This window comes from Arachis ipaensis, chromosome B3 (genome assembly GCF_059453495.1).
Source record: "Arachis ipaensis isolate K30076 ecotype BB chromosome B3, ASM5945349v1, whole genome shotgun sequence".
NCBI lineage: Eukaryota > Viridiplantae > Streptophyta > Magnoliopsida > Fabales > Fabaceae > Arachis > Arachis ipaensis.
This window is the reverse complement of record NC_142438.1, coordinates 141,164,320-141,303,287: the sequence shown is the minus strand read 5'-3', so window position 1 is coordinate 141,303,287 and position 138,968 is coordinate 141,164,320. Positions and strand designations below refer to the sequence as shown.

The 138,968-nt window shown below is 33.7% G+C and overlaps 10 protein-coding genes, 1 long non-coding RNA gene and 3 pseudogenes across 30 annotated transcripts in view; 7 read left to right on the top strand and 7 right to left on the bottom strand.

The window, feature by feature from the left end:
- Positions 1-21,625: 21,625 nt before the first annotated feature.
- On the bottom strand, positions 21,626-24,423 carry LOC107631771 (protein DETOXIFICATION 16). Its single transcript, XM_016335315.3, has 8 exons — positions 24,309-24,423; positions 23,785-24,213; positions 23,014-23,558; positions 22,834-22,920; positions 22,682-22,738; positions 22,215-22,572; positions 22,053-22,139; positions 21,626-21,949 (listed from the first exon to the last, which is right to left on the bottom strand). The coding sequence occupies exons 2-8, from the start codon at positions 24,106-24,108 to the stop codon at positions 21,896-21,898; spliced, it is 1,512 nt and encodes a 503-aa protein (XP_016190801.1). The 5' UTR covers positions 24,109-24,213; positions 24,309-24,423; the 3' UTR covers positions 21,626-21,895.
- Positions 24,424-32,270: 7,847 nt separating this feature from the next.
- On the bottom strand, positions 32,271-33,809 carry LOC148572636 (uncharacterized). The gene is made up of 2 exons (XM_088507667.1): positions 33,756-33,809; positions 32,271-32,858 (listed from the first exon to the last, which is right to left on the bottom strand). Exons 1-2 carry the CDS (start codon positions 33,807-33,809, stop codon positions 32,271-32,273), a joined length of 642 nt encoding a protein of 213 aa, XP_088363793.1.
- A 2,070-nt stretch (positions 33,810-35,879) lies between these two features.
- LOC107633918 (uncharacterized) lies at positions 35,880-36,827 on the bottom strand. Its single transcript, XM_016337509.1, has one exon. The coding sequence runs from the start codon at positions 36,825-36,827 to the stop codon at positions 35,880-35,882; it is 948 nt and encodes a 315-aa protein (XP_016192995.1).
- Positions 36,828-38,877: 2,050 nt separating this feature from the next.
- On the bottom strand, positions 38,878-48,735 carry LOC107631772 (uncharacterized). Of its 17 annotated transcripts, none has more exons than XR_015906963.1 (9): positions 47,736-48,735; positions 47,317-47,427; positions 47,137-47,187; positions 46,784-46,860; positions 46,112-46,394; positions 44,165-44,294; positions 43,780-43,863; positions 40,654-40,726; positions 38,878-40,576 (listed from the first exon to the last, which is right to left on the bottom strand). XR_015906963.1 is itself a non-coding variant. In XM_088506736.1 (6 exons), the coding sequence occupies exons 1-5, from the start codon at positions 47,788-47,790 to the stop codon at positions 46,335-46,337; spliced, it is 354 nt and encodes a 117-aa protein (XP_088362862.1). In that variant the 5' UTR covers positions 47,791-48,735; the 3' UTR covers positions 44,928-46,210; positions 46,324-46,334. The 17 variants fall into 17 exon arrangements, 2 of the variants coding, with proteins under 2 accessions (XP_088362862.1, XP_088362860.1); XR_015906966.1 differs by lacking the exons at positions 38,878-40,576; positions 40,654-40,726 and having other exon boundaries at positions 42,256-43,863; positions 47,736-47,846; positions 47,939-48,018; positions 48,288-48,735; XR_015906975.1 differs by lacking the exons at positions 38,878-40,576; positions 40,654-40,726 and having other exon boundaries at positions 42,256-43,863; positions 47,736-47,846; positions 48,288-48,417; positions 48,601-48,735.
- A 1,834-nt stretch (positions 48,736-50,569) lies between these two features.
- Positions 50,570-52,748, top strand: LOC107631775 (alpha-1,3-arabinosyltransferase XAT3). Its single transcript, XM_016335320.3, has 3 exons — positions 50,570-50,951; positions 51,057-51,137; positions 51,261-52,748. Exons 1-3 carry the CDS (start codon positions 50,810-50,812, stop codon positions 52,451-52,453), a joined length of 1,416 nt encoding a protein of 471 aa, XP_016190806.1. The 5' UTR covers positions 50,570-50,809; the 3' UTR covers positions 52,454-52,748.
- A 2,258-nt stretch (positions 52,749-55,006) lies between these two features.
- Positions 55,007-75,191, top strand: LOC107633919 (alpha-1,3-arabinosyltransferase XAT3-like; annotated as a pseudogene).
- LOC107631776 (DExH-box ATP-dependent RNA helicase DExH3) lies at positions 68,256-89,667 on the bottom strand. 4 transcript variants are annotated; one of them, XR_015907236.1, is made up of 20 exons: positions 89,190-89,665; positions 88,690-88,844; positions 88,526-88,613; positions 88,103-88,348; positions 87,475-87,570; positions 86,738-86,926; positions 86,481-86,640; positions 86,270-86,400; positions 85,884-86,057; positions 85,530-85,802; positions 84,857-85,051; positions 84,240-84,443; positions 84,006-84,075; positions 83,689-83,837; positions 83,022-83,330; positions 82,511-82,570; positions 82,216-82,368; positions 81,977-82,087; positions 80,912-81,812; positions 68,256-68,432 (listed from the first exon to the last, which is right to left on the bottom strand). XR_015907236.1 is itself a non-coding variant. In XM_088508249.1 (19 exons), exons 2-19 carry the CDS (start codon positions 88,794-88,796, stop codon positions 81,336-81,338), a joined length of 3,192 nt encoding a protein of 1,063 aa, XP_088364375.1. In that variant the 5' UTR covers positions 88,797-88,971; positions 89,190-89,667; the 3' UTR covers positions 80,792-81,335. The 4 variants fall into 4 exon arrangements, 2 of the variants coding, with proteins under 2 accessions (XP_088364375.1, XP_016190810.2); XR_015907237.1 differs by having other exon boundaries at positions 88,690-88,971; positions 89,190-89,620; XM_088508249.1 differs by lacking the exon at positions 68,256-68,432 and having other exon boundaries at positions 80,792-81,812; positions 88,690-88,971; positions 89,190-89,667.
- On the top strand, positions 78,422-79,618 carry LOC107633920 (alpha-1,3-arabinosyltransferase XAT3-like; annotated as a pseudogene).
- A 2,110-nt stretch (positions 89,668-91,777) lies between the features above and the next one.
- Positions 91,778-93,759, top strand: LOC107631777 (TCP-1/cpn60 chaperonin family protein). Its single transcript, XM_016335325.3, has one exon. The coding sequence runs from the start codon at positions 91,973-91,975 to the stop codon at positions 93,575-93,577; it is 1,605 nt and encodes a 534-aa protein (XP_016190811.1). The 5' UTR covers positions 91,778-91,972; the 3' UTR covers positions 93,578-93,759.
- A 1,472-nt stretch (positions 93,760-95,231) lies between these two features.
- Positions 95,232-96,738, bottom strand: LOC107633922 (WAT1-related protein At3g18200-like; annotated as a pseudogene).
- Positions 96,739-99,374: 2,636 nt separating this feature from the next.
- Positions 99,375-101,521, bottom strand: LOC107634762 (uncharacterized). The gene is made up of 4 exons (XR_001619046.3): positions 100,792-101,521; positions 100,136-100,195; positions 99,933-100,042; positions 99,375-99,776 (listed from the first exon to the last, which is right to left on the bottom strand). It is a non-coding gene; the product is annotated as an uncharacterized LOC107634762 (long non-coding RNA).
- A 7,566-nt stretch (positions 101,522-109,087) lies between these two features.
- On the top strand, positions 109,088-112,958 carry LOC107631778 (2-oxoglutarate and iron-dependent oxygenase domain-containing protein CP2). The gene is made up of 9 exons (XM_016335326.3): positions 109,088-109,578; positions 110,253-110,300; positions 110,664-110,840; positions 110,961-111,111; positions 111,247-111,333; positions 111,574-111,698; positions 111,853-111,971; positions 112,189-112,300; positions 112,605-112,958. Exons 1-9 carry the CDS (start codon positions 109,273-109,275, stop codon positions 112,638-112,640), a joined length of 1,161 nt encoding a protein of 386 aa, XP_016190812.1. The 5' UTR covers positions 109,088-109,272; the 3' UTR covers positions 112,641-112,958.
- A 534-nt stretch (positions 112,959-113,492) lies between these two features.
- On the top strand, positions 113,493-115,236 carry LOC107633923 (uncharacterized). Its single transcript, XM_016337510.3, has 3 exons — positions 113,493-114,405; positions 114,485-114,670; positions 114,758-115,236. Exons 1-3 carry the CDS (start codon positions 113,983-113,985, stop codon positions 115,040-115,042), a joined length of 894 nt encoding a protein of 297 aa, XP_016192996.2. The 5' UTR covers positions 113,493-113,982; the 3' UTR covers positions 115,043-115,236.
- A 22,413-nt stretch (positions 115,237-137,649) lies between these two features.
- Positions 137,650-138,968, top strand: part of LOC107631779 (nuclear poly(A) polymerase 1) — a 5,095-nt gene continuing 3,776 nt past the window's right edge. Inside the window, exons 1-4 of the mRNA XM_016335327.3 lie at positions 137,650-137,768; positions 137,908-138,580; positions 138,671-138,748; positions 138,932-138,968. The exon at positions 138,932-138,968 is cut by the window's right edge and continues 71 nt beyond it. Of these exons, the coding sequence (XP_016190813.1) occupies positions 138,458-138,580; positions 138,671-138,748; positions 138,932-138,968 (238 nt within the window). The 5' untranslated portion in view covers positions 137,650-137,768; positions 137,908-138,457. The remainder of the gene's footprint in view (positions 137,769-137,907; positions 138,581-138,670; positions 138,749-138,931) is intronic.

The window sequence follows — 138,968 nt, the reverse complement described above, 5'->3', positions numbered from 1 at the left end:
CATGTGCCCTAAGGATACAAGATAGATAAATTCTATAAATAATATATTTATAGTCATTAAATTCATATGACAATGTATTTAACTTCATTGTATTTAAAGCTATTGTCTTTAATTTTTATTAAAATATATTTAATAAATAAATTTAAATAATTAAATTTTATATAACTGTAAAAAATAAAATAATTAAAAAAATCATATACAAGCAATACATTTTAAAAAATGAAATTATATCATTAAAAATGTTGCATTTCAATATATATTAGAACGTTATTTTTGAGATAATTGATATAAGAATCAATCACACTTTATAACTAGAAAAATAAAATAATTAGACAATAATGAATTGTGAAATATTATGAAAACGATTATCTAGTGACAAATTATTCAACTTTGTTATTTAGTAGTAATAGTAATTAATAAATTTGAGGAAAAAAGCCTTTAATTTGTGCCACTAAAATTAAAAGAGGGTTTTAGTTTGTCAGAATCAGAGACTTGATCATGCCCTCTACTATTATTCGTACATCTTATTAGCTTTTCTACCAAATAAATTAAAAGCGTCGTGGTTTAATTATTTTGTTGGTGAAAATTAAAAGAGAGATAAAAAGAGTTTTATAGTGGAAATTAAAAAGCATTTCTTAGTAGTTATTTATTTATTTATTTATTTATTAAGTATATTTTAATAAAAATCGAAGATAACGGCTATAAATGCAATAACTTTAAATGAATTGTCATATGAATTTAATAATTATAATACATTATTTGTATATTATTTATTAGGTATATTTAATTTTAATGATTGAATCAATCCAATAAATATAAATGTATTCTCATATTCTTTTGTAAAAATTTTATTCTTATATGATGCATTTTTTATATAAATATCTATGAATAAACTATTAAAAATACTTTCGAATAATTTTGTCACTAACAAAAATGTATTCGATTTTTATTATTGACAAAAATATCCTCAAATAATTTAAAAATATGACAAAAATGCTTAAAAAAAATTTTCTTTTTTGTAAGACAAACCGCTTATACATTTGATCTAAAATTTTATAGAAATATTCATATAACTATTTAAACAATGATAAAAACTTGATCTCTATATATATTTTTTAAAAGTATTATTAATTGTTGACAAAAAAATCACCAAAAAAATATATACTTAGCAAAAATTTACTAAATTTTAAGAATAAAAATATTTCATTTTTCTAATCATATTTGCAAAGAAATCACATTAAAATTCAATTTCTAAATCATGTTTTGAGAATACATATTGAATGTTAGACATTTTTTGTACCGTTTTAAAATTATTTGAAGACATTTTTGTTAAGGAAAATTCTAGGTAAACAATGATCATTTTAAACAATATCAACAACCACCAATCAAATAAAAATATACTACATTCTAATTTAATGTTATTAATTAAATTTAAGATTAATTTACACTTTTAACCTTATTAATTCACATTGTTCACACATTATTTAAAAATATTGTTGTTTACCTATACTTTTCATTTTATTAATAACAAAATTCAAATATATTTTTGTCAACGACAAAATTATTTGAATGTATTTTTTGTGATTTGCCCAAATATCTAAATAAGTTTATCTTTCTTTAATAAAGCCTAACTAACCATCATTAATGTTCATTCAATTATCATTATTATCATCAACCATCATTAATGTTTTTCAACGTTCATATTGCTTAGTTGAATTCTATTAATTTTTGGGAAAAGAACAGAGAGGTCCTAATTTTTTAAATTTTTGACAAACATATTTTTAATAAAATTTAAATATAAAAAAGTTTCTGACTTTAATAAATAGAGGATAATTTTATCCTTTTATTTATTTGTCTCTCATATACCAAACGGAACTGGCTGACGTGGCTAAAATGGTATCCAGATATCCATTACGGTGCCACACTGAAAGGGGAATAAAGTTTCAAGGACAAATAAGTCCTTGACGTCATTTTGCAAATAAAGTTCAAAGGACAAATAGGTCTTTGAGAATTTAGTTCATTATACTTCTATTATGAGAATTTAGTTGATAAAATTATGCTTGTATTTTGAAATCTAGTTAATTTGTTGTATTCTGCAATTTAAATTATTTGTATTAAAATTACAGAAATTAGGCTTATTCTATTTCTACTTTTTTTCTTAAATTGCATTAGTTCAGTTTTAATGCATTTGTGTATTATATTAGAATTTGTTAAATTGCATTAGTTCAGTTTTCATTATACCAGTGGCATTAGTTAGCATCAGATCATTTATGCATCAAGTTAGCATTAGTTCATTTGTGCATCATTCATGTATTAAGTTAGCATTAGTGCATTTGTGTATTATATTAGAATTAGTATTTTTATCCATAATAAAATTACGATAATAATTTTTTTAAATTATAGTTCATTTTGTTCTGACAGTATAAATTATGCATGACACAAAAGATTTATAAAATCAAACTACTTTTACAAAAAAGTCGTAAGTTGACAAAAGTCTCTGGCTAAGAAGACCAAGATATCTGCAGATAAAAAATTAAATACTAAGATTTTTAGTTATTATTTTTATATGAAAAAGTATAATTTTTTATTAATAATTAATTTTAACATTCGTTATCTAAAATTTAAAATAATTTAATGTGTATACTTTTATATTTAAAATATTTTAATTATAAAAAATATCGGATGACATATTTTGATTTGTCAAATTACTAATATAAAATATAATTATATATAGAGTAAAAATAGTAGAGAGAAATAGAAAAATAGAGAGAGGTAGATGAGAGAATTTAGGAAAGGAGTTTATTAATTTTGAAAAAAAAATATTTTCTCTCAAGTTTAATAAGAGTGTCATGTGACACATTTGATTATTAAATTAGATAGTAATATATGATACATAATATAGGTATATTTCAATTAGATAGTAATATATGATACATAATAGAAGCATAATGAACTAAATTCTCAAGGACCTATTTGTCCTTCGAACTTTATTTGCAAAATGATGTCAAGGACTTATTTGTCTTTCGAACTTTATTCTCCTTCCAGCATGGCACCGTAACGGACATCTGGACACTGTTTCAGCCACGTCAGCCAATTCCGTTTGGTGTATGAGAGACAAATAGGCGGAAGGATTAAATTGTCCTTCATTTGTTAAAGTCAGGGACTTTTTTGTATTTAAATTTTGTCAGGAATATATTTGTCAAAAATTTAAAAAGTCAGGACCTATCTATCTTTTTCTTATTTTTAATAATATTATACATTCAAGTCTTTTTTTGGTGGCTATATATTCAAATCTTTATGTTAATTAAGATCAATTAAGTTAATTTAATATAACAAAAATTAATTATAATTAATATTATTCTAAATTTTATTATTTAATTTAGTTACACTTAATTCATAAAAAAAACTTTAATATATAACATAACTCTCAATTTTTTTGGGTCCAATTAGCAAAATAGAAACCCAGTGCCAAAACAAGTATAATTCATATGTCGGGGGTTCAAATTCTGTCTTGTGCATGCAGTAATTTATTGGCCAGTAACAGTAATTTATTGGCCAGTAACAAATCCTTAAATGGAGCTCAGTACTGCGACAAATTAGTTCTTGGCCTGTCGAGTAATCAAAAAATAATTCATATGTGCATGTGAGAGCTCATTAGCCTATTTGAATTTTATTTTTTCAAAATATCACATTCCATATTATAAAGGCTTAAGAATTCATAGTTTCTGTTGATGTGCGACTAAATTTGAAATACAATAATTTTTCACACGTTTTAAGTTTAGAGAAATCGAGAAGAACAAAGAAAGGTTGAAAATTAATTTGCAATTTTGAAATATTCAAAAAGATTTAAACTTTAACTTAGATCGAGTGGATGATAATTTTATAAAAGTATGATAGAATAAATTTTTTGATTCTTATACTTTTAGGATAACATTTGGAGCACGTCTACAAAATATTCTCTTACGTACTATTCTTGGCGATTTATGCGTTAATGGTCATGCACCATATCATGTTAACATGAGAGCTCTAAAATTAATGTCCAAATTTATAAGAGACGGCCTCATCTCTCTATTCTCAATTTTGTGTTTATCCATTAAGGATATGTTGCAGTAATATTTACACTTTCACATTTTGGGACGAGAAAATATTTAGTTTAGTCCTGAAGTTACACTCGAATTTTAATTTAGTCCTTAAAATTTCAATTGTCTTTATTTAGTCTTTAAACTTTTCAATTGATTCTGTGATAGAAACTACCGCAAAAACTGACATGATCAAAATTTAAAAAGTTTAGGAATTAAATTGATACTCGAGTATAACTTTAAAGACCAAACTAAGGCCCAGTTTGGGTAAATAACTTAAATAAGTTCTTTTGAAAAAAGAGCTTAAAGTATAAGGACTTTTATTAATAGCAACTTATAAATAAGTTATTTTGTGTTTGGATTTTTAGTTATAAAAGTACTTATTTTAAAGTTGTAGCGTTTGGATAAATAACTCAAAAATAATTTTTTTTTACAGAAGAGAATGAATATTAAAATAACTATGATAACAAATATTTTCCAATATTGAATGTTGATTTTACATAACCTAATCACTGATATATATTGTGTATGATATGGTAGGTGAAAAAAAAAATAAATATAAAATATGTGTGTCAATGTATATTTTGTTGCTGTTTTTTATTTTTTTTTTACTCCTATTAGAACTCCCTTATCCTTTATTGAGGTCAAGAACTTGTTATAATTAACTATGAAAATAATAGCAAGTTATAAAATCACATGTGAAAAAAATAAAATTAAAACTAAAATTTCATACCACAGTTAAATACAAATTTAATAATAAAAAATAGAGTGATAAAATGATAAAAAAATATTTAGAAGAAATATATGCAGTAAGTTGTTCAGATGCAATATTGTCTGAAAATAGTGGTGGAGGATCAATACTTCCATCAGATGAATCATTACGTGAAAAAGGGGACGTTTGGAACATTGTGTGAGAATGATGGTGAAATGATGGTAGAAGGCCAGTGCTTCTAGCAGACATTGCGTGAAAATGGTGGTGATGAAGGGTCAGTATTTTTCACAGAGTCAAGAAGGAAAGTAGATTTTTTTTTGTTTTGAAATTAAATTTTTTTGAGGAAGTGATAGAATGACTTATCGAGAAGCAGAGAAGTCATATATTTCTACTTCTTTGAAAAGCTGTAAATTAACTTTTCGAGAAGTTAAAAGCTTTTTCTAAAATGGTGCCAAACACACAAATTGTGACTTCTCATAATCCAAAAGTCAAAAAAAGTAGCTTACTTCCCAAACGGGCTCTAAGTATTTTCTCTTTTGGAATTATAGACATCATCATCAATCATCTCATATGAATGGTGAAAAAAATAAAATTCCACAATTGCACTGCTACTGTCATATACTGATACGTACCCTATATCTCGGCTAACAACCCAAAATTAAACTCGGCTAATAACTCGAAAAAGTCAAGTCAGAGCTCGGCTACGTAATCTGATAACAGCTCCCAACAAGTCAAAAACTATCTCCAAAATTGTTACCATAAAATTCGGACGAGCTTAACAAAGCTCGGAACCACAACTAATCAGTCAAACGCTATCCTTATGGATAACTTCGGCAAAAATGGAGAATCACGAAACTAACTCCAACCAAACAATCTCAAACGCCTATATAAACAGATAGGTAATTTCGGAGTAAGACAGGTCACAGAACTCCCTCTAATTTGTTATTATCACTTCTCTTACTTCATATTCTTGCTTGAGCGTTTGAGTACTTTTTGCAGATGCTCCTGTCACGGTGTTCCAGACTAGCCGATGTATAACTCTTCCGCCCGGACTCGGTCGACAGCAGAAGAAGTTACCATACCTCGGCCTCATACGCACGGAACATTTGGCGCCCACCGTGGGCCGGAATTCATCTAACCCCACTATTTTCTCTACCCAACTCTTTACCCTTTTCTTTTGCAGGATTTCCGATCTTCCAACATGGCCGATAACCGGGTTCATCAGCCCACATAGGCCGAGCTTCTAGCTCAGATTGTTGAACTCCAGGCAGAAGTTCGAAGGATAGCCGAGCTGTCCTTCCATAATAATGTCGGAAAGAACGAGGAAGGAAACTCCAAAAGCTCGCTCTTGGGCAACACAGACCCTCTAAGCATCACCCCGCCAAAGGAGAAGCTGACGTTAGACAACCCTTTCTCTGAAGAGATTACCAATTTTCAAATGCCAAAGAACTTTGTGCTGCCCACTTCCCTGGAGCCATACAAGGGGATTGGTGACCCCGTGCTCACATTAAAAAATTCCAGTTCATGATGTTTTTTAACGGCGCTAATAATGAGCCCATACTCTGCCGAGCTTTTCCCACTTATCTCGATGGTGCTACTTTACTGTGGTTCTCTAAATTATCTGCAGGTACAATTTCTTCCTTTGAAGAGCTGGCGAGGTCTTTCATTGATTACTTCACCGCATCAAGGATATACATACACAGATCAGACTACCTCAGCACTATCATACAAGAACAACACGAGAGTCTGAAGGACTATATGACACAATTCGCCAAGGTAACTATAGAGATCCCAGACCTCAGTCCCGAGGTCCACCTGCACGCACTTAAAAGCGGCCTCCGTCCTGAAAAATTTCAAGAGACTATAGCCGTGACCAAGCCAAAGACTTTAGCAGAATTTCGAGAAAAGGCAGTTAGACAGATGGAAATAGAAGAGCTTAGAGAAGCTCGGCGGATCAATAAACCAACTCAATCAAAAGAAGATGACCAGGAGGATCTTTTTGAATCAACAAATTGATCGGAAGGGGACTTATACCCTTCAAGCACTACTAGGCAAAGAACTATGGCTCGAAGATGTACTCTGTTTTCTACTCACACGACTTTTTTCTACACCAGTTTTGCTTGGAGAGGTTTTAATGAGGCACTTTCATCTTATACCTTCTATATTAAGAGAGTAATCGTCAATAAAGAGTATATTATTTTTAACTTCATCATTCTTTATTTTTATCCATGCCTCTAGTTCAGCTATTGTTTACGCTCTACACATATTATGGCAAACTAATATTAAAGTCGGCATACAAAAACAAACCGACAGTTATAAGTCGGAACCAATCTAACAAACTGGAAACCATAAGTCGGAATCAATTCAACAAACCAATACCTATAAGTCGGAATCACTTCAAACAAACTGATAATTATAAGTTTGAATCAATCAAAGCAAATCGACACCTATAAGTTGGCCTCAGTCCAACAAACCGACACCTATAAGTCGACGTCAGTCCAACAAACAATCACCTATAAGTCGGCAGCATTCCAACAAACAATCACCTATAAGCTCGTTCAAAAATATATTGAAATAAGCAACCCATTTTCTAATGAAAAACTTGTCCAATTTTATTTTCAAGATTATTAGGTTGATCTTGGGGGGCTAATTCTTATATCTTCGTTTTGTAACACAACCGCATCTCTTCTACATCCTGCCGAGTTATAACTCAATTTTCATAAAAGCTCAACCTGCTTTTCTTAAAAATAAACAGGTTAAGCTTGGGTGCTGTGATCTGGTCATTATAACTCGATAGATACAAACTATAATTCAGAGATTAGGTCTGATCTATCCTTATAAGTAGGGGTATTCGTGGTGCGGTTTGGTTCGGTTTTAAGGGAAAAAGTCATCCGATCCGAACGTTTAATTTATGTGCGGTGCGGTTTGGATTGGATGAAATTTTTTTGGAAATCCGATCCGATTACAAGCGGTTTGGATCGGTTTAGATTTGCGATTTTTTAAATAAAAAAATTAAATACATATAACAAGTCTCAACATCAAATTTTAAATAATCAACAATGACATAACAAGTTTTAATAATATCTTAAAAAGCTAACGATAACATAACAATAGAAATAAAATTATAGGTTAGTTAAAATAAATAAATAAATAATATTTTGAACATAAAATATTTATTAAATAATAATAATGCATGAATAATAGAAAAATGTAAAACAAATTAAACATATTATAAGTATAATTGTAAATATAATATTAAAATAATAATATTATAGCACATTGTGCGGTTTGGATTAGATTGGATCGGTTATGAAAAGTAGATCCAAAATTCGATCCAATCCAGCGGTTTGCAAAAAATACAATCCAATCAAATCCGAATTAGTGCGGTTTTAATCGGTTTTCGGTTTGGATCGGATTGGATGAGCGGTTTAATTTGGATCGGTTTGGATTTGAACACCCCTACTTATAAGTCAGTCACGTAAGCTATAGCTCGGCCACTTGCAAATTCAAAATAAAGTAGTTCGTAATCCATCCGTATAAGTCGGCCGCGTGTGCTATAACTCGGCCACGTGTAGAAAATTCCAAAAGAGAACGGTTAGTTGCTGATAACCCTAAAAAGACCTTTTCAAAGAAGCCACCAAATGATTCTCTGTGAGATTCTCGGACGGTATTCATGCCTCATATCTCGGAATGAGGAGAACATATATACCACAATTAAGTCATATACAAATCTTATATAAACAGAACCAAGTAAACATAGCAGGATAAGTACACAGAGGAGAACTCTCCCTTTTATTTTCTCTTTCAAAGAAAGCTAAAATATTCTATCTGACTTGAGCGTTGGAGTTTCTTTGCAGGTCCCAACCTCCTACGGTGTTCCTCGATGGCTGAAGTATAGCTCGGTGTCTGTGCTCTTAGGACAGAAAATTCCATACACACGGAAGAAGGAGTTATACCTCGGCACTAGAAGGAGTTATATCTTGGCTTAGATTACTGGATAGGAACAAATGCAAGCTCGAGGGCATCATGCCTACAATAGCTGAGGTATACGAATAAACTATAGGATCGCCTATGTTTCCTCTGGAACACAAGGCAAGCTTGGCGGCTATGATACGTACCCTATACCTCGGCTAACAACCCAAAATTAAACTCGGCTAATAATCCGGAAAAGTCAAGTCAGAGCTCGGCTACGTAATCTGATAACAACTTCCAACAAGTCAAAAACTATCTCCAAAACCGTTACCACAAAATCCGGACAAGCTTAACAAAGTTCAGAACCACAACTAACTAGTCAAACGCTATCCTTATGGATAACTTCGGCAAAAATGGAGAATCTCGAAACTAACTCCAACCAAACAATCTCAAATGCCTATATAAACAGATAGGTAACCTCGGAGTAAGACAGGTCACAGAAGTCACTCTAATTTGTTATTATCACTTCTCTTACTTCATATTCTTACTTGAGCGTCGGAGTATTTTTTGCAGGTGTTTCCACCGCGGTGTTCCAGACCAGGCGACGTATAACTCTTCTGCTCGGACTCGGTCGACAGCAGAAGAAATTACCATACATCGGCCTCATACGCATAGAACATATACCATAGGGATAAACTCATCATCAAATATAAATGGTGGAAAGCAAAAGAAGCGAAAATATACTTAAAACTTGTATGACTTCGTTAACCATATTGAACCATCTTCATGGAATATTTAAATAGAGTGATTGGATATCAATTATACAGTTTTACTCAATGAAAATTAATTCCATTCTCTTAACGTTTCACTTACTAATGTCCGAGCAAATGGTTTCGTAAAAGGATCAACCAAGTTCTTTTATAATCTCACAAAATTCATGGTTATCACACCATTTTCAATCAGTCATATCATAATATTGTACCGCACTCTTATACGTCTGCTTTTACCATTAGAAATCTTATTCTTTAATCTAGCAATAGCAGCCTCTCTATCACAATGCATAGTCATAGATGTTTTTGTTTTATTCTATAGTGGCATATCCACTAATAAATTTCTTAGCCTCGACTTCAATCATTGCCAATGACTTCTCTAAGTTATAAATTCTAATTCCATAGTTAATTTAACAATACATATCTACTTGGTAGATTTCAAGAAACTTTTTCTCCTAACATAAACTCAAATCACTTATAAATTTTATTTCATTAAAATTAGAAATTTATTTTGCAGAATTATATCTTTCCAAAACAGAGGATAACCAAAATACACCAAATCATAATTTATAGTTCTTTTCAAATATCTCATAATTCTAATTAAAGTGATTCAATCATCTTTATTAGGATTTTGAGTATATCTACTGAGCTCATTCTATTTACAACATATGTAATATCAAGTCTAGTGCAATCATCAAATACATCGAGTTACCAATTATATGAGCATATTCAATTCGAGAAACACTATCACCTTTAAGCTTAAACAAATGTAAATTTAAATTGTATGGGGTAGATACAAATTTGCATTATGATAACCAAATTTTTTAAGTATATTTTTAACATAATGAGATTGAGATAATATAAAACTATCATTTTTCCATATTACTTAACTTCAAAAATAAAATACGCAACACCCATATCCTTAATATATAATTGAAAAGATAGAAACCTTTTAATTTTATTTATTTTATCTAAGCATATTTTAAAATAGTAGCATGTCATCAATATATATACAAACAATAATACCAACTCTATCATTAAACTTGCTATGTATGCATTTATCATATTCATTAGTCACATGTCTATTAGAAGAAATAGCTTGATCAAACTTATCATGCCATTGTTTTGGAGCTTGCTTTAAATCGTAAAGAGATTTGAATAAGTTTACATTCTCTTTATTTTTTATCATACAATCTTCAAGTTGATCTATGTAAATTTTTTCATCGAGATCTCCATTTAGAAATACACACTATAGAAAAAACATTGAGTAGTGTCGAATTTACTGTCTGATTCATTGAATAAATCCGACGATAATCAATTTACCGTCGAAAAATATCAGCTGGTATAAATCTCGTCGGTAAATGTTTACCTTCGGATTTTCGACGGAATATAGCAAAAAACGAAAATGGATCCTGGTATTCCGACGGTAACATTTGGCGCCACTTCGTTCGTTTTTTCCACCATATTACCGGCAGATTCATCCGACACTAATACCGATGAAAATGTTATTTAAATTTTTTAAAAAAATAATGTTACCGTCGGAATAGTATTTTTTTTTTCAATTTAAATTATCTTTTTCCGTCCATTTCTAGTGTACCCAGATAAGTAACAATTGAAATAGTGCTCAAACCTAATGTGAAGTACGAAAAATTTAAATTACAAATATCGAATGATGATAACTGAAATATCTGAAATAATGTTAACTACATTACATTCGTAGAACTATATTTACATTCAATGAAACATATATTATAAAAACGCAAAGTTTCTTAAAAAATACATATCACCAAATTATGTTTACGTTAACCTTAATCAAATTCATCATCTTTTTCCTCTGATTCACTATCCTCCTCTTCCGATGTAATTTTCTGATTATCATCGAACTCGTCTTCCTCTTCTTCGTCGCCATCGACCTCGTCTTCTTCTTGAAGATCGTCGTCCTCTGGTGGAAGTGCGTCAGCATCTAGTCCAAGGTCAATAATGTCATCATCCATAACAGCAGACCGAAGGGAGATTGGCTCACCAGTATCGCACCATTTTTGAAGGAGTTAGGTCATCAATCTGGTAAGGTTCTTAACCCTCTATCGTATCATCAGACTCAATGCGGCCTCTTGGTTTAGTCTTAACCGCAACCACCCAATTAGACTTTCATGAACCCGAATAAGGCAAATAGTATACCTGTCGTATATTTTAAGGTAGAATAAAAGGATCGTAGTGCTTGTATTTCTTGGTTACATTTACTTCAGTGATATCGTAGTCCTTGTGCTTTTGTGTTTTTTGTCACAAACTTGGATAATACCATTCATATTTAAACATGCACACCTTGTATATAGTGTGACTGAAATACTGTAGTTCAATTATGTTGTGAAACACACCAAGCCAATCAGAATAGACCTTGCTTGAATACCCACAAACCCAAACTATTATCTGTTTTATTTCTAATCGACCATTGTAAGGTATGAAAACGATCCGTTAATATTGTAAATCGAGTAGCTAGTTGTCTTATTTAATGGGCCCCAACTAAGTATAACTAGTTACGAATCTGTTATGTCAGTTAGCTGCATGCTGACATATTCTCGGAACCAACTTGGAAAAATATTCAATGATGTTTTCGAATTTTCCTCTCAGAAACTCCTGTATGATAGAATAGGATAATGAAGTTTTAATTAGATTACAAATCTAGTATATTACAGATTACAATATTTACGAAGACTTAAAAAAATCACATGAGGTAGGGTAAAAATTGGTCATAGTTAAGCAACACATGCAGATGTGCAGCGTCGATCTCCTTCTTCTCTAACCAGTAGTCACTGTCCGCACCCATTACAGCTCTTTTCGACAAAAAGATTGGGTATGTTGTTCCACTTGACAAGGATTCTCTCCTCTCATTGTTTCTTGCAATCCTTATTCTACGTGACACACCATGAGACTGGAAATAGAAGGAGCAAAATGTGAAAGTTTTCTTAGCCAAAAATGCTTCACAAATGTTGTCCTCAATCTAAGATCTGTTCTTCATAGTGCGCTTAAATGAACCAATCATCCTCTAAAATGGGTAAATCCATCAAAATTGGACCGGCCCGCGTAGCATTGCTTCGTACGGTAGGTGGATTGCTAAATATTCTATGACATCAAAAAAGGATGGAGAAAATATCCTCTCTAACTTACAAAGTATAATGAGAATGTTCATGTCTATTAGGTCATTCATGCTCAATTTCGTAGCACATAAAATCTCTAAATAACTCACTTATTTCTGTTAGGGGTTTCTAGATGTTGGTTGAAAGTTTTCTGAATGCAATCAGAAGCAAAGGCTCCATGAATAAATGACAATCATGACTCTTCAATCCAGCAAGCCTACCTTGTGACACGTTTGCACACCTGCCCAAGTTAGAGGCATAACCATCAGGAAACCTTAATCCTCTAATTCATTTACAAATATTTTGCTTCTACTCCTTCGTTAGAGAGAATACCGTCTTTGGTTTAGCCTATTGTCTGTTATCAAATCTCTTTAAGTTCAGATCTAGCCACCTGCAAATATCCATAAAGTCTAACTTAACCTTATTGTTGTCCTTTATTCGTTCATCGTCCATTACTTTACGCATGATGTTATCAAACACATTTTTTTCAATGTACATCACATCAAGACAATGTCGAACCAAGTTATCTTTCCAATAAGGCAACTCTTAAAATATACTCTAATTAGTCCAATTATACTCCCTGCCATATTCTGGATGTCTTATACCTGCCTCGTTATCGACAATCTTTAGGATTCTTCTGACACGCTGCCAAACTTGCCTACCACCCAACCTCCTAGGTACCTCATCGTGTTCAACCTTATTCTTTTTGAATGAGTCCTTATTGCGCTGAAAAGGATGATCCATGTTGACAAATATTCGATGGCAATCAAACCACAAATCCTTACCGTTATTCGTCAACCAAAATGCCTTTGTATTCTCCATACAAATAGGACATGCCATTCTGCCAAGCGTGGACTAACCTGACAACATACCGTATGCAGGAAAGTCGTTAATGGTCCAGATTAACACAACCCGCAGTTGAAAATTTTTCTTCATTGAAATATCATACGTTTGTACATCATGGATCCACAACTCTTGTAACTCGTCCACCAACGACTACAAGAAGACATCTATTTTGGCTTTTGGATTGCTGAGACTAGGTATGATGCAAGTTAGGAACATTTACAGGTCCTTCATGCACATTTTAGGACTCAGGTTATAAGGTGTTCGTGACTAGGGGGCAACAAGAATACACATTACCGAAATTGGAAATGAGTGCGAACCTATCAGAGCACAAAGCTAGTCTAACGTTCCTGGGCTCGCTTGCAAATGTAGGATAGATCTAGTCAAAGTGATTTCAAGCTAATCCGTGTGACAGATGCGTCATGATCTCATCATCTCTCTTGTTGCTATTATACCAGGTCATGTGAGGGGTGGAACTCGTCGAGGCATACAATCGCTTCAACCTCGGGATTAAGGACAAGTAGTGCATCCGTTTCATAAAAATTCTCTTTAACCGACGTTTACCAATCTGTTCTCTCTTGACTTGGAACTTCGGTGATCTACAAAATTTGCATTCATTAAGGTCTACATCCGTCTTGTAGTACAACATACAACCATTCAAACAACAATCAATTTTTACTACATTTAGACCCAATTTCAAAACTATCTTCTTTGCTTCGTAGTGGTTTTGGGAGATGCTAGATGATCCTACAGGTACCAGTTTGCTGCAAACTTGCAAATGGTGGCCCATTTATCAAAAGACTATTGGGTATGATTTGACTTCGACTTAATACTCATCATTCTAATACACGCAGACAACTCCAAATGGACGGCTCCATCATACAAAGGTTTCGCAGTAGCTTCTAACATGTGATAAAACCTCTTCGCTTCTAGGTTAGGCTCTTCTTCAAGATCTTTCAATTCATTAACACCTGTTGCATCACACACCATCTCGTTGTATCTCTCTTGGTTTGCCTCCCAAGTCATTTTAGGTCTCTCACCACACAAACTCTCGTTGATTGACAACTGGACCTATTCAAATTAAAGGCAAACCGGTTAATTCCCTACTCGTCCACTTCGTGTTTCATTTACGTCCAATTCCCATCCTTGAACCCGTTACGGTAGAGGTGAAGCGTTATGTCCGCAAGTCCTAACCACTTAGTTAGCCGACAGTTTTGACACAGACACCTAAAAAGACCTTCGGACATAAACGATTTCATGTTGAAAACATGCGCGACAAACGCGTCAACCCCCCCCCCCCCCAAAGAATTCGAGTTTTAGACCTCTCGACCATCGTTGTCCCTCTTACATATCTATAGACGATGACTTGGAATCATATCGAAACACACACCCTAGAATTCAATGAACAACAGAAATTATTTAAGTTTTTAAAAAATTTGGCAGAGTGTCCCCTATAATTAGAAGCTCCCGCGCATACAATTATCATTTTCTAACAAACCGAACACATTTTAAACACTTTAAATGATAATTCGGCAGAACTTCTGCTTAATTCAGCGATATCCATGAAATAAATACAACAACTTTCATATAGGAAACAACTGCAGGCATAAATAATTAACATATAGGCATGCAATAAAATATAAAATCCTAACCATTTTAGAGCCCAACCCCTTATAACTCCATAATTTTTCAGCAAATAAGGGTTTTGAGAAGGCACCACTACGCGACCTTCTCACACTTCTGTCCTAAAACTCTATCCTAGAAAAAGTAAGTCCAACGTAAAATTTAAACAATTCATTATATTTAGAGATAGAAAACTAACATAGAATATTACTCCACATACAACAAAAGAAAAAAACTCCAATTGAGCTCAGATAAAATAGCACCATCCTAATAAAAAGGATTACTTATTAAATTCACAAGCTAAGATTAATTCAAAAACTAACTTAAAAGAATAAGTAAAACTCATTACTCTAATTAATTAAAACCTAATTCTTAATTCAACCAAACTAACAAGAGGCATCACAAATTTAATTTTTACTTGCATTAAAGTGACACAACAACTCCAATTAACATACTTCATTAAGTAAATTTAACCACTGAATTAACAACTCTAACAAAATGATAACTCACAAAATAATATGAAAAACATAATAACCATGCTAAGAAACCAATCTGATGATAGTGGTGGCAGTCTTTCTTTAAAATCATGGTGATAGAGGCGGCGGTAACGGTGACGTGAACAGCAACCGCGACGGAAGATGCTATGGGGACATCAGTAACGGCAGCAGCAGATTGCACGAGCACGTGCAGCGGTGGTGACAGCGGGTGCTCCAGGCGCGGTGGGACATCGACGGCAAGCTCTGACGGCAGCCACGGTGACTGTTGTCGTCGGAGGAGTGAGCAAACGAGGGGAGAGAGAGAGAGAGAGAGAGAGAGAGAGAGAGAGAGAGAGAGAGAGAGAGAGAGAGAGAGAGAGAGAGAGAGAGAGAGAGAATGACATCATACATGTGAGGGGGAAGGACTTCGCGTTTAAATTTAGTCCCAATTTTACCGTCAGATTTACCGTCGGGTTAATCTAACGATAGTAACGTCTTTACGTGCCCAAAACGCACTGTTTCACTAAATTTGACGGTAGTGGGTGCGCCAAAATTTCTCTTTTTCCCTCCAAATATTACTGTCGACGTTACTGTCAAAAATTATGTTCCGATGGTAAATCTGATAGAAATCTCGCCGTTAACATCCAACGGTACTCAACATTTTTCTCGTAGTGACAAGTTTTACATTTATTTGATGCACAACAAATTTAAATATAGATGCAATGACAAATAAAATTCTAATAGATGTAATTCTAACAACTAAAACACATGTATCAAAATAATCTACATTCTTTTGTTATTTGTACCTTTTACTACTAATTAATCTAGCTTTATATTTATTAATACTATTTTCTAATTTTAATTTTTTAAAAAAATTTATTTTCATTTAATAAGTTTTATATTAGGAGGTAAATAAACCAATTCTCAAGCATATTAGACATAACAGATTCAATTTAATATTTACAGTTTCTTTTTAAAAAGAGCATAAAAAAAAGACATAACATTATTTATATGACAAATAATCATTAAAAATAAAATAAATAATATAATCATCATCAAAGTTTTTTTTAGTTCTCTTAATTTTTCTTATCTCATTATTTTATTCATCAACAATATTATTAGATAAAGTATGTGAATTAAAAACACTTTTATTCTTAGACTTATTAGGATATACATTTTTTTTAAAAAAAAAAGATACATTACAAAAATTGTGACTAACTTTATCATAAAATTAGGTTTTAATTTGAGTAAACAACTTAATTAATTTTTTTTTAAAAAAATTTTAAGTAATAAATATTTATATTAAAAATAGCTTATAAATAAGTTATTTTGTACTTAATTTTTTAGTTATAAAAGTGCTTATTTTAAAAAAAAAGTAATAAAAAACTTTTTATTACAAAAGAAGTCATTCACTTAAATAATTGTTTAAAAAGTTAAAATTTGGTTTTGAAAATATGCACCAAACATTAATATTATAATCTTTCATAAGTTAAAAATTCAAAAAACTTACTTATAAAAAGCCATATTAATAGTGTTTGGTACAGTTTTTTAGATATATTTTTAATTTTTCGAAAAGTTGTTCAAGAATTTTTGAGAAAGTTAAAAAATTTGACTTCTCTCCTTCTCAAAAGCTATTTTATCACTCTTATTTACACAATTAGGGGTGTTCATAGATCGGATCGTATCCGCAGATCCGCGGTAAATATCCGCATCCGATTGTGGATCGGATCGCGGATATCTACTCTACATCCGCGTATCCGATCCGCAGATCCGCACTATAATAATTAAAAAATAAAAAATATATATATATTTGGTATTATATTTACTTTTGTATGTTTTAGTTAGTAATTATTATTCATATATTATATTATTTTATTTTTGTTATTTAGAGAGAGTTTGATTAAAAATATTTTAGGAATAAATAAGTTTAAAAGTATGAAAGAAATATTTTTATCGAATTCTTTTACATAGAAATATGATTAAAAAAGAGAAGGTTTAATTATGCGGATATATCTGATCCGATCCGATCCGATCCGCAAATATGCGGATCGGATCGGATCGGATCTGGCACTGAAATGTGCGGATATCATATCTGATCCGATCCGATGGAAATTGTGTGGATCGGATCGAATTTTCGGCCATATCCGATCCGATCCGATCCGCGGACACCCTTATACACAATTTTAAAATAAGTACTTCTATGATAATTTTTTAAGTATAAAATAACTTATTTATAAATTTTTATATATTTTAATCTCTTTTTTAAAAAAAATTTAATTAAATTATTTATTCAAACTAATCTTAAATACTAGAGAGAGATAGAGTTTGATTTGACTTCTTTAAAGATTGGTCTAAAATTTGAACAAGAAGGTAATAAGGATCTTGAAAATGTGATTTTTTTGTAGGTGTCTCCTAATTTGACAGGTTAAGGGCTAATTTGTTGTGTTGTTAGTCAATAAATTACTACATACACAAGGCAAAATTTAAATTCTCAATATTTACTTAAACGGACAAATGAATTAATTACTCGACTAACTCAAATGAGTTAAAATGCTTTTTCTTATAGACACACGCATTTACACATAAGCATTGAAGGCTCTAGATAGTAATGATAGCAGCGGAGATGAATCAAAACAAAACAAACCCCCTCCCTTCTCTCTGTAGGAGTACAAAACTACAAATCAGACTAGGGAGATAGAGATTTTTGGTCAAATCTAAAAGATGAAAAGGGTGAGGACTATTTTGTCTTTTTGAGAATATCAGAGGATTTAATTTTATGGTTAGAGATTTAACTTTAACGGTGGGTATTTTTAAGTTGTGGATAGAATATTTTATAAATTTAAAATGATATAAAAATTTAATTAAAATTTTTTAAAATATAGTGATTTAATTATAAATTTAGTAAAATAATAAAAATTAAAAAAATTAAATATTATAATAATAAATTTATTATTAGTGTAATAAATTTTATTTATTTTCAATATTTTATTATTAATCATGAAAATATATAAAAATTTTAAATTAAATATTTTTCTAACAAGTTAAAATATTTTATATTATGTAAAAAAATATCAAAAGTAAATAAAATTATTACAATAATTAATAATAAATATATACTAAATCATTAAAATTATTATTATTTGAATGAATAAAATACTTACCATTAATATATTTATATAAATAAAATTATTATTAAAAAATATTTTGATCAAATAAACAAAAATATAATTATTTTAATCTCGCATAAGAACGAATATGCATTTTATAATAAATTAAAAAATATTATTTAAATATCTTGTAAAAAATAAGAGCGTCATTTAAAAAAAAAAATATGAAAGCAAAAATGATATTATAATAAAGGGTAAAGTACTAAATTGATTCTTTACGTTTGGGCGTAATTCTATTTTGGTTTTTAAAATTTAAAGTGCCTTATTTGAATTTAAAAAAAGTTTTATTTAGCTTCAATGTAATCCCACTGTGGGGTCAAAATTAAATAATTAACAGAATATCCTACATAACAGTAGTATAAGAATAAAATCGATAATTTGGAGAACGAGTAAAATATCGGCTTTGTCCCCAACGTTTGGGGTAAGTCCTATTTGTGTCCATAACGTTTAAATCATCCTATTTGTATCCTTAACGTTTATAAAAGTGATTCAATGTTATCCTACTATCAATTATATTAACAAATCAGATTATATTTTTTAATTATTCTCACTTGAATGTATTCATTCTCAATTAGGACTTGGATGTGTTCGATTTTAATATTATACTCACTATTTGTGTTTATATTCAATTATATCCCTAGAAAAGTGAATTATGTAAATGTTGTAGAAATTAATTTCAACATTTGATGAGCTATTTTTCGGAGTAAATCATCGATTCTATCTCAAACATTTGTATTCTAACTTCAAGAAGAAATTTTTAAAACTCAAACTAAAACACTCATGATGTGTAATTGACGGCAGGATAATATTGAATTACTTTTACAAACGGTAGAGATACAAATAGGACGATTTAAACGTTAAGAACACAAATAAAATTTACCCCAAACATTTAGGATAAAAATAATATTTTATTCTTTGAAAAACAAATACAAATTTTAGAGGCACAAAATTAACTGTAGATACATCAATGCTTGATGGGGGCAAATGCCCTTCTCCCCTCCCCTGGACTATATTCACTAAGCCAAATTTAGGCCCATAAGGATACCTGTAAAATCTTACTGCAAGCTTTGCAAAATGACACTGGAATTCAGTCTTGAACATATTAGTATTACTATACTAGTGTCTTATTGGTCAAGAACAACAAATAGCCAAGACATGAGTCAACAAATCATTTCCCATGCTAATTTCTGTTGACTCTTATTTATAATTATATTTAATAGAAGTATTTTTGTGAATGTGTCTAATAAAAATATATTTTTTATAATTGTGTTTAATAGAAGTGTCCTTATAGATATATTTTCTGTATCTCTTTATATATATGTTTAAAATATAATAATTAATTATTATTAGCAATAAGTTGATAAATAATATGTTGGTACTCTATATTTTTTTTATGAGATTATATAGTGATTTAAAATTAAATGTGAGAATTATCACTATAGTATTTTATTTTAATTTAATTTAAATTTTGATACAACATGACAAATTTAATTGGTCTTCCAAAATAAAACCGTAGTTGTACATTAAGGTCATTGTACAATACATTAATACTGTCCACCAGGAGAATAAAAGTGAAAGCGGTTGGTGTACAGCATATTTAATTTTGAGCTCAGACCAAAATAATATATAACAAATTAACAATAGTAATTGAGCTTCTTCTTTGACCAAAACCGAAGGACGTGCTTATTCCAATAAGGTTCACTAGGAATTTGTTAAGATGTCTTTGTATTAGACTGTTAGCGCATTAGTATCTTCTATATAAACAGTGGTTGGAATTTGATATTGCAACACATTACTCTTGCTTCTGAAAGTTTGATCTTCAGTGGCTTTCAGAAATAACCAATTCATTAAAGTTTTCAATGATGCTTTGTGATTCAACTATTATAATTCGGTCAAATTTAAAATATATTTCTGACAGAATGGTCGTTTTAATCCTATAAATAGATAACGCACAAAATATATCATACATTTTATTCCAGTGATCAATTCTCACACTAGTAATTTAAGATTCCAAAATAATAATTTTACCTACTATAAAAATATAAATATTTTTTTAGATTATTTCAGTGACTATCTTTTGAAAATATTCACATAATTTTTTTCATAATACCAAAGTATATCTCATCTTCGTACAGAAAAAATAAAGTCTAATTCTTTCAAAAACCAAAATATACATAAGACAAGATTATTATGCAGGAACAGTTTGATTTTTTTATTTTTTCAAAATTAATCAGTGCGCTGAGTTATTAATTTATTATATATATATATATATATATATATATATATATATATATATATATATATATATATATATATATATATATATATATATATTATGACTTGACAATGAATACTTAATTAATGGTTTAAAAAGAATATACTATTACTGGCAATTCAGATAAGACCGGCATCACGTTTGGCGGGGGCTATTATTTAGATACATAATGTATATCAAGCTGTAGTGTTTGGTGGTCAAAGCTAAGATACATGATGTATTTGTGAATCTGTTTAGGTACATAATGTATATCAAGCTGTAATATGCTACATGAATAAAGTTATTCATGGAAGCTTGTTATTTGTTTTGGGGCACATAATCAGACTTTGAGTACAAGATTCGGTCAACAATACACATTACACACAGAGCACATTATGGATTAGTTGGGTTCTTCTTAATTATATGGACTATTTGACTTTGGCTATAATAGAATGATGTCATATTTCAGAATAATATAATAAAAATTGTAGTTTGTGTGAATCAATCGTTTTCATGTGTTACAGAATAGTGTGATAAATAATCTATGTTGTTAATGGTTATGTCAGAAATAATATACAAGTTGGTTTATCTTTTATAATTCTTGTTTGTGTTTCTTTATTCCACTTTAATGTTGAGCTCTTTTTTTCAAAAAAAATAATTTTGTACTATGTTAAAATTTTCAATCGAATAAATATGAAAAGTTTAACAAAATTAAGAATTCCTTTCATAGAATATTTTAACAATGATGAAAACAAAAATGGAATACAGTAGTCATACAGACCTTTAAATGCTAATGAGACATCACTTATATTTGCTTTATGTTTAATTGCTAAAAAAACATAGTATCAGTATAGTAAAACTTCATTTCACTGTTGTAAGCTATCCTTGGTGTATACATTAATTTAGAATATGACATGAGGTAGGTTCAAGAGACGTCTGGTGTTATTGAATCATTGACTCTTTTAGTAGCTTCCTCTGCCTGAACAAAGAAACAAATTAAATGATATGAGTAACAAACCGCAAATCATAAAGTCATAAAATATGAAGAAAGACAAAATAGAAAGTAGGTAAGAGGTTGACACCTCTCGCTCCCAATCAGTACGTGCAGTTATGATCATCAGACCAAGTGCTTGAAGAATAAGGGCAATTATGATTCCAAGCCACAGTCCCTACACAATGCCCTACATACGTAATTAAGCCATTCTAAGAATAATAACAATAGACTTTATGTTAGTATTTAATACCTTTGCTCCAGTATGCAAAACAAAAGCTAACACAACAGCGGACGGAACCCCAACTAAATAATAAGACCCTAAATTAATAAAGGCACCAATCTTCTGCCAACCGCATCCTCTAACAATGCCTGAAAGAACACACTGGAGTCCGTCCAAGAAAATGGATGCTGCGAGGATTGGCAGCATGAGTGCCACGTGTCGAACCACTTGTACATCGTTACTGTAAACGTAGCCCCAAAGATTGCGTATAACTATCATCACGGTTGCAACCAGGGTACCCTCAATAATGGCCATTACTAACACTACACGAACTGCTAAGCGTGCAGCCCAAGGATTACCAGCTCCAAGTTCATTAGATACACGAGTGCTGCAACATAAACAAACAATCATGCAATTGCAACCGTTTACTTGATCTCAACGTTTTGTTGTCAAAGAATTTTAAATGTTGATAAACACACAGTAGTACTTTAAGTTACCTTATAGCTCCACTTAATCCAAAAGGGACCATCCAAAGAGTTGATTCTGTATTCAAACTGAATTGGCCAACATTATTAGATCGGTGCAAATAATAATATCCAAAATAACATGTAAAAAGTGCTGGTAGCTAAGAATTGTGAGAACTACTAACCAAATAGAAAGCACTGATGTTTGCAACTTTGGATTTGGAAGACGACCGGACAGGAGAACCATCAATTCAAATGACCATAGTTCTAAGCTGTTCAGAACAAGGGGGAACCAAACAAAAACATTATTTGAGGATCTCCAACAGTGTAATGCTGAGGAAAGCAATAGTTGAGTAGAGACTTACCAAACCATAACAGCAGAAGGAATAGCAAGTCTCAAGAAAGAAGGGATGCCATGGAATGCCTCCATTGAAAAGCCAGTCCAAGTTTGTGAACATGAAGGAGAAAACTTGATATACACAGCGAGTATCAATACATTCACCCAATAAGCTACGCAATTTGATATAGCAGCTCCTCTGCTCCCTAATCCAGATTTGAACACCAACACCCAACACAAAGCAACATGTAGTACAGTAGTTGCCCCAGAACTGAACATCATCGGAATTACAATGTTCTGTGTCTGTAAAAATCTAGTCTGACACTGAAGAAGACCAAAGGCGAAAAGACATGGAATAATTAACTGAGCAAATCTTCCAGCTTCTGCAGAGATTTCATGATCTTGGCCAAATAAAATCAAAATGGATTTTGTGTTTGCCCAAATAATGGAAACGGGTACGCATACGATCATAAGAACAATCATGGCTCTTTGCGCGTGTACGCCTAACATGCGATGCTGCCCTGCTCCATATGATTGGCCACAAAATGTATCCAAGGCACTTGCCATTCCCATCTGTTATAATATGAAACCAACAGAGAATTCAAACTAAGGTCATAGTAATAGGTTCATCAGTACTAATTCAGATTCAATAGAAACAGTTGGCAATCATAAACAAAAAGTTATTCTCAAAAAGTTCTAATGAATTGGTTTGATATTCTTTAACAAATTGAAATAATAAACGAAACGAAGAGGAGAAAATTCCTATTATAAAGAGATAAAGGAAAAGCGAATTGATCACCATTAAGGCAATGCCAGTGACAGAAGAAAAGGATGTGGCCATGGAAACTCCGGAAAGAGCCAACTCGCCGAGATGGCCCACAAACATTATAGATATAAGCTGTATTGCAAAATTGAGAAGAGACACTAATATCAAAGGCCCTGCCAGCCATACTTGCTTCTTCACTTCTTTTACCACCAAACTTGTCTTGGTTTGCGGTACTTGTACTGCTGTTGTATCATTGTCATTATCATGATCATCAGCCTTGACTTGTTCATCATTTGACCCGGATATCTGAATAGCGTGAGGCTCCACAGAAACATTATTCTCATCTTCTTTCTCCATATCTAATTTATTTTCTCTTACATACAGTCGCCGAGCTGAGAAGTTGGTGAGAAGCTTACAACAAAGGACGAGTCAGTCTCAAATGAGAGTTTATGAAGAGTTCTCCTGTAATGCAACCCAACAGGTTAGTATATATTTATATATTTATATATTTATATATAAAAGAGAGTAGAAGTAGGAGGGTATATATTGAATTATACAGTGGTGGTTTGTTTCTGGTATCAGTATCTGAATTCTGAACACTTCTTTTGCCGCATTCCCAGCTTCCCTCCTGCTAACCTCTCTCATTCATATTGCTGGTAAGTCCTTCTTTTTATAACTAATATCAATAGAAAAAGTATACTTCAATATAAAACTCCACCTCATATTTGTTGAGACTTGCGACCCAATTTTTTCTCAAACTGTTAGGTTGTGTTTGTTTTTTGAAATTGAAATTGATTATTATATTTGATGAAATAAAAAAAATTTGTTTATAAATATAAAATTTTAATTTTTTTATTTATCTTAATTTCTATTTTTTAATTTCAAACGCGGTTTATTTTCTTATTTCCTTTCTTTCACGTTGTACTCTACTAAATCTCACATAAATAATTATTAGTACTTGATATTAGTATATGATTATTTTTTATGATTTCAAATTTTTTAACACCTTAAATTCCAGATAATGGCAAGTACTACCTACTACCAAGGGTCTAAATTTAAATGACAATGAATTGACTTTTGTAAGCCACAAAATTTTATTATTGTGAGTTGTTGGTAATATTAAGTGATAATGATAATAATATAACTAAAGAAAACATATTGTCATTAATACTTTTTTTATATTCATCTTATATTTGTGTCGGCCAATTCTTTATTTTTTTAATTAAAAATATTAGTTCATTAACATAAATTTTTATTCTTCAAATATTGCTAAAAAATTACTATTAAAAAAAGGCGTTGCTAAACTTCCTATAGCATAGCTATCAACAAGATAAAGATTATAAAAAGTATTTTAAATTTTAAAACTTAATTACAATGATTTTGAGTGTTTTTTTTAATCTTTTTTCTATTTTAAACTTTAATATTTCATATGATCAAAAGTTAAAATATTGAAATTTGTAGTCATTACATTTTCTTAAAAGATATTCATATATCACAAAAAAGTATATAAAAATATTCAATAATATTATTATTTTTTAAATATGTGATAAATACCCTAGCATTACTACTCTGATTTCTACCTTAAATATTAGTTTTCTATTTAATGTTAGCTCAAATAACAATAAAGGTGGTATTATTGCAATGCTTAAATTTTATTTTTCACATATTATTTATTTATTTTATTGTTAGAGAGACACTCAAACATCGAATTTTTTATTTTAATAAATAAATTAAATATAATAATTATCAAAATAAATAATTTAAAAAATATTTACCGAAATAAATATCCTTTATTTATTTCGTTTACACTGTGAGATAATTTTGCATATATCTCGTTTACATATATATGTAATTTTTTAATTTTCTTGTATCTCGTTTACAGTATCAACGAGATATACATTGTAAACGAGATATATGTATTTATAAATAATTAAATATAATTTTTGAAAATAATAAAAAATATTAATACTTTTAATTTTATCAAACTCTTAAGAATGGAATGTTTCAAATAATAAGAAAGATAAATCGTCCATTTTAAATAAGAAGGAAGATGAACGGTTCATTTAAAATAAGCACCTTAACACGTTCATAAGTGCATCGTTAAACTGCCCACTATTAATACGGTTATCTTGGATTGACCCCTTAATGAAGCATCCAATCAATCAATCCATCTCCATTGAATATGGGATAAAAATATTTAAATTATATTTCAAATTTTTATATAATTCCATGCAACAAACGAAATTTCATAAATTTAAAATTTAAAATTTCAAAAATTATATTTAATTATTTCGTTTAAAAATTTGAAACGGTTAGGAGACATTGACGGATAGTGTGAAGAGAATTGAAACGGTTATCTCCCATTTGGATAGTGAAAAATAACCATTTTAATTCTCTTCCTACCATATCCCATCAACCTCTTCAGATAATTGACAAATGGTTATATCATCTTTTTGTGTTTTATTTATCGTGCATCAACCTCACGCTACCCATAATTGGATCATAATTTAATCTAAAATTTTTATATATTATTTTTGAATACTAATTGATCAAATATATCTATTTTAATCTCTCCTATCAATTTTTGTATGTACTAATTACATACTAAAAGTTTGAATTATTGATATCTGTGAATGAAATAAAAAAAATGTTTATTTCGGTAAATATTTTTTAAATTATTTATTTTAGTAATTATTATATTCAATTTATTTATTAAAATAAAAAACACATAATTTGACATGAACAAAGGTAAAAGTAAATAAATAAAATAGTATTTTTATATCTTATTTAAAAATAAACAAAATACAAGACAAAACAAATAAATTATTAAAAAATCATAGAAAGTATAAACATCTTTTCAATCTTTTAAAGCTCAAAGTGAAAATTTTTGGATATAAGACGAATATGAGATTCTTAATCAAAGAAGTTTTTTTTTGGAATTGAAATGGTGCCTATACATGCCAAGCTATGTGAACATAAGGTTAAAATACTCCATCTATTGATTAAACTTAGGTGAATCCTTAATTTAGTTAATTAAGGGTTTGTTTGAGCATCATTTTTAAAAAAGATTTTTTTTTAAATAATTTTTTTAAAAAATATATTTTACAAAATAAAGATAATTTTTTGGATATTTTAAAAAAAATATTTTTTTATTTATCAATTATGTTTGAATAAAATAAGATGAAAGTATTTTTTTGTTCATTTATTAGGTGAAAAACATATTTTAAAAAAAAAATATTTTAAAAAAAAGATGTGAATTGTAATTTTTCAAAAAAGATATTTTTTATTTTTTTAATATTTTTATTTTTATTATTAGAAATTTACCAAACACACTAAAAAATAAAAAAAATATCTTTTTTCATTAAAATTTTTTTAATCAATTTAATAGCGTTCAAACAAACACTAATTCTTGGATAATTATTAAATGAGATTCATTGGCTAGTTAGTATTAATATTATCTGTTCCTGTGTGAAAATAGGGTCTCCGAGGTATAGCTCGTCTGCTAGCGCTTGAACTGGCTTTCCTTGGAGCAAGGGGAGTGGAACGTCGTCTTCTTCTGGGGAGGCGGCGTTGGATACCTGAGAAGGGACTCCAACGCTCAAGTAAGTATGAGTGTGAGAGAGTTCAGAATAAGATTGGAATGAATCGCGTACCTTTTACTGGACTCATCTTCTGGATTTATATTATTAGTCTATTGGACTTCCGTTAGGTTTGATAGAGTCGTGTTTGCTATTATTTTGGTTATTGGGACTTCGATGGTTTGAGTGTAGAGAGATTTGCGGGGAAGTTATTTTGCTTTATCTTGTTTTGTTGATTCTGATTCCGAGTTTGTTGGTGTAGTCCGAGTTAAGTGAAGCAGATCATAGCCCCCAAGGTCGGCCTGTTTTGGAAGTCCGAGTTATAAACAGGGTGAGCTTTAAAGATGATTTATAGTTTGGAATCAGAATCAGTGGGAGCCCCCAAGCTCATCCTTGTTTATTAGTGTTTTGTTTGGGCTTGTAAATGAAAAGACCGTGGTGTAGATGGCTTAGATATACGTCGGAGATGTGAAGGGTTTCGGTGGCTTTGCTGTTGTGGGTTTTGATTTTCGCGGTAGATTTTGAATTTTTTCTTTTTAGTGCGTTGGGAAAGAGGAAATGTGGAGTTGATGGGACAGTTGCAATTAATGTGTAGCAAGGAACGAGGCTATTTCCGTTTCTCTTTCCACGATCATAATGGTTGTGTCTTAGATTAACGGTTGGGATTGTGCTGGGGTTTTCGAAAGGTCGTGTCTATAGTGGGAGTTGAAGCGGGTTGGATTGTAGTTCATTTTCCAGTTTTTCGCATTTATCGTGAAGATGAGCAGGAAATGTTAGGTTTTCTTTCATAACTTGATTTTGCATGTGTGTGTTCTTGGTTTATTTTTTTGATGGATAAAGGAAAGAGTGTTGTGGGTAAGAATGTTAAGGGTCGAGGGAAGAAAGGGGTTTCTGAAAATGAAGATAAGATCGTTGAGGAGGTTTGGGTGTGGGATCCCCGGGACCCTTTTTTGTGGGTGGCAGAGTCGGTTAAAGAGTATGCTTCTATGTTTGATGATGATCGTAGTTTGGCTCAGTTGGGTGCGTCTTCTTCATGGGTTAGGGCGGGTAGCGGTGTTAGTCTTGTGTTTTTGCCATGCTATTCTTCTGATCGTGTATATCATCGTGGGGAGGGATTTGAGTATTTCTTTATGTACAGTTGTGTTTTTGTTTATTTGGGTTTGAGATTTCCCTTTTATGAGTTCGAATGCGGAGTTTTGAATCAAATAAAATGCGCACCTTCCTAATTACATCCTAATTCGTGGACTTTCGTTAGGGCTTTCCAGGTATTGATGTCTTATCTTGATTTGGTTCTATCTTTGGAAGTATTTTTTGCGTTGTTTCAATGTAAGGGTGTAAGGAGAGGGGGTTGGATAAACTTGGCTAGTGCTCTTGGTCGTTCTGTGTTTAGTCTATACAAGTCGTCGTACAAAGGTTTTAAGTCAATGTTTGTAAAAGTGTCTTGTGCTGCCGAGGAGTTTCCGTGGTATGTTGATGATTGCCTGTTGGAAAGATTTCCTTTGTTTTGCTGTCCGAGGCCTAGGCAGATTCTAGGGTTAGAGAAAATGGAGTATGAGAATGAGATGTTGGTAGAGTTTTTGGTTAACAATATTTCGTCTTCAAGTTTGTTGTCTGTTGTGGAAATTTTGGAGTTAGAATCTGATAGTGATGCATTGTTGGGTTATATTGGTAAGTTGTGAATTTGTCATATTCTTCGTCTCGTTTGTTGATTTATTGATTTTAATGTGTGTTTTGTTTTCTTCTGTAGTTGAGAGAGCTCCGAAGATGACTTCGAATAGCTTGAAGGCATTTTTTGAACAAAAAATGTGGAAAATAGGGTTCCAGTAGTCATACTGTGGCTGAGAAAGAGGATGAGGTGGATCAGTCGTCGCCTGCTAAAAAGGTGAGCTATAAGCGAAAAAGCGTGGGTCGGAAAGAGAAAGTTTCAGGGGCAGCCGAGGATAAGTTTGGTGGGGAAGAGGTTGATATGGAGCAGGTTAAAAAATTTGTTGAGAATCAGAGGAGTCTTCATGGGTATAAGGGGGAGCAGGAGGTCTCATCTCTTTAGTGTGAGCATTTTCCGTTGAGCGTGGTGGCTGATGAGTATTGCCAAAACCCTATTTGTAACACCCTAAGTTATATCCTATCTTTGAGGGTCTTTAAATAAGATGGCACACTCGATAGAGAAAGAGACTGAACTTAATCGTTACGCAAGGAAGGGAGGAAGTACGTGTGAAGAGGAAAACAAGTAGTACTAAAATGATGATAAATATGAAATAATAACCTTATCCATGAGTACGGTTCAAAATAAAATGCTTAGAGGTAATTAAACAAAGAAAAGAAACTAATACGTCTTAACTAATTTTGTTGGAGAGGCTCCCATACTTGTGTCCTATCCTATCCTTGGTTAGGACCCTTCAGTTATTCACGTATCGAGGTATCAGTGGTTTTCCTCCAACACCTTTTCGCGCAGTGAAGATCTGGTTCCGTTGTGTGGGATGAACTAGGACTCGATGAGCAGCTGAGATTCTCCTTCCACGAACTCTCGACCTAAGTAGATAGTTTGGAGTACGGTAGTAGTGGTCGTAACTACCCACGCGTGCTTCGAGGGGTCATACTCAGAAGTTACCTTCGGGGGACACTGCGTCGTCTCTATCCGCTGTGCCATGTTCCTCTGGAGACAGTATAGGAAAAGAAAAAAGGATGAGAACCTAACGTCTCAGTAGGAGTGCTATGCAACACCTCCATATCTATCTCCAGCCCACGTGCGGGATTTTAAAAGAAAGTCGTACGATATGGCATGTAATATGAACCTCTTGTAAAGCGTAAAACATATAGGTAAAAAGGAAAGAACATAGAAAGAGAATAGAAGGATAACATCTTAAGTAACATCAACATAATCATAAATATATCTTAAAAAAAACATAATCAAACTTTTCATTCATGCTTTCTCCTTTCTTAACTTATAACTTTTATGGAAGGTATTGAGCTCAAACCGGTATAAAAGGTGGGAGTCCCCTTCCCTTACCGAAGGTTCTTATCCCAAACGTTTTGGCGATCACCTTCCCTTACCGAAGGTTCATCTCGATCGATCACCTTCCCTTACCGAAGGATCATATCGATATCTTGTCTTTGGAGGTCACCTTCCCTTACCGAAGGATCATTCCCTCAGTTTAATTTATAATTAGGTTTTGTTTAACCATACACGAGAGGAAAATCATATAAGAAGAGATCATGCAAGAAAAGGGACAATTATGATGATAAAGGGATATATAAAAAATATGAGACTCTGGCATATGTATGAATTTTCTAATTAAAAGATCTTGGTAGTATAATAGCATGGATTGAAAGATGTCATATCAAAGTACAGGAAATAGGGCATTTTAAATAATTGCACAAAATATTAAAGAAGTTATGTATTCTCGATCCTAAGGGAATAATATAATATAATAATATAAGAGAGCACATAATAAAATGGCGTATATTAAATAGCTGAATAAGCATTATAAGAAGGCATGTACTCTCGACCCTAAGGGAATATCATATGAAAGAGCACAAAAATAGGTATAGTAAATAATTGAATGAATATCATAAGGAGACATGTACTAATGATTTAAGAAGACATGAATAACATGATGGACAGACATGATCAACATGGATAAAGGATGAGTGAAAAATAATTAATGCCATGATAACATTCGTGAATGGAAGAAAATAAAAATGGAACATAACACATGCCAAGCATTAAAAAAAAACATAATTCCCTACTCTTTTTTTTTTCTAACGCTTCTTTGAGCTTGCCTCTTGTATTTGCACACATAATATATTTTGTAGAGAGAGAAGGGAGAGGTTTTGGTATTTGAGAGAAGTTATTTTCTACCTATAGGTGCACCCCTATTTATATACATTTGGGGATAGGGTGGTTGGGATAATTTTAATTTCAAACCGAGGGTGGTTACTAGATTCCTATCCATAAATTTAAAATTCTAAGCCTATCTCCTAACTGATTTTCAAATTTCGAATTTAATTTTGTTTCTAGAAGGGTGGTTGTTACACTGTTGATGTTAAGCTGGTGCAAGAAGTTGGTGATGTGGGTGTCTGCCAGTACCTTCAGGTAAAGTTGTCTTAGTTTGTTTTGTTTTGATGGTGTTAGCAGCTATCTGTGTAAGTCATTCTGTTATTTTGTTTCAGGTGATAGGGGCTCGGCTATTGTCGATTGGTCAAACGCAAGAGCTCAAACATGCGAGAGACTCGTTTGATAGGGCATCAATTGACCAACTGATGTAGGATAATTTGGAGAAGGGGAATAAGCTTTATACTGCGCTGGACTTGGTGGATTCTTTGCAAGAGAAGTTGACTGCTGCCGGGGATGCTGGAAAGAAACTCGACGAGGAAAAAATTGCTTTGGAGGCCATGCTGGTTGTCCTTGCTGCTGAGAAGAAGCAGCTTGAGGGTGAGAAAGAAGACCATGGGCTTGAGATGTTCGCTACTGGTTTTGACAGAGCTACCGAGCAGGCAAAACTTCTGGTGCCTGCTGTGGATCTATCAGCGATGGACCCTTGCAAAGTAGTTGTTGGGACTGAACTGGTCGATGATGATGATGATGAGGGTGAGGATGAAAATCCTGGTGTTTAGACTGTGTTAGTTTTAGACTTTTGTTTTTTGAAAAGATTGTTTGGATTTGTGGCCATTTTGGCCTTGTTAGATACGTTTGTTATGAATTGCTGGCATTTAGCCGAACGTTAGTATATTGGCTCATGTTTCTGTTACATGTTTGAATATTTTCGATTGTTAGATTTGATTATAGTACGGTATAGAATGTGGATAAAATTTGATTGAATTAGAATATGATGAACTGTGTGCGGGGTGGTGTGCCTCATTAAAACCTCTCCAGCAAAACCCTCATTAGGGATAAAATCTAGTAGTAGGAAAAAGAGTGCATCACCTTGCCCGACTTATAGGCTAACTGAAATACAATCTTGAAGAAGATATGTTCCAACTATTTTGTAAGATAGTTTCATCAAGTTTTTTTAGTGTGTAAGCTCCTTTGCCAATGACTTTGAATATTTGGAAAGGTCCTTCCCAGTTTGCACTTAGCTTTCCATGTCCCTGCAGCCGTCGTATGTCCTCGAATTTTCGAAGGACGAGGTATCCCTTCGATAGTATTCTTGGTTTTAGTCTCTTGTTGTATTTTCGAGCTATAGCTCGTTTAAAATCTAGTTGTTGTAGTTCCGATATGTCTCTATCTTCTTCGACGAGGTCAAGCTCGGTTCTTCTGTTTTCTACGTTTTGTCTTTCGCCGAGCTTCATGGTTCTGATGTTTTGTAGTGATACTTCTATAGGTATCATTATGTCGCACCCATAGACGAGTCTGAAAGGTGTTTCCTTTGTTGACGATTGTTCAGCTGTGTTATAGCTCCACAACACTTCAGGGATAAGCTCGGCCCATTCTCCTTTTGAGTCTTCGAGCTTCTTCTTGAGACCCTGCAAAATGATTTTATTTGCTGCTTCGGCTAAACCGTTAGTTTGTGGGTGTTCGACAGAAAAGAACTGTTGGGTTATTTTGAAATTTTGTAAAAAATTTGTAAATCTTTGATCTATAAATTGTCTACCATTGTCAGTGATAATGAATTGAGGAATACCGAATCGGCATAATATGTTTTTCCATACGAAAGAAATTATTTTTTCGGAAGTGATTTTTGCCAAAGGTATTGCCTCTATCCATTTTGTAAAATAATCAATGGCGACAATTAAAAATTTAACCTGTCCTGGTGCGGGTGGAAAAGGTCCGAGTATATCGAGTCCCCATTTGTTGAAAGGCCAGCATATCTCGGATGAGTGTAACTGTTCGGCCGGGTTGTGGATGATCGGTGCGTGGCGTTAACAGTGGTCACAGTGTTTGACCTTGTTCATACAGTCTTGTTGTAATGTTGGCCAATAGTAACCGGCTCGCAAGATTTTGGAAGCTAGACTTCAGCCGCCGATGTGTGTACCACAGACACCTTCATGGATTTCGTCCATTGCCAGCCCGACATCTGCTATGTTTAAACATCGTAGTAGAGGTCTTGTGAATCCTCTCTTGTATAACTCGTCGCCAAGCAGAGTGTAGAAGCTTGCTCTTCTCCTGAACTTTCTTGGATTTTGAATGTTGTTTGGGACGTTACCTGTTTGCAGGTAGGTTATGAAGGGTGATCTCCAGTCATCCTCCTGTGAAATACTCGACATTGTTGGTAAGATGACACTAGGTTCGTCCAGTGTCAGTTGAGATAGCATCGGCGTGGTACTTTGATTTCTTGTTGTTGCTAGTTTTGAAAGGATATCTGCTCTGTTATTTTGTTCCCGGGGTATGTGGGATATATTGATTTGTTGGAAGTTGCTAATGAGGTTAGTGACGACAGTGTTGTATTTTTTCAATAGTGGGTCTTTTACCTGAAAATTACCTGTTACCTGTTGTACCACGAGGAGAAAATTGCATTTGACATTTAACTGTGTGATGTCCATTGTGTAGCCAGCCTTAGTCCTGCTATTAGAGCTTCATATTCGGCCTGGTTATTGCTTGCATGAAAAGTAAATTTCAAAGATTGTTCTAATGCTGCTCATTTTTCATCTTCGAGCAGTATTCCAGCTCTGGAGCCTTTACTGTTTGAGGCTCCGTCGACATATAGTGTCCATTGTTTGTCCTTTGTCTCTTTTTCTTCCGAGGTTAGTTCCGCAATGAAGTCGGCCAGTGCTTGCGATTTAATGGCCCCTCTGGATTGGTATTGGATGTCATATTCCGACAATTCTATCGACCATTTGATTAATCTTCCTGCCAGGTCAGGCTTCGTTAGTATTTGCCTCAAAGGTTGTTCTGTTTGGACCACAATTGTATAGCTCTGGAAGTAGTGCCGTAAGTGGCGAGCAGTTGTTACAAGAGCCAAAGCTAGTTTTTCCAGCTTCAGGTATCTGATCTCGGCGTTCTGGAGGTATTTGCTGACAAAATACACTGGATGTTGGTGCTTTCCTGTTTCTGTTACTAAGACAGAGCTGATAGCATAGTTAGTGATAGATAAATAAAGATAAAGTAGCTTACCGACTTTTGGAGTTCGGATAATGGGGGTGCTAATAGTATGGCTTTAAGCTCAGTGAAGGCCGTTTCACAGTCTTCGGTCCAATTAAACTGTTCGTGTTTCTTGAGACTTTTGAAAAAGTGATGTGATCGGTGTGCTGTACGGGGGAAAAATTTGGATAACGCTGCAAGTCGGCCTGTGAGCTGTTGGACTTCCTTAATTATTTTTGGGCTTCTCATGTTTAGGATAGTCTGACATTTTTCGGGGTTGGCTTCTATGCCTCTGCAAGTCAGCATAAACCCGAGGAATTTTCCACTCTGGACCCCAAAGGCGCATTTTTCTGGGTTAAGTTTCATGTTATATCGTCAGAGTTGTTGGAAAATTTCTTTCAAGTCAGTGATGTGTTCTGCCGTATGTTTGGATTTTGCTACCATGTTGTCCATGTAGACTTCGATATTTTGGCCGATTTGATTTACAAAGATTTTGTCCATGAGTCTTTGATAAGTGGCACCTGCATTTTTGAGTCCAAATGGCATGACCTTAGAATAAAAATTACCGTTGTCAGTGATAAAAGCAGTTTTATCTTGGTCAGCTTCATGCATTAGAATTTGATTATAACTAGAGTAGGCATCCATAAAGCTTAAACATTGAAAACTAGAGGAACTATCAACAAGTTTATCAATGCATGGGAGGGGGTATGCGTCCTTTGGACATGCCTTATTAAGTCTGTGTAGTCCACACACATCTTCCACTTACCGTTGTTTTTCTTTACCATTACCACATTGGCTAACCAGGTGGAGTATCTGAGTTCTTTGATGAATCCGGCGTTGAGTAATTTTGTAGTTTCCTCGAGGGAGGCTACTCTTTTATCATCGCCGAGGTGCCTCTTTTTCTGGGCTATAGGTCGGGCTGATGGGTTGATGGCCAACTTGTGGCAGATGACGTTGGGGTCTATTCTTGGCATGTCTGCGGGAGTCCATGCAAAAAGATCGGCATTTTGTCTTAAGAGCTCGGTCAATTGATCTTGTTCTTCTTTTGTTAGTGTGCTGCCGAGGTATGTACACTTGGCTTCGTTGCTTGTTAATTGAACTTTAGTAAGATCATCAGTTGGCATTGGCCGTTCTTGGTGGTTGGTCCTTGGGTCTAACTCGGCCACTGGGGGTAATTTTTCCGAATTATAGACTGCCTAGACGTATTGCTGCTCGGGTTGTTTTGGTTGCTCGTTCTTTAGACAGGCATTATAACATTGCCTGGCTTCCTTTTGGTCTCCATATATAGTAGTGACCCTGCTATCTTGCAAAAGGAACTTAACACACAAATGCATAGTAGAAACAATTGCATTGAATGCATTCAAGGATGGTCTGCCCAGAATGATGTTATAGGGGCTTTTACAGTCAACGACTAGGTATTGGATGTCTATTATTTTACTATTGGGATATTCTCCAAAAGTTGTTTGTAACCAAATATAGCCTCGAATTGAAACACGCTCACCTGAGAAACCTACCAGTTCTCCTGATGAGGGTTAGAGGTTCTTGTCACTCAGTTTCATCTTTTGGAACGTTGAGTAAAAGAGTATGTCTGCGCTACTTCCTTGATCCATCAGGATTTTCTTTACCAGTGGTTCTCCGACCTGTGCAGTGATGACGACTGGGTCGTCCAGGTTTCGATCGTTTGCCTTATAATCGTCAGGGGTGAATGAGATTTTTGGCTTGTCCTTGTTTGCATGTTCGGAAGGGGTTGATTCTGTCATCGTCATCATAGCTCGGTATGATCTTTTTCTTGCCAAGTTTGCACATCCGCCACCTGCAAAACCACCAGAAATACAGTTTATTATTCTACGTGGTGGATTGATATCTGTGTCTACCTTTTTCCCTTTATCTTGGGAATTGTCAGTTGTTTTGGTGTGTTGGCCGAGATCTTCTGTATTTCGCTTTCGTCCTCGGTTGTCAATATATTTGTCTGGCAGTCCTTGGCAGGCGAGCTTTTCGAGAACATATTTGGCTATTACGCAGTCGTCTGTAGTATGACCATATTTTTTTGTGGAAGGCGCAGTATTTTGACCTGTCCACATGTCGTTGGTCCTGGTATGTATCAGCCCTGTTTGGGGTTTGATGAGCTTCGAGTGCAAAATGTCCTTTATAATGTCCTCCCTTTTCGCATTCAGGGGAGTATAGTTGTCGAATTTAGGCGTTAGCCTGAAAGGTCTTTGATCCGTTCTGTTGTTGGATTGTCTGTTTTGCCTTTCCTCCTCTCTGTTCGAGGTAGGTTTATTTGCTTTCTGCAGTGCTCGGAATTCTTCGACCTCGATTTGTGTCGTTGCTTTTTTGCGGAACTCGGCCAGAGTTTTAGGTTTTGCAATGACTATGGACTCTTGAAATTTCCCTGGTCGGAGGCCGCTCTTCAAAGCGTGGAGGTGGACTTCGGGGTTTAGGTTAGGTATCTCGTTGGTTGCTTCGGCAAACCTGGTCATGTAGTCCTTTAGGCTTTCGTTCGGTCCTTGTTTAATGGTGCGCTTAGGTAGTCAGAGTTATGGACGTATATTTTGGACGCGGTGAAGTGGTTAATGAACTGGTCAGCTAGTTTGTCGAAGTTTGAAATGGAACCTTCAGGGAGGTTGGAAAACCAAATCAAGGTGGCTCCGTCTAGGAAAGTTGGGAAGGTACGACATAAGATCGGGTCGGAATCCTTATTCATGAACATCATGGCTTGGAACTTGGTGACGTGGTCATTCGGGTCTCCTATTCCATTGTAGGGCTTTAGGGTTGACGGTAAGGTAAAATTTTGGGGCATTTCGAAACTCATGACTTCTTTTGCGAAGGGGTTGGTTCTCTTTTTGGTGGTCGTTTTGGTGACTTTAGGGATGGTGTGCTTAGTTTCCGAAGTGTGCTCGTCATTGTTGTCTTTGTTTTCGGCACTTTTGTGTTCTTCTTTACTTCGGTCATGCTCCATTTATCGTAGGAGCTCGGCCATTCTTTGGTTCTCGGTCTTGAGGCTTCGTTGATTGCCAAAATTTCGGCCTGATTGGTGTTCGAGGGAGCGTGGCTGCACTCGTCTGCCATGCGTCGCAACTTGCAAAAAAGAGTATACAGATATATGGGAAGAGAAGTTGTGGGGTTAGAAAAATCGTGGCCTACGGTGGGCACCAAATGTTCCTGTGTGAAAATAGGTCTCCGAGGTATAGCTCGTTCAGCTAGCGCTGAACTGGCTTTTCTTGGAGCGAGGGGAGTGGAACGTCGTCTTCTCCTGGGGAGGCGGCGTTGGATACCTGAAAAGGGACTCCAACGCTCAAGTAAGTATGAGTGTGAGAGAGTTCAGAATAAGATTGGAATGAATCGCGTACCTCTTACTGGACTCATCTTCTGGATTTATATTATTAGTCTATTGAACTTCCGTTAAGTTTGATAGAGTCGTGTTTGCTATTATTTCGATTATTGAGACTTCGATGGTTTGAGTGTAGAGAGATTTGCGAAAAAATTATTTTGCTTTATTTTGTTTTGCTGATTCTGATTTTGAGTTTGTTGGTGAAGTTCGAGTTAAGTGGAACGGATCATTATCCAAATTTAGAACATACATAAAGGAAAGTATTTTATTTTGCAATTCAATTTACATCACCCTTTACAAGAACAAGGACTCCCAGATCTTAAAAAAGGGCACAAGGACTCAGATTTGTAATTTAGATTATAGTTCCCTCACCATTAGTAGCTCCATACACTTACTGGTGAAATTATGACCGGAAAGATGAAACCAGTGCCTTGAAAATAAACATGATCTATCTAGGATAGAGATCTATTCATCTTTATCTTGTTGATGGCTATACTATAGAAAGTTTAGTATTGTCTTTTTTAATAATAATTTTAAAAAATTTTAAAAATTAATTAGGATACTCATAATTAACCATACGATTACAAGTATATTTATTTTATTAAATTAAATTAAATTAAATTATTGATTTAAATTATTTGAAAAAATTAATATAGTAAAAGCAGTAATTAGATAACTTGTTATTTTTAAAATATAAGATGCTTACTGGCCATACAATATCTTTATTAGAATTCGTTTATTACTTACCATTTATTATTTGAATTTATTTTTAAAAATAATTTAAAAATTAATTAGACAATACTCATAATTAATCGTACAAATACAAATATATTTATTTTATTAAATTAAATTAAATTAAATTATTAATTTAAATTATATTCATCTAAAACATTATACCGCTGTATAAAAAAAGTTTTGCACATATCATAGTTTTTTAATTTAAAACATTTAAATAATTATTTTTTTAAATTAAATATTTAATTATGAGTACAATAATATAAATATTTAATATTATAGTTAAATAGGTACAATAATATTCATATTTTGGATGCACATAAATGATAAATTGTCTACATCTTATATATTTTAAAAAATATTTTATTTATTTAATTTAAATATAAAAACCTGCATAATTTCATCTCTTAAATTACTAAATTAGTATTTAAAATCTAAAAATTACTTAGACTACCATTCCTTTATTTATGTATTACACATAATATACTATTTTTTTTATTTATATAATAGATGAGAGGATGAATTTCAAATGTACTAAATATATTAGTCTTCTAATTATTTTAAGTATTGATCTCAATTACAAAAATATATATAATATATATTAATTAAAATTAACAATTAAAATTAATAAAATACTAATATTCTTAAAACTTTCTATACACTATACATTATACCTACTCTCCTACTTTTACTCTATTTTTTGACCCGTAACTTGCATGATTTAACTGCACATCTTTATTGATGTATGTTACATGTGATACATATTTTTCTACTTTTATTCTATATAAAAATATAAACCTAATCTATTGTGTTGCAACACAGAAGGTAAGTTTAGTCACAAAAAAAAAAAACAGAAGGTAAGTTCTATCATTTGAAATTGGCTTCTTTCTTTTTTATAAATTTCTCATAAATTTTTCATAAACTTTTAACTTGTGTAAAAACATATAATTTAGTCCATGGAGGGAGAATAGGAGAATAATACCATGTCTCTGCTGAACCTCACGTATCGAGTGAAAATAACTTAAGGTCAGTGATTAAAGAAATGAAAAGGCAAATATATTTGGTAGAACTTTTAATTATGGTGAATTTTATTAATTTTGTCATTAAACTTATTTTAATAATGTTCGTTAGTCACGTAAGCATGTTGACTCTCTCCAGTGTTTCCATGGCCACTTCTTTTAGGTAAATTCTGTCTAAAAGAAGTGGCCATGAAAATGCTTACGTAACTAATGAACATTATTAAAATAAGTTTAATGACGAAATTAATAAAATTCACCGTAATTAAAGATTCTACTAAATATATTTATTTTTTTACTTCTTTAATTACTAACCTTAATTTATTTTGACCAGATACGTGAGATTTAACAGAAATACGATATTATTCTCATATTTTCCCACCATGAACTAATTTATACGTTTTTACACAAGTTGTGGAGTCAAAAAGTTTATGAAAAGTTTATGAGAAATTTATAAGGAAGAACAAGCCAGTTTCAAATGATATAACTTATGAAGAGTTTTGGGTTGTAACACAATAAGTTAGGTTTATATTTATATATAGAATAGAAGTAGAAAAATATGTATCACATGTAACATATATGAATAAAGATGTGCAGTTAAATTAGGAGGGTAGGTATAATGTATACTGTATAGAGAGTTGTTAGAATATTAGTGTAACATTAATTTTAATCGTTAATTTTAATTAATATGTATTATATATTTTTGTAACTGACAGTTAAAATAATTAGAAATTTAGAACACCAATATACTTAGTAAATTTGAAATTCATTCTCTTATATATGATATGAATAAAAGAAAGGTAGTATATATTATGTGTTACATAAATAAAGGAATGGTGGTCTAAGTAATTTTCAGATTTTAAATACTAATTTAGTAGTTTAAGAAAAAAAATAAGCAGGTTTTTATATTTAAATTAAATAAATAAAATATTTTTTAAAATAGGTAAAATGTAGATAATTTATCATTTAAAAAATACGTTCATTCGAGATACGTATATTATTATATCGATTTAACTATAATATCAGGTGTTTCTGTGTGGATTCGACGCTCCAAGGTATAGCTCGTCTCGTGGGGGTTCGAACCGGCCTTCCTTGGAGCACAAAGTGTGGAACGTCGTTTGTGTGCTGGGAAGGCGGCGTTGGGCACCTGCAAAGGGACTCCAACTTTCAAATAAGTAAGAGTAGTGTAAAGTAATTTAGAGTAAGACTGAATGTATTGCGTACCTCTAGCTTAGTGACATAGTTATCAAAACCGATCCGGTAATCGACCCGGCCAGATTACTGGGTCACTGAGTCACTGGTTCAACCGGTGGGTCACAAGTTCAACCGGTTAACCCGGTCATAATTAAATAAAAATATAAAATTATAAAAATAAATTAAAATTAAAAGTTAAATACATGTTTTCAAAAAATATACTAATGACAATCAAATATCAATTCTTAGATATAATTTATGGTATAAAAACAGATAGTAAATTTGTCACTAATACAAAATATTTTCTCAATTTAAATGAACAAGAGAAAATAAAAAATAACACAATCAATATCAATGTGTTTATATATTATGTGTTATTACTTGTGTTAGTATCTATGTCAATCTATATTTAAAAGAATAAAAATATAAATAAAAATTTATTATATATTTAATTTTTAGTCACCTATATTAATAAGAACAAGATGGCACAGTGGTAAAGAGAGGCGCCATATCTTTACTCACCCAAGCTCCTTATAATTGGATCATAATTTAATCTAAAATTTGTATGTATTCTTTTTGAATACAAATTGATCAAATATATTCATTTTAATTTCTCCTACCAATTTTTTTATGTACTAATTACATACTAAAAATTTGGATTATTGATATTATTAATATTTTTTTATCATTTTCAGAAATTCTTTTTACAAATATATGTACGCGTGTCGCGTCTACCTGTAAACGAAATAAAAGAAGGATATTTATTTCAGAAAATATTTTTTAAATTATTTATTTTAGTAATTATTATATTTAATTTATTTATTAAAATAAAAAACACATAAATTAGGCAATGAGTTATAGCTCAAATGGCAATCTCCTCCTACTTAATTAAGAGGTTGTGGGTTCGAGTCTTCTATCTTTAATAAAAAAAAACACATAAACTGACATGAACAAAGGTAAAAAAAAATAATAAATAAAATAGTATTTTTATATCTTATTTAAAAATAAACAAAATACAAGACAAAACAAATGAATTATTAAAAAATCATAGAAAGTATAAACATCTTTTCAATCTTTTAAAGCTCAAAGCGAAAATTTTTGGATATAATTCGGTGCAATGAATTGAAGAGACGAATATGAGATTCTTAATCAAAGAAATTTTTTTTGGAATTGAAATGGTGCCTATACGGCTATACATGCCAGGCTATGTGAACATAAGGTTAAAATACTCCATCTATTGATTAAACTCAGGTGAATCCTTAATTTAGTTAATTAAGGGTTTGTTTGAGCATCATTTTTTAAAAAAGATTTTTTTTAAAATAATTTTTTTAAAAAGATATTTTATAAAATAAAGATAATTTTATGTTTGGATATCTCATGAAAAAATATTTTTTTATTTATTAATTATGTTTGGATAAAATAAGATAAAAATATTTTTTTGTTCATTTATTAGGTGAAAAATATATTTTTTTAAAAAAAATTTTAAAAAAATATGAATTGTAACTTTTTAAAAAAGATATTTTTTATTTTTTTAATATTTTTATTTTTACTATTAGAAATTTATCAAACACACTAAAAAATAAACAATATATTTTTTCATTAAATTTTTTTAAATCAATTTAATAGCACCCAAACAAGCACTAATTCTTGGATAATTATTAAATGAGATTCATTGGCTAGTTAGTATTAATATTATACAAATTTAGAACATACATGAAGGAAAGTATTTTATTTCGTGTGGTGCAATTCAATTTACATCAACGTGGATTCAAAAAACGTCTTTATGTTATTGAATGGTTAATTTTTCAGTAACTGTCACTGTCTGCACAAAGAAATATATTAAAGGATATGAGTAATTAACCCGCACAACTAAAAGTACCAAGAAAAACCAAGAAGAGAGTAAATAAAAAGGTGACACCCTTATTCCCAATCAATGCATACAGTTATGATGATAAGACGAGTACTTGAATAACAAAGGTACATATGATTTCAAGCCATAGTCCTTATACAATATATGTACATAATTAAGTTGCTCCACATATAATAACTATATAGACTTCAATTTGGTATTTACATACCTTTGCTCTAATACACAAAAGGAAACCTAATAACGGAACTCCACCTACATAATAAGACTGTAATAAAACCAATTTTTTTGCCAACCACATCCTCTGACCATTCGTGAAAGAATACCCTTCAGTCCGTCCGAAAATAACAATTTATGAAGAACACCCATGCTTTTTTGCTTCTAGTCTTCTTCAGTGTTAGACTAGATTTTTACAGATACACCATTGTATTGTAATTCCGATGATGTTGCTTTGTGTTGTTAGGTGTTGGTGTATAAATTTGGATTAAGAAGTAGAGGGGCTGCTATATCAAATTGTATCTCTTATTGGGTGAATGTATTGATACTTAACTTGATTCAAGAATCGTTAGAGGATGTAAACGGCAGAAAAATTGGTGCTATTATTAATTTAGGATCTTATTATATAGTTAGAGTTCGGTTAGCTATCATATTAGCTTTTGTTTTACATATTAGAGTAAAGGTATCTAAGTACCAAACCGAAGTCTATCTAAATAGTTTATAGTTATTATTATGTGGAGTGGTTTAATTATGTACATATTGTGTAGGGAATTTGGCTTGGAATCAACGTGCTCTTATATTGTCGAAGTACTTGGTCTGATCATTATAATTGGCTGCATTGATTGGGAGCAAGAGATGCCAACTTTTTACTTACTTTCTTTTTGGTTTTTTTTAATAGTATTTTTAGTTTTGTGTGTAGTTCAATTTGTTTCTTCTATAGAAAAAGACAGTAAGTCAGTAACTGAAAAGAATTAACAATTTAATAGGTAAAAATTTACTTACGATTAATTTCAAATGAAGCTATTTTTAATTAAATCATTTGTATATAATAAATTAGTTTTTTTTCCAAACTAAATAAAAATAAGTGTTAGCAATCCAAAAACAAGTGAGTTATTATATATTGAATTGCACCACATCAAAATTCTTTTCTTTATGTATGTTCTAAATTCGGTAATGTTACTACTAAGTATCTAATAAATCCCATTTAATAATTTTTCAAAAACTTTGAGGATTTACCTGACTTTAATTAATAAATGGAGTTATTTTAACATTCTGTTAGCAACTTAGCATACCTGTGCACCTAACATGCGATGCCGATGCTGCCTTGCTCCATATGATTGGCCACAAAAGGTATCCAAAGCCCTTGCCATTTTCATCTGTTATTGTATGAAACCAACAAGGAGTTGAAACAAAGTTAGTCAATTCAATAGAAATAGTTGACAACGAATCGGTAATAACTTCAGTTTCCATGCCATGGAAGGGAATAACCGGGTCTGATTGGTGTTGAAATATTTTCATAACTAACCCGAACAAAATATCGGGATAGTTCAGTTCGGATTATATTTATTTGATATTTTTTAACAAATTCAAATTATAAATCAAAAGAAGAGGAGAAAAATCCGATGGAAGAAACTGTAAAAAGGGTGTTAATAACGAAAGAATGTAAAAGGAACCGACCAATTAAGCCAATGCCAGTGATGGAAGAAAAGGAAGTGGCTATGGAAACGCGGGATAGCCAACTCGCTGAGATAACTTCAATTGCGACATTTAGAAGAGCCACTATTATCAAAGATCCTGCAAAACATAGCTGCTTCTCTTTTATCATTATCATTATCATTATCATCAGCTTTAACGAGTTCGAATATACATGCATTGTTCTTGGCCAAAGTTGAGAAGTTTATAAAGAGGATTATGTTATGGCCGGTATATCATGCATGTTGCATGAATAAAGGGAAGATGGGAGGCAACTTCCACGTTCCAAATACTAACGGAGTTAGTTAAGCTGTGTAAAGTATATTGGAGAGTAAAATTTGTCCTATTATGAAACTAGAAATGCATGTAGTTGTCATGGGGTGGTGTGGTACTTCGATTCTAAGTTTCTAACATTGCTATATATATATATTTGTTAAAACATGGTGCTTGCTGATTAAAATATTTTAAAATTTCATTCAACTAGTATGCAAACTTGCACTACTAAACAAATATAAATTTCATTTTGATCCATATATAGTATTTGTTGCCTTATAGAAAACAGTTTTTATTCACTAAAATTATTATTTTCACTTTTGAATATAATATATATTAAGTATTTTATAATTTTTACTTTCTACAAAATTACATGATATATTTAATAAATAATTAATTATTAAATACCCATACATTGGTGTTTTTCACTCTAAAGTAATTACTTTATAGTTTTTTTATGTTTTGTTCTGTTGTTAATAAAAAATAAATAATAATAGTTTAGTAATTTTATAATTAGATAAATTAAGTTTTTCAAGTAGCGTGTAATAATTAACTAAAATAATATGATAAGGAGATAATAAAATTTTAACTATAATATATTAAGCATATATTGTTATTGTATATTTATTTTTGGTATATAATATAAGTAGGTTTGTAAATAAGTCGAGTTAGATCGATGTAAATTAAGATTAAACTGGACTCATAATAAATTATTGTAGGGTATAACAATTTAATGGTTTGTTGCATTCACCCTACTAAAGAAGGGTGTACAAAAATTACTTATTCGAATTCTACATCTTAATTACTTATTCGAACCAGTAAATAGCGGCAATTTTTTTGGAGAATTGCGACGATTTTAAATCGGCACAAAACGACATATAATCATTGTAATTTAGGGCGTGGCTATTTGATTTTGCGGTAGTTTTTACGAACCGCTGGCACAACCGTTGCTAATCATGTTGATGATCTTGCAGCGATTATCTATTTTAGTAAGCGAAATTTTAAAAATAATTGCGATGGTTACACAACCGCCGCAAATTTATGTGCATTTTTTAAAAAGAATGCGATGGCTTTGAACCGCCACAATTTCATACATAAGCTTAAAAAAGACTTACCAACTATAATAATTTATACCATTTTTCTTTACTATAACTTATTTTCTTTACATCATAGGTTAAACTTGAGATATTAACATTAAAAACACTAAATAAACAATATTAAACTCATAGATAATTCCAAAATATTAACTAGAAAAACACTTATTTGTAAATTATTTACTAAAAATATTGAACAATATAAAACTACTTTATCTAAAGAGGTTGTGAAGTCAACAAAGCACTTACTAAGTACTAAAGTACGTGAAAATAAATATATCAAACTCAACAAAAAATACACATTTTAAAATATTAACTTAAAAAAGACACAAAATAAAATGTTCATTACTCACTTACTACTGTAGCATGAACTTGAATCTTGAAGCAAAGCCAAGAAGTAGATTTTCACTCAAGATAGGCTCAATTGCAAAATAAAATGGTAAAACAAAAAGGAAAAAATAAAATCAAAATCAACTACCATTCTTCTCCCCTCACAAGAAATCTAATTAAAACATAAGGAATCATAGCATATAGTTCAACTTTTAGAATCGAGTATAATTATTACCATTAAACTTGGTGTGTATAGAAAAATCCTTTATGCTTATAATCTCTTCATATATTTGGAAAATTTCGGTATAGTCACAATTCAACTTTTCCCCTATAACTGAAGTAGAAAAAAAACATTGGTAAGTTTTTTAATTTGAAAAATAATGCACTACTCTAAGACCGCAGACAGAAAATGAGTAGGACTTATGAGAGGTCTAGTGTTATACTAACTTGAGAGACCACTACAAATGATGTATCTCATCTTCAATGCGATCACGCTCGCTCCTCAGGAATTGAAGTTCCTGTACAAGACTATATATGTAAAATTCTTCCTGAATGTGTATTGGCTTGTTAATTGTCAATCAACAAGAGGGATAAGAATTCAAAAGAATGCCTTATTAAAAGCATCAAATACCTATTAAAGAGTATTCTTAAAAATGATAGACAACCAGAACTATTTTACCATACCAAAAAAATTGATATGATTGTTGATTCTTAGATAGGCGTAGCATTCCTACCACTTTATTCTATTGAATGATAACAATTGACTTTACTTGACCTCTGTTAAAATTCTAGCAGTGTAGCATAACTCAATCCTTTATGGACTAATTTATCCTGGCCATTTGTTCAAAATTTTCAAAATAACAAAAATAAAATTAAAAAATATATATATAATAAAATTTAAATGTACCTTGCGGGTATCTCTTGACTCCCTCAGAAGCTGAACCTCCTTCTCAAGCTCTGGTATTACAAGCATGGTCCTCCATCCTGCTCGTTGAGAACATAGCATCACAATAAGATATAAGTTACTTCGAGAATCCGCGAATACAAATAAATTTTTTAAGAAGGAATTCTACATAAGCCAGCAGCGAGTTGATTCATTTATTGAAAAATTTCATCAATTTCAGTCTCAGATTTTCATGTATCTGTACTATTCCGCAGATCATAGCTAGAAGAGATGCCATAAAAGACTAGTTAATAGAATTGAATGCAAAAATATATTTAATATAATAGCTGGAAGGAATCATATGATATACCAAGAACCTTTTTGCTGCGTAGTATAGCTCCGTAAATGTGATCCCCAACATACAGAACCTACATGTAAAAGCATTCAAATTTTCACAAGAAACTTCGGTATAACAGCAACCAACAATTACTAGAGTTCTTAAATCAACCCACAAGACCATTGAAGAAATCAATAATATAATCTGCTGTACTGCTAACCTAAGAAATCCTGGCTATATAACACTATCTGTATTGAGAAGCATTTCAGTCTCAGGCACAACCCCAAATAGGTTGGGGTGATTTTTCTCATGAAAAAATCCTGGCTTTGCACTGCATGAATTGAAGAATTGATTGGGTTAACAAGGAAAAGTCATGTTATATTCTCATAAAATATGTTAGTTTTAACTTATATGTTTCTTTTAAATTATCTAGTTTGTAAAATGTGTGATTCATGATATCTCATCAAAGGGAAACAAATTGCAAGTACAATGCACAAAATAATACAGGGACGTAACAAAGCTTGCATGTTGTGGAAATGAAAATTCTATAATTTGATAATATAGGAAAAAATTCACAATATCCAGAATGATGTGGCAAACAAACATAAACAAATACAGATCCTTGGAAAAGAACATGACCTGCCAGTGATAACAACATCGAAGTATTGAAGCCAGGCAAAACTTTTACTTCCATCTACCTCACTGGATCCAGAGAGGAAATTCATGACAATGTTTGTGTAGTCCCACAAACTGCAAATGCCATATTAATGTTCCATCCGTCAATTTGACTAGTCATTAATACACCTTTCTTCTTAAGACTTACATAGAAAATTCATAAGTACCTATTTGTCACTAAAAATGTTGCAAGTTATTTTTCAGATTCACAAAATAGTCAGCAGCTGCAACCTTGTCAGCAAGTTTCCTTAACAACAACAAAACTAAATAAGGCATATAACACTATCTTTTTCACTCTTTTTCCTTTTCCTAAGAGTGCTTTATATATGCATTTCAAGCACTCGAGTAGAACCACACATTGGAATCCATACCAAATCACCATCCCAAATAAGCTGGTAGAGAAAGAAAAGAGGCAAACCATTCTTGCTACTTAGTAGTCCATCCCAAATATAATACTCCTGGCTGTATAAATGTATTCAAGATAGTATGTTAAATCTATCTACTATAGAAACAAACCTGTAAACTGTAATAGATAATCTTTATGTTGTTCTGCATGTTCTCGGCAATACAAATCAGTAACTCATTCAATCCATTGCCTGATTTCTTCTCCTGCGAACCTGACTCAGAGTGTACAGCCATAATATCCCTACCTTGTATAAGATATTGTAACAAAATAAAGCATATAACAATATCCATATGTGTGCTTCAAAATACTTAATATCCATATGCATGCTTCAAAATACTCAGCTTTTTAAATACTAATTTGTTGAGTATCAGTAACAATTAGATTGGAAATGAACAAGAAATTCAACGGCTAAAATTTCTCTACCTTTGTTAGACTACATGAATCATGTGACATGATAATACTTGTCCATATTCCATTGGGTGCTGAAGCATTTCGGCAAATTCGGAACGCAATCTTTCTGTATCAAAGAACTCACCTTTTAGTAATTTTAAGGGACAAGAGTGAGTGTCTGGGTGAGGAGACGAGGACGTAAAAGAAGAAAAAATTGGAAGCCCAATATGTATGAGTATAATGTAAGGCCCTTGAGCACCAAAAAAAATGTAAGGCCCTTTACGTTTAAGAAGCTTCTAGTACACCAATAATCTAGCGGTAGAGATTTTGGAATTAATTTCAAAATATTCTTGAAAAATGAGAAACTTAAATTTTCTTTTGCTATTAGCCTATTACACTAAGTTTATCTTTGTTAATATATATTCTAATTATATATATATATATATATAATCTAAAATTTTTAATATTTTTATATTTATTTATATTTATATTTATTTATTTAAATTAATTTATTTTTTATTATATACAATTATTGAAATAAATATTAAATTTTATTGAACATCTATAAATTAAAAAAAAATACAAAATACTTTTATTGGTCATAACATATTCTTTCTATTCATCATAATTATTTGATTTATTAATATTTTTAAAAAACATACTTAAAAAATATAATACAAACTAATTAATAAATTATTAAAATACAAAAATAATAATTAATTTAATAAAAAAATATAATTAAAAAATTATTTATTATTAAAAAAATAGAACTTTATATAACTATTTTATTTATAACTTAGTCAACCAATTCGGCCAATCATATGAGAGATGATCCAGTGACTTTGAAATAGCTTTAAATTTAGGTTTAGGGAGAACTAGTATGTTTTTTCCATCCGGCGATCCCTGTCCTAACAAAAATTGATTAAAATAAAACATAGTAATTCGAACCAATTTACGTTTAAAAACAGAAGTGGAATTAAAAGGAAAAAACTCAGCATTGTTGATCGCACTGTGAGGGCACATTGCAGTTACATATATATTATGTATGCTCCTACTCCCACAATTTACTACCTAACGCTGACTTATAATCTATAATTATGAAGATCAAAATTGGCATGCGATGTAACAAAATATAAAGGTCAATGATTTGTTAGTTGAGTGTTTTGTGTTTGGATTATTCGATACCTTGCTTCTAAATATGTTGAGTTCCTATACGTGCATCCCTCCGTGTGTCTCAACCAGCTAAGGACTAGGGTGGTTGCACTCCGAGATAATCAAATCCAAACCTAACTTGGAAAATAAAAAAATACTAATTAACTATTTTATGAGGCACACGCATTCCTCTACAAGAAATCAAACATATGGAACCATTGGAAAGCCCCTACTACTTCTGCTTCATCATGCACCCCACCCTACTGTACAAAAACAATTAGAAAAATACTAAGCTTGTTAACATGTCTTACTCTCTGCTACCAAACGCCTTGTTTCATTTCAATTTCTCTTGCTACAATTAACGTTAATTATTAATTAAAACCAGCTTCAATTCAATTCCTGCCGACAATCTAATTTAACTTTTGTAAACTCTTCTTATATATGATGCCACGTTCATCTATTAGGTTATATACTTATATTCAACATACTATTCTAATTATAAAATGGTCCATGCTACACTTTAATCATTTTGTGTGTGTCCTTGGTTTTTTGTTTCTTACGTTAACTGAAGTGCCTTTCTTCATGCAGAGGTTGATTCTATAAGTAAAAATAACTTTGTGACACCAACTATGGAAGTGTAGTGCTAGCTAGTAGTGGTACTAAGTACTAACTCAGGGTGATTGCAATAATTGATGATATGAAAAAATCAAAAAATTTTAAAGAAGCTGTAGTTGGTTAATATTTTTCAAAGGTGGGCCCTGCAGGCAGTTCAAGCTGGTTGATACATGAAGAAAGAAATAGAAATAAAGAATATAAGCTAACTAATAGTAATGATTGTAAAGGATTCCATGTCTAAACAGTCAACCAAAAAATCATATTCATTTCTAGGGAATACTATATTAGTATATAGAGGATCCTCCTGGTTCAAGAAAGTATGTGGAGGCCAACATACTAGTTGTGAATGGTGATCCACTAAGCATAAATGACTTCTATTTGTTAATGTGAGGCAGCATTTTAGTTAGTCTCCTCAGTGTTCAGAGCTGCATAAGATTGATTGGTATTATCTGATCATATCCATCCAAATTCCAAAATGATGTACAATTCAATATTTGCCAAAAGCTTTAGCCGTTATGAGCAGAAAAAATTGGGATATGGAGCATTTGTGGGATGCTTAATAATAGTTTTGAGTCTTTGCACAGTCTTTAAGCCTTACATAGGTTCTATTCATGATTGTGAGTCCTCAACTCTTAGTTCTTAATAAACATACATGCATGATGCATGGTGGATTACTCATGTTCATTTCTTAGTTCTTACTTCTTGTTTCTGTTTCATCACAGTGAAGCTGAAGCTCTATGTCAGCGTTGACACCAAAATGCTGATGCTGAATGAAACTAGCAACTTTCCACGAATAGCCAGAGGTAAGACATTGATTCAGGTCCATTTATAGACGATAATTTGATTGTGATGAAGCAAATGATTTTGAAAACTTGAATAGTGGTGATGAGGCCAATAATTTTGACAGAAACTTCTTCATTTTACAGTTGAAGAGACAGAAACAAAGAAAATGGAGCAAGGATGCTTTTCAGAAGAAAGGACAAATTTTTGCCAAGTACAGGGAGATATCAGAGTCCATGGAAAATCCTCCTCTGTTTACGTTGTGACACCTGAAACAACAATCTTGCCCGAAAACTCCTCATGGACCATAAGGCCTTATGCGCGAAAGAACGATGCAGAAGCAATGAGGCGTGTAAGAGAATGGTCAATAAAGGCAGTGAAAGATGGCATGAAATTCCCACAGTGCACACAACATCACAGCGTTCCAGCTGTGATATTCTCTACTTCAGGCTATATTGGCAACCACTTCCATGAATTCACAGACATCATCATCCCACTGTTTCTGACTTCTAGACAATTCAATGGACAAGTTAAATTTGTCGTGTCCGAAATGCGTCCTTGGTGGATTTCTAAGTACCAAGCAATTCTCAGTAAGCTGTCCAATTATGAGGTCTTGAACATTGACAAAGATGACCAAGTTCACTGCTTCCCAGGTGTGAATGTTGGTCTCAAAAGGTATCCGAAAGAACTAAGCATTGACCCTCAAAAGTACTCCTATTCCATCGAAGACTTCAGGAGTTTTCTGAGAGACTCTTATTCACTGAAGAGAGTTAATGCAATCAAATTGAGAGAGGAGGGTGAAGATGAGAATAATAAGAATAAGAAGCAGCAGCCAAGGCTTTTGATTCTTTCAAGAAGAAGAACAAGATCATTCACTAACACAGCTGAAATAGCAAAGATGGCTAGAAGCATCGGATTCGAGGTGATCGTAATGGAAGCTGGTGGAAGCATGTCAAACTTTGCAAATGTGGTGAATTCTTGTGATGTGCTATTGGGAGTTCATGGAGCCGGCCTCACTAACATTGTTTTCCTTCCTGAGAATGCAGTTTTGATACAAGTAGTTCCTCATGGTGGTTTCGAATGGCTTGCCAAATATGACTTCGAATTGCCCTCAAAGGATATGGGACTAAAGTACTTGGATTACAAGATAAGTGTGGAAGAAAGCACTCTTATTCAGCAATATCCACAAGATCACATGATCATAAAGCACCCCCCATCCATTGGGAAACTTGGATGGGAAAGATTCAAGTCTGTGTATTTGGAACAACAGAATGTGATGCTAGATCTCAATAGGTTTAGGCCTACATTGCAGAAAGCCCTTGAGCTATTGCAGCAGTAATGTAAGTACTTGTTCCCGGTGGATGAGTTTTTGTTGTTGTTTTATTGTTATATTTATCCATTGTTTTGCAAGTAGTGTACATAATAAATGATGAACAAAGAAGTCATCACGTGGCACAAAATATTTGTACTTGAGGGAAAACAATGTTCAGTGGAATCAGAGATTACATCTTGCAATAACAAACAATTTATCATGTGCCTTATGAAATTAAATTGAAGTTGGTTCAGATGTTTACTGTCGGAATGATGTATAATAGCGGCAAATGATAAAGTTTAGAGTTATTTAATTGAACTAATTGGATGTTTTTTCTTGATTCGTCCCATTATGTATTTTTCTCCAGAGGCACCATGTTGCGTATTGCTTGGAACGAGTCTTTGTCCCTTCTATGAACCTACCACATGTTCTTATTCCACTTGTCCTCGTTGTTTCCTTTACTATTCGCTTTTGGTTGCCTAAAATATGACGTATAGTCGAACTTAAAATACACTCCAATTTGGTGTCTGGAACTTACCAAACAGTGTAACTGTGAGGAAAGCAACAGTTAGTAGAAACTTACCAAACCATAGAAGAAAGAATAACAAGTTTCAAAAAAGAAGAATGTTATGGAATGCCTTGAATGAAAACCCAGTCCAAGTTTGTGAACATCTTGGAGAAAACTTTATATATAACGCGAGTATCAACACATTCACCCAATACGATATACAATTTGATAAGGCAGCTCCTTTACTCCCTAAGCCATCTTTTAACACTAAAGCCCAACACAAAGCAGCATGCAGTGCAGTAGCTACTCCAGAACTGAGCATCATTGGAACTCCAATGCTCTGTGTCTGTGGAAATCTAGTCTGACACTTGAGAACACTAGAAGCAAAAAGGTATGGAATGAGTACCTGAACATATCTTCCTGCTTCTGTGGAGATTTCGTGATCTTACCCAAATAAAATCAAAATGGATTTTGTGTTTGCCCAAACAATAGAGATGGGTAGGCAAAGGATGGTAAGAACAAGCATGGCTCTCTGAGCGTGTATGCCTAACATGTGATGCTGTCCTGCTCCATATGATTGGCCACACAAAGTATCCAACGCACTTGCAATTCCCATCTGTCATTATATGAAACCAACAAGGAGTTGAACACAAAGTTAGTTGATTTAAAAGGAACGGTTGGCAATGAAGTAATCGCTTCTAGTTTCCATGCCATGGAAGGGTGTAACCAGCTCTGATTGGTGTTGAAATATTTTTTAACAAATTCTTCATCAAATTCAAATTATAAAGGAAAAGAAGAGGAGAAAATTTCTATTGGTGAAACCATAAAAAGAGTGTTAAGAGATGAATGTAAAAAGGAACTAAACACTAAACCAATGCTAGTGACAGAAGTAAAGGAAGTGGCGATGGAAACGCTGGAGAGAGTCAACACGCTTACGTAACCAACGAAACATTATTGAAATTAAGGAAATTCACCATAATTAAGCAAAATATATTTGCTTTTTCACTTCTTTAATCACTGATGCTAACTTATTTTGACCAGATACGTGAGGTTCAACAGAGACACAGGTATTATTCTCATATTCTCCCTCCATGGATTAATTTATATGTTTTTACACAAGTTATAAAGTCAAAAAATTTATGAAAAGTTTATGAGAAATTTATAAAGAAGAACAAGCCAGTTTCAAATGATAGAACTTATGAAGAATTCTGTGTTGCAACACAATAGGTTAGGCTTATATTTATATATAGGATAGAAGTTAAAAAATATGTATCATGTAACAGTTAAATCATGCAAGCTACGGGTAACATTACCAAATGCAAGTTTCGGGTAAAAAAAATAGAGTAGAAGTAGGAGGGTAGGTACAATGTATATTGTATAGAAAGTTTTCAGAACATTAGTATTTCGTTAATAATTAATATATATTATATATATTTTTATAATTGAGATTAAGCCTAATTGGATCCGCAGCATCCTCGCTATTATTCAGTGACTGTTGAGAAAAGAAAGGTAATCACCCATTTTTTGCTCATCAACAAAAGAGTCATCAGCACCATCACTCCTCACATTAGGTGAAAGTTTAGATTTTGACACAGACCCACCATAAATACTGTCACAAGATACCGAAAAACTTGAATTTGGGCTATTTGGTAACCCAGAAAGTAGGTTGTTACCAGCACTGAAGCCTGAAAAGTGGTTGTTGCTGCTGCAGGAGAAGTAGTGGGGTGTCTTGGTGGTAAATGGTTGTTGAGAATGGTGTTAGAAGGTGAAGCAGGTGAAGAAGAAGAGAGTCCCAAGTGGGTTTTGATTTAGAAAACAAGGTCATGAAGGACATAGTCAGGGGTTGAAGCCAAGCGAACAAGGTCAGGTTCTTAGAGGTTGAAGAGAATGTGGCCAACGATCTTTGACGCATTCTCAGGGTCAAGCTTGTTGATTCTGGCCACCACAACATTCGTGACTTCAAAACTACCCATAATCGTATAATCGAAGATTAAAAAAAGAAACAGAAAAAAAAAGATATCTTTTCGTTTTGGGTTTTGTTGTTGAAGAGAGAAAATAAAAAGAAAGAAGAGATGGTAGAAGAAGCCGTGGTGAGTGGCCGGTATATCATGCATTGGTGAGTGGTGACTGGGGAGTGTGAGTGGCCGGTATATCATGTTAAACACATGAATAAAGGGAAGGTGGGAAGCAACTTTTCCGCATGGTTATCAAACCTGGATCGGTCTGGTCGGTTCGACCAAAAAATTGGTAAACCGAACCCTAAATCGATCCGGGTTACTCTGCTAATCATTCTTGCAATTGAACCGTAGAAAATCCTCCTCTGTTTACATTGTGAGACCTGAAACAACAATCTTGCCAGAAAACTCCTCATGGACCATAAAGCCTTATGCGAGAAAGGACGATGCAGAAGCAACGAGGCGTGTAAGAGAATGGTCAATAAAACAGTGAAAGATGGCATGAAATTCCCACAGTGCACACAACATCACAGCATTCCAGCTGTGATATTCTCTACTGCAGGCTATATTGGCAACCACTTCCATGAATTCACAGACATCATTAGCTATTGTATTAGCTTTCGTTTTGCATCTTGAAGTAAAGGTATGTAAATACCAAACTGAAATCTATTGGTATTATTTGGGGAGTGTCTTAATTATTTAGGTATTGTGTAGGGACTCTGACTTGGAGCCCTTGCCCCTTGTTGTTCAAGTACTTCATCTCATGATCATAAGTTCATAACTCTTTGCATTGATGGCAAAAAGGGGTGTCAACTTTTTTTTTGCTTTTTCTTTAAACTTTTAGTTTTGTTTATTAGTTACTCATATGGTTAAATTTGTTATTTTAGATAAGAATAACTATTGAAAGAGTTAATAATTCAGCACAGACAAGTACTGAAAGAGTTAATAATTCAGTAACATCGAACGTAACCTAACTGAGTCAGAACTTAATTGATTCGATTTATATAGAGAGTTATTTTAGTGAGTCAGGGCACGAGCTGGAATCAATATTAGACAAATGTTCTAAAATAAATTAGCTTACATATATATGCTAAAATAACTTTATGTAAATCGAATCAATTAAGTTCTAACTCAGTTAGGTTACGTTCAATATTAGTGAATTATTAACTCTATCAGTACTTATTTATCCTGAATTATTAACTCTTTCGGTAGCTATCCCTAACCATATCAGTAACTAATAAGCAAAACTAAAAGTTCAAAGAAAAAGCAAAAAGAAAAAAAAAAGTTGACACCTATCATAAGACTAAGTACTTGAACAACAAGGGCACATATGATTCCAAGTCAGAGTCCCTGCACAATACCTAAGACACTCCGCAAATAATAACAATAGATTTCAGTTTGGTATTTACATACCTTTACTTCAAGATGCAAAACGAAAGTTAATACAATAGCGGATGGAATTCCAACTACATAATATGACCCTAAGTTAATAAAAGCACCCATTTTTTGCCATCTGTATCCTCTAACAATTCCTGAGAGAACACTGCACCCCATCCAAGAAATTGGATGCTCCAAGAAATTGGATGCTCCAAGAAATTGGATGCTCCAAGAATCGGCAGCATGAGTCCCACGTGTCAAACCACTTGTATGTCGTTACTATAAACATGGCCCTAAACATTGTGTATCATTATCATCAGTGTTGCAATCAGGGTACCCTCAATAATGGCTGCTGCCTACTAACACTACACGCAAGCAGGCCAAGGATTACCAGCTCCAACTTCGTTAGATACACCATTGTTGCAACACAAACAAACAATTATGCAATTGCAACCGTTCACTTGATTTTGACATTTGTTGTCACAGAATTCTAAATGTTCATGAGCACACAGCAGTAATTAAGTTACCTTATAGCTCCACTTAATCCTAACGGGATCATCCAAATAGTTGATGCTGTATTCATACTGAAATTCCCAACATTAATGATTAGATCGGAGCAAATAATAATATCCACAGTAACATGTAAAGTGCTGGTAGCTAAGAATTGTGAGAACTAACCAAATAAAAAGCACTAATGTGGCCAACGACGCATTCTCAGGGTCAAGCTTGTTGATTCTGGCCACCACAACATTCGTGGCTTCAAAACTACCCATAATCGTATAATCGAAGATTAAAAAAGAAAAACAACAAAAAAAATGATATCTTTTCGTTTTGGGTTTTGTTGTTGAAGAGAGAAAATAAAAAGAAAGAAGAGATGGTAGAAGAAGCGGTGGTGAGTGGTGAGTGTGAGTAGCCGGTATATCATGCATGTTACACACATGAATGAAGAGATGGTAGAAGAAGCAGTGGTGAGTATGAGTGGCCGGTATATCATGTTACACACATGAATAAAGGAAAGGTGGGAAGCAACTTTCACGCATGGTTATCAAACCTGGATCGGTCTGGTCGATTCGACCAAAAAATTAATAAACCGGACCCTGAATCGGTCCGGGTTACTCTGCTAATCATTCTTGCAATTGAACCGCAGAAAATCCTCCTCTGTTTACATTGTGAGACCTGAAACAACAATCTTGCCAGAAAACTCCTCATGGCATGGACCATATGGCCTTCTGCGCGAAAGGACGATGCAGAAGCAACGAGGCGTGTAAGAGATGGTCAATAAAGGCAGTGAAAGATGGCATGAAATTCCCACAGTGCAGGCAACATCACAGCATTCCAGCTGTGATACTCTCTACTTCAGGCTATATTGGCAACCACTTCCATGAATTCACAGACATCATCATCTTCTAGACAATTCAATGGACAAGTTAAATTTATTGTCTCCGAAATGCGTCCTTGGTGGATTTCTAAGTACCAAGCAATTCTCGGTAAGCTGTCCAATTATGAGGTCTTGAACATTGGCAAAGATAACCAAGTTCACTGCTTCCCGGTAGGGGGTGCACATGGCTCGACTCGGCCAAAGACTCGTCTGGTCCCGAATATTTTAGGAACTAATTTGGTGTGATTTTATTGGGTTTAGAATAGGATAAGAGTATCGAAAATAGACTCGGCCATTATTTTGGACCGGATCAAGACGAATGCGGCTTCATCCGACCCATATGTATTCTAAGAACTAAAAAAGATATATATGTTTTAAATTAATTTTAATATTGTTATATTAATTATAAGCTTATTGTTTTATTTTTAATCATATTTGTTAAATTAGAAAATAGATTAAGAAGCATCGAATCAGAATTTATAGACAAATTCAAGTTCAAATATGGATATCAACTTTTCGATAATAATTTTTTTTTATAAATAAGTGTATCATAAATAAATTATTTTATAAATTATTGTTAAACCTTTAAAGACCAAATTTTCATTCGATTTGGACTCGGTATAGTTTTGGCTAAAAAATATTTAAATTTCATCGAGTTTAGAACCAAATTAGAGTCTAAAAAATATATCCGATATATATTTAAGATCGGATTTAGGTCAGGACAAATCCAATTTCACCCGACTTATAAACACCCCTATCAGGTGTGAATGTTGGTCTCAAAAGGTATCCGAAAGAATTAAGCATTGACTCTCAAAAGTACTCTTATTCCATGAAGACTTTAGGAATTTTCTGAGAGGAGGGTGAAGATGAGAATAATAAGAATAAGAAGCAGCAGCCAAGGCTTTTGATTCTTTCAAGAAGAAGAACAAGATCATTCACTAACACAGCTGAAATAGCAAAGATGGCTAGAAGCATGGGATTCGAGGCGATTTTAATGGAAGCTGGTGGAAGCATGTCAAACTTTGCAAATGTGGTGAATTCTTGTGATGTGCTATTGGGAGTTAAATGGAGCTGGCCTCACTAACATTGTTTTCCTTCACGAGAATGCAGTTTTGATACAAGAAGTTCCTCATGGTGGTTTCGAATGGCTTGTCAAATATGACTTTGAGTTGCCCTCAAAGGATATGTGTTGAGCCTGCAATGGAATTTGGACTTCTAATAGATACAAAATAATATGAAATTGAACACTACTCACAATAATGTATTTATTATAACAAAGATAATATGAGAAAATATTATGTGAATTAATTTTCTTTCTTATTTTTGATGATGTTTCAATTACAACAGAAATATATATAGTATCATCTATGCTATAATTTCAATGATCAAGAATAAAATTCTCCTATAAAAACTCCCTACAAGTTCTCTCCTATTAAAAACTCTTTGCAAATCTTATTTTACTCACTAAGTTTGCTCTTAGCCTTCCCGTATTCTCACAATTCTCCACTTCGATCACAATTTGAAAAACTGACTCAAATTTTGAACGAACAAATTGTAGTACTCGTATCTGGTTGCATCATCTTGACAACGACTGCCTATGCCCTTTACCAGGATCAAACGAAATGTAGTTCCTTTATTCGCCATGTAATACTTAACATGGAATAATGTTGAGCAAATCCAAGTAATGCTGGAATTTGTTTTCCGATACTACTTTAGTCAACATGTCTGCGGAATTTTCATCTATGTGTACTTTTACAAGACAAATATTGCCTTTCTCTATAACATCACGCACGAAGTGATATCTTACATCAATATGCTTGGTACGAGCATGATGAACCTGATTTTTTGCCAAATGAATTGCACTTTGACTATCACAATTCAGATTCACACAATCTTACTGAAATTCCAAATCATCTAGAAGACTCCTTAGCCACAATGCTTCTTTCACCCCTTCTGCTATTGTCATGTACTCAACTTCTGTAGTAGATAGTGCCACTGTAGCTTGTAATGTTGATCGCCAACTAACTGGAGCACCTTGTATTTTATATACATAATCGGTCATAGAACGTCTTCTGTCTAGATCACCAGCATAATCAGAATCAACAAAACTGCTGATTTGACATGATTTTCCACTAAAGCATAAACCTATGTTAATGGTACCCTTTAAGTACTTTAATATCCACTTAACTGCTTCCCAGTGTGCCATACCCGGATTTGCCATGAACTTGCTAACAATACTGACTGTCTATGAAATATTTGGGCGTATACACACCATAGCATACATCAGGCTACCAACTGCACTAGCATAAGGTACATTTTCTATGTAAGCCTTATCTTCTACTGTTGTGGGAGATTGTTTACCAGAGAGCTTGAAATGTGGAGCCAACGGTGTTACTACTGGCTTAACATTTTTCATTTCGAACCTTTCAATAACGCGGTCAATGTACCCTTTCTAGCTCAAGAATAATTTTTGCCTTGATCTCTCTCTTTTAATTTTCTTGCCTAATATTTTTCGTGCAACACCCAAATCTTTTGTTTCAAATTCTTTACCAAGTTGAACCTTTAACCTATCTATCTCCACCTTGCTCTTAGAAGCAATAAGCATGTCATCTACATACAATAGAAGATAGATATAATCACTTCCAGAAAGCTTATTAATGTATACACAATAATCATAATTACTTTTGGAAAAATCTTATTTTAACATAAAGGAGTCAAATCGCTTATACCACTGTCGAGGAGATTGTTTCAGTCCATATAGCGATTACTTTAAGCGACATACCTAATTTTCTTTACCTTCAACCTTGAAACCCTCAGGTTGATACATGTAAATTTCTTCCTCTAAGTCACCATACAAGAAAGCTGTCTTTACATCTAGCTATTCCAACTCAAGATCACCCTGAGCAACAAGACTCAAAAGCACCCTTATGGAAGTGTGCTTCACCACAGGAAAAAATATCTCGTTGTAATTAACACCTTCTTTTTGTGCAAATCCCTTTGCTACTAACCTAACTTTGAATCTTATACCATCTGACTTAGTAGGATCTTCTTTTCTTTTATACACCCATTTACAACCAATTACAGTCTTTCCCACAGTGAAATGGGACCACCTCCCATGTCTTGTTCTTATGGAGAGATTGCATCTCTTCTTCCATGGCGACCAACCAACTTTCTCTATCTTTATCTTTGATAGCAAGTTTGAAGGTGATTGATTCATCATCCTCCACCGAGAGTTCATAATCTACCAAGTTTACCTACCCATAATATCTCAAAGGCTTGTCTGACCCAAACTTCTAAACGAATTTATAATTTCTCTTTGGCCTAGTGGATGCCAAAGAATCATGCTCCTGTTGTTGTAATGTATGTGCATTTTCTCGTTGAATATCCTCGTGATCAAGTTCATCCTCTGCATCATCTTAAGTAGCATTAGGATGCTCCACCTGAACATTATTAGAATCTATTTGTTGGTATTTAGACTCTATCTCCACCACTTGAGTATTTGAAGTTTTTTCAACATCACCATCATCTGGCATCGTATCTTTAGACAAAGCTACCATAGATCGTTCATCAAAGATAACATCCCTGCTAATTACAAACTTAGAATCATTTACGCTCCAAAGACGACACCCTTGAACTCCTCTTGGATACCCCAAAAAGATTACCTTTTTAGCTCTATCATCAAGCTTATTATCTTTGACATGATAATAAGTTGTGCATCCAAAAACTATGAGTTTTTCATAATCTACATGTTTCCCTGACCACACCTTATAAGGTGTGTCTCCATCTTGAGAAGAATGTGGGGATCGGTTCACTATGTAGCAAGCTGTAGCAACCGACTCCACCCACCACTCTCTGCCTAACCCAGAATTAGAGCGCATACACCGTGCCTTCTCAAGTAGCGTACAATTCAGTTGTTTATGGACTCCATTCTGTTGTGGTGTTTCTCTAACTGTCCAGTGTCTCACAATGCCTTCTCGATCACAAAACTCCTTGAAAGCCCCATCAATGTACTCTGTGCCATTATCTGATCATAGAGTTTCAACTTCTTACCTGTTCGGTTTTTAACCATTGCTCTCCATCGCTTAAAAGTGTCGAATACCTCATTCTTATGCATGAGGAAGTAAACCCAAACATACTTGGAATAATCATCAACAAAAGTAACAAAATACCTAGAACCACGTTTGGAAGTAACTTTAGACAGGCCCCAAACATCAGTATGCACGTAGTCTAACAACTCTCTGCTTTTGTGCTTGCTTGTAAAAAATTTCACCCAGTGTGTCTTTCCATACACGCAATGCTCACAAAATTTCATTTGTTGTTTCTTCATATTCTTCATCAAACCTTGTCCACAAAGCAATGATAGACCTTTCTCTGACATATATCCAAGCTGCATGTGCCATATTCTTGTGCAATTTGTTTGATCTCTACTTCCACCGATTCCAATTACTAACTCACCTATGACTGTTGTCCCCAAAAGAGAATAAAGATTACCGTGACAAACTCTCTTCATCACTACCAAAGAACCATGAACAACTTTTAGTACCCCATTTTTCGCAACTATTTTGCAACCATTTTTCTCCAACAAACCTATGGAGATAAGATTTTTCCGCAAGTTTGGAATATGTCTCACATCCTTTAAGGTTCTTACTATTCCATCATGCATCTTGATTCTTATACTACCCAACTCCATAGTTTTACAAGCATGATCATTGCCCATTAAAACTGTGCCACTATTTATGCTTTGATAGGTAGTAAACCACTTCCTATTTGGGCACATATGGTGAGATGCTCCTGAATCAAGAATCCACTTATTGAAGATTTCATAAGATTGTTCTGTCACAGAGTAACAGTCCCCCTCATCATTTGAGACGTAGTTTGCTTCTTGCTTTTCTTTTGGGTTGTCATTGTTCTGTTTCTTGAAAGTTATCTTCTTATTTGGACAATTTGCTTTAAAATGTCCAGGATCCCACATTTAAAGCATGTTCTCTCTGCATGAGGTCTAGATTTTGGCCTAGACTTTCCACGCTTATTACCTTTTCCTCTTTCATTAGTCCTTCCTCTAGCTGCGAACAATCCTTGTGCTTGATCATTATACTCTCTTCCATTTGGAGATGACATTACACTTGTAGCAACCTTACGTAGATTATCCGCTAAAAGTGATGCTCTCGTCTCATCCATGGTCAGAGTGTTACCCACCAGCATCAATGTCTGCACCAGATTTTCATAGGACTTTGGTAATGAAAGTAACAATACGAGTGTCTGATCCTCATCATCAATCTTCACATATATATCCTTTAAGTTTGATATAATCCTATCAAACTTATTGATATATTCTCGGATTGATGTACCTTCTTCTATCTTGTATGTATACAATTTGGATTTTAAGTAGATCTTATTAGTTAGGGTCTTTGTCATGAAGTTACTCTCCAACTTTGCCCAAACGCCTGCTGCAGTTACTTCTTTATTTACCAAAAAAGCAACATCCCTCTCAAGGCATAAGATTATTGCAGCCCGTGCCTCAAGATCTAATTCTTTCCAATCCTCATCTTTCATTTCCTCCGGCTTTTTCTCTTTTCCTACCAGTGCCTTGTGTATTTTTTTGTGTGATATAAGCAGATTTTTCATCTACATCCTCCAATAGAAAAAATCATTTTTCTCATTAAATTTCTCGATTTCATATTTGCCTATTTTGACATTACCACTAGTAGAAGCCATTATATTCAAAATTGAATTTTACCACGCAAATAATGAATAATATAACATTGGCTCTTCATACCAATTGTTGAGTCTGCAGCAGAATTTGGACTTCTAATAGATACAAAGTAATATGAAATTGAACACTACCCACAATAATACACTAACTATAACAAATACAATATGAGAAAATATGATGTGAATTAATTTTCTTTCTTATTTTTGACGATGTTTCAATTACAATGCTACAGAAATATATATAGTATCATCTATGCTATAATTTCAACGATCAAGAATAAAATCCTCCTATGAAAATTCCCTACAAGTTCTCTCCTATTAAAAACTCCTTGCAAACCTTATTTTACTCTCTAAGTTTGCTCTTAGCTTTCCTGTATTCTCACAATATGGGACTAAAGTACTTGGATTACAAGATAAGTGTGGAAGAAAACACTCTTATTCAGCAATATCCACAAGATCACATGATCATAAAGCAACCCTCCCCCCTCCCCAAATCCATTGGGAATCTTGGATGGGAAAGATTCAAATCTGTGTATTTGGAACAACAGATGCTAGATCTCAATAGGTTTAGGCCTACGAGCTATTGCAGCAGTAATGTAAGTACTTGTTCACGGTGGATGAGTCTTTTTTGTTTTATTGTTATATTTATCCATTGTTTTTCAAGTAGTGTATAGAATAAATGATGAACAAAGAAATCATCATGTGGCACAAAATATTTGTACTTGAAACAATGTTTAGTGGAGTCAAGATGTTTACTGTGGAAACTTTTTGTATTTTTATGATGTATAATAACAAGCAAATGATAATAAGTTTAGAGTTATTTAACTGAGCCAATTGCATGTTTTTGGTTGGTTTGTCCCATTATGTATTTATCTCCAGAGGTCCCATGTTGTGTATTGCTTGGAAGGAGTCTTTGTCCCTTCTATGAATGCATGTTCTTATTCCACTTGTCTTCATTGTCTCCTTTACTATTGGCTTTTGGACTTTTGGTCGCTAAAATATAAGCGTACAGTCGAACGTAAAATATAATCTAATTTGGTCTTTGAAATTTCCAACTCCTATTAAAATAGTTTCAATTTTAAAAAATGATTGAATTAGTCACTAAATTGGTAAACAATTATTCTCCACATATAAGTCATTTTTTTATATAAGTCCTTACAAGTCTTTTAAATCTAATTCATCTCAAACGCCAACTAATTTAACCAATTTTTCAATCAACGTGCGAATATATAATTGCCTTTTTCGAACGGATTTCCTTTCATTTTTCAAATTTTTTCACTGTTTTCGATCTTCCATCTTTGTGTTCTCTGCGTTTTTCTTCTTTCGTTTCTCTGTGTTCTCTTTCTTCATTCAAATCAGTTTTGAAAATAATGAATAATTCAAGTTTAGACTTTAGACTGTCAATTGAACCAGCGTGAAGTGAATTATTGTTTTAAATCTAATGAAGTGGTTGAGGTGTGGTTCAATTCTAGTTAATGTTTTCGTTAGTTATTTATGATTCTGTAGGTGAATAATATTGTGAAAATGCTTGTGAAAATTGTTGTTCATTGTTGATGGTTTGAATTGAATGTATTTTAGGAGTTATGATGAATATGTTGCATTTCTCGTTTCGGTGTATATCAAAATTATTTTGGTGTATTGTGGGGACTTTTTGGTGTATTTACAAGTTCAGACTTTTCAATTGAACAAGGGTGAATTGTATTATTGCTATGAATCGAATCAAGTGTTGAGGTATAGTTTTGAGTCTAAATAATGTAGTTTGTTTGTATTTTATGATTCTATAGTTGAATTGTTTTAGTTTCTGTTTGATGATGAGTTCTGAACGAGAGAAGTGCGAAATATTTTGGAACGAGAGGATGCAAAAGAATTTGGGAAATACTTATTAAGAATGAAAGAGAAGAATCAGAATTTCTTTTTTGAGCTTGAACTCAAAGACAAAAAAACGGATTGCAAATGTTTCAAAGGAAAAAAAATAAAAGCTCTAAATGAGGTAGAAGTGATATTCTTTAAATAGCGGTAATTGAGTTTATTTTTGTTAATAGTTTTGCTAATATGTAATTTTATTTTCTATAGTTTTTTATGGTAGCTTAGTGGTGCAATCAAATTTCAGCCAATATCATGGACATGTTATGAATTATCAGTTCAGAGATTTAGTAGCATAGAATAGTTTTTTCGGTGTAGCGTAACACTATTTCGGTGTACCAATGAACATTTTGGGTGTATTCTGCATGCTCTTCTTTTTTATATTTTCTTTGTTTTTTTATATTTTGAGGTGTTGCTTTTGTTTGAAAATTAGTGTTTTGAACTATCTGAAGGAATTTGTTTGTTTTAAATATACAATACATAGACAATTCAATACTTAAGGAGGGTAACAATTCAAATTTCTGAATTTTCATATCTCCTGGTTAAATTTTACAGAAAAATATGTATGCACGCGTTTCTGGTGTATTTTGGTTATTTTTCGGTGTATTATAAAAGAAATCCGGCATATTAGTCTATTTAATTTTGTTTTTCTGGATTTTTTGAAGCTATAATTAACAACATTTGAATACAGGCAGCTTCACAAAAGTTTATTTTTGTAAAGAAAATTTATAAAAAGCTTGGATTAAATATTCACAAACTATATAATTTATAGAAAGTATGTATTCAAACAGACAATTTAGTACACAATGTTTAACTTTTTACGACATTTCAAACTATTCACTGTCAATATTTTCTGAACGCAATTGACAATAAGGACTTAATAATGCTGCAGACGGCTTGGACAATCTGATAGCTTCGCTTTATCAAAATGGCTCTATCTCTAAGTCGATTCATTTCATCAATTTGATGGCTTCACTTTCTTTCATGAGTTTTCTGTAAACAAGCGAGAATCATTTAAATAAACTATATTTATACAAGAAAAAATTGAGTTGGTCTAAAATATATGTATCTACATTATATTTTGGTGCAGTAAGATTTTTACTTGTCATTTTTACTGTAAGAAATAAAAAATAAGGTTAATAGATAACAACATCACCAATTACATTCGAATTCACTTGAAATCCACCGAAATACCAGCCATATATGCCTCTATTATTTTTTAGATTACATGACATAATAGGAGCTCAAAATGATATTCAGGTCAACTAAACATGCATAAAATGACACCAAAAGTACAAGAACAATATTTTGTTTCTAGCTACACCAGGAATAGGACAACAACATCAGTTACACTCGAATTCACTTAAAATCCACCGAAATACCAGCCATATACATCTCTATTATTTTGTTGATTACATGACATAATATGAGTTCAAAATGATATTCAAGTTAACCAAACATGTATAAAATGACACTAGAAGCACAAGAACAATATTCAAGAACAACAGCACTAGTTACACGTGAATTTACTTGAAATACAACGAAAATTTTTATTTATACAAACTCAGTTCGAAACACACAAACATGCACAAAAACACATGGAAATATACGTTAAACTATACGTGAAATAGTACGTAAAACAGTTATCACCGATTAAACAATATGACGTGAACAGTAACATGTATTTTAAACTAAGAACACATAATGAATCTACTTAATAAATAGAAATATGACTATCTAGTGTTTCGCGATCGAAATGAGAAAGAGAAACGTAAAAAACCTCGACGATTAGTGAAACAGTACCTTGAATAATCTTTCTTCTTTTGTTTCTGTGTTTTTTATGAAGATTTTGAAGTCTTTTTTGTTGATTTCCTTGAGTTTTGGTGACGATTTTGATAGTTTCTTGGGAGATTTTGAGCGTCGTCATTTGAATCTTCAGGGTTGGGATTTTGATCGAGAAAGAAGAAGAACCGTCTTTCATAATCGTGAGTGAGCGCGCTATGGAAATTGGTTGAGTGGGCGCGTTTTTACACGCTCGTATATGTGAGGGTTGTTTTTGTTGGATTTGGGCCAACTTGTATAATTTGTAAGTCAAAAAAACTTGTATATGCAGCAGAACTTATAAATCTCCTACCTCTCTAATTCATGTGACATATCTTACGGTAAAGTGATATGACTTAAACTTCAATATAATTAAATAGCTATTTCAAATTAATTAATTGAACTTATTTTAGTTTTTCTGTCAAATAGCAATATAAAATAATAAAATCAATTAACTAAAATGGACTTAATTAATCAAATTTAGAACATTTATTTAATTATGCTCAAGTTTTAGTCATGTCACCTTATTGTTAGAATTGTTACACAAATATTTTAACACTACATGTCAATATTGTGTTATCCACCATTAAACCAGAGATGAAGGAAATTTCCAATTTATAAATTTAGGAGCCAATTTTTTAACAATAATTGTTACACAAATATTTTAACACTACATGTCAATATTGTGTTATCCACAATTAAACCAGAGATGAAGGAAATTTCCAATTTATAAATTTAGGAGCCAATTTTTTATTTTCGAAAATCATGAACTTTTTTAATGAGCATTGAAAATTTTAGGAACCAAAAATGAACATTACCTCATTTATACTTCTTAAATTTTATATTTTATTCTTGATAGTAAATTATTTTTACACATTTATTTTGCGCACCACAAGGATAGCAACACTAATTTTGAACTAAAATGTGGACATAATAACGTAATTATTTTAACATTAGTGCTCATACAATATAATATACGATTAAAAATTCATATTAGTTCTGGTTCAACATAATGTTAGTCTGTTATATTGGAGAGAGTTCTGGGATTATACTAAGCTTTGGTTTAAGCAACTATAGACTAATTGCCTATTAACCTATTTTTCTTTATTTAGAGAATGGTTTAAAAATAATTAATGTATAATCATACTCTCTGAGATTGCCTTTTTCTTTATTTGTTCTTCATCCAAAAGTAAACACCAATGGCACCTCATTATATTAATAATATGGTATAAGAATTGCATTTTCCCTTTACATTTCTCACTTCACGACTACTTTCAATATAAAGACGAAAGGAATTATAAGTAAAAGATTGTTTGTAGGTGTACCAAGTCCCTTAATACATATACTACATTTCATTCAAATGGATGATCGGCTAACTTGATTAATGTAAACCTATTTCCTAAGCAGCTACAATATACTTTAAAGAACAGTGGACAGATATGCCTTACAACTTTCACATCAAAATGATCTATCCAGGATAGAGATCTATTAATCTTTATCTTGTTGATGGCTATGTTATAAGAAGTTTAGCATTGTTTTTTTTAATAATAATTCTAAAAAATTTTAAAATTAATTAGAATACTCATAATTAACCATACGATTACAAATATATTTATTTTATTAGATTAAATTAATTAAATCGTTAATTTAAATCATTTGAAAAAATTAATATAGTAAAAACAATCATTAGATAACTTGTTATTTTTATAATATAAGATGCTTACTAGCCATACAATATCTTTATTAGAATTCGTTTATTACTTACTATTTATTATTTGAATTCATTTTAAAAATAATTTAAAAGTTAATTAGACAATACTCATAATTAATCATACAAATATAAATATATTTATTTTATTAAATTAAATTAAATTATTAATTTAAATTATATTCATCTAAAACATTATACCACCGTATAAAAGAAGTTTTGCACATATCATGGTTAGTTTTTTTAATTTAAAAACTTTAAATTATTATTATTTTTTTCAAATCGAATATTTAATTATGAATACAGTAATACGAATATTTAATATTGTAGTTAAATCGATAAATAATATACAAAAAATATTGAATGCAGGTAAATGATAAATTGTCTACATTTTATATATTTTAAAAAATATTTTATTTATTTAATTTCAATATAAAAACCTATATAATTTCCTCTCTTAAATTACTAAATTAGTATTTAAAATCTAAAAATTACTTAGACCACCATTCCTTTATTTATGTAACATATATAATATACTACTTTTCTTTTATTTGTCTATATTAGATTATTAGTCTTCTAATTATTTTAACTGTTTATCTCAATTAAAAAATATATATAATATATTAATTAAAATTAATGGTTAAGATAAATAAAATACTAATGTTCTAAATTTTTTTATACACTATACATTATACTTATCCTCCTACTTTTACTCTATTTTTTGACCCATAATTTTGCATGATTTAACTGCACATCTTTATTCATGTATGTTACATGATACATATTTTTCTACTTCTATTCTATATAAAAATATAAACCTAACTTATTGTGTTAGAACATAGAACGACTTCTTCTTTATAAATTTCTCATAAACTTTTTGACTTCACTTGTGTAAAAACATATAATTTAGTCCATGGAGGGGGAATACTAAAATAATATTATGTCTCTCTTAAACCTCACGTATCCGGTCAAAATAAGTTAAGGTTAGTGATTAAAAAAATGAAAAAGCAAATATATTAAATAGGACCTTTAATTATAGTGAATTTTTTTAATTTCGTCATTGACTTATTTCAACAATATTTGTTGGTCATATAAGCGTGTTGACTCTCTCGAGTATTTCCATATAGCCACTTCCTTTAGGCATTGGTTTAGTAGTTAGTTCTTTTTATACTCGAAAAAGTCAACACACTTACGTCACCAACAAATATTATTGAAATAAGTTCCATGACAAAATTTAAAAAATTTACTATAATTAAAAATCTTCTAAATATATTTGCCTTTTCACTTCTTTAATCACCGACCTTAACTTATTTTGACCGGATACGTGAGGTTTAACAGAGACATGGTATTGTTTTTGTATTCTCCCTCCATGGATTAATTATATGTTTTTACACAAGTTGTGGAGTCAAAAAGTTTATGAGAGATTTATAAAGAAGAAGTCGTTCTGTGTTCCAACACAATAAGTTAGGTTTATATATGATACCTATTTTTCTACTTCTATTCTATATATAAATATAAATCTAACCGATTGTGTTGCAACCAGACCTCTTCATACGAGAAGTTAATGAGAAATTTATAAAAAAGAAAAAATCCGTTTCAAAAACGACGTATGAAGAGGTCTGGTTGCAACACAATCGGTTAGATTTATATTTATATATAGAATAGAAGTAGAAAAATAGGTATCATATATAAACCTAACCTATTGTGTTGGAACACAGAACGGCTTCTTCTTTATAAATCTCACATAAACTTCTTGACTCCACTTGTGTAAAAACATATAATTTAGTCCATAGAGGAAGAATACGAAAATAATACTATGTTTATGTTGAACCTCACGTTCACGTGTCCGGTGAAAATAAGTTAAGGTTTAGTGATTAAAAAAAATGAAAAAGCAAATATATTTGGGAGGACCTTTAATTATAGTGATTTTCTTAATTTAGCCATTAAATTTATTTCAATAATATTTGTTGGTCACGTAAGCATGTTGACTCTCTCGAGTGTTTCATATGGCCACTTTCTTTAGGCATTGGTTTAGTGGTAAGTTCCTTTTACACTCCAAAAAGTCAACACAGTACGTGACCAATAAATATTATTGAAATAAGTTCGATGGTAAAATTAAAAAAATTCACTATAATTAAAAATTTTCTAAATATATTTGCCTTTTTACGTTTTTAATCACTGACCTTAACTTATTTTGACTGAATACGTGAGGTTTAACAGAGACATGGTATTATTTGTGTATTCTCCCTCCATTGACTAAATTATATGTTTTTACACAAATTGTGGAGTCGAAAAGTTTACAAGAAGTTTATGAGAAATTTATAAAAAAAAAAAAACAAACCCGTTTTGAACTATATATGAAGAGGTCTGATTACAACACAATAGGTTAGATTTATATTTATATATAGAATAGAAGTAGAAAAATAGGTATCATATATAAACCTAACCCATTGTGTTGGAACACAGAACGGCTTCTTCTTTATAAATTTCTCATAAATTTCTCATAAACTTTTTGATTCCACTTGTGTAAAAACATATAATTTAGTCCACAGAGGGAGAATACGAAAATAATACCACATGTGTCCGGTCAAAATAAATTAAAGTCAGTGATTAAAAAAATGTATATTTGGCAGAACCTTTAATCATAGTGAATTTTTTTAATTTCGCCATTGAACTTATTTTAATAATATTTGTTAGTCAGTGTTGACTCTCTCGAGTGTTTTCATATGATCACTTCCTTTAGGCATTGATTTAGTGGTTAGTTCCTTTTACCCTCGAAAAAGTCAACACACTTAGGTGACCAACAAATATTATTGAAATAAATTCAATGGTAAAATAAAAAAATTCACTATAATTAAAAATCTTCTAAATATATTTGCCTTTTCACTTCTTTAATCAATGACCTTAACTTATTTTGACCGGATATGAGGTTTAACAGAGACATGGTATTATTTTTGTATTCTCCCTCCATGTACTAAATTATATATTTTTACACAAGTTGTGGAGTCAAAAAATTTACGAAAAGTTTATGAAAAATTTATAAGAAAGAATAAACCGGTTTCAAACGACGTATGAAGAGGTCTGGTTGCAACACAATAGGTTAGATTTATATTTATATATAGAATAGAAGTAGAAAAATAGGTATCATATATAAGTACTTAACCTATTGTGTTGGAACACAGAACAACTTCTTCTTTATAAATTTCTCATAAACTTCTCATAAACTACTTATTGACTCCACTTGTGTAAAAATATATAATTTAGACCACAGAGGGAGAATACCAAAATAATACCATACGTGTTCGGTCAAAATTAGTTAAGGTAAGTGATTAAAAAAAATGTATATTTAGCAGGACTTTAATTATAGTGAATTTTCTTAATTTCGCTATTAAACTTATTTTAATAATATTTGTTGGTCATGTAAGCGTGTTGACTCTCTCGAGTGTTTTCATATGGCCACTTCCTTTAGACATTGGTTTAGTAGTTAGTTTATTTTACCCTCGAAAAAGTCAACATACTTACGTGACTAACAAATATTATTAAAATAAGTTCAATGGTAAAATTAAAAAAATTAACTATAATTAAAAATCTTCTAAATATATTTGCCTTTTCATTTCTTTAATCACTGACCTTAAGTTATTTTGATTAGATATGAGGTTTAACAGAGATATGGTATTATTTTTGTATTCTCCCTCCATAGACTAAATTATATATTTTTACACAAGTTGTGGAGTCAAAAAGTTTACGAGAAGTTTATAAGAAATTTATAAGAAAGAACAAACCGGTTTCAAACGACATGAAGAGGTCTGGTTGCAACACAATAGGTTAGATTTATATTTATAGATAGAATAGAAGTAGAAAAATAGGTATCATATATAAACTTATCCTATTGTGTTGGAACACAGAACAGCTTCTTTTTTATAAATTTCTCATCAACTTCTCATAAATTACTTCTTAACTCCACTTGTGTAAAAACATATAATTTAGTCCATGGAGAGAGAATGCGAAAATAATACTATGTCTCTGTTGAACCCCACGTATCCGGTCAAAATAAGTTAAGGTCAGTGATTAAAAAAAATGGAAAAGTAAATATATTTGGCAGGACCTTTAATTATAGTGAATTTTCTTAATTTCGCCATTAAACTTATTTCAATAATATTTGTTGGTCACGTAAGCATGTTGACTTTCTCGAGTGTTTTTATATGCCACTTCTTTTAGGCATTGGTTTAGTGGTTAGTTCTTTTTACCCTAAAAAAAGTCAACACACTTACGTGACCAACAAATATTATTGAAATAAGTTCAATAGCAAAATTAAAAAAATTTATTATAATTAAAAATCTTCTAAATATATTTACCTTTTCACTTCTTTAATCACTGACCTTAACTTATTCTGACAGGATACCTGAGGTTTAACAGAGATATAGTCATATAGTATTATTTTTGTATTCTCCCTCTATGGACTAAATTATATATTTTTACACAAGTTGTGGAGTCAAAAAATTTACGAAAAGTTTATGAAAATTTTATAAGAAAGAATAAATCTGTTTGAAAACGACGTATGAAGAGATCTGGTTGCAACACAATATGTTAGATTTATATTTATATATAAAATAAAAGTAGAAAAATAGGTATCATATAACATATATGAATAAAGATGTAGTCTCCAAAAAATATATAAATAAAAATGTGCAGTTAAATCATGCTGGTTACAAGTCAAAAGATAGAGTAGAAGTAGGAGGACAGGTATAATGTATATTGTATAGAAAGTTTTTAGAACATTAGTGTTTTTATTAATTTTAATCATTAATTTTAATTAATATATATTATATATATTTTTGTAATTGAGATCAACAGTTAAAATAATTAGAATACCAATATACTAAGTAAATTTAAAACTCATCCACTTATAAATTATATAAATAAAAGAAAAGTAGTATACTACGTGTGTTACATAAATAAAGGAATGGTAGTCTAAGTAATTTTCAGATTTTAAATACTAATCTAGTGATTTAAGGTAGGGGTGTGCATGGGTCAGGTGAAATTGGGTTTGATGTGACCTAGACTCAGATTTGAAATATATACCGGGCCTATTTATTAGATTCGAACCCGACTCTAGACCCGATGAAACCTATACATTTTCGGGCCATGATTATACCAGGTAAAAACCGGATGAAAATCGGGCCGTTAACATTACATTACCTTGATACCTTCTTATAAGCTAGCATGTGAAAATATTCAAATTTTCAAGACTCCAACCATTATTTGATATAGTAAAATTCACTTGGAAAAATATAATAAAAACCAACTCTTTTCTAAAATTAAAGTATAACTATAATCAATACTAATATGGTCTAATAACACTAAATATTTAAATCAATACAATTAATACAATATTATGCATTATATAGTCTAAAACCTTATGCATTTTAAAGGGTTAAGTACTGTTTTCGTCCCTAAGGTCTGGAATGAAAATCAAATTCGTCTCCCGACAAAAAAAAATCATCTCTAACGTTACAAAACTTTATAAAATCGTCCTTTTATTCATAAATAAAATTTTTCGAATAATTTTACCTTTAAACAAAAATAAAAAAATCATCCCCCATAAAACAGGCTGGATGTGTATATCTATGATTATCTGATGAAGAAGCAGTTGCATGCTTCTGCCAGGGCATTTCAGGCGGAAGGAAATGTGTTGACCGACCTGTTGGTAAGTTAATAAGACCCTGTTGTTATATATATGCTCATGATGCAATGCTGTTTCAATTTGTTGAATTTGACTTATACTTCCAGCAATATAGATGCGCCTAGTATATTGCAAGGACTGATCAAAAACACTCAGAAGCAGCAGCAATTTATAGCAAGGTAGAAGTTTGCTTTTTAATAGACCTTAATTAATTTTTCCTGATTCTTCTGGGATTTACTTTAATATCCTGCAAATGCAGCTCTATATGTAGAGATATGCTCAGCAGCAGGAACAAGAGGAGCAACGGTAGCAACAGCTTAGGGCTCAGCTTGTTAGGAAAAATCAAACAAAACTAACACAGAATCAACCACAACAAATTTCACAAAAAATTCAGAAGTTTTATAAAAAATTCAGTTCACAAACGAAGAAAATAAATTCCATAACAAATTCAGATATTCCACAACAAATTCAGAATCACCAAGCAAAAAATTTAGATATTCCACAACAAATTTCACAAAAAATTCAAAAATTCTACAAAAAATCTAATTCACAGAAGAAGAAGAAGATAACGGCGGAGCTTGAGGCAGCAGATCTGATGCCACCGAGCAACGACGACTCGCGGACAGCAGCGACACCGGAGCTCGAGTACAAGACAGCAGCGGCAGAACTCAGGCCTCGGGGAGAGAAAGAACGTCAGCAACACAGTGAAGAGAACGGCGGTGCCAGCAGACAAGCAGGAGAAGGGAACGGCGGAGCTTGAGGCAGCAGATCTACCGAGCAACGACGACTCGCGAGAATAGCCACTCAAGGTCGGGACGATTTTGATTTTCACCCCAAACCTTAGGACGATTTCAGTACTTAACCCCATTTTAAACATAAAATATTAACTTATAGTCTGATAATAACTAATAACACAAAATATTAAGGTTTACAATACTTAAATTCCACATAAGAATAGCCATCATCCATCACTAATAACACAAAATATTAATTATGTATGATGACCGGGCCACCGGGCCGATTTCGGGTGATCCGAGCCATGGCTCGGACCCGACCCGAAATAATGACCGGGTCTATTCTTGAGATCCTTACTCGATCCTAAACCTGGTAAAATCACACCAAATTAGTCCTTAAAGTGTTCAGGACCGGACCGAATCTTTGGGCCATGTACACCTCTAATTTAATAGAAGAAATTATGCAAATTTTTATATTTAAATTAAATAAATAAAATATTTTTTTAAAATATGTAAGACATAGACAATTTATTATTTAAATGATACATATATTATTGTATCGATTTAACTATATAATATTAGATATTTGTATTATTGTATTCATAATTAAATATTCGATTTGAAAAAAATAATGATTTAAATTTTTTAAATTTAAAAAAGCTAACCATAATATGTGCAAAGCTTCTTTTACACGCGGTATAATGTTTTAGTTAAGACAGTATTACGATGGTTTGATTTTAAGTTTTTCATTCTATCCAATTTTTTGAAATAATATAAACTTTTAAAATTATAAAATTTTTAATTTAAAATTTAGATGAATATAATTTAAATTAATAATTTAATTTAATCTAATAAAATAAATATATTTGTATTCGTATGATTAATTATGAGTACTGTCTAATTAATTTTAAAATTATTTTTAAAATGATTTCAAATAATAGATGGTAATAATAACCGAATTCTAACAAAGATATTGTATGGCTATGGCTAATAAACATGTTATGTTTTAAAAATAACAAGTTATTTAATTATTGCTTTTACTATATTAATTTTTTTAAATAATTTAAAATTAACGATTTAATTTTATCTAATAAAATAAATGTACTTATAATTGTATTGTTAATTATGAGTATCCTAATTAATTTTTAAAATTTTTTAAAATTATTATTAAGAAAGACTGTGCTAAATTTTCTATAACATAGTGTTCCGGTCTTACTTAGAACCGAATGACTGGGTTTGAACGAGAGACCCAAACACTAGAAGAAGGTCGTTTTCGACTTAGTTTACGTTTGAAAATCACCGTCGGGTACCAGTAAAGACACTTCGATGCTTAAGTTAGCAAATGGATAAGCAGGTTATTTAGAGTATTAGAACTTAGGTTTACTGGGTGAGACAGTGTATTTATAGAGAGGATCCAATAATCACCGTTGAAGTAGTTCTACTTCTGATGGTGGATAACCGTCCCTTTATCTTAGAGTTTTTGAGATCTCTTTTCTAGAAGTGGGTGAAAGATTTAAGGAAACAGTAAATCACTCGGATAAGTATTGACTGCTCTGTTGGTGTTGACTCCGACTTCTTAGTGGAAGTCCGAAAATAAGTGAAGGTCATCCTTTTGGATTTATCCTCTTGTCTTAATTTGGGCCTGACTTACATTCTAAGTTAGGGTATGAACACATAACCATCAACAAAATAAAGATTAATAGATTATAAAAAAGGTCTTAAATTTTAAAACTTACCATAATTACAATGATTTTTAATTTTTTTTCTATTTTTAAATTTTAATATTTTATATTATCAAAAGTAAAAATATTAAAATTTGTAGTCATTACCATTTTTTAAAAGATATTCATATATCACAAAAAATATATAAAAATATTACAATAATATTATTATTTTCTAAATATGTGATAAATATCCTAATATTACTACGCTTTACCTTAAATATTAGTTTTCTATCTAATGTTAGCTCAAATAACAATAAAAAGTGGTATTATTGCAATGCCTAAAATTTATTTTTCACAAATTATTTTTTTTATTGTTAGAGAGACACTCAGACATCACATAAACTGACATGAACAAAGGTAAAAAAAATAAAAATAAAAATAAATAAATAAAATAAAATAATATCTTTATATCTTATTTAAAAATAAACAAAATACAACACAAAAAAAATTATTAAAAAATCATAAGAAATATAAACATCTTTTAAATTTTTAAAATTTTTTAAATCTTTTAAATACAAAAGCTCAAGGTGAAAACTTTTGGATATGATTCATCGCAATGAATTGAAAAGACAAATATTCTTAAACATCAAATATAAAATAAAGGAGATGTATATTAAATTGTATTTCTTGATGGATAATTGTGTTGATATTTATTCTTTACATCAAGCATTTTTTTCAAAATATTCAACACATTCGCTCAATAAAATACTTAATATGACGGAAAAAACTTGATGTACAGAGCAAGTATCAACACATTCACCCAATAAGATACACCATTCGATATGGCACAGCTCCTTTATTTTAAATTTGAAGTTTTTTCCTTCGTGAGGTGCACGTCTATGAATATGAAGAAGAAAATTTGATATAGAGAACAAGTATCAAAAGTCCTATCATTATGGTTACCATTAACAAGTTTATAAATATATATGCATCATAACCTTTAGGGATCATTCCTTAGCAGCATGGAAGAGTTAATGTATTTGACTATTTGTCCATTGGGGTTAGTGCAGCACCAGCAGACATGAGCTGAGAAGCAGCCATTAATCTTTGATGTTGTGCAGCCTTTAAACTCATAAGAGCCCCATGCTCTTCCACAGTTGGAGAATCAACAATGGCAGGCGTTGTCCACGTCATCATGATGATGAGCAAAGTTGCCGTTGCTTCCATTTTTGCAGAACCCTCTTGCAAAGTAAAGACATGGCTTGTACTCAATTCCCACTTCATCAGGCATCCTAAAGAACGCGTCACTAGCCGAGTAACTCCTCCTATGGAAGAAATGGCCATCGCCATTGTTTTTGACAGCACCCATGAGGCCATGACCCAAATCAAGCCTAATTGAATCCACAGCTTCCACATTATTATTCAGTGACCGTTGAGAAAAGAAAGTTAATCACCCATTTCTTGCTCATCAACAAAAGAGTCACCAGCACCATCACTCCTCATACTAGGTGAAAGTGAAGTTTAGATTTTGACACAGACCCACCATAGATACTGTCACGAGAGACTGAAAAACTTGAATTTGCATTGGGCTAATGGGGTTGTTTGGTAACCCAAAAAGTAGGTTGTTACCAGCACTGAAGCCTGAAAAGGGGTTGTGTTGCTGCTGCTGTTGTTTTTGTTTGGGTTGGTAGCAGGAGAAGTAGAGGGGTGCCTTGGTGATAAATGGTTGTTGAGAATGGTGTTAGAAGGTGAAGAAGATGAGAGTCCCAAGTGGGTTTTGATTTAGAAAACAAGGTTATGAAGGACATAGTCAGGGGTTGAAGCCAAGCGAACAAGGTCAGGTTCTTAAAGGTTGAAGAGAATGTGGCCGGTATATCATGTTACACACATGAATAAAGGGAAGGTGGGAAGCAACTTTCACGCATGGTTATCAAATCCGGACCGGTCTGACCGGTTTGACCGAAAAATTGGCAACCCGGACCCTAACTCTGCTAATCATTCTTGCAATTGAACCGCAGAAAATCCTCCTCTGTTTACATTGTGAGACCTGAAACAACAATCTTGCCTGAAAACTCAACATCACAGCATTCCAGCTGTGGTATTCTCTACTTCAGGCTATATTGGCAACCAATTCCATGAATTCACAGACATCATCATCCCACTGTTTCTGACTTCTAGACAATTCAATGGACAAGTTAAATTTGTTGTGTCCGAAATGCGTCCTTGGTGGATTTCTAAGTACCAAGCAATCCTCAATAAGCTATCCAATTATGAGGTCTTGAACATTGGCAAAGATAACCAAGTGCACTGCTTCCCAGGTGTGAATGTTGGTCTCAAAAGGTATCCGAAAGAACTAAGCATTGACCCTCAAAAGTACTCTTATTCCATGAAAGACTTTAGGAGTTTTCTGAGAGACTCTTATTCACAGAAGAGAGTTAATGCAATCAAATTGAGAGAGAAGGGTGAAGATGAGAATAATAAGAATAAGAAGCAGCAGCCAAGGCTTTTGATTCTTTCAAGATCATTCACTAACACAGCTGAAATAGCAAAGATGGATAGAAGCATGGGATTCAAGGCGATTGTAATGGAAGCTGGTGGAAGCATGTCAAACTTTGCAAATGTGGTGAATTCTTGTGATGTGCTATTGGGAATTAAATGGAGCTGGCCTCACTAACATTGTTTTCCTTCCTGAGAATGCAGTTTTGATACAAGAAGTTCCTCATGGTGGTTTCGAATGGCTTGTCAAATATGACTTTGAGTTGCCCTCAAAGTATCTTCATGATGTATAATAACGGCAAATGATAATAAGTTTAGAGTTATTTAACTGAACCAATTGGATGTTTTTGGTTGGTTCGTCCCATTATGTATTTATCTCCAGAGGCACCATGTGTATTGCTAGGAGTCTTTGTCCCTTCTATGGATGCATGTTCTTATTCCACTTGTCTTCATTGTCTTCTTTACTATTCGCTTTTGGACTTTTGGTCGCCTAAAATATAGCATATAGTCGAACTTGAAATATAACTCAATTTGGTATTTGAAATTCCCAACTCCCACTAAAATAGTTTCAACTTTAGAAAATGATTGAATCAGTCACTGAATTTGTAAAATTGTGAATCTCCTACCTCTCTAATTCAACTGTCATCTCTAACAGTAAATAGCTTTCCCAAATTAATCAATTGAACTTATTTTAGTTTCTCTGTCAAATACCAGTATAAAATCTGATAACTAAAATGGGTTAATTAATCAATTTAAAACACCTATTTGATCATGCTGAAATTTTAGTCGTGTCACCTTATTGTTGGAACTATCACACAAACATTTTAACATTACATGTCAATACTGTGTTATGGACAGTTGAATCAGAGACAAAAGAGATTCACAATTTATAAATTCAGGAGTCAATTTTTTATTTTCGAAAGTTATGGACTTCTTTAATGATCATTGGTGATTCCAGGGACCAAAGTAAACCTTACCTCATTTATACTTCTTAAATTTTACATTTTATTCTTGAATAGTAAATTATTTACACATTTATTTTGTGCACCACAAGGATAGCAACACTAGTTTGAACTAAAATATGGACATAATGACGTAATTATTTTAACATTAGTGCTCATACAATATAATATACGATTAAAAATTCATATTAGTTCAACGTAATGTTATTCTGATTAAAAATTCATATTAATTCAACGTAATGTTAGTCTATTACATTGCAGAACGACATGTAATTTCTGCAATTATACTAAGCTTTGGTTTAAGCAACTATAGACTAATTGCCTATTAATCTATTTTTCTTTATTTAGAGAATGGTTTAAAAATAATTAATGTATAATCATACTCTCTGAGATGACCTTTTTCTTATTTGTTCTTCATCCAAAAGTAAACACCAATGCCACCTCATTATATTAATATGGTATAAGAATTGCATTTTCCCTTTACATTTCTCACTTCAGGACTACTTTCCATATAAAGACGAAATGTATTATAAGTAAAAGATTGTTTGTAGGTGTACCAAGTCCCTTAATACATATACTACATTTCATTCAAATGGATGATCGGCTAACTTGATTAATGTAAACCTGTTTCCTAAGCAGCTACAATATACTTTAAAGAATAGTGGACAGATATGCCTTCCAACTTCCACATCAAAAACAATGAATTGGAAGACTGCATGATCAGCATAGATTAGTGTCCTTAGTCTGAACGGTAGCTGCTCAGCCTCCCAATCTAGAGCTGTTTTCCGTTTTGCTTTGAAACTCGGTAGATTCTGGATGGAATCACCCTTTACAAGAACAAGTACTCCCAGATCTTAAAAAAGGGCACAAGGGCTCAGATTGTAACATCTAGATTCTAGTTCCCTCACCATTAGTAGTTCCATACACTTACTGTTGAAATTGTGACTGGAAAGATGAAACCAGTGCCTTGAAAATGAACATGTTCTTCCTTGGTGAAAAACCATGTAAAAATTATCTATCCAGGATAGGGAGATCTTGTAGATTTGAGTCAGCTCCACTTAGCACGTTTTGATGAAGTTTTCTTATCTTTCTTGTTGCTCTTTTTCAAAAGCACAGACATATGGCTGGCAACATCGCGTGAAGAATGCATATCACCCTTCAGCCATAGAAGAGCCTCGGCAGCAGCAGATTTTTCTGCTTGTTTCTTGTTGCTGCAAGGCTGGCCAACAAAATCCAAGCCATTAAAAATGACAGTGGAACGGAATTGGTTGTTCTTCAGTTGCCTTGTTTTGTAAGTTGGCACTTCATGTCCAGCCCTGTTAAGTAATGTCTGAAGCTGGTTTTTAAAATTCTCAGCCTCTACTCCAGCACTACTTTTGGAGTTTGTTGCCTCTTTTACTTTGGGTGCAGGTGTGGCCCGGCGACCAAACACGAATCTGCCATCACAGTGGTCCTCAGATATCACCAATCTAACAGCTGAAAGAAGCTCGTCATGCGATTGTGTATCGAACATGGGATCCAGAAGCTGGCAAAACATGCAAAGCATAAAGTAAATTATAAGTATGTCATGGACTTGGAGAGACTGAAAATTGAATGAAGAATAAGTCTTTACACAAATGAATAATGGCCGGAAGAATTTGAGAAATGCGGGAATATAATAAAAACTATGATCAATTGGATTGAACATACTTTTTTCTGTATCAGTTCCTCCAGCTCCCCCTTCAACCGCAAGTAAGTGTTAGCTAATTCAGGTTTCATGAAAAATTCCAAATAACCTCCCAACATTTTTAGGTGACCATCCTGTCAAAAGAATCATATGCTCACCACAAATTGCACCACAATAAACAGTCAAAAGGAAACAACTGGTACATATACGATAAAGAACAACTGATCTGTGAAAAGTGTTGAGGAAATAAGCTATAACTTACCAGTCCACCTCTGGATACATTCCCACCAAATAAGAGCAGCACTGAATCGGATATACCAGTCGAATCCCTAAGGAATACAGCATTCACTTTCACCTTTTCATTAAACACCAACCATGGGTATGGAATCTTGGGTACACTACCATTTACAGAGTTCTAGACAGCACAGAACCAAAAGATAATAGAAACCCAAAATTAAACTATTAGAACTTGGGTGAATTATACTTTAATCCAATAAAAAAAACTGGGTTATAAGAAAATGAGAATTAGTAAAACAACATATATATGAGAAACTTACACCATACAGAAGAACCTGGCCATCCTCCATTGTTTTCAGTGCTATTGACTTATCTTTGTTCTGCAAAACACAATTTGCACAACTTCATGTCAACAACATTTACAAAATAAAATGATAACTAAAATATAAATAAGATAGTATTATTCCACATCACAAGAGTTTTTGAATTGATGGGATCAACTCCCCGTGCTATCGTCTGTTGTTTATATGTCCTTGAAACAACAGCCCATATCAACAGGAAAACTGAGTACAAACTAAGAGGGAGCACAATTGTAAGGAATCCCATACACCTCCTATTTGTGTATATGTGTGTCACTCAGGCATGTTTGTTTAATGAAAATACCATTAATAGAATTAGAAAATGGATTCTGCAGATGTTGGAGCAGTACAATACACACACTGACGCATATGGATGGACCAAAGTAAACACTGACACACATGGAAAGCCAGGGGGGAAAAAGAAGAGTGAAAATTGGAAACTGAAGTAGAATTAACATAAACAAGAGATTACCACAACAGATGATACTCCAGGAAACAAACCCGCACAGATGACTGCTCGGACAAGATGCTCCTCAGGACTCAATCTACTGTAGGTCTCAGAATTGTGATCAACCAACCCAATATCTTTAAGCAAGTAAAAGAATTGCTTTCTAAGAGAGTCAATGGCCCTAAGTGTTTGAGAAGAAAGAAAATTTCGCCAACAGTACTCATAGCCAGCTTGCTGAGCTTCAGCCTCTTTCCAACCCTCATAAGCTCGGACAAGTGCAAGATGATCACTATAGTCTCGAGCAGAAAACTGGGCCTTAGCAGACTCTGCAAGCTGTATGAAACATGCATATAAAACAATTAAATACAAAGTTAAGCCTTTTCTGCCTCACACATAGCATATTGATTATTTTAATCCTGCTTGATAAATTAGTGATAATATTTGAGCTAAAAAGGAATCAATAGAAGCCATTTTTACTCAACATTAATATGCTCTACCAGAGAGCATGCTTGGTACTTGATAGGTCCAACATACTTAATCAGATTATATTGTTAAACTTTAGTTCCAATATTAATATTCCAAAAAACAAGTGATGTCATCACATGATAACATAAAAAATGATAAAATCCACTATTTTTCTAGCAAGATTTACATCCAATGTCAAGGGAAAACGATAGTCATGGTGACTTACATCCTTCTTGTCAGCCGGCATCACAAATGGATCCCTTACACTAAGACCAGCAACAACAGTCATTATGGGATCCAAACAGTTGAAGATAGCGCCGAGAATGAGCATTTTGCCGAGTTTGGGCTCAACAGGAAGCATTGACAACTTGCGCCCTGGAAAGTAACAAATCAATATGACAATATCAGCAGTTGTCTTATATAGCTAAATGTAATATTAAAAAAGAAGAGCTTGGATAAACCCATGACAGGAGAAACTTTGTTGGAAGAATAAATGGGAAGGGAAGTTGAGAGCAAGAAACAATAAAGTACTAGTTCTTCTACCTAGAACTGTCAAATTTTCATTGTCATCCAAGGCCCCAATAATCTTCAGATACTCAACAGCATTTTGAACCTGCAGAATCAAATTAATTGACAATACAATTAATTAAATAAAATAAAACTTATATAAGTTGAACATGTATTAAAATTTATGTATACAAGTCACTGGTAACGAAGTTAATTAACAACCATCGTATTTCAGCACAAGTTCCAAAAATATGCACAATGAATTTTTACCGATAGCGGCTCTGGTGGCTGGAGAGCTCTAGCTAAGAATTCAGATATGCTTCCAAGTTGTAAACTTTTGATTTGCAAACATAAGGACTGCAAAGGTGTTCTCAAAAGTTCTGGTAATTGATAATCAGCAAAAGCATCATAAACACATCTGGGATATAGATGGTAGCATTCACCAGGTTGAACACGACCAGCCCTTCCTCTTCTCTAAAGAAAAGAAATTGAAACCTTTTAAGCAACCGAAATAAGCAAATCCATATACTTCATAACAAGAAGTAATTTCGAAAGTATCAAACATTGTGAATCTATACACATCTGTATGTTAGCTAAACTATACAAGAATGTCTATGCATGTGACAGCAACAATTCCATCTGTTCCAATTGACACATTATTTACAATCTAACCTTATTAGATTTTTGTTGTAAAGAAAATACAGCTGATCCTGATCCTATTACCCGATGAAAAACCAAAATTTCAGGAAAAAATACGGATCAACGGTTTTTCTAACATTGTTCTCAATTTTTCTAGGTCTTCCTTAGCCAGTTTAATCTGACAATGTTCAACCTCAAAGGGGTAAATAATCAATATCCACAAAATTAAATAAACAATAAAAAAATACCTGCCGGGCAGCAGCTTTTGATATCCAAGATGGAAGTAAACAAGGTGTGTTGTTTAGTGCATCATATGATGTCTCTTTAGCTTTACCACAATCAACCACAAAGACAACATCATTGATGGTAATACTAGTCTCAGCCATATTAGTTGCCAGAACAATTTTCCTCACCCCACCTTCAGGGTTTTCAAATATCAACCTCTGCAGAAGAAAAGAAAAAACAGGAAAGCAAACAAAATTTTAAGAAAATACATTGCTATGCATAAATATGACTAGAAATGTAAGGTGACACACAGATGTTATTGTTAATCGCTTCAATATGACATGAAATCCAACACTCCCCCATCTTCCGCAGCAAAATAAATGCAAGCGTGACAAAGTAAGTCCCTTAGATACGCAATTGCAGCAGTAAATGGATGAGATTAAATTCATGCTCTACAAGACTCTTGATTCCAAGTTGCATTTTGAAATATCTCCCCTTCTACAATCAAATAATCTGAAAAAAAAAAATGTTCCCCACAGCCAGTAAAAGAAACAACCCATTTTTAATACAATATTTACCCTCAATAAGCTTATGAGGGGAACTATATAGCACTTTGATATCTTGAATTAAATCGCAAACTAGACTGTGGAAACTGTTTTTGCTGGCTTCTTTCCAGCCTATTACTATGAACATTACCTGCTCAGTGCTGGCCATGGATCCATGACATGCAAGAAGCAAGACACGGCTGGGATCTCCTAACAAAGGATGAGTTTGGAGCTTATCCTTCAAGGAGTTTATGTCATCCCACCCAGTCATAAAAACCAAAACAGCACCTGGCCTTTCATTCTTGACAATGTGAGAAAGCACATGTTCAATAAGGTTAAAACCAAGTGAGTCAGGGCACCAGCAGGACAATGACTCCCGAGTGCGTAGACTATATCCATTGAAGTCTGCAACTTCTAGTGCATCCTAAACAAACTCAGAGAAATGAACAGAATTAGCCCAAAAAGAATAGCTAAAAAAGCAAGAATGTTACAGCAAGTTACGCACCTCAACAGCAGAAGCAATTTGGCTCTTTCTTTTCCGGAAAGCTAGAGCTTGTTTCTGCATTTTCCATGTTTTTTCTTGACCATAGTCATCAATTTGATTATAAGGATTCAACCGATATCCAGTCACTTCCAGAATATCCTCCAGAAAACGTGCTCGGACTGGATATGTAAAACCCTATAATTTCACAGGCCATAAAATCAAAAGGAGAAGGGTATTTTTAAAGATAACTATAAGCAAAATGAGAAATCTATGCATGACACTTCGTGAAATATTTAACAAGCAACTACTACTGAGACCTGACTGAAAAAAGAGCTGTCTCTATTTTATAAACGAACTTTTTTTAGAGAAAGTGAATATGGTATAAGCTGTTTGTGTCTGGAGCTTACAGGAATGTGCATAGTTGGAGCACCATCAAAGTAGGAAGAGAAAAGCTCAGCATTTAAGGTTGCACTCATCAAAATTAATCTCAAATCAGGACGGCGAGGAAGAAGCTCCTTCAGGACAATCAAAAGAAAATCTGACAAAAGTGAAAACCAGTGGTAAGTAAACTTGTATCGCAATCAACAACACTGGAATATACATGTTATATATGGCTACCTTCATTCATTCCGCGTTCATGAATTTCATCAACAACAACATGAGTTACACCATTTAGAGTCCTATCCACTAGTAGTCTCCTCAATAATACACCTGTGGTACAAAAAAGAAGACGAGTATCCCTTCCTTTCATACCCTCCAACCGAACTTTGTAGCCAACCTTCAGAAGGACAAATTAGATAATATAAGTTAATAAGTAGTCATAAGTATAACAGATACTTCAAGAACGAGAAAGCCCAAAAGATTCACAAACTAACAGATTCTCCCAATTTCTCCCCACGTTCTGCTGCAACTCTTTCAGAAACAGACATAGCAGATATTCTTCTAGGCTGAGTACAAATTATGTTACATCCAGCACCACGTCCAGCTTCAATCTCAGATTCTAGTATGTACTGGGGAAGTTGTGTGGTCTTACCACAACCAGTTTCACCTGAGACAACAATGACCTGCAAATTTTCATTAATAACACCAATTAATATAAACTATCATTCAATAAAAGCATATCAGGATTCATAGTCTCAGCAATAAATGGTCCTACATAAGAAAAAAATTTGCAACTTATGTCACGAATTCTGAATTATAGCTTGCTAAGAAATTATAACTTGTGCCAATTTGATAACTAACCTCTATAACATTTTAAAAAAAAAAAAAAACACTACATGATTCAGAGTATTTTATTGTGGTAAATTTTTCTGATCAGATTGAATATCATCCATTCATGATCTGATTGATAGCACCTTATACAACTAAATTAGTCTCTATTAGGTATGTTGTCCAGAAATGTATGTTCCAGTGTCTATGCCTCTCCAAACGTGTCACAGTCATACAATCGATCACGGATAGCTGCATTGTTACAAGTCATTACTCACTTCACAGCCCTAAACTAAATTTGTAACTGTGGTTCCAGTGCTAACAAAGCATGAATCTCAGAAAAAATTGTAATATGACAGTGACAGCATTACATAACACATGGGATACATTTTTCCCTTTTCACCTGATTATCTGAAATGACTTTCAAAAATGCATCTTTCTCTTTGAATGCAGGAAGACTTCTACGAAATTCGAGCATCCTTTGCCCGTCAGGAGACCCCTACGGATAAACCAGCATCTGTTATAAATTTCTAAAAGCTAAAATTGTACAAGGACATTTATACACACAAATTTTCACAGATAGAGAAGATCAACAAACATCTCAAATCATAAGTCATCAAGCTCAGAAACCAGATAACATGAATCAAAACTCACAAACATCTAGAATATTCAACTATTGCTCATTACACTCCAGTCAAAAGAACTACAATGAAACAAACAACTTTTTAAATTTGTTAATATAAGAACTATTACTCATTAAAAATGTATTCAAACATAATAGATATCATTATTACAATAACGATCAGGGCTAGACCAATAAGGTCGTTAATTGTACTTAGATTTCGTAAAGTTGCACTCACAATACGAATGAGACTTGAATTGAACCAGCAATAAAAATGTTTTTATTGCCGGAACCCAAAATCCACAAATTAAATACTGGAAGATATTCAAAAAAGAACACGCAACACTCTTTAAATGCCAACTAAGAATATACTGGCAAATAAGATGCAATTTAGATAGGGTTAATAAACCTGCCAATCCTCTTGCTTATTACGCAGTTCCAAACTTCTTCGCTGAAGGATTTTCTCCTTGACAACAGAATTATGGATCCTAGGCACTGGCTTCTCATAAATCCCGTCATTGGTGTGAATACTTCCAGCATCACTTGATCTATGCAAAGAATCATCAAAAGAACCTAGCCTTTTTGTAGGCTTTTGTGAAAGATGGGCACGGAGATGAGTATCTACTTCTCTATGAACACCAAAAGGTAAGATTACCTGCAAGAGCACAGAAAAATCAGTCAATCAGAGCATGAACATGCAAGAGGATAAAGAATTTACCAAACATCACAACTTTTTAAAGTGTTAAAACAATTAATAAGGCTGGTGTTTGTTAATAACTCTTAGTGCATAAATAAAAGGAAAAGAACAGAAAACATCAATGCAATGTGATACCTCTCTTTGTGGACGCTTATCATCCAAATCAGGGCGGTAATTTGGCAGAGGTGCTTTACTAAAGACAACAACTCTTGCATATTGTCGGCTGCCCAGGGTAATTTTGTTCAGAATTTAACAAACAGAATTGAGAAAACCTATAAATAATGATAACATTAAGGTACCTGTATAGATCCATTCTGGTAGCTAAAGCTGAAAGTTGCTCATAATCACGCCGGTCCTTTTTCTCCCTGGACACAACTTCTTGCTCCTCGTTATTGCGAAGAAGCATGGTCAGCTTCCATCTCCACTCATCAATGTTTTCAAGAGTCGACTCTCCCTAACAACCAGCAAGCAACTTCCTTTGTCAGGCAAAACAATATATCCATAAATTAAAATTTACCCCTTGCAAAGTATCAGATTATCCAAATTGAAGTCCACCAGCAAAGCAAATAGATGCACTCTCTCTGTAAGCATAAAATAAGTTTTTCCATCACTTTGAGAATTACGGAAAATCTTTGTATTCAACCGAGGAATTTCAAGACTCAAGTACAGAGAATACACACGGCTGCAACAAATTCAATTCACCTGATTTTTTTCTAAAATAAAATATCATAACTCTTATTAAGTGGCTTTCATGTATCGCAATGAAAAACAGATAGTCGCCTTATGAATGGAAACAAACCATTTGTTGCTGAGCCGGAGAGCGTGAAGAGGCAAGTTCCACGTCGGATTCATCATCACTGGAGAAGTCTTGGTAGGCAAAACGGCCGTAATTGGAGTTGCGTTGACGCCAAAACGGCAGAGCAACGGTTCTCTGCTTGAAGCGCTGCCTGTCGTTCCATTCCAGCTCAACCGGCCCGGTTGGCGCCACGGAGCATGGGCGGAGACGAAGATGAGAGGCTATGGTGGGGCGGAGGTGAAAGGCCCTGAGGCCAATTAAGTGGGACGTGGCGGAAGGAAGAGAGGGCCTGAGAGGCCTGAGGGACATGGCGGTTGTGGTTGTGAGTCTGAATCTGAAGTAGCTCTGTAACATGGTTGCAGAGACAGTTGAAGTGAGCTCCGCTGTAACGCCCCCAACTCGCTTCAGGACTTTTTGGGGGTTTTAGCTTCGCCGTTCATCCCTACTACCTTTCGGAATATTTACACATTATTTTTAATATATATTTTAATTTTTAAAAGCTAATGTCTTAAATAATCTCTGAAATTTTCAGGTCGTTTTAATTAAGTTTTTTACTTTAAATAACTAAATATACTCTTTATTTTATAAAGTATGAGTCTCTGTTAGTTTAAATATTATAAATTATTTTAATATTGTTAATATATATAATTAAATGCTAATTTTGTACTCTACAAATTGATGTAAACAAACAATAAAATTTAATTCAAATTAGTATTTCAAATATGTTTAAAATGTTCAAATTGATTTATACATAATTATAAAATTCTAATTTTTAACTCTTCATCTTTATCATTTATTCTTTTTTCTTTTTATCTTCATCATTTGTTCTTCTTTTTTTCTCATTTTTATCATACATCTTTTCTTCCACTAACTCACTTTTTTATTCCAATTGTTTTCCCTTTTCCCCTTTTCTCCATTTCTTCCCAATCCACACCAAATTCACTTTCAAGTTCATTTTCGGTGCTTTCGTCCATTTCAAACTTATTTAGTGTTGCTGGACAGCTTGTACGTGAAGAAGGAATGGAAGAAGAGGATCTCCGGTCTTAAGGCATTCCACTAAAGAAGCCTTTTGGAGATGAAGCAGCCTTGGGGTGTGTCCATGCTGAATTTCGTCAGGAGGAAGGAAGATCCGTCGAAGACTGAAGGAGTCAAGGAGGGAAAGGGCTATAGCGGCAGAGTAATGTGTAGTGGACGCTGGAGAATGCGGGAGAGGATTGTGTGCATGTGGTGATGTCAGAGTAATAGAATTGGTTGTTCGTGAGAATCTATGACGGCTTCAATGGCTCCGATACACCGAAGTTCTTGATGAGTCACTTCTACTATTGTTGTTTACAGTGAGTTTCAGGGTTTTTTTGGAAAATCGAATTTTTTGCTTTAAATTTTATTATTGATTATGTACACAAGTGTTTTTTTTAGAGTGATGATACAACAACTATACAAATTTAGGTGTATTTTTTATGGTTTATTCTAATAATTTGAAATAAAATATTATTTTAATTCATAATGTTTGGACTAAATTCTAAGTTAGTTTTTAATGTTTCAAACGTTTGATTTATATCTCAAGAAGTTTTTAAGCAGATTTAATGTTGTCCTATTATTAAAGTTGATATAATAAAATGAGTGATGTGAATGTTATAACATTATTAGTTAAGTGATATATTTTTTTGTGTATTAAAAAAACACAACTAAACTTTTTATGTAATAATTTCTTTTTCAATCTTTTAAATATTAACAATCAATAATTAATACTCTAGAATTAAAGGAAAAACTTTTACATTGATGATATTTGATGAATTAATTTATTTACAAATTAAAATAGAATGTTATTAGCTATTCAATATGCAAATTACTCCTGTTAAATTTAAGACAAAATTTAGAAACTAACTACAATATAAACTAACTCAAGTTAACTATTTAGTCACAAAAAAAAAACTCAAGTTAACTATTTGTATTTGTAGTTTTGAAATTCGAAAAATTAGAATAATAAAGAGTTATTTTTTTTTTTACAACAAATTTTTTATTTTTTATCTAGTTAGTTACTCTCATATTGATTATCTAATAGAACAATAACTTTAATAGTGTCATAATATTAAATCTGTTTAATTTTTTTTAAAATAAAAATAAAATATTTAAAATATTTTATGACTGAAATAAAATATTTAAAATATTAGAGATTAAATTAAAATTTAGTTCAAATTACAGGACCAAATAATATTACATCCTAATTATTTGTTTAATATTAAAAATTGAGTTGCCTGAATTTTTTTTATGAGGATCATTTATCCTAAGTGTTTTTATTTTTACAAAATTCAAAAGATAGATAGGAAAAAAATTGAAAGAAAAATTAATCAAAATCTTAAAACTTTTATCCAGATTTTATATAGAGGAGTGTTATGGAGTAGTAACTTTTGGCATTTGTAGCCATCAAATAGCCATCAATGATGGTTTTAATGGTGTGAGATTGGTGTGGAATTTCATCCAATGACTCACTTTTTTTTGCTGGTTACATACTGGTCAGAATTTGAAAAAGTTGCTTGCCCCTAGACTTTTCCTTTTATATATACAATAATCAATAATCAATAATCATTAAAATGATGAAGTGAAACTGAAAGAGTCTAGAAAAAGTGAAAAAACCGAATAAATCGCGGCTCCCAGAAGAGTGAAGACATAAACCCCGCTCAACAGAAGAAAAAAGAAGTCTGAATCCCAAATCTAGGGTTTTCACTTTTTCCCCATTTCATCACTCTCATACTAGGGTTCCCACTCACTCGCTCGCTCACTCAACAATGGCGGCAGTCACAGCCCCTCAGCAGCACCGTTCCTCCAAGACGGAGTCCTACGTCGACAACAAGCGCAAGGAGGACATCCGCCATGCTAACATTGTCGCTGCACGCGCCGTCGCCAGTGCCGTCAGGACCTCCCTTGGCCCCAAAGGCATGGACAAGATGATCTCCACTTCCTCCGATGAGGTCATCATCACCAACGACGGCGCCACCATACTCAACAAGATGCAGGTCCTCCAGCCCGCCGCGAAGATGCTCGTTGAGCTCTCCAAGTCACAGGACTCTGCCGCCGGAGACGGCACTACCACCGTTGTCGTCATCGCCGGCGCACTCCTCGAGCAGTGTCTAATCCTTCTCTCACACGGCATCCACCCCACCGTCATCTCAGATTCCCTCCACAAGGCCTCGCTGAAGGCCCTCGACGTTCTCTCCGCCATGGCTGTCCCCGTCGAGCTCTCCGACAAGGACTCCCTCGTCAAGTCTGCCAGCACTTCGCTAAACAGTAAGGTTGTCAGCCAGTACTCGACGCTCCTCGCCCCTCTCGCCGTCGACTCCGTGCTCTCCGTTGTAGACCCTGCCACCCCTGACATGGTCGACCTCCGCGACATCAAGATCGTCAAGAAGCTTGGCGGAACAGTCGACGATACTGAACTTGTGAAGGGTCTCGTTTTTGACAAGAAGGTCAGCCATGCTGCCGGTGGACCTACCCGCATGGAGAATGCCAAGATCGCTGTCATTCAGTTCCAGATTTCGCCCCCTAAGACCGACATTGAGCAGAGTATAGTGGTGAGTGATTACTCTCAGATGGATAGGATTCTGAAGGAAGAGAGGAGCTATATTTTGGGCATGATTAAGAAGATTAAGTCTACTGGCTGTAATGTGTTGTTGATTCAGAAGAGTATTCTGAGAGATGCTGTTACTGATTTGTCTTTGCATTACCTTGCTAAAGCTAAGATTTTGGTGATTAAGGATGTTGAGAGGGATGACATTGAGTTTATTACCAAAACTTTGAATTGCTTGCCCATTGCCAACATTGAGCACTTCCGGGCTGAAAAGTTGGGCCATGCTGACCTTGTGGAGGAGGTTTCGCTTGGGGATGGTAAGATTGTGAAGATTACTGGGATTAAGGATATGGGGAAGACCACTACCGTGCTTGTTCGCGGGTCCAACCAGCTGGTGCTGGATGAGGCGGACAGGAGTCTGCATGATGCTTTGTGTGTTGTTAGGTGTTTGGTTGCCAAGAGGTTTCTGATTGCTGGTGGCGGTGCTCCCGAGATTGAGCTTTCAAGGCAACTTGGTGCCTGGGCTAAGGTTTTGCATGGGATGGAGGGTTACTGTGTTAGAGCTTTTGCTGAGGCGCTCGAAGTCATTCCTTATACTTTGGCTGAGAATGCAGGTTTGAATCCCATTGCAATTGTGACTGAGCTGAGGAATCGGCACGCGCAGGGAGAGATCAATGCCGGAATCAATGTGAGGAAGGGTCAGATTACCAACATCTTGGAGGAGAATGTGGTGCAGCCACTGCTGGTAAGCACGAGTGCAATCACCTTGGCTACAGAGTGTGTGCGGATGATTCTGAAGATCGATGATATTGTAACTGTGAGGTAGATTTGAGTGAATAGTTACAGAAATTGAGCCATCATCCTTTTTTTAAATGATTAAAGAGTCATCATCTTACGCCTTTCTTTGTTTTAATTAAATTCCTAGTGTATGTGCTTGCTAGTGACTTTGGTTATGTAATTTCAACTTGCTTTTGCTTCTATATCTAAAATTTTGGATGCCCTTGTGAATTGTGGTGCTTTCTGGTGTCACCAGCAATATTTTTACTTAATGTTATCCATTTAGAGTCTATTAATATTAATTCATTTCTTCTGTTGATGTAGCAAGTCTCTAGGTGTGTTATGTCTAACCATTTTCACTTTCTTTAGTAATCAGAAAATACGGTAGGGATGTATATATCTCATTAGAATGGCTTCTTACAAGAGGGAAGGAGAACTATTTTCGGAATCTACTTCTGAGTCAACTCTTGTAAAACTGGGCTAGGGTTACCAGCGATATTTGGTGTTGCCCTTTTTACTGATGAGGGGGTTGTCCACCCCTTTGATTGCTGCAGTGGGAATAGCAGGTTGGGACTCATGCAGAAACTTTAGATCAGTATTCTGCTGCAGTGATGTCATCCACTTGGATATGACAAGACTTTATTGAAAAGCACCAGGAAGGTTTTTTGGCTAAAAAATTTTGATATGGAAGCAAAATGAGTGCTATACTTTAACATGGTAATTTTTGGTGTTTTTTAAAATTGTGGGAGTACACAAATCGGACCATCCGATTTGTGTTTAAAAAGTTGAAAAAAAATTCAGACTCCGACTTGTGGGAGTACACAAATCGGATCATGTGAGTTGTTTGATTTTAAAATTTTCCTTAAGAAATCGCATGGTCCGACTTGTGGTTGGACAAATATGAATTTCGGAAGCCAGAAAACGGACCCTCCGAGTTGTTTGTTGTTTTCAATTTTTTTACTGACGGAGAACTCGCATGGTCCGAGTTCTGTTTCACTGAAACTATCCCCCATATCCGAAATCAACACCACTTTTGCTTCCATATTCAAATTAAAAAGTGAGCCCTTGGATTGAATAGTTTTAGCAGTTGTGTGAATTGTGGATTCGGTTGATGTATCACTGTGAGTGGTTGATTGGCTGCGGTGTTCATTGAGTGTGGTGACTGCCTCTTAGTTGCTGTTGTTCTCGGTTGGGTTTCTGAGTTCTGGACCCCTTGTTAATAGTTGCGTGGTAAGTTCTTTCTTTTTGCTGGCATGCTGTTTATAAAATTGAAAAAGGAACGGTAAACTTAACATTCATGTATAGAGAACTCATCTATTTAGACTCATCATTCATCTAAAGTGGGTTTTTAAATGTTCATAGTGAGTATGACCTTTCATACATAAAATCAGATGTACATGTCAGTGAGTAAAGCAAAAGCACATGGATTCTAGCGGACAGTTTTATCTTCTCGTTTAAACTAACATTAGCCAGCAGGCCTTATGCCTCGAGCCCTTGACTCGAATATCTAGTATATGATTTACTAGGTGAAAATAAGCATAAAGAACATTAATGAAAAATAGCTGATTCTTGCACAAGTTGCAATGCTGCAAAGAGCTGGACTACTTCAGTTGTTGTGTTGTGTTGTGCTGATACTACACCAGAAACTAGATGCCATGGTATGCATGATTGCATGTATTTGTCAATGTCAATGGATCGAGATGTCAAGGTATGCCTTTAGGTGCTGCATCAGCATGTTTATTCTCTTCCTCATCGTTGAGCAAGGCTTCTGTTAGTAATGACTTTTTTGCATTGGTTGCATTTTTCTCTTTGCTCTTGCTCTTTCCCCATAGGACTAAGTAGAGGCCAACCATGATCAGTATTGCGCTGATAATCCTGTAAATGGAGAAAAAAAAAAGAGGGGGGGGGGGGTGGTCAAATTACGTAATTATGCCATTTTTCAACTGATTGAAGAAAATCTTATATTCAGGGTTAATAAATTGTTCTATATACCCTCCAGAGCATAACTGATCACCAAGAATGAGGGCTGCCATTATAGCAACTAAAAAGGTTTGCAATGGCTGAAAGACAGCAACACATACAGGGCCACCCCTTTGAATACACCATGTTTGCAGAGATATGACACCCCAGACGATACAATTCCCTGGAATCATCAAGGCATAAATGAATTCAGTTGACTTACACCAAGTTGCATGATTTGAGATTAGATAAGAATGAATCACATATTCACGTGACTTTTTCAATTAAGATGATCAACATCCGAACTATATTTCATTGATGAAGTGAAGAGTATTACAGCATATAGGATGGTAAGAAGCTCTTCTGTTGATATTATCTTCCAACGTTCCATATCAGTTTCTAAAAAGGCTGCTATAATCAAGAACTGAACTAATCCAAAGAAGAATGTAAAGGAAGTGTGATAGTTTTGCTGGATACTTCTTCACCACAAGAGCCTGAAAAAAGGGTTTAGCCACTTTGCTTAACATGAGAAAACAATTAAGCAAATAGAGTCAGTGCAACATTATTAAGAATGAAGCCAGGCGTTTACTAATTTGCAGTTTCAACTTTCATGCATGTAACTCATGATCAATAATGATTATGACGAAGATACCTGAAAAACCATCCAAGCAGCCCAAGACAAACAATGTCCAAGCAAGTATACGCAACCCCATGTCCAATTCTGAACTTTGGTTGATGACTGATGTATGTAGCTTTCTTCTTGCATCTGAGGTGTCTGCAGGTGGAGAAGAGGAGGGCCTTTGTATAGAGTGATCACAGTTCACAGTTGCACCTCCAACATTTGCAATGGTTCCTAGAATTTTTGCCAATCCATCTATTCTTGCAATGTTGACTTCCTCAAGTCTATAAAAAACAACTTGTGAATAGATCAGATGACAAAAATGTTCAAACTCAGAAGGAGATGTGAAATGAAATACCCTAGAGCTGAGGCCATGACAAAAGTGATTGCAGGAACTGAATTCTGCATTGCAGAAGCAAAAGTTGGAGAAGCATAATATAATCCCAACAAGTAAAACCCTTGGTTTGCAGTGATGCTAGCACAGCCAATGAAAAATAATGTTAGAAGAATAAAACGGAAACAAATAACTCGAAAATTGCAGGGTTTTTTTTTATTGCTTACCCGAGCAATGCTAATAGGAAAAACTGAAACAGCAAAGAAAAAGTAAGAGGTGGTCTTTCGTTCCTGTTCATTGTTTCATGTTAAAATCTTGCTAACATAAAAAGTGACAGAGACTATAGGAAACTATAAAATATGCATGTTTAATCATGAAACTTACTTCTCTAAGAAACAAGCAAGTGGACTCAACAAAAGAAGGGCAATTATATTTCGATAAATAGGGTAAACAACTTTACCGACACCAATATTAAGTGCAAGTCTAGAGACAATGTGGTATCCTGCAAAACAAAATTGAAGGGCCATTAATGCCACAAGAAGCTTCACTTTTTTTTGTCATAACACTTTCCATTCCTGTGTTCTTGTTCTAGCAACTTAGACTTGGGTATGGAGATTAAGGAAATACTTAGAGAGACGTGCTTATATAGAGAGGAAACAATCTGAAGGAACATTCAAAATTGTTCATTTTTTATAAAGTGATTATCGGCAGCTACCGATATTATTACTGTTACGATGGGTAACCGGAGATTATTGGAGTGGACTCGCTGGGTTGACCCAATCGTCTGAGGAAGGAAGCCTTTGAGCGGGTCTGCGCCTTGGAGGCCTCCGTCCGACTTGTGAGTATGAACGAATGGGGGTGGTACCTGCAAAGACACTCCGATGCCTAAGTCAGCAAGGGTGTGAGCAGGTCTAGAGAGTATTGGGCTTAGAGATACCTGAGGAGTGTCAGGGTATTTATAGTGGTGATCCAATAACCACCGTTGGAGTAGTGCCACCTTTTTAGGTGGATAACCGTCCCTTTATCTAGGGATTGTTGGGATATGGCTTCTAGAAGTGGGTTGAGAGATTTTAAGGGCAGTTACTTATTTAAATAAGTGTTATCTACCAGCTATCTCTTGAGCCCGACTTCTTTGGAAAGAAGTCTGTGTTGAGTCCGACCTCTTTTAAAGAGGTCGGTGAATAACGAAGGCAATCTTTAGATTGGATCTTTTGGTGTATTTGGAACTGGGCCTTAGTGTTGAGCCAGTGTATGAACAATTACAAAGGCATATAAGCGTTTAACATATATGCTAAGTTATCTCTAGGCTACAAAATGTAATATTTTAGGGAGACAAATTGAAGGTGGATCACGTTAGCCAGGTAGTTAGAGAGTGGCCAACCTCTATGATTTGCTTGACCATGTTCCCACCATCTCCTTTGTAATGATTTTAGTGACATTATTATTTGTATTGATTTTCTATCATCGTCGAGTAATTTCTTCAATTTTACTATGAATTCAATTTAACGTAGGATTTGGCATGCAATTTAATAATAATGATACGAAATTGTTCTATTCTTAAAAGATAATATATTTTATTGGTTTTCAAAGAAAATCGATACGATAGTATTATAGTATCTTATCATTTTCGTTGCATGTAAAATGAATATTCTAAATGAGTAATTGATGGTGACAATATATTGTCTGGACGTTGTGCTAGCATAAACGAGAGAAAACAAGATTTGTTAACTCAAACTACATAATCATTACTTAATATTGGATTGGATTTGGATTTCGGGCAATGATCTTAACTCTTAGTTCTATAGTTCTTCAAAAGTTGACTAGAGGGCCTATGGGTGTTGAAGATTCAAAACCCCTGAATTTTGGCTCGAAATCAAAGTATTTTTTATATTCGAATTTGTCATTTTATCCTGTATAATTTTGTATCAGGTTAAGTCATGTTTTAACTTTTAAGTAGACTCGACTGATCCATAGTTTAATTAAATTATATATTTTACATTAAAATTAATAATAAAATATCATAATTAAATGTCTTTATATTATAGTGTTGTTTTTGCTTTAAAATATTTTAGATAAATATTATATGATATTTATTAAATTCAACCTTTACAAGTAAAACTTTATTAATTTGTTATATAAATATTATATCATGTTGTTTTCTTTTTGCCTTTCAGTATTCCTTTATGTTTTATGACTTATCTAGTAGGAGTTTCTTTCCTAGAGTGATTTTCTTGTTGTTCCTTTAGGTGTTCTTTCACCCCCATTGTTTATAAAAATAAAAAAGTACTCTAATAAAAATATTGGATGGCTAGCAAGCATCCTATATTTTACACGCACTTTTAGTATAGTATAAGCAATAATCGGATAATTTTTTTTTTTTAATATAGGATGCTTACTAGTCATACAATATTTTTATTAGAGTGCGTTTTTTTATTAGTCAATTATTAATTTGGACTCATATTTTATTAGCCATACATATTATTTTGCACATATTTTGGATAGTTTTAAATTTTTAAATGTTAATTTTTTTAATTTTTTTTTAATTAAATATTTAATTAACCATATAAATACAATAATACGGGTACATAATATTATAATTAAATCAATATAATAATATACGTATCTCAGATACACATTACGCGCATATCCTTTTTGCCTTTGTATGAATATATCGCATTTTTTAAATAATAAATTGTCTATATATATTACATATTTCGATTTTATTTATTTAATTTAATCATGATAAATCTTCTTAATTTCGCCATGAATTTATCTCCATAATGTTTACTAACTTCGAATCTGAGGTACGCGGGGCAGGCAAATTTTGGCCAGCAGGATTTAACTACATATCTTTATATATAAATTGTACCAAAATACCTTCTCTCTTTTTTTTTTTTACTTTCAAAATTCCTTATCTTAAGAACCTAAAAAAAGTAGATAAAATGAAATAGAAATAGTAGTAATAAGTTTACAATTGTGATCATGTAACATTTTACATTTGTGTAGATTTATGGAATATAATTTGTGTCTTTATTATATCATGATACACCATAGAAAACTACAAGACTATGTAATTTGTATTATTGAATTTAAAATCTGAAAATCAGTTCTTGTGTTGCAGCCTCCCACTCTCTGAACCAGTATAGAGATCAATAATAACATTGATAACGGCCGATTTCGAGCCGAGAAGAATTCTGAGAGAGCATACTTGAGTTCATCAGGTGTCCCAACAATTTATTGCATATAAAAGCAAATATATGCAATCATACATGATCATATCAAAGTTTTGAATATCAAGCCAGATACACAATCTTAGATAGCAGTTAGAGAAGATGGCTGCATATAACAAGAAAAATGAAAATTAAGTTTACTGTTAGAATGGCTGCCAAAAACAAGACACACGCTAAAACAATGAAAGTAAGATTTTTTTCATGGAATAAATGATCATTGACCAAAAAATAAATTGAAGGGTAGTCAAGTGAAGGAACTAACATTATTCGTGTCAAAAACCATCACAAACACGGGCAGGTTCCGGACAGAAAAATCATCACCAAGATGACACAGAAACATCAGCAGTATAGTACTTAGTGTTGATAGTCCATCTGTTCAATCCCGGTCAAATACACACCCAATAACATTTAAGATTATGCTTCGAATAAGTTCGATGAAATAAAAGCGACTCACAGTCAACATACCCATGTACATTTACTTCAGAAGCTGAATCAAAAGCATCTTCACTATCAACAGAAGCAACCCTAAAATTGACATTAAATACAACCAAATCCACATTACTGCATGTAAAAATATATCAGAAGAACTAAATTAAGAAATAATTGTATAGTGGACATAGCATATCAATGATATGTTTTCCAACTGATTAAGAAAACATTTTGATGTAGTTACTATCCAACTAAATTAAGCATAACCAAATTATATATCAACTCGTCAAGAAGGTTTTACTGTTAGAATCCATGTCTCGCAATCACAGACACATTTGATGCAATATAATCTAATGACAGCATAATAAATTTTACATCAATACTTAAGAGTATACTTTCAGTATTCAAAATTAATCACTAAACCTTATTGCATTTGCACACCAATTGAACTTCACAAGTCATAACTACTACTACAACATCTAAGTTTGATCCAATCACTTTAAGTAAAAAACGAACGATAGTATCTAAGCAAGAATTATCCTAAAAAGTGTTACTTCAAAACAATATCTATATGAATATCAAACACTAAAATTAGAGCAAACCAATTTTAATCAACTACGAAAAAATTGATATATGCATAAACATGTTTCATCAACTTCGAAAAAATGAAAAAAAATCAATTTTAATGTCACCTGTTTTGACAAATCGAGTACAGGCAGATCGCGGCGCGTCGCAGCGAGGTGACGTGAGGCGAGGCACGGCGAGGGCTTCGACGGGCAAACAGCACAGAAGACCATAGAACAAAGCAACACAGAACAGAGCAGCGCAGAGAGAAGGATGCGATGGACGGATGACTACCAAGCCTCCGCCATGGACGACGGCGGCTATGGATGAAGAAGATGGACCAATGGAGGAGAAACGCAGTGCACAGGATTTGGATTCTCTAAAGTTTGAATTTCACTTTAGAGATTTAAGTGTGATCTCTCACCATTTATTTTATAGGTGGAACCAAGAATAAATATGAGAGAGAAACCATTCAAGGGTAGAAGATCACACTTTACCCTCTAAAGTACAAATTTAAAATTTAGAGGATCCAAATTCTAAAAAATAGATGTATGTTCAACTAGCTATTCTAACCTATTCATAAGAATATTAGTTTTTTAAAGAGAATATTTTGTTACCTTAAATGTTATTCTCACGGCAGAGACTTAATTGAAAAAAATTTAATGTACAGGGATCCAATCGAAAAGTTAAAAAAAAAATATAAAGACCTAATTGAAAATTTGGTGAAATTATAGGGACCTGCAGAATAATTAAACCATAAATATAAACCTAACTTATTGTGTTGCAACACAGAACTCTTCGTAAACTCTGTTATTTGAGATTGAAAAACATATAAATTAGAGAATAATACCCGTGTCTCTGTTAAAGCCTCACATATCCGGGCAAAATAAGTTAAGTTTAGTGATTAAAAAAATGAGAAAGCAAATATGTCTGGCAGGACCTTTAATTATGGTAAATTTTCTTAATTTCGTCATTGAACTTATCTCCACAATGTTTGCGGGCCATGTCAGTGTGTTGGCTCTGCGTTTTCAAGACCACTTCCTTTTCTTCTGTCACTGGCATTGATTTAGTGGTCAGTTCCCTTTACATTCATCTCTTAACACTCTTTTTACGGTTTCACCAATCGGATTTTTCTCCTTTTCTTTTCGTTTATAATTTGAATTTGTCAAAGAATATCAAATAAATATAATCCGAACTGATTGGTGTTGAAATATAGGGAGGGTTCTATGGATTATATTTATTTGATATTCTTTAACAAATTCAAATTATAAACAAAAAAAAGTAGTGAAACGGTAAAATGAGTATTAAGAGATGAATGTAGGGGGAACTGACCACTGAACCAATGCCAATGACAGAAGAGAAGGAGGTGAGCATGAAAACGCAGGAGAGAGCCAACACGCTGACATGGCCCGCAAACATTGCGGATATAAGTTCAATGACGAAATTAAGTAGATTCACCATAATTAAAGGTCCTGCCAAACATATTTGCTTTCTCACTTTTTTTTTTTTTTTTTAATCATTAAACTTAACTTATTTTGCCAGGATACGTGAGGTTTAACAGAGACACGGGTATTGTTCTCGTATTTTCCCTCCATGGACTAATTTATACGAAGAGTTCTGTGTTGCAACCAAGGTTCTGAGAACCGGACTAGTCATCAAACTGCTCTAGTCACTGGTTCACTGATCCAACCGGTCTAACCGTAGTTCAACCGAAAAAACTATTTTAGAATAAAATAATTAATAAATTATAAATAAACATCTTAGAATGTAAAAGCAGCTTGTGAGTGACTATTGAAAGAAATGCCAATTCAAATAGTACAAAGTGTGAAGATATCAGATAATACTATAATATATTGAAAGAAACCCAATAAACAACATTATAATCACTGTTCCAAAAAGTCCCGAGAGAATGCAAAGCTAAATTAAAACAGTAAATAGAGAGTAACATTTCAAGGAGAGATAACAAGTATATCAATACTCAATACTCTTAATTGTTATTATCCTATTCCGCAACATATGCAAGCTACAATGTACAAATACTTCGTTTCTACTCAAATATTTGTACCATGGGCGTATCTGCATCATATATTATTAAATTAAACTTCCTAATTTTAACTATAGTTTTGAGAAAATGGCCTATTTACATATTCTTATTTGTGCAAAACGGAAGGCAAGACTAGCTAGCTTTAATTCTCTTACAAGAAACTAGTATAACTTGGAAAACAACAATGATAAAGCCATGAAGAGATTCTATTAGCTCCTACTAAACAAAACAATTTAGATCAAAACTAAGGGTGAATTTTCAGTATTAGAAATCAACTGTGTCTCTTGAATCTCCAATTCAATTATGCCATAAATCCAAAGAGTTGACTTACTATACAATGAGCAAGTGCAGAAATAGAAGGAAAGACGAAGAGGTACCAGAGGGCAAAAAAAAAGTTAGTTTTCTTGTTCCTGCGAGTGTGAGCACGCGCTTACGCTGCGGAAATCCTTTTGCTGGTTTAGATTGCCATTTTCCTTCTCAGTTCTGATAAAGAACATCGACAGTTGAGAAAGTTGATCAACACAACGCAAGTGAGTGAAGAGTGAAGAGTGAAGATTGACAATTGAGAAAGATGATCAACACAGCAGAGTCACAAAACACACAACAGCACACTAGAACCGAGAACCCACAACAACAGCAACACAGCCAGAAAATTAATAGCAGCACAAAATTAATACTACCAACAGCATTCAGCAACAAAAATTATCATTCAGCAACAAACAGCATTTAATTTTATTTCCATTTTTAGCATTCAGCAACAAACATTACAAAACAGCAACAAGTAATCCCTAATCACACTAAACCTGAAATCAATAAAGCTAAACAAAAATTTCAATAATGATTTGATTTCCATTTTTAGCAGCAGCAAGAAAATTTCAACCAAAATTTCAGGAATTAAAAAAGGGCAGCAGCACAAAATCAATTATTTGATTTCCATTAATCCATTCACAATTTCACGTTCAAAAATCAGCAAACAGAGCATAAAAGGAAGAGCAGAACCGAAGAAGTGAACGCAGTGCCACTAACCTTCGACGGAGACCGGTGAGCGGCGAGCTGCTCCAACCTCGAACAGAGAAGCCAGGGAGGACGGGGACAGGGGAAGGAGGACGCCGAGCTACAAGAGAGGGCCTGAGTTACAAGAGAGGACACGGAGGCGCCGATAGCACGGATGGCGGCGGCACTGCGGCAGAACCATTGCAGGGAGAACCTAGGGTTTTCGCAGGGTGATTTTGAACTTTGCTTCAGAGTTCAGAGGGATAGTGATTCACGAATAGGTGGGGGTGTTGCCGTGTTGGGGGAAGGGGGTGAGTGAGTGAGTGAGGGCTGAACGTTGGGTTTTTTTTTTTTTTCAGACGGCGCCGTTTATCAAGACCGGCCGATTATTGGTCCGGTCCAACCGGCCAATTTTTTGCCGGTTTTTGAATGGACAGTTTTTAATAGTGGATCGGACTGTTTTCATCGCTGATTTTCGATTTAACTGGTTGTTTCGGTCCAATTTTCAGAATTATGGTTGCAACCTAATAAGTTAGGTTTATATTTATATATAAAGTAGAAGTAGAATAGTGTGTATCATGTAACATACATGAATAAAGATATGTAGTTAAATCATGCAAGTTACGGGATGACAAATGGGCTAAAATCTGCTGGGCGATCTGCGTACTTCAAATTCGAAGTTAGCAAACATTATGAAGATAAGTTCAAATGTTCAATAGCGAAATTAAGAAGTTTCACCATAATTAAAGGTCATGTTAAACATATTTGCTTTCTCACTTCTTTAAATATTAATCTTAACTTATTTTGTCCTGTGGCTCAAGATAGACTAATTTATTCTCATATTATTCTATGGACTAATCTGTGACGCTAAATCTGATAGTAAATTTGACGATATTCAGCATTTGTCTTGTAACACGGTGGTGGCGACAGTAACAATAATGACGTTGAAGGAGAAAGAGGAGGCCTAGTGTGGTGGTGGCAGTAATGACGATGATGACATTAAAAGAGAAGGAGGAGAAAAAATGTAAATGAAATTTAAATTTTAATAACTTAGTTAATAAAAATACACACCTAGCATTTTTGTTATTAAGGATTAATTTGATTGGAAAAAATTTTTAAGAATAAAATTAGATAACGAAGTAACGAATAGGGGTGTTCACGGGTTAGATGAAAGCGGGTTAATCCTAATCCAGATCCGGCCTTAAATATACACTAGGTCTATTTTTTAGACCCTAACCCAGTTCTAAACCCGATGAAATCTAAATATTTTCAGACCACAATTATACCGGATCCAAACCGGGTCTTTAAAGCTTTAACAATAATTTATAAATAAACTTATTTATAAAGAAATTTATTTATGATGTACTTATTTATAAAGAAGAAACTTATTGCCGAAAAATTGATATCCATATTTGAATTTGAATTTGTCCATAAATCCTAATTTGATGCTTCTTTAATCTATTTTATAATTCAACAAGCGTGATTAAAAATAAAATAATAAACTTATAATTAATATAACATAATATTGAAATTAATTTAAAACATATATACCTTTTTAGTTCTCTTAGGGTGCACATGGGTCGGGTGAAACCGGGGGGTCCGACCCGAAATAATGACCGGGTCTATTTTTGAGACCCTTACTCGACTCTAGACCCGATAAAAATACACCAAATTAGCCTCTAAAATATTTGGAGCCGGGGCGGATCGGACCATGTGCACCCTTACTCGACTCTAGACCATGAACACTTATGCATAAAAACCAATGTTTTGAAGATCGGTTCGAATCGGCCGGCCGAACCGGTCAAACCGAGAACCGTTAGCAAATACGGTTCGAACAGAAGGCAAAATCGTTAAATTCAAGAACCGGAGTTGAATCGATGAACTGGCCAGAAACGGTTGGTCGAACCGAACTGTGATCTGGCCGATTTTTTAAATTTTGCCAAAAACGCTGCGTTTTACCCACAGATCCAGAAATGAACCCTAGCCTCAGTCTTCACCCAGCCCCCACTCTCGAGCCTCTACCCTCCAGCTCTCCACTATCACCTCTCGCACTCAGTTCCCACGCCTCGAGTCTCCACCTCGAGCTTCCGACGCAACCTCCGTCTAGCCACCGCAGTCATCGCAAGTTCTGTGGAAGTCACTCACCGTCGCAAGTTCCTAGAGCCAGCTTGGAGATTCACACAGCCCTTTCCTCCGCGAAGTCAGCCGTGGAAATCGCAGCCATTGCCACCACTCCTTGCTGTCGCGAGTGTCTTCTCGCCGACGCCAGCTCTGTTCGACCCTTCCACCCCAACCACTGTCCCTGTCGCCGCCAGCTCTACATTCTTTCCTGTCTTCCACTAACCCTAGGTATAAAATTAATTTGTTGTAATAATAATTGTTTAAGTATGATTAATTGTTGGTTCTAACTTCAAACCTTGCTGTTATTACTTGAAGTATGATTAATTGTTGGTTCAACATTCATCATTTCATTCAGCAACACCATTCGTATACAGATCGGGTCAACACCCATTTGAAGCATTATTAAATAATTAATTGTTAAAACTGATTGTTTTAAGCATGATTAATTGTTGAAGCTGATTGCTTGGAAGCTGAAGCATGATTAATTGTTGAAAAACTGTTTGCTTGAAGCATGATTAAATGAGTAATTGTTGAAGCATGATTAAATGATTAATTGTTTGGATGTTGTTTGTTGAGATTATGGGGTAGTGGGTTGTTGTGATATTGTAATTGGGTTCTATTGTTATTGCTCTGTTGAGTCTGTTCTGAATCTGATTAGTGATTTTCTGAATGTGAAATCAATCAAAGAAATTGATTTTGTGTTGTCGAAATTATTGCTAAAATGGGTTTGTTACTCTGCTGCGGCTGTTTTTTAATTTATGAGTATGCTTTTTTTGAATTTTTGTTGATAAAATTATTCATTTCAGAGTTTGGGATGATTATTTGTTGCTGTATTTTAATTTTAAACCAAATTGATGCTTTCAAAAAATTAACAAACATCCAATGTTATTGATTTAGAGCAAGAAAATCATGAAGATGATGCCGTTGTTGGAGATCTTGGGAGTGATGATGATAATGGTAGTGTATTTCTCTTATGCAGAAACCACAGTTAAGGTGGAAATATCATTTGAATAGGAGGAATTAAAATAAGTAAACCACGGTTTAACTGCAAAATTTGGTTTTTGATGCTTTTTAATGCTGAATTTTATTGATTCTGTGGATATTTAGACACCCTTTTGTTTATAATTCATCGAATTGAAAATTGGATTGTTTGGTACTGCTCTATATGTATATTTGTTCTATGTCTTGGTGCTGAGTTTCACAAATATTCTCAATTACTTACAGCTTTGGTTTCCTTCTTGAATAGGATTTTATTTTTTCAAAAGAAATCACAGAAGATTAGGGTTGTGGATTTTTTAATTGAGTGATGAATGTAAAGCTGAAAAAGATGATGACAAAAATAATCTTTTAATTGAGTGATGAATGTAAAGCCGAAAAAGATGATGACAAAAGTACTTGGAAATATATATTTTAAGAGTTTTAAAAAAACTTTTAAGTTTGTAAATTGATAAGATCGTATAATTTTGGTGTATTTATTTATATTTTATTTATTATTTTATTATAAAACGATTTTTTTTTGTTCAACTACGGTCGAATCAATTGAACCTTTAAATCAATAAACCAATAATTAAAACGGTTCGATGACCGGTTCGATTTTCAAAACCTCGATAAAAACAATACGCAAGGTCTTATTCAACCATAGTTTTTTTTTTTTTTTTAAATCACCTTTATTCTCATCTACTACTTTTAAGTTTTAAACCTATATAGTCTTTTTTTTTTTGTCTTGCTGTCTATTTTTTTTTAATAATCAAACTTCTTATAAACCAAGGTTACGAGCAGTAAACCGATAAAGCAACTGATTCACTAGTTTAATGGTCTGATTGGAGTTCAACCGAAGTTCAACCAGTTTAATTAAATAATAAATAAAATTATTAAAATTTTATATATAATTTTAAATATTTAAATTTAATATTTTTTAATCTAATAAAATTTAAAATTTTATAATTTACCATAATAACTATAAATTAATTGAATTTGAATGAAACAAATTTTGTTATTTCATTCACTGTTAACTATTAACATATGAAAGCATAGGCATGATCAATGTATAATAATAAACCAGAATTAATATATAAAAGCATATAATCCGTTTGAGATTGTCGGACATCATTAAAATTAACTCAAAATTAAAAAATCAGAAAATCAGCAACAATATTATTATGAGTTTATGACAGAATATAACAAATCAAGAATAATTAAAATTAAACAAAATCTCAATAATTCAGAATTATTAACCTAACCCAACAACTCGATCAGTATTATTAACAACAAATTAACAGTACAAAACAAGCATAAAATCAAAAACAAATTCAAGAAGCATACTTAATATTTACCAAAGGAAGGGCCAAAGAGACAGATTAGAAAATCCAGCAACAATATTGCTATGGCAGAATATAACAACTCAAAATAATAAGAAATTAACAAAATCTCAGTGACTCAGAATAATAAAAAATTAACAAAATCTCAGCAACCCAATCAATGAACTAATCCAGCAACTCAATCAGTATTATTAACAACAGATCAACAATACAAAACAAGCAAAATCAAATTCAGGAAGCAGTGTTTAATGCTGATCGGAGGAAGAAACAGAGAGACGGAGAGCGAGCTCAACGGCGACAAAGAGCGAGTTCGACGGCGACGGCGAGGGGGAAAAAGAACTCGACAGCGACGACGAGGAGAAGAGAGAACTCAACGGAGGAGAAGAGAGCGGTTGACAGCGACGGCAAGGAGAAGAGAGAGCTCGACAACGACGACCGCAGAATCTTCAACCCTGCTTCCGACGACTAGACGACGCCAACAAACAGAGAGAGAGAGAAAGAGCTCGGCGAAGACAACGACGCGGTGTTGCGGTGGTCAAAACCGTCGCTGCGGTGGCTACGAACTGCGGTGGCTGCGGGCTGCACGATTAGGGGCTAGGGTTCTTCTCTCAATTTCAAGAAGAGTGTGTGTACTATGACTGGGTTATGGGTGACGAAAGGGATTTAGGTTTTTTTTTTTCTAAAGGCAAAACGGCGTCGTTTGGAGAGTTTTTTCGAACCGAAAACCCTTTAAAAATCGGCCGGTTCTATCGGCTCACCAATTAATTGCCGATTCGACCGGTTCTATAACCGATTTTTGTCAAACAATTTATAGGCTTAACAGAGCCGGCCTAGTGATCGGTTTCCAGTTAATCCGATTGACCCGGCCGGTCCAGTTCGATTTTTAAAACTATGTTATAAACAGAAAAATTCAATAATGCAGTGCTTGAAAAATAAGATAAACAGCATTCACAATCACAAGTAAGAGTTGACCCAAAAAAAAAAAAAAAACCAAAACAAAGAAAGAAAAGAAAAACAAAAAAGGTACCCGCATTTTCACCAAAAACCCTAATCTCCCCTAAAGTGTTTCCTTTGGCACCCTGAATGCTATGTTAAGAGAAAAACGCTGATTGTTGCAATGCAGGGTTCGAACCATGTCCCTCCACAGCGAATCGACTGACCACTGGAGGGTGGCATCCCCGGCATTGAGGGGCGCCGAAAACGCCGTCCCCGGGTGCGCATACGGTGGAGCGGTTTCGAGCCAGAGACTGAGGGTGAACCCGATCAGAGACCACGTATCGGAATCGTACGATGAATTGGAGTTGGATTTCAGCCCTTCGATTTTCAGCTCTCTGGAGAAGCACCTTCCGATGAACATGCTCAATGCAACTCGCGGGGACAAGCTCAAGTACCTCAGAACCATTCTCCTCGACTATCTTCCCCCTGCCGCTCGCATTAGAGTCTCTCTCTCTCTCTCTCTCTCGTTTTTGTTCATCGTTTGCTTGTCGCTCTTGCTAGCATGTTTTGTGTTCTTGAATGTTTTTCATTTCGTTGTCCTTACCTGAAAGGCTTGTTTCCTGGTCATTATTGCTTGTTTCTTGAAGCTTATTGCTGGGAATGATTGTGTGTTTTAATATTGGTAGCGTTGTAGTAGGGTAAATTGCATACCTTGTGTCTCAAGAAATGTTAATTAGCAGTGATGCTTCTGCTTCAGGTTTAAGGGTTTAAATTGGGTGTCATTGTAAAATTAATTTACAGCACCTGGATAGAATGAAAGCAGAGGATTTAGGGTTGTTCTGCATGATTTTTTTGGGGGGAAGGAAAAAGAGGGGGGGGGGGGTTGGTTGGTTCTCTATGCTTGTCAGTTTGTGAGAAATATTTGATATTGTTCTGTAGCATTATGGAATGTGTTGCGATATATGGTGAGTTTCTGTCCCCCTCCGAAAAGTCAACTTAAGAATGTGTGATTTTTAACTTGTGGCATTTGATGGTGTTTAACAGATGTACATAGGGCTTTTTTCTCTGTTTATCTTTTATAAAATGATTATGATTTCGAATTTACTATTATCAATGTTGTTTTTGCTTTTATTATTCTATCACTTGTTTTTATGATGGTTGTGATGTTATTTGGCAGGACCAAAAGTATAGAGAATACACACAGATGATACTATCAAATTATAAGGTATGCAATATCTAAGCTGTTAAGTACTTGCACCTTATATATATATATATATATATATATATATATATATATATATATATAATGGAAGTGCATTTTATGGATATCGTAGATTCTATGATTTAGTTTTTCTCAGTCCCCTGCTAAATATTAAACGTGAGCTCAAATATTCAATTTTCTTGGGCATCTGTTTATGTGTTTCAACCTAATTTATCCAGCTGCTAAAAGAAGCTATTTTCCAATTCAAAAAACAACAGATATGGTTAAGATTAAGGTGTGCTGAAGTTTAATGATAAACTTCACATATCCTCCTTTGTGATTCATTTTTAACTAGACTTACCGGTTTTTTTGCATCACAATTTTCAGCCTCTCAATAAAGAGTTGTACGCTATGAATCCTACAGCATTCTTTGTCCCAGCATTCCTGAAAGCAATTAGTGATAATAATGAAGACAGTTTTAGAAGTATAGTTTCTGAGCCCTTCCCTGGCATTTTTACATTTGAAATGCTTCAGCCACACTTTTGTGAATTGCTGTTATCTGAGGTAATTTATAATTTTAACTAGCGGTATTCTGTTCCTTTAATTTAGACCTTGGAAGCAGAAGCATGTACTTGTATTTATTTATATCTTGTACATGTTGAAATTTATCTGTGGCATCCTCAGGTCGAAAGCTTTGAGAGGTGGGCTTTCAAAACAAAATTTCAGATTATACGTCCCAATACAATGAATAAGTATGGTACTGTACTCGATGACTTTGGCCTTCAAACTATGCTTGCCAAGCTTAGAGAAAATTTCATTAGTCCTTTGTCTAAAGGTGAATAAAGTCTAAATGATTAAATTTAACACATGCTGATTTGACCAATTACATAATTTTTTTGCCAGAAGAGATTAAGATTTTCATTTTCATTTCTCATAGGACATGTTCATCAATTAATCCCTTTTTGTGCAGTGTTTTTTGCAGAACTTGGTGGATCAACCCTGGATGCTCATCACGGGTTTATTGTGGAATATGGCAAAGATAGAGATATTGACTTAGGTACAAGTTCTACTTGGGTAGAGTTTCTCTGCAGTTCACTTATATCATATGTTGCATTCGAGTTTGTCTTAAAAGTAGTGAGTTACTCTTGTCTTGCATATGTTACAAACAACCATATCAGCATGCTATATAAGCTATTGGCATATAGATTTTTCAATAACGTAGGAAGTAGGATTCTTTTACTATTTAATATGTCCTGAACTTTCCTTTAATATCTAATGCATACTCTTACATTTGTAGGTTTCCATGTGGATGATGCAGACATAACCTTGAATGTTTGCCTGGGCAAGGAATTTTGTGGAGGGGAATTGTTTTTTCGGGGCATGCGTTGTGATAAACATATAAATACAGAAAGTATTGCAGAGGTAAGTCACGGAGATGGAATAACATAAAGATTGGATGGTTGATTGTGGTAATGTAAAAAATAAAATAAAATTGTTGTGATAAAATTTTTCTTATTTAGTAAACAGTTCTTTATCACTTAAATTCTCTTTAATGGAGTTCAATATTTCAAAGCAGGAGATCTTTGATTATTCGCATGTCCCTGGACAAGCTGTCCTTCATCATGGTCGTCATCGCCATGGTGCTAGAGCCACTACATGGGGTCATCGGGTTAACCTAGTTCTTTGGTGCCGAAGGTATTTTCACTTGCACTACAAATTATATCATTGTAATTTTTCTTGCGCGGAAATTTCTACATCTCTGCAATTTTTGTGAGAATGCTACTATTATTTACTCAATACTCAAATATTAGATCTGATTGTAAGAATAATGTTCTTCATATATTTCAATAATCTAGACTGGTTTTTGTTGTTCTCCAAATGAAAGATTGAAAGTTGCATTATTTCTGTGCAGTTCTGCTTTTAGAGAGCTGCAAAGGTATAAATCAGATTTCTCTAGCTGGTGTAATGTGTGCACTCGTCAGAAGAAAGAACGGCAGCGCAAAACAATAGATATTACCAGCTTGGTAAATCTTTATGCAATCATTCTTCATGTGCATGCATAGTGTTCTTGACTTCTTGATTGCTCAGTACTCAGTAGTCAGTATAAATTAACCGATAGAACCCAATGGGCAATGCTGATGATTATGTGACCAAGGTGGTTGGATAAAGTTTGTTTGTTGACTTCTTGTATACCCTTATTACTCTCGCCTGTTTTATGTTGCTGTTTAATTAGAGGTGCTTCCCAATCTAGGTTTTTTCTTGTACTGCACGTTTAGAAATGCATTATGGTTGTTTTGCAGAACATAACCATATGAATTTGTCGTACAGGATTTGTTCAAATGGAAAGGCGAAGCAACTGCATGATCTGTTTGTTTAATGGATCAGGGGTTGGTTTTAAATCCATGCAGGAACAGGACTAATGTGAAGGGGACAATTTCTATAAATTAGCTAGAAATTTTTCCTGTAATAATGCTGCTGTTCATTCCCCTCTCTCTTTGTGGATATTCTGTTAGCTTTTTTCTTATTTCATTTGTATCTTAGATTTGATTGAGAGGTTAGGTGCATGGTGTGCACAATGATTGTCGTCATCTTGCGATGCACTTTTGATTAACATGGTTAACCATTTTAGATTTTAGATATCAATTCAATTTCTGATTATGTTGGAGGTTTATTGCGAATCTAGTTTAATATTAATCTGTATTCAATTTCTCAACTTAGTGTAATGTTCATTGACTGAACTCAAGCATGGCGTGTGTGGGCTCCACCGGCCGCACGCGAAGCATGTGATGTAGTAGTGGACCAATTTCGCACTTCTAATTTTTTGCTATTTAAGAAAGGATGGTTCTCCTTTTCGGACAAGTACCAATATTATGGTTTTTGCATAATGTTATTAAATTATTACTTTATTTGATTTCTTAGAGGTTAACATACGCTATTAAATTACAAAGCAATATGAATGCGTCTTAAAATAAAATAGAATCATAAATAATGTATTAAATATGGGAATAAAAAATCAGACAAAGAATAAAAGGTTTCATGTTTTTATACTGATTTCTCGAGGCTGTTAGCCTATAGCCTAGTCTGATATATTTTTTCTTTTCTTAATCAGGGATGGATAGTACATGAAATGTGAAAATGACTTTCGCAGAAAAAGAACTGACGTGGAAATAACAGTAACAGTAGTCATATAAATTCCAGAAACCCATGTCAGCTGGCTTGATGGGTTACGACAGATCCGAGAGGCACCGACATTCGCATCTCAATTAAAGATAATGAAGGTAGAAGTGTCTAAACACATTGGTTTAAAAGATGTGATTATAGTACAGTAGAAGAGAGTGAGGTGTTATGAAGAAGGCGGGCATGTGGTGGCGCTTTAAATTGATATTATCCAATTTGCGATCCATTTTGAAGAAGATTGATTGATGGAGTATGTAGCAGATTCGTGTTTGTTTTACTGTTGGGTAGTGACAACTGTACCGAAGCTAGCTGTCGGCTCATTACTTGTTCATCTTCCTCAACCGTTCCCATTCTCACTTTCAATTTCCACTCCGTGTCGTGTAGTGTAGTTGTGTCGCTTTATTTAACTTTACTGCCTGCACTACCTTTTCTTCCCTTTGAAGCTTAAAAAATCTAACTCAAAGCCACAATGATATATTTATAGTAGATATTGGAGCTTCAATTTGTGCAAACACTTGCTTAACCGGAAATGCATGCAAAAACAGATTCGGAAGTGACAAGCGTAGATGCGTCGTCATCTCCGAGGAGGGCAGTGTACTACGTTCAGAGTCCATCACACGATGGCGAGAAGACAACGACGTCGTTCCAGTCGACGCCGGTGCTCAGCCCAATGGGGTCCCCACCGCACTCCCAGTCGTCCATGGGCCGCCACTCTCGCCAGTCCTCGTCGAGCCGCTTCTCCGCTTCTCGCAAGCTCATCAACAAGAAGAAGGATCAGATCGACTCCATCATCGAAGAAGAAGGCCTTCTCCAATCCGAACATGACGCGCGTGTCCACACTCGCCGCTACTATTTTCTCGCTTTCCTCCTTTCCTTCTTCCTTCTCTTCACCCTCTTCTCTCTCATCCTCTGGGGTGCCAGCAGGCCCATGAAGCCCAACATCTTCGTCAAGGTTTCCTTTAATTTCATTTCATTCAATTTAATTTTCACTCCTCCATATCCCCCTTTAACTTGTTCTGTGTCTACCGCAGAGCATCAAGTTTGACCATCTGAGAGTTCAAGCTGGTTCTGATGCTACGGGTGTGAACACTGACATGATCACCATGAATTCTACCGTCAAATTCACTTACCGTAACACTGGCACATTCTTCGGGGTCCATGTGGCATCAACACCTTTAGATCTATCATATTCGGAAATCGTAATTGCTTCCGGCGATGTAAGAATACGACAGCAAGCTAAGCATAAATATACATTTTTTGTTTTCATTACTTGGTTAATTTGTTAGTTCTTAAATGAATAACAGATGAGGAAGTTCTACCAGTCAAGGAAGAGTCAAAGGGTGGTGAGCGTGGCAGTGATGGGGAACAAGATCCCCTTGTATGGAAGCGGCGCAAGCCTTAGCAGCTCAACGGGGATGCCAATGGTGCCGGTGCCATTGAAACTCAGCTTTGTGGTTAGATCCAAGGCCTACGTTCTTGGCAAATTGGTGAAGCCCAAATACTACAAGAGGATTGATTGTTCCATCACTTTGGATCCCAACAAGATCACTCTCCCTCTTTCCCTCAAGAAATCTTGCACATATCATTGACCTTCCCACTTTTTGCCTCAACTGTAGTATGAGATCACCATCACCTTTGATTTTTTCTTTCGAAAAAGAATTCACTTTTATCCACCATTTTAAAGCCAAGGAATAATAATGTATTCAACTCTGAATTGTTCTAGTTTATTTTTCAGGTAATTATAGCCCAATAATATTCACTTTATTTATATTTCAGACCAAGAGTATTCTTGATTGAATATGTCAGCTGTGTAGAATAAATTAAATAGATTATTATTCTTGATCGCTATATTAATTTGCAAGCAAGGAATATTATCCACTTGAACAAATGACTCAGGTAGAGGTTGGGTTCGAGACTTGTTAATGTTTTTTCGTCTTTTTAAGTTATGAATCACGAAAAAATTAAAACGGTTTAAAATAGTTAATAAAACTGTGGCTATCTTTTTTGTATATGTTACGATGGGTAACTGGAGATTAGTGGGCTGGACTTGTTGGGTTGGTCCAATCGTCTGAGAAAGGAAGCCTTCGAGCGGGTCTGCGCCTTGGGGGCCTCCGTCCGACTTGTGAGTATGAATGAATGGGGGTGGTACCTGCAAAGACACTTCGATGCCTAAGTCAGCAAGGGTGTGAGCAAGTCTAGAGAGTATTTGGACTTAGAGATACCTGAGAGGTGTCAGTGTATTTATAGTGGTGAACCAATAACCACCGTTGGAGTAGTTCCACCTTTTAAGGGGAATAACCGTCCCTTTATCTTAGGGTGGTTGAGATATGGCTCTTGGAAGTGGTTAGAGAGATTCTAGGGGCAGTTATCCTCTTGAGGGAGGGTTTATCTGCCAGCTGATCCTCGTACCGACTTCTTTAGAGCAAGTCGTGAAGATAGCCGACTTCGTGGCATCTGGTTTGTGTATTGTGAGGCTCAACTCCTTTGGGTTGGGCCTTTTTACTTGGATTCTGGGCCTTAGCGTTGGGCCAGGGTATGAACAGTGCCCCTACTCGAGCCCAATTTCTATTTTAGGATTGGGTTCGAGTATTCTACTCGGGGTCGTAGTCGACCTATGAGGGAACCGACGTGATTTTGCGCAACCGACGTGACTTTTCGTGACTTTTGATTTTCACAGTTACGTCTAATCGAACGTCGCGTCCGTTAGAGGTTCGCGTAGGTATTAATTACCTTGGTAACGGTGCACCCATTAATGACTGCCTGTTTTTACCATTATGCCCCTAACGTGTTTATAAATACTTTCGCTCTCTTTCGTTGTTTCGTTTATGCGATTTTTCAAATTTTCTCTTCATCCGTTCGTACAGTATTCTTGCATTTGAAGGCTTTTATCTTCTCCAACCTTATTCTCATATAAAGGTTAGATTTTTCTTCTTTTCCTTTAACGACATGCTTTCTGTTTGCATGCTTTTATTTTTTAGATGGGTAGGTTGATCCGTAGACCTCTGTTTGATTCCATACTTCCCCCTCAGAGACCATGTTTTTTTTATTTTCTTTTCCTTTTTTCCTTTTGTAGGTTTTACCAACCCTTTTTCCAAAGAAAGAAAATGTCTTTTGTTGAAAGTCTTGCTCAGTGGGTTGATGTCACAGTCCTGGGGGAGGAACCTTGGGTCGACACTGATTTTCTTACTGATCTTCGCACTCGCCACCGGCTCTGCACCTCTGATGAGGATGAGCCGAAGTATGAACTACTTGCCCCAGGTCCAGAAGACCGGGTCTGTTTTGGGAAGGCTTCGGAGGCAGCCCCTCATTTCTTTTTCATGTATGAAAGCATGCTTACCCGCCTGGGTGTTTTCCTTCCCTTTTCTGGCTTTGAGATTGATGTTTTACGCCACTGCCGTGTTGCACCTACCCAGCTTCATCCCAATTCCTGGGGTTTTCTGAAAATTTATCAATTTGTCAGCCATGCTTTAGACTTTCCGACTTCCTTAAGGATTTTCTTTTTTCTCTTCCATATGACTAAGCCCTTCAGTGGACAAAATAATAAACAACAGTGGGTGTCCTTCCGGGCTATACAAGGTCGGAGGGTCTTCACCCTTTTTGATGAATCTTTCTATGACTTCAAAAATTATTTTTTCAAAGTGCAAGCTGTAGAGGGTCACCACTCCTTTTTCTTGGATGAGAATTCTTCTCCTCGCTTTCCTCTATATTGGCTGGAGGCCTCCCCTGTGAGAAATATGGTCTGGATGACCTGGATGAAGTGGAGACAGTCATTGTGGGGTTCCTCCGAGAAGTGTGGGGGAGGGCCCCATATTTGGATACTAAAAAATTTCTCCAGGGGGCGCCATCCTTCGTCCAGTCGCAACTAGGTAGCTTTTACTTATCCACCTTGTTTTCGACTTATGGTTACCAACTTGTAGTTACCGACTTGTTTTACTAATTGTTTCTCTTTTGCAGAGATGGCGAGGAAGAATTCAAATGAGTCTTACCAAAGGGTTCAGGAGGTCAAGGCAAGGTCTCGCGCCAGGACCGGTGGCGCCAGGGTAACTAGCTCCTCTCTTCTTCCTCCTTCCTCTTCTTCCCGTAGTTTGGGGACCCCTTCTGAACCTATTAATATCTCCTCTTCTGCTCCTTCTCAGCCATCCCCTCCCCCCGATCCTCCCCTGAGCCTGAAAGGAAGAAGCGCAAGGCTTTAGAGCCTAGTTCTTCTTTCGAGGGTGAAGCCAATGTGGATGCCCCTGAATTTATCCGGAAGTACATTTATCCTCATGCCCGTATAGGTTTGGATGATGTTTCTATCCGGAACCACCTCACTATTCTGGCTCAGGAGAGTATCAGGGCGGCGGCGGTGTGCACCAAATTTCTTGATATTTTCGAGAAGACTCCTCTTAGCTCTCTTGGCTCGTCCTCGAGGGCGAAAGAGTTGGAGGAGAGACTTCTTTTATATCAAGAACATGAGAAGAAGTTGAAGGAGGAGGTCGCCAAACTAGAGGAGGAGAGGAAGGGTCTCCAGGAGAGGGAGAGCAAGTTGTAGGCCCAGTGCAACATGGAGGTCGGTTTAAGGCTGAAGGCGCAGGAGAGCTATTCAAGCCTTTTTGAGGATCTTGTGGTTGTGAAAAAAGATCTGCTGAATGCTCGGACTGCCTATGCCGAGTTGGAGGACTCTATTGCCGAGGGATCTGAAGAGACCTGGAGGATTTTTAAGGAGCAAGTCGGAGTCATTGCTCCTGGCTTGGATCTTTCTCCTTTGGATCCTGACAAGGTTGTCATTGACGGTGCTATAGTGTCTCCTCCTGCCCCCCAAGTTGTTTCTGAGTTAGACTTGAAGACTCGGGGGCAGAGGATTATTGAGTCCCCTCCTCGCTCAAAGGATGCTCCGAGCTCTTCAAAGGTTTCTCCGACTTCCTCTCCATCTCCTATGGATGCCTCTCTCCCTGGTCCTGATGGCGCTCCGACTTCTCTTCCCGACTCTGGTGGTGATCCGTCTACTTCTCTTTAAAGATTTATTGGCTATATGGGGGCCCGGCCTGTGGGTCTCCCCTTTTTTAAACTCTTTATTGTTTGTTGGTGGTGTTGATAACTTAACATTTCTCTGGCCTTTTAAGGCCGTAAACAAAATATTTATAAGTACCCTTTTTTGGATAAGAGTTTTAAGTTACCTTATGTGTGCATGCTTTTCTGATTTTTGCTCTTTCGAAGTCCCCTTGATCTTTTCTGAAAACCTTTCCTTTGGCTTGCCTGTCTTTCCGAGCCTTTTTGCTTTAAGGACTTTAGGACAGCTTTTAAGCTTTTTCCCTAGGTTTTTTTTTTTATCTCTTTTTGGTTATTCCTTATACTCAACTTTGTTTTGTTGAGCTTTTATGACTTAGGTTATTTTTGCGATGCGTTTTAATTTCTACTCGATTTTTCATTTCGACTTATAAGTCGGAATGTCTCCGAGTTTCTCACGATTAACTTTTATAACCTCTTTACACCGACTTGTACCTCGTCGTTTTATCCTGACGACCATCTAGGTCAGTTCATGGGATTTTCACGTTTTGTCGAGCTTAAGTCGGCGCGTTTCGTAGGAAAGAGTAAACGAGAAGGAATTCATGAGAGATATTGTAAAAAAAAATCTTTATTTATTGGGGAGGTACCTTACTGCTACTAAGGGCTTTTGACGGCCTATTTTCCCTTAGCCTCCACTATGATGCCTCGTTAAAAACCCTTCTCCAGAAAAAAACCCTTTGATTTTGGGAAAAAATCATGAAGTTGGGAAAAGAGTACATCAGGGAGTAGAGTTCGCTTTTAACTATAGTACCTTTTCATGTTACAAGCATGCCACGACCTTGGTAACTCGGTGCCACTTAGGTCGGTTACCTTATAATAACCTTTTCCTAAGACCTCGCTAACTTTGTAGGGTCCCTTCCAATTGGCGGCGAGCTTTCCTTCCCCTGATTTATTGACTCCAATGTCGTTTCTGATCAAGACCAAGTCATTTGGGGTGAAGGTTCTTCGAATGACTTTTTTGTTGTATCTTGTAGTCATCCTTTGCTTCAGCGCTGCTTCTCTTATCTGGGCTTCTTCTCGGACTTCGGGGAGCAAATCGAGCTCTTCTTTGTGCCCCTGTACGTTTCCAATCTCATCGTGGAGAATCACCCTTGGACTTTGTTCGCTGATTTCTATTGGTATCATGGCTTCTACGCCATAGACTAATCGGAAGGGCGTTTCTCCAGTGGCAGATTGGGGCGTTGTCCTGTAAGCCCATAACACTTGTGGGAGCTCCTCAGCCCAGGCTCCTTTTGCATCTTGTAGCCTTTTCTTCAACCCTGCCAGTATGACTTTGTTGGCTGCCTCGGCTTGTCCATTTGCTTGCGGATGTTCCACCGAGGTGAACTGGTGTTTAATCTTCATACTGGCCACCAGACTTCTGAAGGTAGAGTCGGTGAACTGGGTTCCATTATCTGTAGTGATGGAATATGGTATCCCATATCTTGTGATGATATTCTTGTAGAGGAACCTCTGACTTTTTTGGGCTGTGATGGTAGCCAGTGGTTCTGCTTCTATCCATTTTGTGAAGTAGTCTATTCCCACAATCAAGTATTTGACTTGTTCCGGGGCCTGGGGGAAAGGGCCTAACAGATCCATCCCCCATTTTGCAAAGGGCCATGGGGAAGTTATACTGATTAGTTCCTCAGGGGGAGCCACGTGGAAATTTGCATACATTTGGCATGGTTGACATTTTTTCACAAATTCCCTGGCATCTCTCTGCAAGGTCAGCCAATAGAATCCAGCTCAGATTACTTTTCTGGCAAGCGACCTGGCTCCGAAATGATTTCCGCAAATCTCACTGTGAACCTCCTCCAATACCTCGGTGGTTCTCGAGGTCGGTACACACTTTAACAATGGTGTTGATATCCCTCTTCTATAGAGAATATTTTTCACCAGAGTGTAGTGTTGTGCTTCCCTCCGGATTTTCTTAGCCTCTTTTTCCTCCTTGGGGAGGATGTCGAATTTCATATATTCGACCAAGGGGTTCATCCATCCGAGGTTTAATCCGGTTACCTCAAGGACCACTTGCCTTTCTTCTGTTTTTTCCACGGAAGGTTCCTGGAGAGTTTCTTGGATCAGGCTTCTATTATTCCCTCCTGGCTTAGTACTTGCTAACTTGGAGAGGGCGTCTGCTCTGCTATTGAGATCCCGAGTTATGTGTTTGACTTCGATTTCCGCAAAGCGCCCGAGGTACTCCAAAGTTTTTTCCAAGCATCTCTTCATATTTGGGTCTTTTGCCTGATACTCTCCGTTTATCTGGGAAGTCACTACCTGGGAATCGCTATATATCATCACTTTTGTTGCACCGACTTCTTCTGCCAGCTTTAATCCAGCAATCAGGGCTTCATATTCTGCCTGATTATTTGAAGCTGGGAATTCAAATTTGAGGGAAACCTCTATTTGGGTTCCTCTTTCATTGACCAATATTATGCCTGCGCCGCTTCCTGTCTTGTTTGGGGATCCATCTACATAGAGTTCCCATGTAGTTGGCTTTTCCTCTTGGTCTCCCGCGTACTCAGCTATGAAGTCGATGAGGCATTGAGCTTTGATTGCCGTCCGAGTTTCATACCTCAAGTCGAACTCGGAGAGCTCTATTGCCCATTGAACCATTCTCCCTGCAACACCCGTCTTTTGGAGGATTTGCTTCATGGGTTGGTTCGTGCGGACTCTTATTGTATGAGCTTGAAAGTAAGGCTGTAGCCTTCGTGAGGCTACCACTAAGGAGTAGGCAAACTTCTCTAGTTTATGGTACCTTAGCTCGGGGCCTTGTAGAACTTTGCTGATGAAATACACTGGATGCTGACCGACCTCGTCTTCTCTTATTAGGGCTGACGCGACAGCCTTGTCTGCTACAGATAAGTATAGGACGAGGTCTTCTCCAACTACAGGTCGGGTCAGAATCGGAGGTTGACTCAAGAATCTTTTGAACTCCTGGAACGCCTCTTCGCATTTAGGAGTCCACTCGAACTGACATCCCTTTCTCAATAAGGAGAACAGTGGAAGGGATTTTAGTGCTGATCCTGCCAAGAATCTGGAGAGGGCTGCAAGTCGGCCGTTTAGCTGCTGGACCTCTCTTAAGCAAGTCGGGCTTTTCATTTCCAGGATAGCTCTACACTTATCGGGATTTGCTTCGATCCCCCTTTGTGTCAGCATAAACCCTAGAAATTTTCCAGCCTCCACCACGAAGGTACACTTTGCGGGATTTAGCCTCATCCTGTGTGACCTTATGGTGTCAAATACTTGCGAGAGGTCCGTTAAGAGGTTGGCCTCTTTCTTGGTTTTCACCAACATGTCGTCTACATAAACTTCTATTAAGCTCCCAAGGTGGGGGGCAAACACTTTGTTCATCAGCCTTTGGTATGTAGCTCCTGCATTTTTCAACCCAAATGGCATAACCACAAAGCAAAAATTTGCTATGGGCGTGATGAATGATGTTTTCTCCTGGTCTGGCTCATGCATCGAGATTTGGTTATATCCCGAGTAGGCATCCATGAACGACAAGTATTGATACCCTGAGCTAGAGTCTACAAGGGTATTATTCCGGGGGTTACCTGAAATTGTAGGTCGATCTTGGTCGAGATCTTCTGTGCTGGTCGGAACCGAGGTGTCCGGTTGGTGAATGGTGACCGGAGCTGGTGCGTCCGACTTGTTGGACTAGTTGTGCTGCTGATCCTTTGCCACCGAAGGGTGGGGGGTACCTGCAAGAGACTCCGATGCTTAAGTTAGCAAGGGTATTGAGCATGTTTTTTGTAGAATCAGAGTATGAGTTATACCTGGGTGCTCCAGTGTATTTATAGTGTTGAGATGTGACCTTCGTTGGGTAGGATAAGTTAGTTATCTTATCTTATCTTTATCTTTAGAGTTGAGGTCAGCGTATCTTCATTGGAACCGCCCTTATCTCTATAGGCTTAGGCCGCCTTAGGATTTGGGTCGTGTTCCTCTATTTGGGCCTTTTACTGGGCTCTCTTGTTGATTTGGCCAAGCTCTCTGAGAAGAGGTCGGATAGTCTGACCTGAAGAGGTCGGTCGCTTTATCTCCAATCATCCCAGGTCGGATAGCTCGACCCAGGGTATGAACAGTTATCAATACTTGGGAGCGGATAAGGGTCCTTGGGACATGCCTTATTTAAGTCGGTGTAGTCGACACACATTCTCCACTTGCCGTTTTGCTTCTTGACTAGAACTACATTTGCTAACCATGTTGGATATTCGACTTCTCTGATGAAGCCGGCTTCTAGGAGTGCCTGCACTTGCTCTTCCACTGCTAGGGCTCGTTCTGGGCCGAGCTTGCGTCTTCTCTGTTGTACAGGTCGGGACCCTAGGTACACCGAGAGCTTGTGGGACATAAGCTCGGGGTCTATCCCGGGCACGTCGGAGGCTTTCCAGGCAAAGAGGTCGGAATTGTCTCTTAGGAGCTTAATCAGCCCTTGCTTTAGGGTTTCCCCTAGGTTGGCTCCTATGTTGGTGTTTTTTCCTTCCTCTTTGTCGACCTGTATTTCCTCAGTTTTTCCTCCCGGCTGTGGTCGCAGCTCTTCTCGGGCCCTTGCACCGCCGAGCTCTATGATGTGGATTTCTTTGCCTTTTCCCCTCAGGTTCAGGCTTTCATTGTAGCACTTTCTTGCCAACTTCTGATCTCCCCTCACCGTTGCTATTCCTGCTGGGGTCGGGAATTTCATGCAAAGGTGCGGAGTTGACACCACCGCTCCGAGTCGATTAAGGGTAGCTCTGCCGATCAAAGCATTATATGCTGACCCTACGTCGATGACTATGAAGTCTATACTCAGAGTTTTGGATTTTTCCCCTTTTCCAAAGGTAGTGTGTAGGGGTAGAAATCCTAGTGGTCTTATCGGTGTGTCGCCTAGTCCGTACAAGGTGTCGAGGTAGGCTCTTAATTCTTTCTCATCCAACCCTAGTTTGTCAAAGGCGGGCTTGAAAAGGATGTCCGCTGAGCTCCCTTGATCTACTAGGGTTCTGTGGAGATGGGCATTGGCTAGGATCATAGTAATTACCACTGGGTCATCATGTCCAGGGATTATTCCTTGCCCATCTTCTCTTGTGAATGAAATGGTGGGGAGGTCGGATGACTCTCCTCCGACCTGGTAGACTCGCTTGAGATGTCTTTTGCGAGAGGACTTGGTGAGTCCCCCTCCCGTGAATCCTCCTGAGATCATATGGATATGTCTCTCCGGAGTCTGCGGTGGTGGGTCTCTTCTATCCATATCGTCTCGCTTTCTCTTCCCATGACCATCCGACCTTTCTATGAGATATCTGTCGAGCCGGCCTTCTCTAGCCAGCTTTTCTATCACATTTTTAAGGTCGTAACAGTCATTTGTCGAGTGACCATATATTTTATGGTACTCACAGTAGTCGCTGCGACTCCCCCCCTTTTTTTATTTTTAATGGGCCTGGGAGGTGACAGCCTTTCAGTATTGCAAATCTCTCTGTATACATCCACTATGGAAACCTTTAGAGGAGTATAAGAGTGATATTTCCTTGGTCTATCGAGACCGAGTTCTTCCTTCTTCTTGGGCTCCCTCTCCCTCTCTTTTGTTGAGGGGAGATTCCCAGGTCGCCAACTCGAATCTCTCAGCCTAGCATTCTCCTCCATGTTGATGTACTTTTCAGCTCTTTCCTGTACATCACTTAAGGAGGTGGGGTGTCTTTTTGATATGGACTGTGAGAAGGGGCCTTCTCTAAGCCCATTGACTAACCCCATTATGACTGCTTCGGTGGACAAGTCTTGAATTTCTAAACATGCTTTGTTGAACCTTTCTATGTAGGCTCGTAAGGATTCTCTGACCTCCTGCTTTATTCCCAGGAGGCTTGGTGCATGTTTTACTTTGTCTTTCTGGATAGAGAACCTCATCAAGAACTTCCTTGAGAGGTCTTCAAAACTGGTGACTGACCTCGGGGGGAGGCTGTCGAACCACTTCATTACTGCTTTCGACAGTGTAGTCGGGAAAGCTTTGCATCGTGTAGCGTCGGAGGCATCAGCCAGATACATCCAACTTTTGAAATTGCTTAGGTGATGCTTCGGATCTGTGGTTCCGTCATAGAGGTCCATATCGGGGCTTTTGAAGTTCCTCGGAACTTTTTCCCTCATTATATCCTTGCTGAAGGGATCCTCCCCTCCTAGGAGCGACTCTTCTCGCTCGTCGCGGGAGTTCCGACCTTTGAGGGAGGATTCCAACTTCAAGAGTTTTCTTTCTAACTCCTTTCGTCGTTCCATCTCCTCTTTTAGGTTCTTTTCTGTCTCCCTTTGTCGCTCCCGCTCCTGTTCCAATTGTTACAGGTGGCTTTGGTGGACATGGACTAGTCCCATAAGTTCAGTTGCATGGGACTGTCCGTCCTTCTCCGATTCGCGCCCTTCTGAGGAGTTCACCTTCGGATTTTTGACTCCGGAGGTACCTTCTCTATGCTGATCATTGGTTCCCTGGTGGAGGGTCAGGTCTGCGTCATTGTTTCCCGTATCCAAATTCTCTTGTTCGGAATCTGATTCCACATGACCCCCTTCGGGGGATCTGTCTGCCATCACTGGTTGATCTCTCGGGTCCCCGGCAACGGCGCCAATGTTACGATGGGTAACCGGAGATTGTTGGGCTGGACTCGCTGGGTTGGCCTAATCGTCTGAGGAAGGAAGCCTTCGAGCGGGTCTGCGCCTTGGGGGCCTCCGTCCGACTTGTGAGTATGAACGAATGGGGGTGGTACCTGCAAAGACACTCCGATGCCTAAGTCAGCAAGGGTGTGAGCAGGTCTAGAGAGTATTAGGACTTAGAGATACCTGAGAGGTGTCAGTGTATTTATAGTGGTGAACCAATAACCACCGTTGGAGTAGTTCCACCTTTTAAGGGAAATAATCGTCCCTTTATCTTAGGGTGGTTGAGATATGGCTCTTGGAAGTGATTAGAAAGATTCTAGGGGCAGTTATCCTCTTGAGGGAGGGTTTATCTGCCAGCTGATCCTCGTACCGACTTCTTTAGAGTAAGTCGTGAAGATAGCCGACTTCGTGGCATCTGGTTTGTGTATTGTGAGGCTCAACTCCTTTGGGTTGGGCCTTTTTACTTGGATCCTGAGCCTTAGCGTTGGGTCAGGGTATGAGCAGTATATTTGTTATTTGTTATTTTCTATAAAATTAATTGATAAAAAATAAGAAAAGATAAAAATTTAATTTTTAAATTATAAAAAATGATATAATTTATCAACAATATATTCATATATTTATTTACATATATATATATATTTTGGTATTATATTTATTTATATATTATGTAGGTGGGTCTTCACTCTTCACATTTGAGTTGGACCTCAGATGTCAGATCCTATGCTACCGCGTGGAGTCGGCTAACCTCATCACTAGCCAAATGTTGCGACTATCTAAAATTTCAGAAATCAAATTATTGAATTTCAGTTTTTTGAAGGAAGCAAAACCAATCAATTATTGAAGATAGTCTCTTTCTCAAAAAGTGAATTCACCTACGTCTAGCTGCGACGACAAAAGAAGGAAGTAATTTGAAGTTAATTATATGTGGTAGTAGTTAAATTTTAAAAAATAATATAATTTATCAATGTATTCATATGTTTATTTATGGAGTCCACTAAAACGTCCTTTTTTTAAAGATGTTCTCATATTGTGTTTTAATTGGTTTCTGTATAATTTATTCGATATTTCTCATCACATATTATTAAATTCTTCAAAAGATTTTCTTTTCAGAAACAATAAAAAATATTTAATTTGGACTAAAACAAAAAAAATAATAAATTAACTATTAGATTTTTTTAAAAGATTATTTACATAAAAAAATATATCACATTATATATATATATATATATATATAAAACAAGCTCTTAAAATTTTTATAAATAAAAAAATAATTAATTTATATCCGTACAATATATAAAATCATTACTATATTATTATTATATTATATATTAAGATTCACTAATTTAAATTTTTTTTAATATAAACATTAGAAATAAATAAATTTTTTATAACTAAATGTAGTGTAATAAAATATATATAATATTAATCAGTTCTTAAAAAATTCTAAAAAGATAGTTTCTTTCATTTTAGTAAAATAACTATTTATTAAAGTAGACAAATTAATTATTTTCTTCTCATATACAATTTTTTTAAGACATAAAATTAATTAATTAGGACATTGGTTAAGATAATTAAAGTCACTATTTCATTAAATTTTTAATTTAAAGAAAAATTCTAGTTAATTTTGGTATAGAAATTTTGAATTTGAAAACATTAATAAAAATTATGTTGAATTTTGATTTATTTGATTTTCATTTAAATTAATAACTACATAAGTTAAAGTTCTGTTTTGAAGTTATATTCGAGTTTTAATCTAATTTTTAAAGTTTCAATTTACGTAGTTTGATTTTTTAACTTAGGTATCCGTGACTCATATTAGGGTTTTAAGTGTTTAGTTGAAAAAAAATAAGGTAAAAAAATTTTAATTGTCACATCAAACAGTCGCTAGAATGTATAATGTAACAGTCGTTAGTCCATCTCAGCATGTCGTTAACGATTTTGTGAGACAGTGACAAAAATAAGATTAGGAACCAATGTGAGTCATAACTATTAAGCTGGGAGACTAAATTGAGTAAATCGAAATTTTTGAAATTAGATTGAAACATAGTTGTTAGAACCGAACCAATGATCGAACCGGTCAAACTACTGGTTTACTAATTTATTGGTTCAACCGATAAAACCGGTCTCATGTAAATATAAAATATAAAATAGTTAAAAACTTAAAATTAAAATTTGAAATACATATCTTCACTAATATTTTATGAAAAATCAAGTCTCAACTTCTAAAAATAACTAATATAAAAAAAATATAAAATTTTAATACTACAATAGTATCTTATTTTGACACAATAAAAAAATAATTAATTCACAAAGTCTATCATCTAACTATAATATCAGTAGATTTTAACACTAACATCAAAATAAATAACCTTAATCACAATACTAGTAATAAAATAGATCAAATAAATTAATAAATTTTTAGTGAAATTTATATTTATATTAATAATGGTATATAATTAAAATATAATTAATTTTAAAAATAGAAAATACAAAAATTAAATTAGATTAGATATTTATGTATACTATATAATTAATATTTGTCAAATATAATACTTAGAAATGCAATGGCTAAGTGGCAAGTAGAGGTTGCTTTTGTTCTAAGGTTCTTGGTTTGAGACCTTGTAGAGACATTTTAAAAAAATTTTCAAGCAGACCAGTTCGGTTAGACCGGTTTGTACTGGTTTTTACCGGTTCACACTGGTTTTATTCCTTAAACGGTCCAAGAAATAAACTGAACCGAACTAGGATTCGGTTCTAGTCTGGTTCACTAGTTTTTCGGTCAAATCAGCCGATCCAGTTCGATTTTTACAACTATGGATTCAAATACGAACATAATTTCAGAGACCAATAAGTATTATCTCTTTATTGACAATTAAGTTGTTTTAATAGTAATTAAGATCTAATAATGGTTTATAATAAAAGAAGCATTCTTTTGCAACAATGAACCTATAGTAGTAGTTATGGGTGTTCATAGATTAGATCATATCCATATAAATCCACAGTATTTATCTGTATCTGATCTGTAATTTGAGGATATGATCTGATCTGTAAGATGATCGGATTGGATTGAATCGGATCCACACTCTAATTAGATAGAAGTAAATATGTTTACAAAAGTAAACAAAAAAAATTATTGACTTTTTTATAAAAATAAAATTTTTTAATATTTTTTATTTTATGAATATATTTGATATCTGATCCAAACATAAAAAGTGCGAATATCGAATTTGATCTAATGAGTTTAGTGTGGATTGGATCGAAATTTCAGTCATATCCATCTGTAAACACCTCTAGCAATAATAACTAAAAAATTATAATGATTATATTTTTAACTAAGAGGAAGTGCAAAAAAAAAAAAGTACTAAATACAAGAATATTTAATCAAATATTAAAAGAAAATTTTACTTTAAAACAGTTTGACTTTTTTTTCTATGATTTTAAGAAAGGTTTTGTAAGTCCCTAATTTTGTTATCGATTTTTGTAGTGTTAGCCCTCATATTATCAATTTGATTCATATATAATTCGAATGATAAATTATTTGGTGACGTGCTTCCTTTTTTACTCTGATATACTTGTTTATTATTATTATTATTATTATTATTATTATTATTATTATTATTATTATTATTATTATTATTATTATTATTATTATTAAAAAATAACAGGCCAAATTATTGCCATAACATAATAGAAGTATGGAAATTTATCATTCTTCTCTAATGGAGGAAACAAAATTCTTTTCAATAGTTTATTTAACGTTTAGTAGAATAAAAATAAATTTTATTAGAATAAATTTTAGTACGAGTTTAATATTTTTATTCATCATAAAATATTTATAGAATTACTCGTAGATAAATTTTGAAAAAAAGAAAAAAAAACATGATTTTTAATTTTATTTTTAAATAAACTTTATTTTTAATTTTAAAATAAATTTTATTTTTATTTTTTAATAATATTAATTTTGTACCGTATATAATTATTCAATTTTTTTAATCATATATAAATAAATTAGTCTTAATAAGACTTTTTTGTGTTATTCAATTATATTTTAAAAAATAATTAATTATTAAAATAATTGAACTTTTCGCAACAAAAATAATAAAAAAAATTATGAACGAAAAAAATTAACTATCCTAATAATTTTTTATATTTTTATTCATATTTTAATTATAAACATAAATATAATTTAATTATAGGGCAATTTACATAAATAAATTGTTTGCCTCTTAAATTTAGGCAATTGCATTGTTTCAAATATGAAGACGCAAATACATTGTTTTATATATCTATAGAAACCGCTGCTGCCAGTAGCGATTTATCGAAATACATAATCCGCTATAGCCAGCAGCTGTTTACATGCGAATGGGGGAACACAGAAACTGCTAGAGGCTGTCGCAGTTTCTATTTGTTGATGCTTCGTCATAAACTGCTACTGGCAGTAGCGGTTTATGTGTATTGGGATATGTGCGTAAACCGCTAGAGGCAGCAGCGGTTTACGTTGATTATAAAAAATATTTGTTTATGCTAAATTAAGTTACAAAAAGATTGAGAGAAAGAAAACGGAGTATATATTTTTTGCAATCATATGATTTATATGGATAAAAAATGAAGTAAATTTTAAAGAAAAAGTGTATGCTTAATTTTTTTACTAAAAATAAATTATTTTATCATCCATAAGTTTTAGAAGGGATGAAGATAAAAAAAATTTAGTCTTAGTTTATATATTTTAGTACTTTGTGAGTACTCACTCTTTGATTTGCTATTTAATCTCATTTTAATAATAAATACAAATAAAAAATTATTACATGTATATTTATATTTTTTATTTTATTCATCAAAATTATGATGCTATCACTATTATTTATTCAATTAATCAACTGTAAAATACAAATAATTTTTATTTTTTGGTATAAGACAACAAAATTGCACAAATAAAAAAAATTCATTTAGCTAGAACCTCAAATGCAAATCAGCAGCAAAGAACACAACCCATTTTTCAAACTCTCTAATATCTTTTGTATGGTTGATATAAATAAAAGAGAATGAAGTGATTTTTAAAGAGAAAAATATATGATTTAGTAAACTTTTGGCTAAAAATAAATTATTTTATTATTTATAAATTTTAAAAGAGATGAGAATAAAAAAAATTAGTATTGGTTTATATAATTCAATACTTTGAAGACTGTATTTTTTATTTGTAATTTGGTCTCACTTTTAATAATAAATACAAATAAAAATTTTATTACATGTATATTTATATTTTTTAAATTATATTGTGAAATGATAAATTAATTTTTTTATTTATAATATTATTTAAATAGTATATACTATTAATTATTTGTTTTGTAATTATTTTTTTAGATAAAGATTAAGTTTACTATTTGTTTTCATACTCAACTAAACCGCTGCTGTCTTTAGCGGTTTACGCACATGTCCCAATACACATAAACCGCTACTGCCAGTAGCGGTTTATGACCAAGCATCAACAAACAGAAACCGCGACAGCCTCTAGCGGTTTCTGTGTTCCCCCATTCGCATGTAAACCGCTGCTGGCTATAGCAGATTATGTGTTTCGATAAACCGCTACTGTCAGTAGCGGTTTCTATAAATATATGAAACAATGTATTTGCGTCTTCATATTTGAAACAATGCAATTGCGTAAATTTGAGGGACAAACAATTTATTTATATAAATTGCCCTTAATTATATTATTTATGAAATGTGACTATAGATGTAGATAAAATTTAGTTATATTACTTATATATAGTTTCATTGTATTGTATTGCTTATAAAGTTAGATTATAATTATGACAATAGAATTGTTCTTGTATTTTTATATGTGTGACTAATTGGTGGTGTTAAAACATTTCTCTTAATTATAAATAAGATTTATAATTTAAAAAATCAAAGACTCAATTAAAAAAATACGAAAAACATTATGTTAAAATATTCTATCTCTTTAAAATAAAAATATTCAAAATTCAATTAAAAAGTATTTAAAATTTAAACTCAATAAAAATTTATATTCAATGTGTTTTGTATTAAATATATTTAATAACCTATTAATCTATTATATCATATCGGTTGAAATTAGTTTTTATAATGTTAATTTTTTAATAATACTTTATTAGAAAAAGTCATCTTTTTAAAAATTTTTAAAAATTAATTAATATTATATATATTTTGTTACATTCATCTTGTTATAAAAAATTTATTTATTTTTAATGCTTATATTAAAAATAAAAACAAAATTTAAATTAGTAAATTTTAATCTATAATATAATAATAATATAGTAATTATTTTATATATTATACAAATAAAAATTAATTATTTTTTTATTTATAAAAATTTTAAGAGCTTGTTATATATATATATATATATATATATATATAAAAATTGATGAATGTGATATATTTTTTTATGTAAATAATCTTTTAAAAAAAATCTAATAGTTAATTTAGTACTTTTTTATTTTAGTCTAAATTAAATGTTTTTTATTGTTTCTAAAAAAAAATCTTTTAAAAAATTTAATAATATGTAATGAAGAACATCGAATAAATTATACAAAAATCAATTAAAATATAACATAAAAATATCTTTAAAAAAAGACGTTTTAGGCGTGTTTATTTAAATGAGCTCCTTTATTTATATATTATGTGGGTGAGTCTTCACTCTTCACATTCATTTATTATGTAACCCAACCCATCTTTAGTAATTAATCCTTTTAAGCCTGGGTCTGAGGGGCAATTTAAATACAATCTTTTTCTAACCCCTAATCTGCACGCTGGACCCACATCAGCTCAAGTGCTGAATTGATGTCATCGTTGGCTTATTTTGCGGGGAAAAAAATCGGAAGTAAAATTTATTTTAGTCCTTGAAAATTTTATTCGGTTTTAATTTTGACTCTTAAATTTTAAATTATTCAATTAAGATTCTAAATATTAGATTGTGACTTATATTTATTTTTAGAGTTATTTCCATTAACAAAAATTTAATGTGGCAAAAATATTTACGTGTCACTCAATTTATCAAAATGAATATATAATGGTTAAAGATATGACAAAAATTGACTCTATTCAATTTAACACTTCTAAAAATATTAAAATCCAAATTTACAATCCTCTTTTTTTAAAATGTACGAAATTTTGCTAGAAATATGATGAGTTTAGGCAAGCTTCAAAGAGCTCTACGCGGTTACGTTCTTGTGGCGCTTCCGTGAAGAACTTTAATCGTAGGAGATTGAGAAAGATTCTTGATTAGTGTGGTTGTAAAATGTGTTTAGTGCTTCGGTGGTCTGAGACGAATGCCAATCCTAAAAGATCTTTTTATGAGTGTCCAAATTATAATGTAAGTTCAACGTCTTTTTTTCAATGTGTTGTTATTGGTACTTTTGTTGATGGGTATGCTAACATTTTTTTCTTTTTCTTGGTTGTTGAGAAATTGGCAGAATTTTGAGAGAATGTGGCGTGGTTTCTTTATGTGGACAGATGCCAAAGAAGAAGAGAGCTGAGTGGGCAAAGCACAACCTACAAATAATAATGATAGTTGGAAGATAAATTTAGCGAAGAGAATTAATACAATGGAAGTTAAAATTAGGTATTTAAAACTATGGGTTAGTATTTTAAGTTCGGTTATTTGTTTAGGTGTGTCTGTGTATGTTGTGTATGGTGTAAATATGGTTAAAATTTGATTAACAGTTAACTGATGGTGTATATATTTAGTATGAATAAAAACATTGTAGAAATCAAATATGAAAAAGAAGCATGTTTTAGCTCTTCTAGTATATATGTAATGTTACAACAGTGAAGTAAAACTAAATATTAATTAAACATGCTAGTACTATTCATAAACTTTAAATCAAGAATCTATATTTAGGATAAAAAAAAGGGCATGCATAGTCAATATCCAAAAACATTGTTTGTCATTAACTGAACAAAATAAACTAACCAAAATAAACATAATAGAATATTAACAAAATACATTTAGAAAGTCATGAATAGTCATATATCAAGACACACACATAATCATGTTCCAGTGATATAAGATAAACATAATTAAGAAAGTAATTATCCTAATTATAATAATTCATCACTGCTGAAGATCAATCACTTTTTTTTAGGAGAATTCAATTATCCTTAAAGATGTTTCAGAACTTACTCCCTGCATTAGGTCGATACTTGCTAATCTTGAGGTTGGAGACTTTTTTTTACGTTGTAGTTTATTGAGTCTTATTGCAGGAGTTACCTATAGTTGCATGAGTGGAATACAAATCTGTATCATTTTGAAACATCACTAAACTAAACAGATAATTAAAATCATAGTTATCAGAATCGAACCGGTAATTAACCTGATCAGACTACTGGGACACTGGATCATTGGTTCAACCGGTGGGTCACATATTCAACCGATTGACTTGGTTATAATTAAATAATTATATAAAATTTAATCTTTTTATAATAATTTTTTTATACAAAATTAAGTTATTTTAATATTTCAATAGTTTATTAATTAATTATATTAATCAAATATATGTTAAAAAAGAGTTAATATTAATAAATATTATATAATTATCAATAACAAAAATATGGTATGATTAATAAAAATATTTTTGTTTATCTTTTTAATTTATATATATTTAACAACATTTAATTTTTTTAATAATGATGTAAAATTAAAAAATAATTAATTTAAATGAGTAAATATAAAATAAAAAATTCAATTAATTAAATATAAAAATTAGGACAAATCACCAAATAAAATATTTGGGCTTCAAATTTACCGAAATACAACTTTTGCATATTGCATACGGAAATGTAATTTTTTACTAAATTATGTAAACTGCAAGAGGGTCCCACGGATTCTAAATTAACATTTGTTACGCTCCTTCAGTGGTTTACGTTAAGATGCGAAATGGCCAAAAACCGCGATAGGAGTCTTGCAATTTCTGTGTAAATAGCAAATATGCATAAACCGCAACAGGGGTCCAGCAGTTTATGCTTTAGTATAAATACGTGACAGGGGAGTCGCGGATTATTCAGTTTGAGCCACTTTCATATTCTTAGAGAGAGAAAGAGACGTTCTAAAGAAAGGGAGAGAGGAAAGTGTGGTGAGGAAGACATAAACGAACGCAGTCTTTACCAGCTCAACGGCGTTGCACATGTTGCCGGCAGCATAAACGAAGAGGTAAGTTTGTTTTCTTTTAGTTATTGTATTTCATATAACATAAAATATAGTATTCGGGTGCAGTAGTTAGAACACATAATTTAAAATTGGCTAGTTTATGATTTCAAAGTTAAGATATAAAATTTAAAGGTAGGATCAAATGTTTAAGTAGAATGATGATTCTCCTGTATTTGAGATATAGGGTTCAAATTGTAAGGCTTGTAGAGTTGCTAATTAAGTATTGTATTTAAAAACTAAGATTTAAAATTTTAGATTTTAAATATGTAAGTTTAAATTCTAATATTATAGTTTTAGTTGTTTAGAGTTTAAAATTTATTTAAAGATTAAATTTTGTAAATAGAACGTAATGGTTGTATTTTACATTCTTAAACTTTAAAGTTATAAGTTTTGTAGTTTAGATTTTTAAATTAAAGATTTGAGTCTTATATTTAAGTTTTATTAAATTTAATTTAAAATTATAAGTTTAGTATCTGTTCCGGTTATAATCTATAGGCAAAACTTGTTAGTGATGGAATTTATTTCTCTCGCATGCTACAGTCAAGTAGGTGTATTTATAGTGTCCGAAGGCAACAGAATATGCCTCTGCATAATAAGATCATACCGCTAGACCCCTTGTTGTGGTTTATGCATATTTGCTATTTACACAGAAATCGCGAGACCCCTACCGTGGTTTCTGGCCATTTCACATTTCAACATAAACCGCTAGAGGGGTGTAGCGGTTTATGTTCATTTAGAATCTGTGGGACCCCTCTCGCGGTTTATATAGTTTAGTGAAAAATTATATTTCCGTATGCAATATGCAAAAGTTGTATTTCGTTAAATTTGAAGCCCAGATGTTTTATTTTAGTGATTTGCCCTAAAAATTACTCATTAGAATAAAAAGATAAAAGTGTAAGGAGATTTTAAATTTTGCATGACTAAAAGAGTTAATAAGATAAAGTTATTAATTAGGATATGTCTAATAAGTTATAATATATTTAAAAAAAGGTAACTATATATATTGTTAAAGAGCATCTTAGCCTGTGGTTACTATGTTCTTTTTACTCTAATAGTGCCAGGTTTGAACCCCAGCCCAGCAGTAACGTCAACGAATCTTTTGAAATTGGTATTTGTGGGATGACCAGTTCGGTCCGGTCCACAGTTTAGGACCAGTTTTGACCGATTTTTTTGAGTTTGACCGATTCGTTTACTTATACGGTTTGAATGCTAGCTTGGACTGGTTAAGGATCCGATTCACTAAATTTTCAGTCGAATTGGCCGGTCCGGTCCAAGTTTGATAACTATGATTAAAATAAATCTTAAATCTACAAATGTAAGGACAAATTGGATGGTTATTTGTTCTCCATCTTCTGATTGTGAAAAAGGTGGCTGGAATAGCATAATCTCTGAAGGAACAATAGCATTTGTTAGGACCTCAGAGATAGCAACATCAATGGTTGGAGCATAGTCACCCTCTCATTCTCCGTCTTGTGCAGACTCATCCTCTACGGTTTCATTTGCATTAGAAGCCCCTTTTTTTCTTCTTAGAAATTATAGCTGATGCAGCAGCAAGGGCAACTACAACATCATCAGTTTTTTTGTAGGAGCAGCTCTCTTCGTGTGACATTTTATCCCACAATAAGTACAAGTAAACTTCTTATACTTTTTATTTAGTTTCATTGCTCCAATCTTACTCTTTTTACTTCTTGAAGGTTCTTCATCTGTATCCTTCCGTCTTTTCTTCTTCAAAGGACTTGACTTCCTTTAAATGTTGGGAGTTTGAGGCCTACTATACTGAGATTTCTCCCACATAGGCCTACTATATGAATTCATGGGCAACCAAGTGTGACAATAGTCTTTAGAATTTTCATTTAGTCTAGTTATTGCAGCACATGCGTGAACACATGGCATGCCTAAAACAATTTACATCCAATCAGAATTTGTTCCAACCTAAAATGCATGCCTAACACAGTTATTTTAAATTGCGGCTTCACTTCTATTTTCACAATTGAGTCAGGATTACTTTTCAGAAGAGTCTCTGCATAGTCTCTAACGAGCGTGTATTGTGCTGCCACATCCCATAAACAATGTTTCTTGTATCACTTAATGCTCTAGTTAGAGAGAACTTATTCTAATGAAGAGAGAACTTAATGCTCTTAGTCCTCCTAGCATATATGTGGTCATTATTAAATGTCTTCATCTGTCAACAAGTTTCTTCATGATCCATAGAAGCATATGTAACCTAACTACAACCTTATTTTTTGTACTTGCAAATAGCTCTCAGTCTATAACTCTTATTCCTTCTGAAATTGATTTGTCTCTCCTCTTGTATGGTAAATTTTTTCATTGCCTTGATAGAGTCATATTTTATATTGAACTTCATCCTGACCTTTAATTTCAGCTCTCTAAATCTTGCTCCCTCAATAAACATTGAAAATGCATCATCATCATTCACATTAGATTCTTCATCCAAATTATATAGAGTCTTCATTTCCTCAAAATGTTATGAATCATTTCCATTAAAATCATCTTGATAGGTATCAAAAACATCATATAGTGTCTAAAGTCTAAACCTCATTGGCTTTTTCTATTAGCACTTATCACCCAAGTCAACTTCTTCATTAGAATTTTGAACTATCAATTCATTTTCATCCACAAGTCTTCAAGACAAATCTTTAAATTTTTTTTTTAATTCTTTGATTCTTATTGCACCTCAAAATTAGAATTATCCTCACTTGAATTCTTAAAAGCTTTCGGTCCAGGCTTATAGAGCTCATTTTTCACACTGTCCTACAAGTCACTACTGTCTTTGCTTAACAATATTACTGTAGGTACTTCACCAACAACCTTTTTTTTTTTTTTGGGTAATTTGAAATTTAGGGAACAAAATTGAGATCAAGTGAAAATTTCATGGGCCAAAATAAATTTTAACTCCAAAAATCTTGATTAAAAATAATTAAAATATATAATTATATTAATAATAATTATAATTTTATATGAATATTAAAAACATAGAATATATATAAATAATATTATTGAACGAAATATAACGTTTTATCGTCATATATCTAATTACGATGAATTACGTCGTGTCCAAAAAAAATTATAGGACTTATTTATTTATGCAATTGATAAAAAAAATAAAAATAAAACAAAAATATTTTATATAATTATTTAATTGTATTATTTTTTAAATAATTATACACAAAACAGATGTAAACGACTGTTATTATTAAGATAATAAATAATTAGATTTACGCATAAACTTTTTTATATTAAAATAAAATGTATAATATTATATGAATTTAATTTTGTATATGACGTATTACATTGTCGTGTTGCGGATCTTCTAATTTAATTTTGTGTAAAACGTATTATAAAATAGATATTTTATATTTTTTCTACCCAAATTCTTATTTACTCTAATTTATCATCTCTTTTTTTTTATTCTGTGCTGCGGATGTTCGTCATTATTCCGAAGTGTTGCACCAAACTGTAACTGTTATCGACGATGAAACACGAATGTACGAAGCTTTTACTCAAATTCTCTCTCTCTCTCTCTCTCTCTCTCTCTCTCTCTCTCTCTCTCTGCGTATGCTTCTTTCTTTCTACAATCTTTATCCATCCACTCTCTCTAACCATTTCCATCGTCGTTGTTCCCAGGTTTCTTCATCGTTTATTTATGTGGTTGCAAGATTCGGGGGGTTCAACAGCAGCTCCGCTCAACTGTTACCACCAAGGCGCCGCAGCTTCTCCGCTTCTGATAATCTCTTTATGGCTTTTGTCCTTTCTTTCTGCTGATTTAGCTCTTTAGGGTTTTCAATTTGTACTCTTTTCTCTTTTTTCCTTTTCTTTTTGTTGTTGGGGAAATCTTTGTTGTGGGTACTTTTTGTAATTGTTATATCCTTTGTCAAAGTTTATAGCTTTGAGTTGTTTCTCCCCTCAATACTGTACAATCAACAATTATCATCTCATCTCATTCTTGCAGTCTTTTTCGTTTCCGTTTCTTTTATCATTTTTCTTAACTCATGTTGTGTTCTTTGATTTTATTGGGAGAATACTGTGTAATATCGTGGATTACTTTTAAACCTCACGTCTCTCCTGTTGTTGAAGAAAATAAAAAAGATAAATTATTGAAATAATAATTCAAAAAAAAAAGGGAGGAAAGAAAATAGAGGGGAAAAAGAAGAAAGAACCTTATCATCTCTCATTGATGGGGAGCCCGGGACTGAGCAATCGAAATAATGGACAGCAGCAACGATTAGGCATAACTGAGCCCATTTCATTGGGCGGACCAACTGAGTATGATGTGATCAAGACTCGGGAACTCGAAAAGGTTCTGTTTCAGGCTATTCTAAATCATTGCTAGTTAGTTCTTGAGGTTTTTCAAGTGTTAATTTACTGATTCGGGATTGTGGATGTTCAGTACTTGCAAGATGCTGGCTTGTACGAAAATCAGGAGGAGGCAGTTAGTAGGGAGGAAGTTCTTGGCAGGCTAGATCAGGTTGAATAAATCTTCTTGAATGAACATGTTTAAATTCTTGAGAAATATTCTTTAGTTGAGAGTAGCTGTTTGACTTAATCTTTTGATTGTATTGTTACATTTTCATTAAGTACTGTCTTCGAATTTTGGTGGTGTTCCTTATGAGGTTGCTGATATTTTATTTTCTGTTTTGATACGAACTAGATTGTGAAGATTTGGGTCAAAACCATTAGCCGTGCAA

Bases quoted from the DNA above. Each gene is read 5' to 3' on its own strand.
- LOC107631771 (XM_016335315.3), bottom strand. From the start codon at position 24,108: ATGGAGAAAGAAGATGAGAATAATGTTTCTGTGGAGCCTCACGCTATT. The intron at 22,140-22,214 runs GTATTAAATACT...GGCATTGTGTAG, and splicing joins TTTTGCATACTGGAGCAAAG to GGACTGTGGCTTGGAATCAT. The intron at 21,950-22,052 runs GTGTCAACCTCT...TTCTTTGTTCAG, and splicing joins GTACTGATTGGGAGCGAGAG to GCAGAGGAAGCTACTAAAAG.
- LOC148572636 (XM_088507667.1), bottom strand. From the start codon at position 33,809: ATGGACATCACACAGTTAAATGTCAAATGCAATTTTCTCCTCGTGGTA. The intron at 32,859-33,755 runs GTAACAGGTAAT...ATAACCCAACAG, and splicing joins TTCTCCTCGTGGTACAACAG to TTCTTTTCTGTCGAACACCC.
- LOC107633918 (XM_016337509.1), bottom strand. From the start codon at position 36,827: ATGACCAGGTTTGCCGAAGCAACCAACGAGATACCTAACCTAAACCCC.
- LOC107631772 (XM_088506734.1), bottom strand. From the start codon at position 47,790: ATGGAAGTAAAAGTTTTGCCTGGCTTCAATACTTCGATGTTGTTATCA. The intron at 47,428-47,735 runs GTCATGTTCTTT...CAATTCATGCAG, and splicing joins GATGTTGTTATCACTGGCAG to TGCAAAGCCAGGATTTTTTC. The intron at 47,188-47,316 runs GTTAGCAGTACA...TTTTACATGTAG, and splicing joins ATATAGCCAGGATTTCTTAG to GTTCTGTATGTTGGGGATCA.
- LOC107631775 (XM_016335320.3), top strand. From the start codon at position 50,810: ATGATGTACAATTCAATATTTGCCAAAAGCTTTAGCCGTTATGAGCAG. The intron at 50,952-51,056 runs GTGAGTCCTCAA...GTTTCATCACAG, and splicing joins CATAGGTTCTATTCATGATT to TGAAGCTGAAGCTCTATGTC. The intron at 51,138-51,260 runs GTAAGACATTGA...TTCATTTTACAG, and splicing joins CTTTCCACGAATAGCCAGAG to TTGAAGAGACAGAAACAAAG.
- LOC107631776 (XM_016335324.3), bottom strand. From the start codon at position 89,540: ATGTTACAGAGCTACTTCAGATTCAGACTCACAACCACAACCGCCATG. The intron at 83,838-84,005 runs GTAGAAGAACTA...GTTACTTTCCAG, and splicing joins TGAAAATTTGACAGTTCTAG to GGCGCAAGTTGTCAATGCTT. The intron at 82,088-82,215 runs GTAAGTTATAGC...TTCTTTTGACAG, and splicing joins ATGTATCCAGAGGTGGACTG to GATGGTCACCTAAAAATGTT.
- LOC107631777 (XM_016335325.3), top strand. From the start codon at position 91,973: ATGGCGGCAGTCACAGCCCCTCAGCAGCACCGTTCCTCCAAGACGGAG.
- LOC107631778 (XM_016335326.3), top strand. From the start codon at position 109,273: ATGTCCCTCCACAGCGAATCGACTGACCACTGGAGGGTGGCATCCCCG. The intron at 110,301-110,663 runs GTATGCAATATC...CACAATTTTCAG, and splicing joins TGATACTATCAAATTATAAG to CCTCTCAATAAAGAGTTGTA. The intron at 111,112-111,246 runs GTGAATAAAGTC...CTTTTTGTGCAG, and splicing joins CATTAGTCCTTTGTCTAAAG to TGTTTTTTGCAGAACTTGGT.
- LOC107633923 (XM_016337510.3), top strand. From the start codon at position 113,983: ATGCATGCAAAAACAGATTCGGAAGTGACAAGCGTAGATGCGTCGTCA. The intron at 114,406-114,484 runs GTTTCCTTTAAT...TGTCTACCGCAG, and splicing joins AGCCCAACATCTTCGTCAAG to AGCATCAAGTTTGACCATCT. The intron at 114,671-114,757 runs GTAAGAATACGA...AATGAATAACAG, and splicing joins TCGTAATTGCTTCCGGCGAT to ATGAGGAAGTTCTACCAGTC.